This window comes from Mobula hypostoma, chromosome 3, assembly GCF_963921235.1.
Source record: "Mobula hypostoma chromosome 3, sMobHyp1.1, whole genome shotgun sequence".
Lineage (NCBI taxonomy): Eukaryota > Metazoa > Chordata > Chondrichthyes > Myliobatiformes > Myliobatidae > Mobula > Mobula hypostoma.
Window position 1 is genome coordinate 217,427,050 of NC_086099.1, and position 144,179 is coordinate 217,571,228.

The window sequence follows — 144,179 nt, forward strand, 5'->3', positions numbered from 1 at the left end:
ATATGACCGATTAATCTACTAACCCGTACGTCTTTGGAATGTGGGAGGAAACCAGAGCACCCGGAGGAAACCCACATGGTCACAGGGAGAACGTAGACCGCGATGGAGTTGAACCTGGGTCTCTGGCACTGTAATATTGACATGCTACCATGCTGGCCCAACCCCTATGGCCTCTGTTTAGCCATTCCCATTCATGCAAGTGAGTATTCCATCATGCTCCTGACAGTTCTGGTAGCTTCAGTGCGAGGCCCTGATTCAAGGTGCCCAACCTCTGGCTTGTTCTTATGGCCACAGTGTTTATATAGCTGAGTTTCTAGCCAGTAGGTAAAGACTTGGCAATGGTGGTGCCTTTGAACGTCAGGGTAGGTTTTAGACGGTTACTTGTTAGAACGGTCATTTTGTGCAGTGGATACAAGTAAAGCATAAAATCTTCCATAAACATATAAGCAAAAAAAAAGATAAAACAGTCCTACAATGTTGCGATGAACTTTTAACCTACTTCGCAATCAATCTAACCCTTCCCTCCTGTATACACCATAACCTCCATTTTTCTTTCATACATGTGCCTATCTGAGAGTCTCTTACAATTCCGTAATGTATCTGCCTCTACCACACCCCCAGCAATGCATTCCAGGTACTTACCACTCTCTCAAACATGAGAAAGGGGTAGAAAGCTCAATGAGGTGGGGGGGGGGCGAAGTAACACAAACTGGCAGCCGGCTGCCTGGCCTGCTGAGTTCCTCTAGCATTTTGGGTGTTTAACTTACCACCGTCTGTGTGTAAAATCCTACCTTAGATACCTCACCTCAAATTTTCTCCAATCACCGTAAAAGGATGCCCCCAGGTATTATGCTGCTCTGGGAAAAAAGACTCTGACTGTCCTCTCTGTCTATGCATCTTATAAACCTATACACCTCTCTCAAGTCACCTCTCATCCTCCTTTGCTCCAAAGTGAAAGGCACTGGCTCGCTCAACTGTTGCACATAAGACATGGTCTCCAATCCAGGCAGCATCCTGGTATGTCTCCTCTGCACCCTCTCTAAAGCTTCCACATCCTTCCTGTAACGAGGCGACCAGAACTGAAAACCAGAGGCTCTTGATCTGAATACTCAATTAACTGAAGGCCAACATACCATTTACCTTCTTAAACATTCTATCAAGTTGTGAGGCAATTTGGAGGGCTCTATGGATGTGGATCCTGAGATACCTCTGGTCATCCACACTGCCAAGAATCCTGCCATTAACCTTCTACTCTGCGTTCAAGTTTGACCTCCCAAAGTGTAGCAACGTGATAGGTTAAAGAGACGATAACATGATACTTGAAATATACGATAACCAATACTTACAAATTCTCAATAGGAATGGACAAGGGCAATATGGATTGATGAAAGGGAAATCATGATTGACAACACCACTGTAGTTTTTCAAAGTTGTGAATAAAATATTAGTGTCCTTGATCAAAACATATTGGATTGAGGGAAATATACTTGCATGCATTGAAAATTGGCTGACAGACAAGAATGAGATTAGTATAAATGAGGTTATTTTTCAAGACGCCAGGCAGTGGAACTGTGATTAGTGGAATACCACAGAGATCTACACATGGCCCAAGCTATGTAGTAACTTAGATGAGGCATCCAAATGTAAATATCCACATTGGATTCAAGATTCAAAATTACAGAATGGCTACAAGGTGAAGGAAATCAATCGGGCCCTTAAAAGGGCCGACGAAAAACCAGGAAACCTAACAACAAGGAGGAACCCGTTGCTACCGCCTGTCTTCCCTGTATTTCCATGGTTTCTGGAAGGATTGCCAGGATCCTTAAGAAATATGGAATTAATACCATCCATAAACATTTAAGGAAGCTCAAATCAGAGCTTCTACAGGTCAAAGACTCAGGACGCTAGCATTTACAGGATTCCTTGTGAACACAGAGCGTTGTATATCGGCCAGACAGAGCGCACAGTGGAAACTCACATCAAGGAGCACAGGAGGTGTAACCGTTTGGGTTACCTGGAGAAATTGGTGGTAGCAGAACACTGCACTCACAATGGCCAAAGAATTGACATAGACAGTACAAACTATTGTGCCACACCAATGGCTTCTGGGATGGCCTGGTGAAAGAAGCCATTGAAATAAAACTAGAGAAAAGGGATTTTAACAAAGACAAATGTCTCACTCTAAGTAAGAACCGGAATTTGATTGTAAACAAGGTGGGACAGCAGAAACCTGATTGGATGAGGACCAACCATTCGGGAGGTATATACGACGGGGGTATAAATACCACCAGACCGGACATGCCCAGGCATCATCCCTGATGAAGATGGCACAGTATGTCAATGAACCATCAGTTAAAATCAATACTTGTACCCGGTAGGAAGCCCGAGAAGAGTTTATTAGCCAGATAGAACTTCTAAGGATATATTTTTATCAATGAAACATTATTCAGCACTCCATGCAAGCATATGCAATTCTGATTAGAAGTACGCACTACTGAACAAATGAAAGCACAACACAGGTAAATGAAGAAATTATAACTATAGAAAAAACGTTAACCAATAGAAGAGCATGACCCTTCAAGAAGACATCCAATGACCTGAGCAGACCAGATGTCGACAAGGAAGCTTTGAACAACAGGCTTAGAGTCGGAGGGGGGAGCTTAGTCAAGATGGCGCTAAACGGCGACTCCTTTGCTGGCATCTTTGGAAACAGCTCTTTTTCCATCTTTAGTATCTCTATTTTTCCTTTTCAGGGTTCTTTTGAAGACCCAGACCTGGAGTTACATGCTGACTTGCGCATTGGTGCGTGGCCAGGTGGTTGTTGGTGCGTGGCCAAGTGGTTAGGGCATTGAACTAGTGATCTGAAGGTCGTGAGTTCGAGCCTCAGCTGAGGCAGCGTGTTGTGCCCTTGAGCAAGGCACCTAACCACACATTGCTCCTGCACGTTTATAGCCCAGAGGCAGCGGATGGTGCAGTATGGAAAAGACAAGACTTTGGCTCTTTACAGAAATGGGACCCGTTCTCGGGGTTCCTGAACATTGTGGTGTGAGTCCCAAGGCTGCTATACCTTCTTCCTGATGGCAACAGCGAGAAGAGAGCATGGCGTGAGCGGTGGGAGTTCCTGATGATGGATGCCGCTTTCCTGCAAGAACCATCTGTGTAGATATGCTCAATGGTGGGGAGGGCTTTACCTGTGATGGACTGGGCTGCGACCACTACTTTTTGTAGGATTTTCCATTCAAGGGTGTATCCATACCAGGCTGTGATGCAGCCAGTCAATGTACTCTCCACCACACATGTATAGAAATTAGAAAACAGAACATAAAACCGTACAGCACAGGAAGAGGCCTTTCACCAATGCTGCTTGTACCAACCATGATATCCATCCAAACTAATCCCATTTGCCTGAACATTGTCTACGTCCCTCCACTTCCTGCCTCTTCATGTGCCTATCTAAATGTCTCTTAAACATCACCATAACATCTGCCCCTGGAGGTTGCAGGGGCATGAGTGGCACTTGTTCTGCTTGCAAGGAAAAGTGCCAGGAGAAAGTTGTGGGGGGGTGCTGGGAGGGAATGACGTGATTGGTGGTGGGATCCCGTTGGAGATAGCAGAAGTTTCGGAGAACTATATGCTGGTCGTGGAGGCTGGTGGGGTGGTTGTTGAGGACAAGGAACCCTATCATTGCTGGCGTGGTGGGTGGATGGTGCGAGGGCAGACATGCACGAAATGGAAGAGATGCGGGTGAGGGCAACGTCGATGGTGGAGGAAGGAAGCCATAACTGCCCCATGCCTCTTCCCTCACTACCACTGAGGGTCCCAAACAGTCCTTCCAGGTGAGGCAACACTTCATCCGTAAAGCTCTTGGTGTCATCTACTGTATCGCCTGCTCCCAGTGTGGCCCCCTGTATATCAGTCAGACCCAACATAGACTGGGAGATGGCTTTCCCAAGCACCCACACTCTGTCTTCCCAAAAAAGTGGGATCTCCCCATGGCCACCCATTTCAATTCCACTTCCCACTCTGACTTGTCAGTCCATGGCCTTCCCTACTACCTCAGTGAGGTCACACTCAGGTTGGAGAAGCAACACCTTAACTCTGTCTGAGTAGATTCCAACCTGATGGCATGAACATCGATTTCTCAAACTTCCAGTAATTGCAACACCCTCCCTTCACCATTCCCCACTCCCATTTCCATCTCTCACCTTATCTCCTTACCCGACAATCACCTCCCTCTAGTGCTCCTCCTCCTTTTCTTTCTTCCATGGCCTTCTGTCCTCTCCTATCAGATTCCCCCTTCTCCAGCCCTGAATCTCTTTCCAAGCTCTTCACCCCTCCCCCTTTCCCAGTTTCACCTATCAATTACTACGTTGTACTTCTTCCTCCCCTCTCCCACACCTTCTTACTCTGACTTCTCATCTTTTTTCCCTCCAGTCCAGTCTACCTGAAACATCAACTGTTTACTCTTTTTCCACAGATGCTGCCTGGCCTGCTGAGTTCCTCCAGCATTTTGTGTGTGGCACTTGGATTTCCAGTTGGCTCGATGATAGGATGCAGATGGCAATGGCCAAAGGTTGCTTCTCGGATTGGAGGCCTATGACTCGTGGTAAACACAAAATACTCTGCAGAGGCTGGGGTCAAAGCAACACTCACAACACGCTGGAGGAACTTAGCAGGTTGGGGAGCATCCGTGGAAATGATCAGTCAACGTTTCGGGCCGGAACCCTTTGTCAAGACAGAAGAGGGAGGGGGCAGAAGCTCTATAAAGATGGTGGGAGGAGGGTGGGAAGGAGAAGGCTGGTAGGTGCCAGGTGAAAAACCGGTAAGGGGAAAGATAAAGGGGTGGGGGAGGGGATAGGCAGGAAAGGTCTATCCCCTCCCTTCTTTATAGGGCCTCTGCCCCCTCCCTCTTCTGTTCTGACGAAGGGTTCCGGCCTGAAACGTTGACTGATCATTTCCACGGATGCTGCCCAACCTGCTGAGTTCCTCCAGCATGTTGTGAGTGTTGCTATGACTAGTGGTGTGGCATGGTCAGGGCTGGGACCTGTGTTGTATGTTATTGATGTAAAGGATCTGGATGTTAAAGTATAAGGCGAGGTTGGTAAGTCTGCGGATAGTAGTAAAAGAGATGGTATTGTAGACAGTGAAAAGGACTAACAAAGTTATCAGCTAGGTAAGGTGGCAGTATCTGTTAGGCTCTCCAGCTGGTGGAACCACGGCATGGGTGATCCTGACCACAGTTGGCACAACTGAGTTGGGGCTGCACATCTGGTTTGCACATCTGTTCCTCCTCCTCCTCTGATTGGCCCAAATTCTCCTTCGCCCTCCCCCGCCGCTTCCTGTGTCGTCATCGGAAGTGCTGCAGAGGCTGTCAACATGCAAGATGGCGGCTCATCATCGGCAGAACACGGCGGCGCGAAGAAAAGTCCAGGTGAGGGTCAGCCACCCGTCCGTGGCGCCGCCGGGGCCGACGCTTGTCTGAACCCAGCGCCTGGAGTCGCTGCAGGTGCGGCCCCCCCGGTCTTTCGTGCTCGGTGAAGGAGGAGGATTCCCAGTCACGGCTGGCTCCTCACTGGAGCCGTGTCCAGGAGGAATCCCCCGTCACCCGCCCAGTATCTGTCCTCTAGTCTAATACCGCTGAGACTGATCTGGTTATTATCACTAGTTCAGGCAGCTATTATTAATCTGGTTGTTATTGCTGGTTCAGACGGCCGTTACTGATCTTGTTATTACGGTTTACTCCAAGATTGCCCTCATTGAAACAGTGACTACACTGCAAAAGTGCTTCATTAGCTTGAGGTCTGATAGCAAGCCCGTTTCTGACTTACCGTTGGGAATACATTACTTATTTTAACTCCTGTTATTTTCTCATCATTTATTCTAGCTTTGAAAAATATGGTGATTGTTTGGTCACGCTCGTTTGCAGTGATCTTCACATCTGTATTTAAGATAGTATGGATGATGGTAGACATGTTTGCAGACAGTTGAGAGCAGACACATGTAATGCTGCTGGGGAGTGACGGGGGATGCGTTAATCATAATCATAATGACTCCCAGTTAACTACTTTTCTTTGTTTTAACAGTCTCCTTGTTTTTAAGTCACTTTATTACCCTGCACCTCTTCAATCTCCTATATTGATGTTACTCCAATTCTGATCTCTTACCCATCCCTGAATGTACTGTCCACGTCACTGGGAACTACTAGAGCCCTGAATTTAGAATTACTGTACCTCTAAGAACTTTTCTGCCATGCTGCACCAAAATCTAGCATCCATGACAGGACCACGGGCCTTAAAAACAGTCACTTTCCCCAAACAGTAAGGCTAATCAACACCTCCACCTACTAACCCACTCCTCCATACCCCAACCACCATGACTTTATCATTTCCTGACAGAGTCACCTTATGTACAGACACTCCTGTGCCTAGTGTCACTTTATGGACATACATATAACCTATGTATTTATGTTTTTTTTATTGTAGTGTTCTTTATCGTATTGTGCATATTTTTATCCTACATTGGATCCACAATGGTAACTATTTTGTTCTCCTTTATACTTTTGTTCTCCTGTACTGGAAATAACATGAAATAATTATGAATCTTGAACAGTCCCGAAAAATAAGAGATCATATTAAAACATGTAGTTCTAAATGGACGTTGAACCCATGAACTCTACCTCACTTTTTAAACTTATCTCTGTCTTTAATTTAACTATATACTTGCTGTAATTTACTTATTTTTTCTATCTTTTCATGTATTGCATTGTACTGCTGCCACTTAGTTAACAAATTTCACGACATATGCTTGTGATATTAAAAACAGGAGAAAATCTGCAACACACACAACATGCTGGAGGAACTCAGCAGGCCAGGCAGCATCTATGAGAAAGAGTAAATAGTCGACGTTTTGGGCCAAGACTTTACTGTCTTCCGTAGATGCTGCCTGGCCTGCTGAGTTCCTCCAGCATTTTGTATGTGTTGCCAGTGATATTAAATCTGACTCTGATGGAATAAACTGTTTAGAAACTGAGGAGGTTTTCCCTTGGAATTTAGAATCAGGGATATAGTTTCAGAATAAGGTGTTGTACATTTACTATGGAGAAGCCCTTTACCTTTGAAGAAGGTTGTGAATCTTTGAAAATCTGTACCCAAATGAACCTTGCAAGTCCTTGAATGAATTCAGGGATCCAACAGGAAAATGTTTGGACCATAAGGGAGTTGTCAGGAATACACAGGAAAGTGAGGCGAGGGCAGGTCAAACTAGCCATGAGTTTATTAAATAGTGAAACTGATTATGGCCTACCACTCTTTTGTTCTAATGTGTTTGATCTCGAGAACTTTTCAAGGCATTTAACACAAGAATAATGGTTTAATGTACACACGTACATTGCCAATGCTTTTTGCCATCTCTATCTTTGATGTGTGTGGTTAAGATTTGGTAGCTGTATTTGACAGTCAGTATGCTTAATCAGGAAATCGGTTTGACTTGATATAATTTAGTCTAGTGAATCCTCTCCTCGAATTACATGGAACCACTAAGCGCATTTCACATGTTATTTTAGAATTAGGTTCAGTAATGGAACCAGTGTGACAATATTCTGAATGTGTGAAAGACAGCTGGGAAGCACCTAGTTAGGATATTCTGTACTAATTATTTGGCTAGACACCACATCTTTTTCTAAGCTCGCTGTGACCCATTTCAAGAAGGATGAAATTTGAAATCTGGAACCTGTAGTGCAGACGATAAACACGAGAAAATTTGCAGATGCTGGAAATCCAGAGCAACACACACAAATGCTGGTGGAACTCAGCAGGTCAGGCAGCATCTATGGAAATTAATAAACGGTTGACATTTCAGCCCGACACCCTCCTTCAGACTGCTTGTTTTCATGCTTGAGCTGATCTTGCGAGGAGTTTTCACAAGCCCACCACTGCATATTGCACATGTCCAAGTAATAACTTGAAAGCTTTAAAAGAAAAAGAAATCAAAGATGCATCACTGCTTTTAATCCCCACAGAGCCTTTGTGAACAATGCGTGGGAATTTGAATATCATTGTACATTTCTCCAGCAGGAGAGCCTTATTTTTATCTATTTTGCTGTGATGAGCAATTAGTTTTTATTAGCTTCTATAGTGACAAGCGGTACTACCATTTTGTAGATTTGCCATAAGACACGAGATCAGAATTAAGTCATTCAGCCGATCGAACTTACAATCAAATAAGCCATTTATTAAGATTTTGCCATATCAGGTTGTATGTACATTCCCACATTGCTGATGGCAAACTTTCACCCCACCCATTTGCATATCAAACGTCTATTAGCTTTACATTCAACATATTCAATGGCGTGCTTCCACCAAAATTAATCATCCTCTGAGACAGGGGTTCCCAACCATTAACTCCTCGGTTAATGGTGGGGGTCTATGGCATAAAAAGGGTGGGAACCCCTGGCCTAAGAGAAACCATTTTGTCTCATCTCCATAGCATGATCACTTGAGTCAAGTATGATATTCTCCTAAGACCGTGAAGCCACACCATTTCACCATTAACCAAGGGGTCCATGGAACCCAGGTTGGAACCCCTGTCCTAAGGAGTTATTGCCTTCATGGAGAATGCCTGTTTAACCTGGGCAGGCTGATGGATGGGTGGCTATCACATGTTCCTTCACAAATCAGGGTCAGGATCCAGTGGCATGGAGTACAAGAGGACTGGGGACCCTTCACAGCTGCAGCTTTCCTCTGCCATCACTGCTGTTGTGATGTGCCATCATCTTCCACCAGTTCCACTGTTGAAGTCTTTACTGGATCGCTCTTTGTCTGGAACATCTCACTTGACCTTACCGCCATGGGTGACCCTACCAGGAGCTGAGCTCCAGGCGGCATTGCTCTGGGGATCACAAGCCTCTCTACCATCATGATGTGATGATCAATGGAGAAAGATCTCTGTATTTAGTGGGCAGCCTCTTTTCTAAGTTGTAATTCCTCGCCCACCCTCTCTCCTTCACCTCTAGATTCTCTCAATAAAGAAAATCTTTTCACATCAGCCATCTCAACACTCCTCAAAATTTTGTGTATTTCAATCATCCTCTCCCTTTCTTCTAAGCAAGAGCAGTTATGGAGAAAGCACAGTAGCACCTTTACTTTCTCAGGAGTTTTCTGAGATTTGGCATGACACCCAAGACCTTGACAAACTTCTATAGAAGTGTAGTGGAGAGTATAATGTCTGGCAGCACCTCAGCCTGGTATGGAAACACCAATGCCCTTGAACGGAAAATCTTATGAAAAGTAGTGGATACGGCCCAGTCCATCACCGGTAAAGCCTGCCCAACCACTGAGTACATCTACATGAAACTCTGTTGCAGGAAAGCAGCATCCATCTTCAGGGACGCCCGTCACCCAGGACATGCTCCCTTGTTGCTGCCCCATCGGAAAGAAGGTACAAGAGCCTTGGTACTCACAGCAGATAGGTTCAGGAACAGTTACCGCCCTTCAGCCATCAAGCTCGGGAACCAAAGGGGATAACTTCACTTGCCCCATCATTGAACTGTTCCCATAGCCAATGGACTCACTTTCAAGGATTCTTCATCTCATTTCTCAATATTTCTTGCTTATTTATTTATTGTAATTATTTCTTCTTTTTGAATTTGCAGTTGTTTGTCTGCTGCACTCTGGTTGAACGCCCTAGTTGGGCAGTCTTTCATTGATTCTGTTATAGTTATTCTATAGATTTTTCGAGTACGCCCATAAGAAAATAAATCTCAGGGTTGGATATGGTGACATGTATGTACTTTGATAATAAATTTTGCTTTGAACTTTAAACACCAGCAGACATAAACCCTAATCTTTTAAGAGCAGTGCAGCACTTTGGCTCATGATGTCTGTGCTGACTGTAATGCCAAATGTAAACTGGTTCTACTGTATTTGTCTGTGCATGATCCACATCTGTCCATTTCCTTCATATTCATGTGTCTGTCTAAATCCCCCTTAGACAGCATTATTGTGTCCACCTCCTCCACTACCCTTGGGAGTGTATTTCAGCACCTACCACTCTCTATACATAAAGGAAAACTTTTCCTATGCAAGCAATGCACACAAAATGCTGGAGGAACTCAGCAGGCCAGGCAGCATCTATGGAAAAGAGTACAGAAAAAAAGATCTCCAGTCCTGCTGAAGGGTCTCAGCCTAAAACATCAGCTGTACTCTTCTCTATAGATGCTGTCTGGTGTGCTGAGTTCCTCCAGCATTTTGTGTGTGTTGCTTGGGTTTCCAGCATCTGCAGATTTTCTCTTGTTTGTCCCATGCATCTCCCTTGAGCTTTCTGCTTTCATTTTAAAGCTGTGTTCTTGTATTTGATAATTTCACCCTGGGAGAAAGCCTAGCTAGTTACCCTATTGAAACCTCTAATTTTGCAAACCTCTATCTGGTCGCCCCTCAGCTTCGTGCTCTAGAGAAAACAATCCAAGTCCGTCCAGCTTCTTTCTTTTGGCTAATATTCTCTAATCAAGGCAGCATTCTGATGAATCGCTGCACCCTCTCCGAAGCTTCTATACCAGGGTTTCCCAACCTTTTTTATACCATGGACCTCTACCATTAACCAAGGGGTCTGTGGACCCAGGTTGGGAGGCCCCTGCTCTATATCCTTTCTATAATGGGGTAACTGTACAGAACACTATTCTAAGTGCATCCCAGATGAAGATTGATATAGCAATGTAGTCTAACCAAAGTTTTATTCCAAGTTTTCTCAAAAGAAAGCTGCCATTCCAGATGTTAGCCTACTAAACGAGCTTTGAACTGCTGCACACAGAAAGTGCTGGAGGAACTCAGCAGGCCAGGCAGCATCTATGGGAAAAAAAAGTACAGTCGAAGTTTCGGGCTGAAACCTTTGGGCAGGACTGGAGAAAAAAAGCTGAGGAGTAGATTTAAAAGGTGGGGGAGGATAGAGGGAACCTCCAGGTGATAGGTGAAGCCTGGAGGGGGAGGGATGAGGTAAAGAGCTGGGAAGTTGATTGGTGAGATGAGGTGAGAGAGGGAAAAAGGGATGGGAAATGGGGGGGGTGCGGGGTTGGATGATGGAGGGGTTGTTTGGGGGCATTACCAGAAGTTAGGGAAGTCAATGTTCATGCCATCAGATTGGAGGCTACCCAAACGGAGTATAAGGTGTTGCTCCTCCAACCTAAGTGGCCTCATCACAACAATGGAGGAGGCCATGGATGAACATATTGGAATGGAAATGGGAAGTGGAATTAAAATGGTGGTCAGTAGGAAATCCAACTTGTTTTGGCAGACAGAGCAGAGATGCTTGGTGAAGCGGTCTCCCAGTCTACGTCGGGTCTCACTGATATGCAGGAGTCCACACCAGGAGCACCAAACACTGTAAATGACCTCAACAGACTCACAGGAACTGCTAATGCATTTGTATTGTTCTTGAGATTAGGAAACCAATACAATACACCCAGTTTCCTCGGCATTGCAGAGTACTGTCCTTTTCCACTATTTGAAGAAAATCCCACTTTACTTATTTCTGACAAAGGACAATTTTGTATTGTGCCACATATGCTCCATTTGTTCAATCTACCTTTCATAGCCTCGTCTTTTTCCTTTGTTTTGGTTTCCAACCTGTTTTGTACCGTCAGCAAATTTAACAAACATGCCCTCAGTCCAATTCACACACTTTGCAGTAAGTTGAGGCTCCAATACCAGTCCCCGTGACGTGAAATCTTGTTAAATTTTGCCGAACAAAAAAGGACCCATTTTCCACTCTAAACAACAGGAATTCTGCAGATGCTGGAAATTCAAGCAACACACATCAAAGTTGCTGGTGAACGCAGCAGGCCAGGCAGCATCTGTAGGAAGAGGTGCAGTCGACGTTTCAGGCCGAGACCCTTCGTCATTTTCCACTCTGTTTGTTGTTAGTGAGTCATTCTTTTATCTACCCTGTTCATAGGTCCTATGCCATGATCTTCATTCTTGTACAATAATATTTCATGCCAAACTTTATAACAGGCATTCTGGAAATCCAAGTACGACCACAGGTTCCTCTTCATCCACAGCACCTTGAGAAAATATACTCAGTGGCCACCTTATTAGGCACAGGAGTAGAACCTGGAGTGGTCTTTTGCTGCTGCAGCTTGTCCACTTCAAGATTTGATGTGCTATGCAGTGCCCTTCTGCACACCACTGTGATGCAAGGTCATTTGAGTTACTGTCGCCTTCCTGCGAGCTTAAACCAGTCTGGCCTTTCTCCTTTGACCTCTCATTAACAAGACATTTTCACCCACAAAATTGACACTCGCTGGATGTTTTTTGTTGTTTCTCGCACCATTCTCTGTAAACTCTTAGAGATTGTTGAGCGTGAAAATCCCAGGAGATCGGCAGTTTCTGAAGTACTCAAACCACCCTCTTTGACACCAGCAATCGTCCCATATCTGCATACTTTTTTTGCACTGGGTTGCTGTCACATGATTGGCTGATTAGATATTTGCATTAACGTGCGGGTATACCTAATAAACTGGCCATAGTGTATATTGAAAAATGAAAGCGTAAACAGCAACATTGTTTTCTCAATAATGCATGGTTCTGTTGGGAGAATAAGCCTAGAGCTGGGGTTCACAGACCCTCGGTTAATGGTCGGGGTCCATGGCATAAAAAAGGTTGGGAACCCCTGACCCAGAGGAAGGTCCAAAATTTCTACTGGCTGATGATACATCACAGTGTTCTATTCATGGTAATTTGATTAAAACAGCTTGTCAAAGATTGTAGTAAATCTAGGCTGGCAATTTTGTTGAATATTTACTTTCAACTAGAGCCATTCTGGCAGCTTTTCACTTTCTGCTGCATTCCAGCGCAGGTTCCCTAGAGATGAAAACCTTAATCCCAAGTCTTTGCTTTGCCATAAAGCAGGGGTGGCCAACCTCTTACATTCCAAGCGTCAATTTTTTCACACACGAGTTCGGATGCACCATACAGCTCTTGTACCCCATTCAATTCTTGTAAACATATGTTAATATAGACATATTTAGCATTTTTACATGATATATTGATTTAATATAAAAACAAGATAAACATTACTTATCTTAATGAGACAAATATATTTTGTTGTCTTTTGATTTCTTCATTTTTCTTAATCACATATTCTTTCCATAACTCAGACCCAAGCGCTAGCTTCAGTTTTCCTTCTATTTCAGTCTGATGTTGTGTTTTATAGTGTCTATTAAGATCATGTCTTCTTTTATGTGAGAAAGTGTTTTCACAAACAATGCACAACGGTTTTCCTGACGGACCCGCTATAAATAAGAGCTCGTTTTCCCACTGTTCATTGAATTCACGCTTACTATTACTTTCTGCTTTTCTTTTGCTCATTTTCTTTTGCACTGATGGGTAACTGAACGTAAAAATAAGGCTTAATTTTTGAAAAAGTACAAAACTGCAAATGTTCACAAAGGATGAACAAAGGACAACTCCATAGTGCACGAGTGTCAATTGTAAACTGGCAAAAACCTGCGACGCACCGCTGGTGCAGACGCCTGGCGCCTCAGGATCAAACAAGTATCAAACGTGTATTGAACAGTTATGGAATGACTGCAGAACAAAAGTCCTTCTTTCCTAGTTTGACTCATTGAACATTTTTTTAAAAATTGAAAACATTAATGTGAAAGAAGATAACATTCACCAAAAGATGTGCACAAAATAATAAAATCGCTAAAAATAATTGCTAAGTTTTAGATTTATTCTCAGTAAAACCCATTTCTAGCTCTAAGCTACTTGAATTCCTGTTATAGATTTTTTTTCTGCAAATTGGTTTTTGGTTAATATTTTTTGCATGAGTAGGCTTACTTTTTTATTGTTATCACTGGGGTGCAATACGCCGCTTTTAATCATCCAATGCGCCACTTTTGGCGCATGCACCATGGGTTGGCCACCCCTGCCACAAAGCATGTCACTTAGAGTTTGATGTGGTTTTCAAGGAGAGATACACAATCTATGTATCACCTTGCACCATCCTCCAGCTTTAAAGCTTCTGGGTTACAGTATCAATTGCTAGAACATTTGTTTCTGAGGTAGGTGACTGAGAATTCAAGTCTAGGTCTTAAGGGTAATGTTTCGGTACAGGAATGTCAGAATTGCTGCCTTTCAGATGTGAGATTACACAAGGTTGCATCTGATGTTTTAGGTGGATGTAAAACACCCTGTAGCACTAACAGATTATCTGGCGTCTAGTATTGATTATGTAGCAGTTTCTATTGTGCTGGTTGACTGCTGCAGACGTTACATTAGTGACTTCAATAATAAAGTACTTCACTGACTGGAAAGCACTTCTGAACGTCGTAAGAATGTGAATGATAATGCAAACCTGTCTTCTCCTTACAACATTACCCATGCATGATATTTCAATGTTAACATTTCAGGTCTTGTGAATCTGAGAGGAAAACAATTAAATCTAACCCACATTTTTAAAATTTAAAGTTCACTCTGTGTTGGAGCTAGTTATTAAGTAGGTAAAGACATCTATTTCTATCTTGGATTGAAATTCATTGAGTTCAACATGCATTTCTTTTTTCTGTATTATATACCAGAGGCTCTGTGATACACACATGAAACAGTACAGAGCAAAAACAGACCCTTTGGCCCACAATGATCTGTTTCAGCTCTTCCCCCACTTCACTTGCAAATCTTTCATCTATCTGTACTGAAAGTCACTTCTGTTGAATAGTTTTCCTGCAATTTTAAAGTTCAGGACCTCTTCAGTCTTTTATTAAGAAAATGATTAATGATTAAGGGAACAACAAAAAATCGTTACAGTTATACATACCAAACACACAATCTGTATTTTATGAGGGAAGAACTGAAGGCAATTGTTCTAACTATGAGATAGTGATGAAAATAACTGACAAATCCTCTGCTCAAGACAGATTCTTTCGCATTTAGGTTTTTAATTTAATAGATTAACCAGTAAATTTAAGGTATTCCTCAAATCTTGATCTGAAAATAGATTAAGTACAGTCGTTATTCCCAATTGTTGCTGCTAACCACAAGCTTACCTTTCCTTTCCCAATGTAAGATGTGTTAGCAAGTATGGTTTGCCAGTGCCGCCAACCCCACGTTCGGACTCGGGAGTGTTGTAACGGGGGAAGGAAACATCTGATTCAAGTCTCTGCTTGGGTATTAGCTTGGTTGTACCTTTTTCTACTCATTGCTGTCTGTTTATTGTCAGATACTGCATTGGCACTGGCATGCTGCTTCTGTGTCTGTGCAGTATGAAGTTGGCAGCTTTGTGTTGACATTTCCCTGTAACAATTTCACAACACAGTATTTGTTTAAGTATGATCCTTTCCTTCCTGTAGGATCTGCAGTGCTTCTGGCCAAGTCTGGTTTACTCTTGTCTAACTTCAAAACACACACACACACGTTTTTGTCATTGCTCTTTAGACTATAGAAACACTTACTGCCAGTACAGATGTTGCCCTTTCTAATTTGAAGTGAGTATTCTGATGTGTACAAGTACTGAGAGTGCTGGGGACAAATTGTTATGGCAAATTAAGTAAAGCACATAAAGTGCTATCAATAAAGTCTTGTACTTAGACTGTAATTTTTTATTTTCATATGTTATGATGCTTCTGTTGGGTGTATACTTGGTGATTAAAATTCTGATCAATTGGGAAGGTTTCACTTAGATCCAAAGTTTAAAATGGTAGAAATGTCGCAGAATGAGTTAAACGTTGACTTTAAAGTTCAAGTAAATTTGTTATCAAAGTACATATATGTCACCATATACTAACCTGAGGTGTATTTCCTTGCAGGCATTCACAGTAAATACAAAAAGACACAGTAGAATCAATGAAAATTTGCACACAAATAAGAATGAACAAACAACCAATGTGCAAAATCCTTTTAATATCCAACATTGTTTTTAATTTCTTAATCTTCTGTTAAGAAATGGTTGTCTATGCATGGTTTCTGCTAGTAGTGTTATTGCCTTAACTTAGAAGGATTGTACTCAGAAGAATAAGCAAAAGGTGATCTTTTGTGAACATGAGCTTTGAAAAGAAGTAAAGATTCATGATTGTTTATTCGTATTCTTCAGCGTACGAGTGTAAAGCAGAATGAAATGATTGTAACTTCAGATCAAATGCAGCATAAAAAAATCGTAGGACATAGAAGCAGAATTAGGCCATCTGGCCCATCGAGTCTGCTCTGTCATTTCATCATGGCTGATCCATTTCACTCTCAGCCCCAATCTCCTGACTTCTCCCTATATTCCTTCAGGCCCTGACTAATCAGTAATCTATCAACCTCTGGCGTAAACATACCCAATGACTTGGCCTCCACAGCTGACTGTGGCAATGAATTCCACAGATTCACCACTCTTTGGCTAAAGAGGTTCCTTCTCATCAATTCTGAGGCTGTGTCCCCTAGTCCCTCATCATAGAAAGCCTCCTCCGCATCCACTCTATAACCATATAACAATTACAACACGGAAACAGGCCATCTCGGCCCTTCTAGTCCGTGCCGAACTCTTACTCTCACCTAGTCCCACCGACCTGCACTCAGCCGATAACCCTCCATTCCTTTCCTGTCCATATATCTATCCAATTTAACTTTAAACGACAACATCGAACCTGCCTCAACCACTTCTGCTGGAAGCTCGTTCCACACAGCTACCACTCTCTGAGTAAAGAAGTTCCCCCTCATGTTACCCCTAGACTTTTGCCCTTTAACTCTCAACTCATGTCCTCTTGTTTGAATTTCCCCCTCTCTCAATGGAAAAAGCCTATCCATGTCAACTCTATCTACCCCCCTCATAATTTTAAATACCTCTATCAAGTCCCCCCTCAACCTTCTACGCTCCAAAGAATAAAGACCCAACTTGTTCAACCTCTATCCAGGCCTTTCAACATTTGATAGGTTTCAATGAGATTCCTCCCCCCCCCCATTCTTCTGAATTCCAGCGAGTAGAGGCCCAGAGCCATCAACTACTCTTCATATGATAAGCCTTTCAGTCTTAGAATCATTTTCCTGAACCTCTTTTGAACTCTCTCTAATGTCAGTATATCTTTTCTTAAAAAGCACAATAAGCATAAGCATAAAGAACACAATAAAAAATATATAAATATAAAATCATTCCTATAAGACACAATTGTACAAGTAATGGTTGTATACATAGACTGATTGACTGTACATAAAGTCTTGCTTCATAAGGTACATAAATAGGAATAGTCTTGATTTATGTTTGTATTCAAAGCTGGTACATGAGGATATCAATGGGAACAGGACTCACATATTCCAATCGGTTAATGAGGAACACAGAAGAATGTAGCACTCCTCTCTGTTAAAGTTATTGTCCTAGTTGATAAGCAGAACTCTGGGACCTGCCCGCAGTCGGCATTTTGCCCAGCAATATCAAGAGCTGGATCATGGGTTGCGATATAGAAAACCTCATTGTAAAATGGCAGGAAAAAGAGAAATTTTGAAAGAGTGCTGGCCCTTTTGTCTGCCTGTTTAATTCTCCATCACACTCCCACTCTAGCCTATCTTATCTGTAGCCTCCTGTACTGATACAAAGCAAATACACGATTAGCTTTTATATAGGTACACAAATCCAATACTTAGCTTTCTGAACACAGTATTGAATTCTGCTGTGGGCAGCAAACCTTCTGTCTATCAGAGCCGATCAGTCTATCTGTGATATCTGTGGCACAGTCTTAGAATAGTACAAAGATGATCTTTTAGAGCAGAGATGAGGAGGAATTTCTTTAGCCATAGGATGGTGAATCTGCAGAATTCATTGCCATAGACGGTTTTGGAGGTCAAGCATTGGGTATATTTGAGGCGGAGGTTAATAGGTTTTTGATGAGTGTGTCAGAGGTTGCCGGGGAGTAGTCAGGAGAATGGTGTTGAGAGGGATAATAAATGGCAGACAGATTTGATGGGCTGTGTGGCCCAATTCTGTTCCAATGTTTTATAGCCTTATATTGTTTCAATGTACAACCTCATCTGCCAGGCATGTCCGACGGCTCTCCATTGAGCACCCTTTATGTTTCTTTGGCATTCCCACTCTAACATGCCTGAATTGAGTTGTGTTCTCCCACCGACATCAAGTCCCCTGCCCTTTGACAGGAATATTTGTGAAGTACTCAAAATGTATGGCGAAGGAGACGGATCACTGGTAAGCTTTACAAGTAACCTCTTAGCCTATACATGAAAATAAAAAGCAAGGGTTGCTTAAAAGCAAAGCTCTAATTCATTTCAAAAGTGTTTTTATCAACAAATATCCACAAAATTTATCCTGTATGCCAGTTTTTTCCTATTGTGAAAAAACTCTGATAATTTTATGAAACTTTTTTTTTTGTTTAAGGTATCATATGTCATTCGAGATGAAGTAGAGAAATATAATCGTAATGGAGTTAATGCGCTTCAGCTAGATCCCACGTTAAATCGACTGTTTACAGCCGGCCGCGATTCTATTATTAGGATATGGAGTGTCAATCAACACAAGGTGAGAAACTTGTTCACTGTCACTTCTGTCTGTTATAATTTGCAGCCTTTATACTTATTTCAGAATCTGCACTGGGAAGATAGTAGAAATCATTTGGAGATGCATAATGCAAAATGTTCACTTAAACTTTGTCAGGGGTTCCCAACCTGGGGTCCACAGAGCCCTCAGTTAATGGTAGAGGTCCATGGCATAAAAGAGGTTAGGAGTCCCTGCTTTGTATAGAGGTTACTGACTGGAATGTGCTTTGTGAACCATATAGTAGTATAGTCATACTCATACTTTATTGATCCCGGAGGAAATTGGTTTTCGTTACAGTTGCACCATAAATAATAAATAGTAATAGAACCATAAATAGTTAAATAGTAACATGTAAATTATGCCAGTAAATTATGAAGTAAGTCCAGGACCAGCCTATTGGCTCAGGGTGTCTGACCCTCCAAGGGAGGAGTTGTAAAGTTTGATGGCCACAGGCAGGAATGACTTCCTATGACGCTCTGTGTTGCATCTCAGTGGAATGAGTCTCTGGCTGAATGTACTCCTGTGCCCAACCAGTACATTATGTAGTGGATGGGAGACATTGACCAAGATGGCATACAACTTAGACAGCATCCTGTTTTTAGACACCAGCAACTTAGACAGCATCCTCTTTTCAGACACTAAGCAACTTAGACAGCATCCTCTTTTCAGACACCGTATGGGGAGGACATTAGACTTCCTGATTACATCACTGGCTGCATCAACGTCTGTCTGGGCACTGTAGTACCATCAAGGACTGTTCGCTGCTTCTCTAACAACAAACCATGGGTCACCAATGATCTGAAGACACTTCTCAACCACAAAGAGAGCCTTTATATCAGGAGACAGGGAGGAATTGAAACGTGTGCAGAGGGAGCTAAAAGCAAAGATCAGGGTGGCTAAAGAGGAATACAGGAGGGAGCTGGAGAACAAGCTTGGGTTAGAGTAGCACACAGGAGGTATGGAGAGGCACGAAGAACATCACTGGCTTCAATCAACAAAGCTGTAGAGCCTCAGAGTGCAGCCGTGAATGGGCTAATGAGTTAAACCAATTCTTCAGTGGGTTTGACAATTGCCCTCCTGTTCACACCCCCCTCAGCACACCAGTCCAGATGCCGAGGTACCTGGTGCTCCCTCAGCACCAATGCCTCCTCCCCCCACCACCCCCCCAGTTCAACACGTGGATGAACAACATAGGCTACCACTGTCTACGTCCCCTCCTTCCCCTGCACCTGCCACCTACACCTCCACATGCCAACCGCTATCGTCCCGCTCTTCACCTGCCCCGTCCCCACCTTCCGCCAGCTCTCCAGTCATCATGGATTCACTGTCACTACTGAGCTGGTGAGAAGGGCTCTGGGAAAACTCAGACACAGCAAAGCCTTGGGACCGGGTGGTGTGAACCTCAAGGTTCTGAAGGAGTGTGCTGAGTAGATTTGTGGAGTTCTTCAGTGTATTTTCAACCTGAGTCTCAGCCTGGAAAGGATCCCAACTGTGTGGAAAACATCGTGTGTGGTCCCAGTACCCAAGAAGGGCTGACCGAAAGTCAGTGGCCCTGACCTCACACATCATGAAGCCCCAAGAAAGGCTGGTCCTGGCTCACCTCGGATCCCTGGTCTGATCAGCCCTCGACCCCCCTGCAGTTTGCCTGCTGGCAGCATGTTGGAGTCAATGATGCTGTCATCTACTTGCTGAACAAACAGAGCCTACTCCTATTTGGATAAGCAGAGCAGCACTGTGAGGATCATGGCTCTCTTGATTTCTGAAGTACCTCACTGCTGGGGGGGAAGCTCAATTCAATGCAGTTTGGCACGTCCATTCTATTCCGGATAACGGACTACCCGACTGGCAGGTCGCGGTTTGTGCAGCTTCAGTCTGTGTGTCAGACATGGCTATAAGCAACACTGGGACCCCACAAGGGATGTATTGGCTCCCTTCCTGTTTATGCTGTATACCTCGGACTTTAGATACAACACTGAGTCATGTCAAGTCATGAAATTTTCTGATGGCTCCACAGTAGGGTACTACCCACTACCCTGGACGCCCATCAATTTGCCTATCGCACCAACAGGTCAACAGAGGACACCATCTCCACGGCACTTCACTCTGCCCTGACCCACCTGGACAGCCCCAACTCTTACGTCAGAATGCTGTTCATTGACTTTAGTTCGGCATTCAATACTGTGATCCCCTCCAAGCTGATCGCCAAACTTCGCCAGCTTGGTATCAGCTCATCCCTCTGCAATTGGACCTTGGACTTTCTGACTAACAGACCCCAATCAGTTAAGTTAGACAACCTCTCCTCCTCCACTCTCACCCTGAACACCGGCGTGCCTCAAGGCTGTGTGCTGAGCCCTCTTCTGTACTCCCTTTTCACCTATGACTGCGTTTCTGTACATGGTTCTAACTGCATAATCAAGTTCGCAGACGACACCATGGTGGTTGGCTTGATCAGAGGGGATGACAAGACGGCCTTACAGGGATGAGGTCCAGCACCTGGCCGCGTGGTGTGCCGACAACAACCTGGCCCTTAACACCCAGAAGACCAAGGAGATCATTGTAGACTTCAGGCATGCTAGGAGCCACGCTCACATCCCCATCTACATCAACGGAGCTATAGTGGAGCGTGTATCAAGCTTCAAATTCCTTGGTGTCCACATTTCTGCCTGGTCCCTGAACTCCTCCATCCTGATCAAAAAGGCGCAACAGCGCCTTTATTTCCTGCGGAGCATCAAGAAAACTCACCTCTGTCCCAGGATACTGACGGACTTTTACCGCTGTACCATTGAGAGCATACTCACCAACTGCATCTCAGTGTGGTATGGCAATTGTCCCGTATCGGACCACAAAGCACTGCAGCATGTGGTGGAAACTGCCCAGCGGATTATCAGCACCCAGTTGCCCACCATTGAGAACATCTACCATAAACACTGCCTGGGCAGGGGGAAAAACATTATCAGGGATGCATCTTACCCAAACCACACACATCAAAGTTGCTGGTGAACGCAGCAGGCCAGGCAGAATCTCTGGGAAGAGGTACAGTTGACATTTTGGGCCGAGACCCTTCGTCAGGACTAACTGAAGGAAGAACTAGTAAGAGATTTGAGAAGGGGAGGGGGAGGTCCAAAATGATAGGAGAAGACAGGAGGGGGAGGGATGGAGCCAAGAGCTAGATAGGTGATTGGCAAAAGGGATATGAGAGGATCATGGGACAGGAGGCCCAGGGAGAAGGAAAAGGGGGAGGGGAAAAAAAAGAACAAACAAACCCAGAGGATAGGCAAGGGGTATAGTCAGAGGGACAGAGGGGGAAAAAGGAGAGAGAGAGAAAGAATGTGTGTATATAAATAAACAACAGATGGGGTACGAGCGGGAGGTGGGGCATTAGCGGAAGTTAGAGAAGTCAGTGTTCATGCCATCAGGTTGGAGGCTACCCAGACAGAATATAAGGTGTTGTTCCTCCAACCTGAGTGTGGCTTCATCTTTACTGTAGAGGAGGCCGTGGATAGACATGTCAGAATGGGAATGGAATGTGGGATTAAAATATGTGGCCACTGGGAGATCCTGCTTTCTCTGGCGGACAGAGCGTAGGTGTTCAACAAAATGATCTCCCAGTCTGCGTCGGGTCTGGCCAATAGATAGAAGGCCACATCAGGTGCACCGGATGCAGTATATCACCCCAGCCGACTCAGAGGTGAAGTGTTGCCTCACCTGGAAGGACTGTCTGGGGCCCTGAATGGTGGTAAGGGAGGAAGTGTAAGGGCATGTGTAGCTCTTGTTCGGCTTACAAGGATAAGTGCCAGGAGGGAGATCAGTGGGGAGGGATGGGGGGGACGAATGGACAAGGGAGTTGCGTAGGGAGCGATCCCTGCGGAAAGCAGAGAGATGGGGGGAGGGAAAGGTGTGCTTAGTGGTGGGATCCCGTTGGAGGTGGCAGAAGTTACGGAGAATAATATGTTGTTCTCCTGGTTCCCCTCGTCCTCACCTACCACTCCACCAGCCTCCAAGTCCAACATGTTATGCTGGGGGTGCACCTGGATGACAGACTCGAGTGGAGCACGAACACAGAGGCTGTGTACAAGAAGGGCCAGTGTCGCCCATACTTCCTGAGGAGACTGAGGTCCTTTGGAGAATGCAGACCTCTCCCTCACATATTCTACTCGTCTGTTGTTGCCAGTACAGTCTTCTATGTGGTGTTGTGCTGGGGCAATGGCATCGACACGGGTGATGCCAACAGGCTCAATAAACTAATTAGAAAGGCTGGCTCTGTTAAACTGGACACACTGGTAGAACAAAAGACCCAATGGAAAATCCTGGAAGTTCTGGACCAGGTTTCCCACCCTCTGCATACCACCTTGGCTGAAACAGAAGAGCACTTTCAGTAATAGACCAAGACAACTGCACTGCTCCAAAGAGCACTATATGAAGTCATTCTTATCCTTGGCCATTAGATTCTATGAGTCAACCTACAGCCGGGAAAGTGATGATCCCCTCCTGTTAGACTGTTCAAGGTAATTTAGTTTTTATTTTTTCTTCTTACTTCTCTTCTAATATTGTATATCTGTGAAATTGTAATGCTACTATTACATTGTAATTTCCTTTGGGATCTATAAAGTATGTATCTATCTATCCAGAATGCACAGCTCCTAATGTTATTTCCATGAATCAACTTGAAATAGTAAGTTTTAAGTCGTTTGGAATTTATATTCATTTGATCCATGTCCTCAAATGTTTGTGTTCAAAAACTACCATATATGTACAAAATCACTAAATAACTTCTGATTACTGAAAGCTTATAAAAATCCTAGTCATTTTAAGATTTTAATTATAGATGCAGAACTGCAAACGTTATTGTCCTGGTTAAACAACCCGTAAATTAAGTTTCTTATTGAAAACAAATTAATCAAATGTAGACATTTGTGGGCTAAAGTCAATTGACCATAAAGCTGCAATATTTGTTTTAAAAATATGACTTATTAACTGTTTCTGAGGTTTTGTTTTGCCAAAGCCATCCAGTGATTTTATTCCTCCCTTTCCACCTCCACCTCCCTCTCCACCTCCCTCTCCCCTTCCACCTCCCCCTCCGCCTTCCCTTCCACCTCCGCCTTCCCTTCCACCTCCGCCTTCCCTTCCACCTCCGCCTCCCCCTCCCCCTCCACCTCCCCTTCCACCTCCCCTTCCCCTTCTGCCTCCGCCTCCCCATCCACCTCCCCTACCACCCCCACCTCCCTTTCCCCTTCCACCTGCACCTCCCCTTCTACCTCCACCCCCACCTCCCTCTCCCCTCCCACCTCCCCCTCTCCTTCCACCCCCACCTCCCCTTCCCCTTCCCCCTCCACCTCCCCAACCCCTCCACTCCTCTCCCCCAACCCCCTCCACCCCTCTCCCCCTACACCCCCCCGTCCCCCTCACCCTTCCCCAACAACTTGGGTATCCTATGACAGAAGACTTTTCACCCTTCACCAGCCACTGCAGAGGACAAGCCTGTCACTTTTGCCTTCAGAGATGTTGCTTACAACATGCTAGAAGGTGCTCAACATTGAATATTGTTGGAAATTTAGGACCAGAGGGCACAGCCTCAGAATAGAAGGATGTCCATTTAGAACAGAGATGAGGAGGAATTTCTTTAGCCAGAGTGTGGTGAATCTGTGAAATTCATTGCCACAGACAGCTGTGGAGCCCAAGTCATTGGGTATATTTAAAGCGGAGGTTGATAGGTTCTTCATTTGTAAGGGTGTCAAAGGTTAAGGGGAGAAGGCAGAAGAATAGGGTTGCGAGGAAAAATAAATCAGCCATGATGGAATGGTGAAGAAGACTTCGATGAGCTAAGTGGCCTAATTCTGCGCCTATATCTTATGGTCTTATTGTCTTATGCTATTTGTGTGATTTTGGTGTGTTTTTTGTAAGAAGTGTGACAAGAATCTAATTTGCTTTGCTTCCAGGTTGATCATGTCTGTGCAATAGAAGCAAATTTTAAGGAATTTTTACCCGTTGGCCATCTCACCAGATTTTGCATTAAAATATAAAAATGCAAAGAGTAGGTTCAGTGAAATACTGAAGTGTCTGCACTAGCACTGTCCATAAATACTGACTCATAGACAGGAAGTTTGCTTAGAAATGATTCTCCCAAGCATATCAAAACCTCTCCTTTAAGAAAATGTTTGGTACCTAGTTAGCTGTCTCAAAGTAAACAGTGATGGGGATCTTTGTGTGTGGGAGATTTAAAGTGAAAGCATTGTGTATGTTAAGTCGATGATTTTGCACAGAATGGGTCGTGTCTATACCCTGCATTGCCCTCCATTATTCTGTCTTTCAACCTCATGTTCCTCTTTATTTTCCACAACAAAATCTTACAGTAGCAAATTCCACATCCTAAAAGCTTAGGCAATGATGTTTCTTTTGAATCCTCTTTTATATTTATTAACAGCCCTATAGTTACCTCCCCTGGTCTGGTTTTCTCCACAAGTAAAATAATCTTCTCTTCATCAATATCAAATGCCTCTATAATTTTAATGTTTATTTCTTTTTAAGAGGACAATAGCACAGCCTATTCAATCTTTCATGATCTCTCAGCTCCTGGTATTTTATTGAACCATTTCTTTCCTTTTTGTCATGCCAATATCTCTTTTGTAATACGAAGACTAGAGCTAGGCCTGTACTGTGCTGTCCTATTCTATGTTCTATTGTATTCCATGTGCCACCTATTTATGATGTAAGAACATAAGGACAGGAGTTCACCTTTGAGCCCTCTATGCCAGCTCTGCCATTCAATAAGATCATGGTTGATCCAGTCTTGACCTTAGTACCACGTTCCTGTGCTGACTCTGTCCCTGCAGTTCAATACCTATCAATCCTTGTTGTGTTTGTATATTTAACAAACACTCTTCCACAGGGTAGAGAATGCCAAAGAGTAATGGCCCTTTGAGAGGAATTCCTCTTTGTGCACAATTTAAGTGGCCTACCAATAACTGGTCTTGATCACCGTTTCTGATTTGTTTTATTTTCTAACCCTACAGTTTTGAATTATGCAGTTAAGGACTGTTGGATTCTTAGCACCAGGAGGACTTTGCATTTATTCTATTGTCTAAACTCAGAAGTTCTATAATATTATTTCAAGTGATCCAGCTGAACATAGAACTCTAGCAGTCCAGATTCAGCTGTTGCTGTGTAGGTGGAGTTTGTGACCATCCGATTTCCTGTTTGTGCCCTGGTTTCTTCCCATATCTCAACATATAGTTTAAAGATTAATGATTAGCTTTATTTGTCACAAGTACATTGAAACATACGGATAAGTGCTTCGTTTGCATCAAGTCAAATCAATTCAGCAAGGGTTGTGCTGGGCAGCCTGCAAATGTCACCACATTTCCGGCACTAACGTAGCGTGCCCATGACACACTAACCCTAACCATACATCTTTGGGATGTGGCAGGAAACTGGAGCACCCGAAGGAAACCCCGGGGTCATAGGGAGAATTTATAGACAATGGCAGGACCTGAACCCGATTTTACAACTGGGACTGTAAAACATTGTGCTAACCACGGTACTACTGTGCTACTTTATAAATATTGATTCCTGCAATTGTAACAAACTACTGTGTGATTCTATTAATATTCATTTTTCTCTTTCAGCAAGATCCTTATATTGCCTCTATGGAGCACCACACTGACTGGGTAAATGATGTTGTATTATGCTGCAATGGAAAGACATGTGAGTAGTTCAGCTTTACTACTTTGAATCAGTTTCCTAACATATTAAATACTTAACAGAAAACATCTTGCTCATTCTGGGTTCTGTTGCACCATTCGTCTTTGAGCTGGATAGTGTCATTTTAATAGTGCTATTAAAATGTTGAGTGTTCTGTGTGGTATCTATCAGGGTCATCCAAATTTTTATCATTGAGGGAATTGTCAACACTGGTTTAAACAGCATAGAAACATAGAAAATAGGTGCAGGAGTAGGCCATTCGGCCCTTTGAGTCTGCACCGCCATTCAGTACGATCATGGCTGATCATCCAACTCAGAACCCTGTACCTGCCTTCTCTCCATACCCCCGATCCCTTTAGCCCAAAGGGCCATATCTAACTCCCTCTTAAGTATAGCCAATGAACTGGCCTCAACTGTTTCCTGTGGCAGAGAATTCCACAGATTCACCACTCTCTGTGTAAAGAAGTGTTTCCTCACCTCGGTCCTAAAAGGCTTCCTCTTTATTCTCAAACTGTGACCCCTCGTTCTGGACTTCCCCAACATCGGGAACAATCTTCCTGCATCTAGCCTGCCCAATCCTTTTAGAATTTTATACGTTTCAATCAGATCCCCCCTCAATCTTCTCAATTCCAGAGAGTATAAGCCTAGTCGATCCAGTCTTTCATCATATGAAAGTCCTGCCATCCCAGGAATCAATCTGGTGAACCTTCTTTGTACTCCCTCTATGGCAAGGATGTCTTTCCTCTGATTAAGGGACCAAAACTGCACACAATACTCCAGGTGTGGTCTCACCAAGGCCTTGTACAACTGCAGTAGAACCTCCCTGCTCCTGTACTCGAATCCTCTTGCTACGAATGCCAGCATACCATTCGCCTTTTTCACCACCTGCTGTACCTGCATGCCCACTTTCAATGACTGGTGTACAATGACACCCAGGTCTCGTTGCACCTCCCCTCTTTCTAATCGGCCACCATTCAGATAATAATCTGTTTTCCTGTTTTTGCCACCAAAGTGGATAACCTCACATTTATCCACATTAAATTGCATCTGCCATGAATTTGCCCACTCACCTAACCTATCCAAGTCACTCTGCATCCTCCTCACAGCTAACACTGCCGCCCAGCTTCGTGTCATCCGCAAACTTGGAGATGCTGCATTTAATTCCCTCGTCTTAGTCATTAATATATATGGTAAACAACTGGGGTCCCAGCAGTGAGCCTTGCGGTACCCCACTAGTCACTGCCTGCCATTCTGAAAAGGTCCCGTTTATTCCCACTCTTTGCTTCCTGTCTGCCAACCAATTCTCTATCCACATCAATACCATACCCCTAATACCGTGTGCTTTAAGTTTGCACACTAATCTCCTGTGTGGGACCTTGTCAAAAGCCTTTTGAAAATCCAAATATACCACATCCACTGGTTCTCCCCTATCCACTCTACTACTTACATCCTCAAAAAATTTTATGAGATTCGTCAGACATGATTTTCCTTTCACAAATCCATGCTGACTTTCTCTGATGATTTCACCGCTTTCCAAATGTGCTGTTATCACATCTTTGATAACTGACTCTAGCATTTTCCCCACCACCGATGTCAGGCTTACCGGTCTATAATTCCCTGGTTTCTCTCTCCCTCCTTTTTTAAAAAGGGAGGTTACATTAACCACCCTCCAATCCTCAGGAACTAATCCAGAATCTAAAGAGTTTTGAAAAATTATCACTAATGCATCCACTATTTCTTGGGCTACTTCCTTAAGCACTCTGGGATGCAGACCATCTGGCCCTGGGGATTTATCTGCCTTTAATCCCTTCAATTTACCTAACACCGCTTCCCTACTAACATGTATTTCCCTCAGTTCCTCCATCTCTCTAGACCCTCGGTCCCTAACTATTTCCGGAAGATTATTTATGTCCTCCTTAGTGAAGACAGAACCAAAGTAGTTATTCGATTGGTCTGCCATGTCCTTGTTCCCCATGATCAATTCACCTGTTTCTGACTGAAAGGGACCTACATTTGTCTTAACCAATCTTTTTCTTTTCACATATCTATAAAAGCTTTTACAGTCAGTTTTGTTCTCTGCCAACTTTCTCTCATAATCTTTTTTCCCTTTCCTAATTAAGCCCTTTGTCCTCCTCTGCTGGACTCTGAATTTATCCCAGTTCTCAGGTGTGCCGCTTTTTCTGGCTAATTTGTATGCTTCTTCTTTGGAATTGATACTATCCCTAATTTCCCTTGTTAGCCACGGGTGCACTACCTTCCCTGGTTTATTCTTTTGCCAAACTGGGATGAACAATTGTTGTAGTTCATCCATGCGATCTTTAAATGCTTGCCATTGCATATCCACCGTCAACCCTTTAGGTATTATTTGCCAGTCTATCTTAGCTAATTCACGTCTCATACTTTCAAAGTTACCCTTCTTTAAGTTCAGAACCTTTGTTACTGAATTAACTATATCACTCTCCATCTTAATGAAGAATTCCACCATATTATGGTCACTCTTACCGAAGGGGCCTCGCACGACAAGATTGCTAACAAACCCTTCCTCATTGCTCAATATCCAGTCTAGAATGGCCTGCTCTCTAGTTGGTTCCTCGACATGTTGGTTCAAAAAACTATCCCGCATACATTCCAAGAAATCCTCTTCCTCAGCACCCTTACCAATTTGGTTCACCCAATCTATATGTAGATTGAAGGCACCCATTATAATTGCTGTTCCTTTATTGCACGCATTTCTAATTTCCTGTTTAATGCCATCCCCAACCTCACTACTACTGTTAGGTGGCCTGTACACAACTCCCACCAGTGTTTTCTGCCCCTTAGTGTTATGCAGTTCTACCCATATCGATTCCACATCCTCCCGGCTAATGTCCTTCCTTTCTATTGCGTTAATCTCCTCTCTAACCAGCAATGCCACCCCACCTCCTTTTCTTTCATGTCTATCCCTCCTGAATATTGAATATCCCTGAATGTTGGGCTCCCATCCTTGGTCACCCTGGAGCCATGTCTCTGTGATCCCAACTATATCATATTGATTAATAACTATCTGCACATTCAATTCATCCACCTTGTTATGAATGCTCCTTGCATTGACACACAAAGCCTTCAGGCTTGCTTTTTTCAACACTCTTAGCCCTCATACAATTATGTTGAAAAGTGGCCCTTTATGATTTTTGCCCTGGATTTGCCAGCCGGCCACTTTTACTTTTCACCTTACTACTTTTTGCTTCTACCCTCATTTTACACCCCTCTGTCTCTCTGCACTTGTTCCCATCCCCCTGCCACATTAGTTTAAATCCTCCTGAACAACAATAGCAAATGCTCCCCCTGGGACATTGGTTCAAGTCCAGCCCAGGTGCAGATCGTCCTGTTTGTACCAGTTCCACCTCCTCCAGCACTGTTTCCAATGCCCCAGGAATTTGAATCCCTCCCCCTTGTACCATTTTTCAAGCCACATATTCATCTGAAGTATCCTCCTATTTCTACCCTGACCAGCACGTGGCACTGGTAGTAATCCAGAGATTATTATCTTTGTGGTCCTACTTTTTAGTTTATCTCCTAACTCCCTAAATTCACCTTGTAGGACTTCATCCCGTTTTTTACCTATATCGTTGGTACCTATGTGCACCACAACCACTGGCTGTTCACCCTCCCACTCCAGAATGTCCTGGAGCCGCTCAGAGACATCCTTGACCCTTATACCAGGGAGGCAACATACTGTTTTGGAGTCTCATTTGCGGCCACAGAAACGCCTATTCCCCTTACAATCGACTCCCCTATCACTATAGCTCTCCCACTCCTTTTCCTTCCCTCCTGTGCCACAGAGCCACCCATGGTGCCATGAACTCGGCTGCTGCTGCCTTCCCCTGATGAGACATCTCCCCCAGCAGTATCCAAGACAGTATATCTGTTTAGGAGGGAGATGACCTCGGGGACTCCTGTACTACCTGCCTACTGTAACGCTGTCTAGTGGCCACCCATTCCCTTTCTGCCTGTGTAGCCTTTACCTGCGGTGTGGCCAACTCACTGAACGTGCTATTCACGACTTTCTCAGCATCGCGGATGCTCCAGTATGAATCCAGTCGCAGCTCCAGCTGCTCAATGCGGTCTGCCAGAAGCTGCAGCTGGACACACTTCCTGCACACATAGTCGTCAGGGACACTGGAAGTATCCCTGATTTTCCACATGCTGCAGGAGGAACAAACCATGGGCCAATCTCAGCTGTCATGAACTACCCAATACGTTACAGACTCGCCACCTTCCTTGCTTCAAATAAAATATTGCTGCAGACCGTTCTCCTTTTAAAGGAACTTACCCGGCCTTACCTCACTTGGAGCGAAGCTCGTCCTCAGCCTCTGCTCGCTGAAGCCTCTCAAGACAAAGCCTTCCTACTCTGTCTCCCACTACAATGTCGCCTGCTCCGTCAAACTGCTCTCTTTTAAATACTCCCGCTGCCTCATGGACCGACTTAAACGCGCTTGTGCAGTCCTGTCCCGATCAACCACCGAGAAAAATGGCCGGCTTCCACAAACTGCTCTCTTTTAAATACTCCCGCTGCCTCACAGACTGACTTACACGCACTTGCGCAGTCCTGTCCCGATCAACTGCCGAGAAAAAAGTCATGTGGCCACAATTACTCTTTATGTACACTACTGTGCAAAAGTTTTAGGCACTTGTAAAACAAAATCTGAAAAGCAAAGATGCTTTCAAAATAATGAAATGAAAAGTTTCCAAATATCAAAACATTTTCTATAAAGAGCAGAAAACAGTGGAAAAACTAATCAAATCAATATTGGGAGTGACTACTCTTTGCCTTCAAAACTGCGTCCATTCTCTTATGTACAATGTTGTACAGTTTAATAAGAACAGTGGCTGGTAGGTTGTTGCTTACAACTTGGAGAACTTGCCACAGTTCTGCTGCAGACATTGGCTGTCTCACTTGCTTCTGTCTCTCCAGGTAATCCCAGACAGTCTCTATTCTGTTGAGATCATGGCTGTGTGGAGGCCATCTGTTGTAGAACTTGCTCTTCTCGCTGAAGGTAGTCTTTTGTGACTTTGAACATGTTTGGGATCATTGTCCTGCTGCGGAATGAAGTTGGGACAGACCAGATGCCTCCCTGATGGTATTGCATGATGGATGAGAATCTGCTTGTACTCAGCATTGAGGATTCTGTTAATTCTGACCAGATAGATCACCAATTCCATTTGCAGAAATGTAGCCCCAAACCTGCAGGGAACCTCCGCCATGTCTTACTGTTGGCTGCAGTCATCCATGGAGTACGTCCTGCTCTTCCATGGACAAGCTGCCTCCTGATTGAGCCAAAAATGTAAAATTTTGACTTGTCAGTTCAGAGCAGGGGTCGGCAACCTTTTTGGGCCAGATCGTGTATTAATGAGCGGACGGTGGGCCAGATAAATACCATAAAAAAACTTGAAATATGGAAATTATCCATTTAAATACATCTAGTTATGTTTTGCCTCAAATTAATGAATAACACATGCTAGAAAATTATTTGTGCTTAACCAAGGATGCCAATTAGTAATCAAAGAACTCAGTTTAGTTTTTCTGTCCCACCATTGCTGGTGCCCCATCAGTTGTGATGCCAAAAAGTTGAGGTCAGTCCTCGCACAAACACTGCAAGTTAAGCAGCGTCTCTCAAGTCTGTATTCTCATCAAGCACAATTGAAAAAAAAATGCATTTCGTTGCAGGCAACCCTTAAACAACTTTTAACATCTGCTGACATTTCTTCAACTCGCCGTGTGATCGTTCTTGCTGACAGCCTGATAGATGCAAATAAAGATTTCTTTTCAGGACAAACAATATCCACCACTGCCAGTAAACATTCTTTGACAAACTCTCCATTTGTAAAAGGCTTCATCTTTTCTGCAATACATTTTGAGACTTCGTAGCTGGCACTGTTATTTCCTTCATTTTCACTGCTTTTTCAGCACGCAGCGTCTACCTTCCTGCGTTGTGCATTCATTGCCATTGGAATTTTTTTCTTTGATTTTATTTCGAAATGCCAGTTAATCAACAAGTATCGTAGCACATGTAAATATCTGGATATTTAGCATGGATTTCTTGTTAAATCACAGTGACACTGTTTCTGTTTACAAATTTGAACGATCCCATCTGAAAACCTGCGCATGCACTGAGAGTATCTAATACATATTAATAGGGTAGTCTGCCTTCCCGTCATTCGTATATACCAGTGTTTGGTTTGGAACAAAATGGAACCTGGGGCCAGTGTAACAAGACGCCATGCATACAGTGTGGTTGCGTGAAACACTCAGAATAAGGAAAAACCGCTGGCGGGCCAGATAAACATAGTATCTTAATACCTGCTCGCAGGCCAGTCAAAATACCTTCGCGGGCCGTAGGCTGCCTACCCCTGGTCCAGAGCCATTGCTCAGCACCCCAGTCCTTGAGTTTCTGTGTACAGACGGCCCTCCGTATCTGCGGGTTCCGCATCCGCAGATTCAACCAACCCGCGGATTGAAAATATTCAAGAAAAAAAAATTCCAGCAAGTTCCAAAAAGCAAAACAAGTCCTCTATGGCGTATAATTTTTTGGAAAATGACTGTTTGGAAATCTAAAATTTGTTCTTTTCTACTGATACTAATGCAGAAGACAAAAAATAAGCATCTGAAACAAAACTTGTATAAAAAATCTAGGGTACCTAAGACTTTTGCACAGGGTGGTTGATGGCCCTTGCGTGGCATTCATTTTGCATTACTGTTTTCCAGTCTGTTGAATACTGGCATGGAATTCTATGGCTAATTGTAATTTTTTGATGCCCTAATCTGAGGATGTTTCTTGTTTCTGATTAGACTTTGAGAGTTTTGTGTACTCTCTCATAGAATGTATCTATATAGTCCGGTACTATTGCCAGATTAGACTTCAGAATTATTTGTTACCTGTACAGTGCATCAAAACACACAGTGAAATATGTTAACAACCAATACAATCTAAACACACGTTCGGGGAAGCTTGCAAGTGTCAAGTTGCACATTCTAGTGGCAACGTAACATGTCCACTGTGTTTGGCAGAACAACCACAGGTAACAACAGTAATAACAACACCAGCAAAAAAGCCACTTTGCCACCCTCCTACACACCCACCTACTCACCCACTCAACATACACAGATGGGACTCCAGGATAAGTCGCCTCTGGGCCTCCAACCTCCAGTTCCTGGCCCAGACTCTCAAACACCGGGCATTTGACCTCCAGCCAAGATAAGCCAGGGGCTTTGGCTTCAACATTTAGGTCTCTGACCTCCAGACTTCACCGAAATCTCCTATTAGTCAACTGGCTGATTCTAATTCATTTAATAGATTGGCATGGCATGTGAGATCCTTTTAATAGTGATGATTCTAAAGCTGGCTGCAAACCTCTGTAGTGTTTAAAATTACCCTTTTCTTTTTATATTTTTGTAGTAATATCAGCTTCATCTGATACTACAGTGAAAGTGTGGAATGCTCATAAAGGATTTTGTATGTCTACGTTACGAACTCACAAGGTAAGTTTTTCCATTCAGGGAAATTACAAGTTGCTGTAAAGAAAAATATTATTTATTTTAAATGGGTTTTCTTGGTGCCAACAATAATACTTTCCTATGCATGTTATGTAAAATTTCTTCAACGTCAAAAACAATTTTTAATTGGCTTTGAAATGATCCATTGGTTAATGCAATTATTGTATATCTCTTTCTTGTGTTCCATATTGTACATATGCTCTGGTATTTACAGTTGCAGAAAAATGTTTGTGAACCCTTTGCAATTACCTGGTTTTCTGCATCAATTACTCATAAAATGTGGTCTGATCTTCATCCAAGTCACAGTAATAGACAAACACAATTGCTTAAACTAATAACACACAAACAATTGTACTTTCCATGTCTTTATTAAGCACATTGTTTAATCATTCACAGTCCAGGCTAGAAAAAGCATGTGAACCCTTGTATTTAACAACTGGTGGAACCTCCTTTAGCAGCAATAACCTCCACCAAACGTTTCCTGTAGCTGCTGATCAGACATGCAGAATGGAGAGGAGGAAGTTTAGACCATTCCTCCATACAAAACTGTTTCAGTTTGTCAATGTTTCTGGGATACCTTATATGAACAGCCCTCTTCAGGTTATGCCCCAGCATCTCAATTGTGTTAAGGTCTGGACTCTGACTTGGCCATTCCAAAACACAAATTTTCTTCTTTTTAACCATTCTGTTGATGATTTAGTCTTGTGTTTCAGATCATTGTCTTGTTGCATCATCTAACGTCTATTAAGCTTCAGATGATGGATCACTACCCTGACATTCTCCTGTAAAATATATTGATACTATTTTGCAAGCTGCCCAGTCTCTGAGACAGCAAAGCAGCCACAAACCATAAGGCTCTTTCCACCATGCTTCACAGTTGGGATGAGGTTTTGGTGTTGGTATGCAGTGCCCTTTTTTCCTCCAAACATAGCAATGTGCATTTCTGCCAAAATGTTCAACTTCTGTCTCATCTGTCTCTGGAACATTGTCCCAGAAGTGTTGTGGAACATCCAGGTGGTCTTTTGCAAACTCGAGGTGTGCAGCAATGTTTTTTTTTGGAGAGCAGTGGTTTCCTTCATGGTGTCCTTCCATGAACACCATTCTAGTTCAGTGCTTTTCTTATAGTGGACACATGAACAGAGACTTCAGCAAGTTCCACATATAGGTTTTTGCTGTAACCCTTGGGTTATTTTTCACCTCTTTCAGCATTCATTGATTGGAACCCCTGACTCTAAATAGCTTTTGTAGAAGGCATTACCCCAGAGGTCCACATACTCTTTTGAACCTAGACTATGATTGTTTAAATGGTGTACTCAGTATTGATGAGAAAAAGCACAATTATTTGTGTGATATTAGTTTAGGGTGGGCACGTGGCCAAGTGGTTAAGGCATTGGATTAGCTACCAGAAGGTCGTGAGTTCGAGCCCCAGCCAAGGGAACGTGTTGTGTCCTTGAGCAAGGCATTTAATCACACATTGCTCTGCGACGACACTGGTGCCAAGCTGTATGGGTCCTAATGCCCTTCCCTTGGACAACATTGCTGTCGTGGAGAGGAGAGACTTGCAGCATGGGCAACTGCTGGTCTTCCATACAACTTTGCCCAGGCCTGTGCCCTGGAGAGTGAAGACTTTCCAAGTGCAGATCCATGGTCTCACAAGACTAACAGATGCCTTTATTATTAGTTTAGGCAAATTGTGTTTGTCTATTATTGTGACTTAGATGAAGATCAGGCCACATTTTATGAGTAATTAATGCAGAAAACCTGGTAATTGCAAAGGGTTACACACTTTTTCTTGCAACTATATGTTACATCTTTAATGTTTAATAAATTTCTAAAAATGTCAAAAAAAATTAACTAACTATTTATAGCTAAAATTAATTTGCATCCTGTCAACTTGCAAGTCGGGAATTTGAATCCCTTGCCTTTTGTTAAATTGAGTTTAATTCTCTATAATAAAAAAATTGCAAATTTGGTTAAACTAGTGGGTGATTCATAGGAAATGCAATTTGAATTAATTCTCTCTAAACATGTCAGCTTGCCTCAGTGAACAACAGTTCTGTCAGGCTTGTGGGGTCAAACAGCAATACCGGATATGAGTACATTATCCAGAACTGATGTGGTGAAGCACAAAAAAAGTGGTGCTTTGTGGTGAATGCTTTCTAAAAGATTTTAAAACCCAGTGCCCACTCTGAATGCAGTACAGATAAAACATTAATGACATCCTTTCAAGGAATGTTCCCAACATTAGAACCAGTATTCTGCCTTCATTTACTCAAGAGATTCTGCAGATTATTGAAATCCAGAATAATGCACACAAAATCCTGGAGGAACTCAGCAGGTGAGGCAGCACCAATGGAAAGAAATAAACTGTCGACATTTCAGGCTGAGAACCTTCATCAGGCCTGAAATGGCAACTGCTTATTCATTTCCATAGTTGCTGCCTGAGCTGCCGAGCTCCTCTGGTATGTTGTGTGTGTTACTCTGCATCATTAGCTATCATTGCTTCAGCCATGATGGAATGGCAGAGCAGACTGCAAGGGCTGAGTGGCCTAATTCTGCGCCTATCTTTTCTGATCTAGTGGTACCTTTCCGTATGTGGATCTGTTGCTCTAATTGCAACTGTTAAAGTAATGTTGAGTGTCAGAATAAACTAATGAATATGAAAACATGATAGCCCCAGTTTTTCACGTTGCCTCTGATTTTTACTGGTATTCACAAGCAACTTGCATTTATTGGAAATTTGAACATTATAAAAAAAATTGCCAGTTTTTTATGGAGTATTATGAAACAGTATTTAACTTGAGTCACATCAAGGTAGTTTACCAAAACCTTGGGTCATAGATATAGGCCTGAAGGAGGTTACAGGGCACTGAGCTATGTATAACAGAGAAGATTAAGGCAATCTGCCCATTTCCTCCCAACCCCCCAACCCATGGATGCCTGGTAACCACTTTGAGAAAGTTGTCATGTGGATATTTAAAGACATTGCCCCATTCACTTGTGATAGTGGATGCTCACTGTCTGGTCTCAGATGGGAAATTGGAGTGATAGTACAAAGTAAGTGCCTGGTTTAATAGTGGAAGGAGGAAAACTGGGTACAAACTTAAAAAAATTGACTTTTTTCATGTAGGATTATGTGAAGGCATTGGCGTATGCGAAAGATAAAGAGCTGGTGGCTTCAGCAGGTTTGGACAGGCAGATATTTCTCTGGGATGTAAATACTCTTACAGCATTGACTGCCTCAAACAACACAGTCACAAGTAAGTCCTCATTGTAAACAGAGTAACGGTAAAGTACATTTGGACCGTGAAACGGCCCATCTAGTTTGTGCTGAAATATTATTTTGCATATTCACATTGACTTGCACCTGGCCGATAGCCCTCCATACCCCTTCTATCCCTGTAGTTATCCAAACTTCTCACAAATATTGTAATCAGCCCTACACCCACCACTTCTGTAGAGGCTCGGTCAACATTCTCACCACCCTCTGAGTGCAGAAGATCCCTCTCATGTCCCCCTTAAACATTTCACCTTTCACCCTTAACCCATGACCTTTGGTTCTAGTCTTACCCGACCTCAGTGGAAAAAGCCTACTTGCATTTACCCTGTCTAAACCTCTCATAATTTTGTATACCTCTCAAATCTCCCCTCATTCTCCTACACATCAATGAATAAAGTCCTTACCTATTCAACCTTTCCCTATAATTCAGGTCCTCAAGTCTCGGCATAAATTTTCTCTGTGCTGTTTCAATCATCTTGATGTCATTTCTGTAGGTAGGTGACCAGAACTGCACACAATACTCCAAATTAGGCTTATTGTTGTTATTAGACATTATAGGTTATTTATATCTAGTGAATCTTTCATCTCTCTGTAAGGCATACTGCAAACTATCTAGGAGCTCAAATCTTGATGAAATTCAGTAGGAAAGAAAGCTTTTTCATCTTTTCACATTGGTAGGTTTAAATCGGGTTCACCAATAACTTTGAAATGAGTAACTTTGGTATGACCAACCAGTTTATTTAAAATTAAACACAATGATAAAGACCAACTAGTTTGTACTCCTCCTCCTCCTCCTCCTCCTCCTCACCCACCGCCTTTCTCTGGCTCCTTCCTCTGTTCTTTCCAGTCCTAATGAAGGGTCTCAGCCCAAAACGTTGACTGTTTATTCCCCTCCGTAGATGCTGCTTGACCTACTGAGTTCCTCCAGCATTTTGTGTGTGCTGCTCGAGATTAAAACATAGAAACATAGTAAACCTACAGCACAATACAGCCCCTTTGACCTACAAAGCTGTGCCGAACAAAATTACCGAGGGTTACCCATAGCCCTCTGTTTTTTCAGAGCTCCATGTACCTGTCCAGGAGTCTCTTAAAAGACCCTATCGTATCCACCTCCACCACCGTCACCGGCAGCCCGTTCCACGCACTCACCACTTTCTGCGTAAAAAAAAAAGCTTACCCCTGACATCTCCTCTGTACCTACTTCTAAGCACCTTAAAACTGTTCCCTCTCGTGTCAGCCATTTCAGCCCTGGGGGAAAAAACCTCTGACTATCCACACAATGAAAAATAAATTTCCCATTGCCACACTCTCATACACTGTAGTTTCTAAAACCAAATATTGTCCAAGCTTATCAATCAACTAATGAAAATATTGCAGAGATAAATGGAGTAATGTTCTTTTCTGTAACAGCATCATCGCTGAGTGGGAACAAAGACTCCATTTATAGTCTTGCAATGAATCAGATGGGAACAGTAATCGTTTCTGGATCAACTGAAAAGGTACGTTCTAAAGCCAGATTGCTTTGGTAATTGAGAAGGTCACCTTTTGATATTTTGGTGACGTATTTACTATCAGATGCTTTTGATTTTAACATCATGAACTATCTGGTTTTTCCTGGGCTTAGTAAATTGTGGGTTATAGCTAGATGTGGTATTTTATGACTTTTTCATATATTTGAGTAAGAAAACGTAATTTGTGTACTAAATTTCAAGTACTAATGCAATATTTAAATTTCAGCTGACAGTGTTATAGTCTGTAGTTGAATTGCTAGAGAGAGAAGACAGAAATGTACAACCATCAACAGGAGGGTACGAGCTATAGGGAGAAGCTGAACAAACTTGGGTTGTTTTCTCTAGAATGTTAGAGTCCAAGAGGAGATCTGATAGAAATTTATAAAATCATAGGAGGCATAAATAGTTTAGAGAGCCAAAATCTTTTCCCCAGGGTGGAAATACCAAATACTAGTGGGCATCGCTTTAATATGAGAGGGAGAAAGCTTAAAGCTTAAGGCCAGTCTTTTTGGTAGATACCTATAATGCTGGCAGGGATGGTACTGGAAGCAGATACAATAGACTTTTAGATAGGTATATGAATATGCAAGAAATGGAGTTAAATGGATCATGTGTGGAAAGAAGGGATTGATTTCAATTTGACATCGTGCTCCAATGAACCTATGCAGTACTGTTCTATGTTTGATGAGTTTCTTCAGTTTTATTTAACCTACAATTTTATTTCTGAGCAAATTTTTTATTTCCCAACAAACTTCTAATTTGTTTTAATTGATTGACTGAATTTATGACATTGAACAAGAATTATTTTAGAAAGAGGGTCATAATTATTTAAGTATAGGTGCTTTTAGTCCTAAAATACCTGAGGTGCGTTTGAAGTGTTAGTTTCTGATGCCATTAACAGGTTCTGAGAGTTTGGGACCCCAGGACATGTGCAAAGCTGATGAAACTTAAAGGCCACACAGATAATGTGAAAGCTTTACTATTGAACAGAGACGGCACACAGGTAGGTACCACTTTTTGAAGCATTGATAGTTTAGTTTTTGTTTTAATTCATTAAGTCCTGCTTCAAAACGTTTAGCACGGTGATAGAGGCTGAGGCCACAAAAATACAAATTCTGCCTGTTGTTTTGTTTTTTTAATCTCTTGTTTTCCTCTCATTCACTCCTATTTCTCAGTTGTTCTGTTTCACTTTTTTCTTTCCAATTTGTCCTCTTGCTAAGAGATTTTCCCCTCCAACTTGCTGACTTTTGTTTCCCTCCCTGCTATTTTATAATATTGTCCTCTAAGTTACAATGGATTTCCTCAGTTGTTGAATCTCAATTATGTAATACAAAATGGCTACACAAACTGTCGGAACTTCAGAGATATTGTATTTCTCTTTAATGACTGATGTCAACAATAGGCCGAATGTTTCAATATTTTTGAAGTTAAGTGATGGCATTGCAAAATCCTTATTAGCTACCATTCTGAGGAAAATGTCTTAGCAATGAAGAAAATGCAGCATAGTAACACCAGAATGATACAGACTCCAGAGGTTAAATGACACGGGGGGGGGTGGATTTAACATTGGGCAGCACAGTAGCATAGTGATTAGCACATCGCTTTACAGTACAGTCGACCCAGGTTCAACTCCCCCTGCTGCCTGTAAGGAGTCTGTACGCTCTCCCTGTGACGACTGGGGTCTCCTCCGGGTGCTCAGGTTTCCTCCTCCAGTCCAAAGTAGGTTAATTGGTCATTGTAAATTATTCCATGAGTAGGTTAGGGTTTAATCAATTGCTGGGTGGTGCCGCTCGAGGGGCCAGAGGACCTGTTCCATGCTGTATGTCAATGAATAAATAAACGTAGACTAAGTTTTTATTCCATTGAATTTGGATGAAAATGTGATCATTTTCTAAGATGTTAAAGGGAATTTGCAGTGCTGTTTGGAGAGAAGTTGTTTAAGGAGGCATTGTTAAAATCTGAGCCAGGCTTTGAGCATGAAATCAAGGACCACGTCTACAGACAGACAGGTAGAAATTTTGAACTCTCTTCAGCTGATGACAATTAATGTGAGGTCACTTTTAAGCATAAAATTAATAGCCTTTTACCATCTCCAAGGCAGAAGTACGGAGCATGTCTGAATGAATACAACTCCAGCAACTCTCATTTAACTTGATAGCATCCAGGATAAAACAGTCTGCTTGATTGATAACCTAGGTAGCACTGAACATTCAATATCTCCACTGTCCGTGTGGTGTTTGCACTGTGAACTAACTACAAATTGCACGGCATTTAGTTACCTAGACAGTTCTGACAGTATCTCTCAAGTACGTAACCTCTGCAACCAGGAAAGATAACATGGCAATAGGCGCATGGGAGCATCACCTGCATGTTCACCTTTCAGTTGTACGCACTGATGACTTGGAAATATATCACTGTTCCTTAATCAACATTGGGTGTACATCCTGCAGGAACACCTTTACAAAACAACTATAGTGGTCCAAGAAGGTAGCTCACCACCAACTTGTAAAGGACTGTGAGAGACGGGCAGTAATTACTGTTCTTGTCAGCAATGTTCAGATATCAAAAGTAGCTTTCTCTACCAATGGTGTTTAGGTCACAGATCAGCAGTGATCTCATTGAACAGAGGAAAAGGTTCAGGGGGTTAATTAGATAATACCCATTCCCCTGTCAAAAGCTGGGATCCTGGAAAACCACTAGCAAAATTACCTTTATGAACTTCTTAAAAAGACAACATTTTAATAGAAATTATTTTTATGAGGTCCATACGTTGACACTTGGCTGCATTTTCTTGGATGAAACTGTATATGTTCATTTTCACACATAATTGTTAAGTCATAACTTCTGTGATTCAAACCACAACAAATGCAATATTTGTATCCTAAAGGTGTTCGTGATTAAGAGGGCTTTCATTGTTAGGGTTGCCACAGTTAACATTTTCTTCTCTTTCATTTTCACTAGTGTTTGTCTGGTAGTTCTGATGGAACTATCCGCCTGTGGTCTTTGGGACAACAGAGATGTATTGCAACGTATCGGGTTCACGACGAAGGAGTTTGGGCATTGCAGGTCAACGAGGCCTTTACACATGTCTACTCTGGAGGACGAGACAGAAAAATCTATTGCACAGATCTCCGGAATCCAGATATTAGAGTTCTGATTTGTGAGGAAAAAGCACCAGTTCTGAAGGTACTAACGTACGAATGTGCTCAAATTATTCAGTGCTGTACATTAAGGAACAGCAGCAAAAATAGCAATCTGGCAACTGATGGTGGAGGAGGAGGGGTGAAAACAGGGAACAGCAGCAGAAGCTACTTCTGAATTAATGCAATGTAGATCAGATTAACTTGTTTAAAGTAGTTCTTAATCTATTTGAACACAAAATGGTGGAGGAACTCAGCAGGTCAGGTGCATCTATAGAGAGGAATAAAGAGTCAACATTTCAGGCTGAGACCCTTCATGAGGCTTGAAACGTTGACTCCTTATTCCTCTCCTTAGAAACTGCCTGACCTGAGTTCCTCCAGTATTTCTGCAGATGCTGGAAATCCAGTTACTCTGCAGAATCTCTCATGTTTGTCTTTAATTATTTCTTCAGTATCCTATTGTATGTAGCATTTGATGTAAACATCTATATAACATATTTGGGGAATGTTTGATCTCTTTAAAGATGCCATTTTCTTGTCCACCAGCCATATGACATAGCAAGGGTTACTTAAATTCAGGTACAAATCAGTTTAAAATTTCTAAATATCTATATTTTCAATGTGAATGCCTAATATATAGACTTTTCATTATTTTTTGATTTATTGCTCTGTTAGTCCAGCTGTTGTTTGTAAAGAGTTTATGCATTCTCCCACGTGGGTTTCCTCTGGGTGCTCTCTTTCCTCTCACAGTCCGAAGGTGTACTGTTTGGTAGGTTAATTGATTATTGTAAGTTGTCCTATGATTAGGCTGGGTTTAAATCGGGGTATTGTTGGTGGTGCATCTCGATGCTGGAAGGGCCTGTTCCATGCTGTATCTCTGAATAAATAAATAAACAAAAAGTATTAAGTAAACATGCCTCATTTTAATTTCTGTGTTTTATAATTGGCAGATGGAGCTAGACAGATCAGCTGACCCTGCCCCGGCTATATGGGTATCCACCACAAAATCATCTGTGAATAAATGGGTAAATATGTCTTGGTGTTCATGCTAGTTGCTGTGTACCTGATGTTGGTGCCCAGTCTATTTGTAAATCGGTCACATTATGAAGATTGCTATTTTAGTGCCCACAAAGTCTGCCCTATGAACAAGTGCCCTTTGTTTTTTCTGACTTCGCTTCTCTTTGGTCTTGAATCTGAAGGATTTATTTGAGGTACAGCGTTGAACAAACATCATAGCCTGTGGAAGGGGATTGTCTCAGGTCAAATTATTTGCTTTGGGAGATGAAAACAAGCTTACTTTTGATTGCAGTATTACATCCAGTCATGTACCTTCATTATCTAATAGTCCCTTAATTCAAATTGTGAACCAATTGATTAACAGATGGTTTCATCTATTTTTCATTTGAATTTTAAAACTATTTTGTTAAAGAGGATTAACCTACTCAAGTCCTTTTCCTATATTTTTGTACCTCAAGAACAATCAAATGAGTTGCAGGGAAAGGAGATACCACTATAGAGAAAAATTTGGTCAAAATCAGCTTTCTCTTTCTGCACAATTTGGGATTTTATTATTACTGCAACCATCTCATCTGGCAGTTCTGAAATAGAGGAAGGGTAAAATACCTTAAGAAATGTGCCCTTGCCCTAATATTAGCAAATTTATGTGTGTGTATAGATTATAGATTTTTTAAATTCCAACTGTAACCTCTTGGTCTGAAGAAAAGTGTGACAACTTGAAAAATAACCGTCCAGATTCAACAGGAGATTGCAAAGGGTGGGCTGCAAAATAATATTTATTAAAGACATGACCACATTTATGATCTTTTCAGAATCATTGGAAGTTGGACCATTTGATCAATTGTGTCTGTCCTGACTCTTTGGAAAAGCAGCCATTCTCTCCCCTCCTACATTTGTTCAATATCCTGTAAATTCCTCGTCCATTATTCACATAAATTATTTATGGGATCAGCTGTTGAAGTAGAGTGTTCCGGACATGGCAACTGAGTGAAACAATTTCTCTCTCACTCCACTCAGAATATTTTACCAATAATTTAAATATTTTGGGTGCCAGAAGTTAACAGGTTTTCCGTGTTTGCCTTGTTCAAACCCTTATAATGCCTCTGGCCTTATTAATTCCAGCAACAATGCTAACTGTTTCAGCTTCTCCTTGAAAGCTCTTCATCCTTAACCTTTTTTTCAGTCTTCTCATCACCATTACTGGAATATGATGCCTCACATCTTTCAGGATGCACATAACACATATAACACTTACAACATTTTTTTTTGCTTCTATTCAAAAACCTTATGCCTTTTTAATTGTTTCATTGGTTTTCTGCAGTAGAACTAGAGGTCATAGGTGAAAGAAGAAATACTTAAGGAGAACCTGAGGGGGAACTAATTCATTGGATGGTATAAGTGTGGAATGAGTTGCTGACAGTAACTTGGATAGGTAAATAAATGAGAGAGCTATGGAATAACACACACAAAAAGCTGGAGGAACTCAGCAGGCCAGGCAGCAACTATGGAAAAGAGTACAGTCAATGTTTTGGGCCAAGTCCTGATGAAGGGTCTCCTCCAGCATCTTGTGTGCGTTGCTTTGGATTTCCAACAAGATAAACATTTTGTAATTAATTTTCTTAGAGCCTGACAGGTCTAGAGATTCTCTTCTTTCTCCTTCAAACCTTTTAAAACCCCCTTCTGGCCTTACTAATTGCAACTAATTGACTAAATTAACAGGTTAGTGGCTGGATTTTCTTCACTGTGCTAAGGCTAATTGAAGGCAGTTGTTTTCTCACCCCATTTACTAAGTCTATAATAACTTCTATCTCAAAGTTTTGTCAAGAGCTTTTGAAATTTCATACTATCCCAAGTCAAAGTAAATTCATATCAAAGTACGTACAGTGCTGGTTCATGGTTGTAAGGTAATAACAGTTCCTGAACCTGGTGGTATGGGATGTAAGGCTCCCGTACCTCCTGCCTGAGGGAGTAGCGAGAAGAGAGCATGGCCTGGATGGTGAGGATCCTTGATGAGGGATGCTGCTTTCTTGTGGCATCATTTCTTGAAAATGTGGAATGGTGGGGAGGTCTTTTTATAGTCATAATAGTCATACTTTATTGATCCTGGGGGAAATTGGTTTTCGTTACAGTTGCACCATAAATAATTAAATAGTAATAAAACCATAAATTGTTGAATAGTATTATGTAAATTATGCCAGGAGATAAGTCCAGGACCAGCCTATTGGCTCAGGGTGTCTGACCCTCCAAGGGAGGAGTTGTAAAGTTTGATGGCCACAGGCCGGAATGACTTCCTATGACACTCTGTGCTGCATCTCGGTGGAATGAGTCTCTGGCTGAATGTACTCCTGTGCCCAATCAGTACATTATGTAGTGGATGGGAGACATTGACCAAGATGGCATGCAACTTGGACAGCATCCTCTTTTCAGACACCACCGTCAGAGAGTCCAGTTCCATCCCCACAACATCACTGGCCTGACGAGTGAGTTTGTTGATTCTGTTGGTGTCTGCTACCCTCAGCCTGCTGCCCCAGCACACAACAGCAAACATGATAGCACTGGCCACCACAGACTCATAGAACATCCTCAGCATCGTCCGGCAGATGTTAAAGGACCTCAGTCTCCTCAGGAAATAGAGACGGCTCTGACCCTTGTTGTAGACAGCCTCAGTGTTCTTTGACCTGTCCAGTTTATTGTCAATTCGTATCCCCAGGTATTTGTAATCCTCCACCATGTCCACACTGACCCCCTGGATGGAAACGGGTCACCGGTACCTTAGCTCTCCTCAGGTCTACCGCCAGCTCCTTAGTCTTTTTCACATTAAGCTGCAGATAATTCTGCTCACACCATGTGACAAAGTTTCCTACCGTAGCCCTGTACTCAACCTCATCTCCCTTGGTGATGCATCCAACTATGGCAGAGTCATCCGAAAACTTCTGAAGATGACAAGACTCTTTGCAGTAGTTGAAGTCCGAGCTGTAAATGGTGAAGAGAAAGGGTGACAAGACAGTCCCCTGTGGAGCCCCAGTGCTGCTGATCACTCTGTCGGACACGCAGTGTTGCAAGCACATGTACTGTGGTCTGCCAGTCAGGTAATCAAGAATCCATGACACCAGGAAAGCATCCACCTGCATCGCTGTCAGCTTCTCCCCCAGCAGAGCAGGGCATATGGTGTTGAATGCACTGGAGAAGTCAAAAAACATGACCCTCACAGTGCTCGCTGGCTTGTCCAGGTGGGCGTAGACACGGTTCAGCAGGTAGACGATGGCATCCTCAACTCCTAGTCGGGGCTGGTAGGCGAACTGGAGGGGATCTAAGTGTGGCCTGACCATAGGCCAGAGCAGCTCCAGAACAAGTCTCTCCAGGGTCTTCATGATGTGGGAGGTCAATGCCACCGGTCTGTAGTCATTGAGGCTGCTGGGGCGTGGCGTCTTCGGCACAGGGACGAGGCAGGACGTCTTCCACAGCACAGGAACCCTCCGGAGCCTCAGGCTCAGGTTGAAGACATGGCGAAGTACTCCACATTGCTGAGGGGCACAGGCTTTGAGCACCCCGGTACTGACACCATCCGGTCCTGCAGCCTTGCTTGGGTTGAAACGTTTCAGCTGTCTTCTCACCTGTTCAGCTGTGAAGCCCACCATGGTGGTTTTGTGTGGGGAAGGAGTATAGTCATGAGAGCAGGGTGATGTACTGGAGAAGACAGTATCCACCACTTTCTGTAGAACTTTTCTTTCCTGGGGATTGGTGTTTCCATGCCAGGTAGCTTTATTATTACATTTTGGGATTTGATGGGTTCTTGTAAATGTGCTCTTGTCAAGAGCAATATTGAAAGGCGTAGGAAGGTTGAGGGGCCAGGTGATGGAGCTGTAAACATTTATACAGACTTCATTTCTTGGAATCCTAGACTGAACCAATACAAGAGAAGGCTGTTTGGATGTTGTACCTGTCATACTGATTGTGGAAGAGCTATCCAATTAGTTTCACTCATACCCATGCACAAATTGGGAGTGAGAGCACACCAATCAGTCCTTTGAGCCAGCTCCACCACTTAAACTAATCTGAGAGCGAGACCCTCTGCAATTGGATCCTCAACTTCCGAGCCAGAAGACCACAATCTGTGCGGATTGGTGATAACATATCCGCCTCACTGACGATCAACACTGGCGCATCCCAGGGGTGTGTGCTTAGCCCACTGCTCTACTCTCTGTATACACATGACTGTGTGGCTAAGCATAGCTGAAACGCCATCTATAGATTTGCTGACGATACAACCATTGTTGGTAGAATCTCAGGTGGTGATGAGAGGAGTGAGTTATGCCAACTAGTGGAGTGGTGCCACAGTAACAACCTGGCACTCAACGTCAGTAAGACAAAGGAGCTGATTGTGGACTTCAGGGAGGGTAAGACGAAGGAACACATACCAATCCTCATAGAGGGATCAGAAGTGGAGAGAGTAAGCAGTTTCAAGTTCGTGGGTGTCAAGATCTCTGAGGATCTAACCTGGTTCCAACATATTGATGTAATTATAAAGAAGGCAAGACGGCGGCTATACTTCATTAACAGTTTGAAGAGATTTGGCATGTAGAAATATAAAATCATAGAAAACCTACAGCACAATACAGGCCCTTCAGCCCACAAAGCTGTGCTGAACATGTCCTTATCTTAGAACTACCTAGGCTTACCTGTAGCCCTCTATTTTTCTAAGCTCTTAAAACAGGGGCCCCCAACCTTTTTTGCACTGCGGACCGGTTTAATATTGACAATATTCTTGCGGACCGGGGTGGGGGGCGGTGGTGTTCAAGTAGGGTTAAGCTCACCTCAACATGTTTTTTACAGTTAGGGTTGCCAACTTTCTCACTCCCAAATAAGGGACAAAAGTAGCAGTCAAATCCCGGGCCACTTTACCCCAGGAAAGACCACCATAACCATGAAGCCTTGTGTGGGCACCTGTGTGCACATGCACATATGTGCTGATTTTTTCCCCCACAGATCGGTTTTGCCTTCATCTTCCTGACTATACTGTACATACGTTATTTCTACTTTATATAGGCTGTGTATTTATCGTATCATTCCTGCTTTTACTATATGTTAGTGTTATTTATTTTCGGTTTTATGTGTTATTTGGTATGATTTGTTAGGTTATTTTTTGAGTCTGGAAACGCTCAAAAATTTTTTCCATATAAATTAATGGTAATTGCTTCTTCACTTTACGCCATTTTGCCACGAAAGGTTTTGTAGGAACGTTGTACCTTAGCGGGGGAAATACGGGACAAGGGCGGTCCCATATGGGAGAAACCAATTTAGCCCAATATACGGGATGTCCCGGCAAATACAGGACAGTTGGCAACCTTATGTTCAGGTTCAACAGTGCGTGACAGGGAATGAGGAAAGGTGCAGCTGACTTGTATCATTTCCTCGTGGCCTGGTAGCACATGCTTTGCAGCCCGGTGGTTGGGGACCACTGTCTTAAAAGACCCTATCATTTCCGCCTCCACCACCACCGCCGGCAGCCCATTCCACGTACTCACCACTCTCTGCGTAAAAAAAACTTACCCCTGACATCTCCTCTGTACCTGCTTCCAAGCATCTTAACAAATATTGAGTGAAAATAAATACACTCAAAAACTTCTGTAGATGTACCGCAGAGAGCATTCTGACAGGCTGCATCACTGTCTGGTATGGGGGGGCTACTGCACAGGACCAAAAGAAGCTACAGAGGGTTGTAAATCTAGTCAGCTCCGTCTTGGGTACTAGTCTACAAAGTACCCAGAACATCTTCACGGAGCGGTGTCTCAGAAAGGCAGCGTCCATTATTAAGGACCTCCAGCACCCAGGGCATGTCCTTTTCTCAGTGTTACCATCAGGTAGGAGATACAGAAGCCTGAAGGCACACACTCAGCGATTCAGGAACAGCTTCTTCCCCTCTGCCATCAGATTCCTAAATGGACATTGAACCCTTGAACACTACCTCACTTTTTTAAATATACACTATTGCTGTTTTTGCTCAATTTTTAATCTATTCAATATACGTATACTGTATACTTGATTCTGTTTTTGCACGATTTTTAATCTATTCAATATACGTATGCTGTATACTTGTTTCAGAGTAAGAAGGCTGTGAGAGGGACACCTGAGGATTTCCGGAGCTGAGGCATTTTAATACTCGGGGTAAAAGAAAGGCAAGACTGCGCAGGCACATGATGTCAGCCAGTAGAGCGGGAAAAGTTTAAAAAGAAGACTGCCATATCCAGCGGGCAGCAGAGTGAGAGGTAGCAGAGTGATAGGGCTTTGGCTCAACGGGCTTAGGTGGTAACGGGACGAGGTGAGGTAGGTTTAACTGTGTTAATTGCAGAAAGGAAGTAGTATGTGTGTGAGGCTGGTTTTCTGCACTCGGTGTCAGATGTGAGAGGTCCTGGAGTCTCCCAGCCTCCCAGATGGCCATATCTGCACCCGGTGTGTCGAGCTGCATCTTCTAAGGGACCGCGTTAGGGAACTGGAGTTGCAGCTCGCTGACCTTCGTCTGGTCAGGGAGAGCGAGGAGGTGATAGCAAGGAGTTATAGACAGGTGGTCACACCGGGGCCGCAGGAGACAGACAAGTGGGTAACAGTCAGGAGAGGGAAGGGGAAGAGTCAAGTACTAGAGAGTACACCTATGGCTGTACCCCTTGACAATAAGTACTCCTGTTTGAGTACTGTTGTGGGGACAGCTGACCTGGGGGAAGCAACAGTGGCCGTGCTTCTGGCACAGAGTCCGGCCCTGTGGCTCAGAAGGGTAGGGAAAGGAAGAGGATGGCAGTAGTGATAGGGGACTCTATAGTTAGGGGGTCAGACAGGTGATTCTGTGGATGCAGGAAAGAAACTTGGATGGTAGTTTGCCTCCCAGGTGCCAGGGTCCGGGATGTTTCAGATCGCGTCCACGATATCCTGCAGTGGGAGGGAGAACAGCCAGAGGTCGTGGTACATATTGGTACCAATGACATAGGTCGGAAAAGGGAAGAGGTCCTGAAAAAAGACTACAGGGAGTTAGGAAGGAAGTTGAGAAGCAGGACCGCGAAGGTAATAATCTCGGGATTACTACCTGTGCCACGTGACAGTGAGTATAAGAATAGAATGAGGTGGAGGATAAATGCGTAGCTGAGGGATTGGAGCGGGGGCAGGGATTCAGATTACTGGATCATTGGGACCTCTTTTGGGGCAGGTGTGACCTGTACAAAAGGGGCAGCTTGCACTTGAATCCCAGGGAGACCAATATCCTGGCGGGGAGGTTTGCTAAGGCTATTGGGGAGAGTCTAAACTAGAACTGTTGGGGGGTGGGAACTGAACTGAAGAGACTGGGGAAGAGGTGGTTGGCTCACAAACAGAGAAAGCTTGGAGACAGTGCGTGAGGGAGGATAGGAAGGTGATAGAGAAGGGACGCGCTCAGACCGACGGTTTGAGATGTATATATTTTAACGCAAGGAGTATTGTGAACAAAGCGGAAGAGCTTGGAGCGTGAATCAGTACTTGGAGCCATGATATGGTGGCCATTACAGAGGCTTGGATGGCTCAGGGACAGGAATAGTTACTTCAAGTGCTGGGTTTTAGATGTTTCAGAAAGGACAGGGAGGGAGGCAAAAGAGGTGGGGGCGTGGCACTGTTGATCAGAGATAGTGTCACGGCTGCAGAAAAGGTGGACGTCATGGAGGGATTGTCGACGGAGTCTCTGTGGGTGGAGGTTAGGAACAGGAAGGGGTCAATAACTTTACTGGGTGTTTTTTATAGGCCGCCCAATAGTAACAGGGATGTAGAGGAGCAGATAGGGAAACAGGTCCTGGAAAGGTGTAATAATAACAGAGTTGTCGTGATGGGAGATTTTAATTTTCCAAATATCGATTGGCATCTCCCTGGAGCAAGGGGCTTAGGTGGGGTGGAGTTTGTTAGGTGTGTTCAGGAAGGTTTCTTGACACAATATGTAGATAATCCTACAAGAGGAGAGACTATACTTGATTTCGTATTGGGAAATGAACCTGGTTAGGTGTCAGATCTTTCAGTGGGAGAGCATTTTGGAGATAGTGATCATAATTCTATCTCCTTTACCATTGGAGAGAGATAGGAACAGACAAGTTAGAAAAGCGTTTAATTGGAGTAAGGGGTATTATGAGGCAGGAAATTGGACGCTTAAATTGGGAACAGATGTTCTCAGGGAAAAGTACGGAAGAAATGTGGCAAATGTTCAGGGGATATTTGTGTGGAGTTCTGCATAGGTACGTTCCAATGAGATAGGGAAGTTATGGTAGGGTACAGGAACCGTGGTGTACAAAGGCTGTAATAAATCTAGTCAAGGAAAAAAAGAAAAGCTTACAAAAGGTTCAGAGAGCTAGGTAATGTTTGAGATGTAGAAGATTATAAGGCTTACAGGAAGGATCTTAAAAAGGAAACTAGAAGAGCCAGAAGGGTCTGTGAGAAGGCCTTGGCGAGCAGGATGAAGGAAAACCCCAAACCATTTTACAAGTATGTGAAGAGCAGGAGGATAAGACGTGAAAGAATAGGACACTATCAAGTGTGACGGTGGGAATGTGTGTATGGAACCGGAGGAAATAGCAGGAGTACTTAATGAATACTTCAGTATTCACTGTGGAAAAGGATCTTGGTGATTGTAGTGCTGACTTGTAGCAGACTGAAAAGCTTGAGCATGTAGATATTAAGAAAGAGGATGTGATGGAGCTTTTGGAAAGCATCAAGTTGGATAAGTCGCCGGGACCGGATGAGATGTACCCCGGCCACTGTTGGAGGCGAGGGTGGAGATTGCTGAGCCTCTGGCGATGATCTTTGAATCATCAATGGGGATGGGAGAGGCTTCGGAGGATTGGAGGGTTGCGGATGTTGTTCCTTTATTCAAGAAAGGGAGTAGAGATAGCCAGGAAATTATATACCAGTGAATCTTACTTTAGTGGTTGGTAAGTTGTTGGAGAAGATCCTGAGAGGCAGGATTTATGAACATTTGGAGAGATATAATATGATTAGGAATAGTCAGCATGACTTTGTCAAGGGCAGGTCGTGCCTTAGAAGCCTGATTGAATTTTTTGAGGATGTGACTAAACAAATTGATGATGGAAGAGCAGTAGATGCAGTGTATATGTATTTCAACAAGGCATTTGATAAGGCATCGAATGCTTATTGAGAAAGTAAGGGAGCATGGGATCCAAGGGGACATTGCTTTGTGGATCCAGAACTGGCTTGGCGACAGAAGGCAAAGAGCAATTGTAGACAGGTCATATTCTGCATGGAAGTAGGTGACCAGTGGTGTGCGTCAAGGATCTGTTCTGGGACCCTTACTCTTCATAATTTTTATAAATGACCTGGATGAGGAAATGGGGGGGGGGGTTAGTAAGTTTGCTGATGACACAAAGGTTAGAGGTGTTGTGGATAGTGTGGAGGGCTGTCAGAGGTTACAGCAGGACATTGATAGGATGCAAAACTGGACTGAGAAATGGCAGATAGAGTTCAACCCAGATAAGTGTGAAGTGGTTCATTTTGGTAGGTCGCATATGATAGCAGAATATAGTATTAATGGTAAGATTCTTGGCAGTGTGGAGGATCAGAGGGATCTTGGGGTCCAAGTCCATAGGACACTCAAAGCTGCTATGCAGGTTGACTCTGTGGTTAAGATGGCATACGGTGCATTGACCTTCATCAATCGTGGGATTGAGTTTAGGAGCCAAGAGGTAATGTTGCAGCTATATAGGACCCTGGTCAGACCCCACTTGGAGTACTGTGCTCAGTTCTGGTCGCCTCACTACAGGAAGGTGTGGAAGCCATAGAAAGGGTGCAGAGGAGATTTTCAAGGATATTGCCTGGATTGGGGAGCATGCCTTATGAAAAGAGGTTGAGTGAACTCAGCCTTTTCTCCTTGGAGCGATGGAGGATGAGAGGTGACCTGATAGAGGTGTATAAGGCGATGAGAGGTATTGATAGTGTGGATAGTCAGAGGCTTTTTCCCCAGAGCTGAAATGGTTGCCACAAGAGGACACAGATTTGAGGTGCTGGGGAGTAGGTACAGAGGAGACGTCATGGGTAAGTTTTTTACGCAGAGTGTGGTGTGTGCGTGGAATGGGCTGCCGGCAATGGTGGTGGAGGCAGATACGATAGGGTCTTTTAAGAAACTTTTGGATAGGTACATGGAGCTTAGAAAAATAGAGGGCTATGGGCAAGCCTAGTAATTTCTAAGGTAGGGACATGTTCGGCACAACTTTGTGGGCCGAAGGGCCTGTACTGTGCTGTAGGTTTTCTATGTTTCTATGCAATTGATTTACTTAGTTATTATTATTATTCTTATTTTATTTTATTTATCTTTTTCTCTTCTGTAACATGTATTGCATTGAACTGCTGCTGCCAACTTAACAAATTTTACGTCACATCCCATTGATAATAAACCTGATTCTGATCTCAGCATTCCTGCTCTCTCCATTGTAACTTTTCACCACCAGTTGGCAGTTGGTATCATTGTGAAACCATGAAGACATCAAAACACGGAAAACTACATGAAAACTTCTAGATTCTTTTGACAGGATTCTTGATTCTTTTGGTAGTCAAGTTTTTTTTAAATGAATGTGAGCTAACAAAAGTTTTCATAATTTGTTTTGCAGTCCATGAAGGGTATTCACAATTTCAGGGCCTCTGGAGATTATGACAATGACTGCAGTGCCCCCTTAATTCCACTCTGCACACAGCCAGAACAAGTAATCAAAGGTATGTGCCGTTAATCCAGTCATGAATTTCTCTGAAGAGCTGGAATACATGTGGTGTGGGGCTGTTTGCTGATTTTTATTAGTCCAGTATCTTACAGTAAAGCTCAGCTGTTCATGCCAAACTGGTACTTTCAGTTAACAACCACAGTCTGGAAGGGTGAAGCCTGTGGCCCTTTCTTCAGTGACAACCAACTGTATTTTAATCTAGGTATCCAAATGTTACCAAGATTGTCTCCCAACTCCTTGTGCGTTTGCTATCAGAGGGTTTAATATAGAGAGAAACTATTAGCATTAGCCGAGAGAGGTCAAGTACCAAATGGTGTAGTTTTAGAATGATTGGCATTAAATCCAGAGGTGAAGTGAGAAATTTGGTTTTTAATGATTGAGTGACTATAATTTAGAGTATATTGCCTGAATATTATGATGGTCGCATATTCAATTTTGAATTTCAAGACAATTGAATATATATTTAATGGAGGGGAGGGATATTGTAGGATGACAGAAAGAGAATGAAGGAATGGAACTGATTAGACTTGTCCACAGAGTTAGGAAACGTCTGCTGAACTGAATGCACTCCCTTTTTTTGCTGTAAGCTGAATGGTATCGGGCCAAATATTTATCTTTTCCTTATAGGTGTTGCCTGAACTGCCAGGTTTTTTCCAAATTTCCTTGTTACAGTTTTCGGGGTTCTTTGTTTCTTTATTAACTGTGCTGTATCAGATAACATGAGCCCTTGGTGAAGAGTAGATTTAGAGAATAGTAATTTTCCCAGTTATTATGAACGTCTTTAATTGAAAGTAAATGTTAATGGAATTAGATAGGCCAATTCTAAGCTAGTCGATTTATAATTATAGTGTCATTTATGTGCAGCATCTGTTATATTTAATATAAAAATGATCATATGTGTTATGTGCAATACAAATTAAGTTGTGGTTTGAGAGCTGCAAAATCCCTCAATTAATTTGAATGGGAATAAAACATTTTGGAATTGATGTAACCAATATTTGTTTTGATTCCTTGAAAGGGAAGTTATAATAGAGGAATTAATTAGTGGCCCAAAAAGTTAAATTGTGTTGCTGTCATGTGGTATGTGACTTGGGCAATGTATGATCTAGGAACTTGTTTCAGATGTACTTAGATGTATAAAGATAGCACTTGGGCACCACAGTGAAGCAGTTAGTACGAGGGTATGACAGCACAGGACTTTCTGGAGCTCGAAGTTCAGTTGTGGTGCTGTTCTGTAAGGAGTCTCTGTACATCATTCCCGTGGAATGCATGGATTTCCCCCGGGTGCTCCGGTTTCCTCCCACAGTCCAAAGACACATTGATTAGGCCAGTGGTCATTGCAATGTCCCATGATTAGGTTCGGGTTAATCAGGTCGGGGGTTGTGAGGGGATGGGGTTTCGAAGGGCTGGGTGGGCCTACTCCGCACTGTATCGCTCAGTAAAAATAAAAAATGTTTCTGGGAATTCTAATGACAAGCTGCCGCACCGTCGGTTGTTGTCTATGTTGCGATTCAGTTTGTCTCATTATTTTTGCATGCTTTTATGTTACGTGGCCAAGCGACAATGATGTGCACATTGAAATGAAAAAGAAAATGTGCACGTTAAATATCAATTAACAGCACAATAACTTCGATTCCTTTCATTAGCTTCTTGCCATGTGGCAATTATACGTGACATCCACAAGTGGAAATCTGTCACTCTACCGCGCTGTAATAAAAGAATTGTCAAGGGTGACAGTTGATGGGAGGATGTTAGTTGAGGTGGCCCTTGGCGCGCACAGCCTCACTATCCCTCATACATGGCCCATTTGCCTTTAGAAGATAACAGTTAGCATGACTCTTGGTGCTGAGTTTTATCTGACATTTTGGCACTGTGGATATAGGTCAACCTTGTTCACATCCTTAGTCAGTGCTCATGCATATGTACACTTGGCCTGAAGTTTCCTACTTAATAATCATACATACATTGTCCACCTTACCTCCTGTACCTAATAAAGTAGCTACTGAGTGTATGTTTGTGGTCTTCTGCTGCTGTAGCCCATCCCTTCAGGGTTGTGGCATTCAGAGATGCTCTTTTGCACACCACTGTTATAATGCGTGGATATTTGAGTTACTGCTGCCTTCCTGTCAGCTTGAACCAGTCTGGCCGTTCTCTGATGTCTCTCATTAACAAGGCATTTCTGTTTGCGCAACTACGTAGCCATTAGACCACAAGACACAGTTGCAGAATTAGGCCATTCAGCCCATCGAGTCTGCTCCACCTGATCCTGGATCCACTCAACCCCACACACCTGCCTTCTCGTCATATCCTTTGGTGCCCTGACTGATCAGGAAGCTATCAACTTATGCCTTAAATATACCCACAGATTTAGCCTCCACCACGTTTTGTGGCAGAGCATTCCACAGATTCACTACTCTCTTGCTAAAAAAATTCCTCCTTACCTCTGTTCTAAAAGGGTTGCCCCTCAATTTTAAGGCTGTGCCCTCTAGTTCTAGTTCTGGATACCCCACCACAGGAAACATCTTCTCCACATTCCTCCACATCTTCCTTATCTAGTCCTTTCAACATTTGATAGGTTTCAGTGAGGTCCCCTCGCATTCTTCTAAGTTCCAGAGAGTACAGGCCCAAAGCTGACAAACGCTCCTCACTACCCACTGGATTTTTCCCTCACACCATTCTCTGTAAACTCAAGAGACTGTTATGCGTAAAAATCCCATGAGATGAGCAATTTCTAAGATACTCAAACACCTCCCCCCCAGCACCAGCAATCATTACACAGTCAAAGTCACTTGGATCATATTTCTTCCCCATTCTGATGTTTCGTCTGAACAACAACTGAACCTCTTGACCATGTCTGCATGCTTTAATGCGTTCAGTTGCTGCCACATGATTGGCTGATTAGATAATTGCATTAACGAGCAGGTGCACCTAATAAAGTGACCACTGAGTGTGAGTCAAAAATGTCAGCTTAGATTTTAACATTGCCCTCTGACTCAGTATAACCCATGATTCCTGGTTAATTTGGGAGTTTAGCTGCCTCATTTGAAATCAGCAATTGCAAAACAGGATGGTGAACAAACCCAGAGACACTTGGTTCTCCACAGCCAGGTTATTCAGAGGACAGGACCATAAAGTGGATGAGCTTAGAGTGTGGATCAGTACTTGGAACTATGATGTTGTGGCCATTACAGAGACTTGGATGGCTCCGTGGCAGGAATGATTACTTCGAGTGCCGGGTTTTAGATGTTTAGAAAGAACAGGTAGGGAGGCAAAAGAGGTGGAGGCTTGGCACTGTTGATCAGAGATAGTGTCACGGCTGCAGAAAAGGAGGAAGACATGGAGGGATTGTCTGCGGCAGGGGTTCCCAACTTTTTTTGCACCGCGGACTGGTCTAATATTGACAATATTCTTGCGGACTGGCCGACTGGAGGGGGGGATTCATCACGACTGGAATATAGGTGGTAAGTCACTTATAAGTGGCTAATACACTCAATTTCATTTCTAAAGGGGATTAACTAACGAATTTAATATTAAACACATAATGCATATTTTCCTCACATGAATATAGTGATAAGTCAATTATAACAGTGGTCTCAAACCTCCGGGCCGCGGGCCGATACATTACCGCGAAGAATGCAGTGGTGGCCGGAATGCACGCAGCACACCTTTAAGAAAAAAGCCGAAATAAAAAAGCTATTTGATTAGGTGCTGCCCGGTACGTAAATGTCGGCCCAGCTCAGAGGTGATGCAATTGGCAATCGCCTCTGATCTGGGCCAACATTTACATGCCAGGCAGCACCTAATTAATTAGCTTGTTTATTTTGGCTTTTTTCTTAAAGATGTGCTGGGTGCATTCCAGCCACTGCCGTACCACTGCATTCTTTGCGGCCCGGAGGTTGGGGACCACTGAATTATAAGTCACTTATAAGTCAATAGCATCATAACATTTCAAGTAACATTTGGATATTAAACACACAGCGCATATTTTCCCCGTATGAACATATAAAATCATTGCAACACACCAATATCGCTGAATCAGTGGGAGCCCTGGGCTTGTTTTCCTGCAACAAGACGGTCCCATCAAGGGGCGATGGGAGACAGCGATACTGGAAGGAGGTTCCTTATGTCCAGTCTATTCCGCAGTTTAGTTTTCATCGCAGAAAACTCCACTTCGCAGCGATATGATGTTGGAAATGGAAGCAACGTTTTCAGTGCTTTCGTGGCGATCTCAGGATATTCAGCCTTGACTTTGATCCAGAATGCCGACAGAGATGTTATGTCAAACATACTTTTCAGCCCGCCGTCATTTGCAAGCTCAAGGAGTCGATCTTTTTCCCGCACTGACATGGAAGAATCACTGGAAACATTCACAAATTGGTCATGGACCCATTCCTTTGCATGTCTTGGGTCACTGATGACCTCGCTTGTGTTAAAGTTCAACAGTGCGTGACAAGGAATGAGGAAAGGTGCAGCTGACTCATATCGTTTCATATCGCGAAACCATATCATTTCCTCGCAGCCTGGTAGCACATGCTTTGAGGCCTGGTGGTTGGGGACCACTGGTCTACGGAGTCTCTGTGGGTGGAAGTTAGGAACAGGAAGGGGTCAGTAACTGTACTGGGTGTTTTTTATAGACCACCCAATAGTAACAGGGACATGAAGGAGCAGGTAGGGAGACAGATTCTGGAAAGGTATAATAATAACAGGATTGTCGTGATGGGAGATTTTAATCTCCCAAATATCGATTGACATGTCCCTAGAGCGAGGGGTTCAGATGGGGTGGAGTTTGTTAGGTGTGTTCAGAAAGGTTTCTTGACACAATATGTAGATAAGCCTACAAGAGGACAGGCTGTACTTGATCTGGTATTGGGAAATGAACCTGGTCAGGTGTCAGATCTCTCAGTGGGAGAGCATTTTGGAGTAAGTGATCACAATTCTATCTCCTTTACTATAGCATTGGAGAGAGATAGGAACAAACAAGTGAGGAAAGCGTTTAATTGGAGTAAGGGGAAATAAGAGGCTAACGGGCAGGAACTTGGAAGCATAAATTGGAAACAGATGTTCTCAGGGAAATGTACGGAAGAAATGTGACAAATGTTCAGGGGATATTTCCATAGAGTTCTGCATAGGTATGTTCCAATGAGACAGGGAAAGGATGGTAGGGTACAGGAACAGTGGTGTACAAAGGCTGTTGTAAATCTAGTCAAGAAGAAAAGAAGAGCTTACAAAGGGTTCAAAAAGCAAGGTAATGATAGAGAGCTAGAAGATTATAAGGCTAGCAGGAAGGAGCTCAAGAAAGAAATTAGGAGAGTCAGAAGGGGCCATGAGAAGGCCTTGGCGGGCAGGATTAAAGAAAGCCCCAAGGCATTCTACAAGTATGTTAAGAATAAGAGGATAAAATGTGAGAGAATAGGACCAATCAAGTGTGACAGTGGAAATGTGTGTATGGAACCGGAGGAAATAGCAGAGATACTTAATGAGTACTTTGCTTCAGAATTCACTATGGAAAAGGATCTTGGCAATTGTAGGGATGACTCATAGCGGACTGAAAACTTTGAGAAAGAGGATGTGCAGGAGCTTTTGGAAAGCATCAAGTTGAATAAGTCACCGGGACTGGACGAGATGTACCCCAGGCTACTATGAGAGACAAGGGAGGAGACTGCGGAGCCTCTGGTGATGATCTTTGCATCATTAATGGGGACAGGAGAGGTTCCGGAGGATTGGAGGGTTGCGGATGTTGTTCCTTTATTTAAGAAAGGGAGTAGAGATAGCCCAGGAAATTATAGACCAGTGAGTCTTAACTTCAGCGGTTGGTAAGTTGATGGAGAAGATCCTGAAGCGCAGGATTTATGAACATTTGGAGAGGCATAATATGATTAGGAATAGTCAGCATGGCCTTGTCAAAGGCAGGTTGTGCCTTACGAGCCTGATTGAATTTTTTGAGGATGTGACTAAACACATTGATGAAGGTAGAGCCGTAGATGTAGTGTATATGGATTTCAGCAAGGCATTTAACAAGGTACCTCATGCAAGGCTTATTGAGAAAGTAAGGAAGCGTGGGATCCACGGGGACTTTGCTTTGTGGATCTAGAACTGGCTTGCCCACAGAAGGCAAAGAGTGGTTGTAGACGGGTCATGTTCTGCATGGAGGTCGGTCACCAGTGGTGTGCCTCAGTACCGACTTTATCCGCTCAGGGATCTCCCGTCCACTGCTACCAACCTTATAGTTCCCACATCCCGCACTTCCCGTTTCTACCTCCTACCCAAGATCCACAAACCTGCCTGTCCTGGCCGACCTATTGTCTCAGCTTGCTCCTGCCCCACCGAACTCATTTCTGCATACCTCAACACTGTTTTATCACCCCTTGTTCAATCCCTTCCGACCTATGTTCGTGACACTTCTCACGCTCTTAAACTTTTCGATGATTTTAAGTTCCCTGGCCCCCACCACTTTATTTTCACCATGCATGTCCAGTCCTTATATACTTCCATCCCCCATCAGGAAGGTCTCAAAGCTCTACGCTTCTTTTTGGATTCCAGACCTAATCAGTTCCCCTCTACCACCACTCTGCTCCGTCTAGCGGAATTAGTCCTTACTCTTAATAATTTCTCCTTTGGCTCCTCCCACTTCCTCCAAACTAAAGGTGTAGCTATGGGCACCGGTATGGGTCCTAGCTATGCCTGCCTTTTTGTTGGGTTTGTGGAACAATCTATGTTCCGTGCCTATTGTGGTATCTGTCCCCCACTTTTCCTTCGCTACATCGACGACTGCATTGGCGCTGCTTCCTGCACGCATGCAGAACTCGTTGACTTTATTAACTTTGCCTCCAACTTTCACCCTGCCCTCAAGTTTACCTGGTCCATTTCCGACACCTCCCTCCCCTTTCTAGATCTTTCTGTCTCTGTCTCTGGAGACAGCTTATCCACTGATGTCTACTATAAGCCTACTGACTCTCACAGCTATCTGGACTATTCCTCTTCTCACCCTGTCTCTTGCAAAAACGCCATCCCCTTCTCGCAATTCCTCCGTCTCCGCCGCATCTGCTCTCAGGATGAGGCTTTTCATTCTAGGATGAGGGAGATGTCTTCCTTTTTTAAAGAAAGGGGCTTCCCTTCCTCCACTATCAACTCTGCTCTTAAACGCATCTCCCCCATTTCACGTACATCTGCTCTCACTCCATCCTCCCGCCACCCCACTAGGAATAGGGTTCCCCTGATCCTCACCTACCACCCCACCAGCCTCCGGGTCCAACATATTATTCTCCGTAACTTCCGCCACCTCCAATGGGATCCCACCACTAAGCACATCTTTCCCTCCCCCCCTCTCTCTGCATTCCTCAGGGATCGCTCCCTACACAACTCCCTTGTCCATTCGTCCCCCTCATCCCTCCCCACTGATCTCCCTCCTGGCACTTATCCATGTAAGTGGAACAAGTGCTACACATGCCCTTACACTTCCTCCCTTACCACCATTCGGGGCCCCAAACAGTCCTTCCAGGTGAGGCAACACTTCACCTGTGAGTCGACTGGGGTGATATACTGCGTCCGGTGCTCCCGATGTGGCCTTTTATATATTGGCGAGACCCGACGCAGACTGGGAGACCGCTTTGCTGAACATCTACGCTCTGTCCGCCAGAGAAAGCAGGATCTCCCAGTGGCCACACATTTTAATTCCACATCCCATTCCCATTCTGACATGTCTATCCACGGCCTCCTCTACTGTAAAGATGAAGCCACACTCAGGTTGGAGGAACAGCACCTTATATTCCGTCTGGGTAGCCTCCAACCTGATGGCATGAACATCGACTTCTCTAACTTCCGCTAAGGCCCCACCTCCCCCTCGTACCCCATCTGTTACTTATTTTTATGCACACATTCTTTCTCTCACTCTCCTTTTTCTCCCTCTGTCCCTCTGAATATGCCCATCCTCTGGGTCCCCCCCCCTTGTCTTTCCTCCCGGACCTCCTGTCCCATGATCCTCTCATATCCCCTTTTGCCTATCACCTGTCCAGCTCTTGGCTCCATCCCTCCCCCTCCTGTCTTCTCCTATCATTTTGGATCTCCCCCTCCCCCTCCAACTTTCAAATCCCTTACTCACTCTTCCTTCAGTTAGTCCTGACGAAGGGTCTCGGCCTGAAACGTCGACTGCACCTCTTCCTATAGATGCTGCTTGGCCTGCTGCGTTCACCAGCAACTTTGATGTGTGTTGCTTGAATTTCCAGCATCTGCAGAATTCCTGTTGTTTGCCTCAGGGATTTGTTCTGGGACCCCTACTTTTCGTGATTTTTATAAATGACGTGGTTGAAGAAGTGGAGGGATGGATTAGTAAATTTGCTGATGACACAGAGGTTGGAGGTGTTGTGGATAGTGTGGAGGGCTGTCAGAGGTTACAGTGGGACATTGATAGGATGCAAAACTGGGCTGAGAAGTGGCAGATGGAGTTCAACCCAGATAAGTGTGAGGTGGTTCATTTTGGTAGGTGAAATATGATGGCAGAATATAGTATTAATGGTAAGACTCTTGGCAGTGTGGAGGATCAGAGGGATCTTAGGGTCCAAGTCCATAGGACACTTAAGGCTGCTGCACAGGTTGACTCTGTGGTTAAGGAGCATATGGTGCATTGGCCTTCATCCGAGAGGTAATGTTGCAGCTATATAGGACCCTGGTCAGACGCCACTTGGAGTACTGTACTCTATTCTGGTCACCTCACTACAGGAAGGATGTGGAAACCATAGAAAGGGTGCAGAGGAGATTTACAAGGATGTTGCCTGGATTGGGGATCATGCTTTATGAGAATAGATTGAGTGAACTGGGCCTTCTTTCCTTGGAGTGGCAGAGGATGAGAGGTGACCTGATAGAAGTGTATAAGATGATGAGAGGCATTGATCGTGTGGATAGTCAGAAGCTTTTTCCCAGGGCTGAAATGACTAGCACGAGAGGGCACAGTTTTAAGGTGCTTGGAAGTAGGTACAGAGGAGATGTCAGGGGTAAGTTTTTTGCACAGAGAGTGGTGAGTGAGTGGAATGGGCTGCCGGCGATGGTGATGGAGGCGGATACGATAGGGTCTTTTAAGAGACTCCTGGACAGGTACATGGAACTCAGAAAAATAGAGGGCTATGTGTAACCCTAGGTAATTTCTCAGGTAAGTACATGTTTGGCACAGCTTTGTGGGCCGAAGGACCTGTACTGTGTTGTAGCTTTTCTATGATTCTAAAGTCCAATCAGGATTGCTGTCAACACCTAATAAACTGAACGGTTTAACAGTGTTATGAAATAGCTTGAAATAATTTACCACGAGCAGTCAAATAAACAATAGCTTGTTTGAATGCTGCATGGACACTGGTGTATAATGTTTTCACAGTGCTTGAACTCAGATGAAGCATAGTTCAGTCTCTTGTTCTCCTTTTTATAAATAGAAGCAGTAAAACAAGAGCAGAACCAGGCCATCCGTCTCTTCATGTCAACTCCACAATTCCATATGGTCCTGGCTGATCATTAACATTCATTACCCTATTCCAGCCGCTTCCTTGTAATCTGATTTCTTTGTCCTTTAGAAAATAAACAACACCTTGAATATATTTAATTACTTGGCATCAATTTCTTTCTGGAATACAATCTGTTTACCACTCTGGAAGAAATTTCTCCTTGTCCCATTCTTAAATAGCTTGCCCCTTATTCCTGGTCTTAGGCTCCCTAGTTATTAGGGCATCCCTCTGAATCCTGTCTGTTTAGGCCCATTTGAATTTTATAGGTTTGTATGAGGGATGGTACGGTAGCAAACACGAGGAAATCTGCAGATGCTGGAATTTCAAGCAACACACATAAAAGTTGCTGGTGAATGCAGCAGGCCAGGCAGCATCTCTAGGAAGAGGTACAGTGGGCATTTCGGGCTGAGACCCTTCGTCAGGACTAACTGAAGGAAGAGATTTGAAAGTGGGAGGGGGAGGGGGAGATCCAAAATGATAGGAGAAGACAGGAGGGGGAGGGATGGAGCCAAAAGTTGGAATGTTGATTGGCAAAAGGAATATGAGAGGATCATGGGACAGGAGGCCTAGGGAGAAAGAAAGGTGGGGGGGGGACCCAGAGGATGGGCAAGGGTATAGTGAGGGGGACAGAGGGAGAAAAAGGAGAGAGAGAAAAAGAATGTGGGCATATAAATAAATAACGGATGGGGTACGAGGGGGAGGTACACTTCACCTGTGAGTCGGCTGGGGTAATATACTGCGTCTAGTGCTCGCGATGTGGCCTTCTATATATTGGCGAGACCCGACACAGACTGGGAGATCGTTTCACTGAACACCTACGCTCTGTCTGCCAGAAAAAGCAGGATCTCCCGGTGGCCACACATTTTAATTCCATGTCCCATTCCCATTCTGATATGTCTATCCACGGCCTCCTCTACTGTAAAGATGAAGCCACACTCAGGTTGGAGGAACAACACCTTATATTCCGTCTGGGTAGCCTCCAACCTGATGGCATGATCATTGACTTCTCAAACTTCCACTAATGCCCCAGCTCCCCCTCGTACCCCATCCGTTATTTATTTATATACACACATTCTTTTTCTCTCTCTCTCTCTCTCCTTTTTCTCCCTCTGTCCCCTCACTATACCCCTTGCCCATCCTCTGGTTTTCTCCTCCCTCCCTCTTTTCTTTCTCCCTGGGCCTCCTGTCCCATGATCCTCTCATATCCCTTTTGCCAATCACCTGTCCAGCTCTTGGCTCCATCCCACCCCCTCCTGTCTTCTCCTATCATTTCGGATCTCCCCCTCCCCCTCCCACTTCTAAATCTCTTACTAGCTCTCCTTTCAGTTAGTCTTGATGAAGGGTCCCGGCCTGAAATGTCGACTGTACCTCTTCCTGAAGATGCTGCCTGGCCTGCTGCGTTCACCAGCAACTTTTATGTGTGTTGCTTGGTACAGTAGCATGGTGGTTAATGCAATGCCTCATCATGCCAGTGATCCCAGCCACTGTCTGGAAGGAGTTTCCTCATCCAAATACGTAATATCCACTAATTCTTCCTAATCTATTCAAAGAAAGTTTGTTATTGAAGTAGGTACAGTATATTGCACCATTGAGATTCATTGCAGGCATTCACAGTAGAACAGAGAAATTTAATAGAATCAATGCAGAACTACACACAAACAAAAACTGACAACTGATGTGCAAAAAAAAAGACAAACTGCAAATTCTAAAAAATATTAATACCAAGAACATGAGTTGTAGAGTCATTGAAGGTGAGTCCATAGGTACATAATTCAGAGTTGAGGTGAGTGAGGTGAGTGAGGCTGCTTCAGGAGCCTGATGATTATAGGGTAATAACTGGTGTTGTGGGATCTAAGTCTCCTGTACCACCTTCCTGATGGCAACAGCAAAAAGAGAGCATGGCCCCGATGGTGCGGATCCTTGACGATGGATGCTGCCAATTAAGCCATGTCAGCACGGGGGAAAAGATCAACTCCTCGAGCTTGCAAATGACGGTGGGCTGAAAAGTATGTTTGACATAACATCTCTGCCGGCATTCTGGATCAAAGTCAAGGCTGAATATCCTGAGATCGCCACGAAAGCACTGAAAACGTTGCTTCCATTTCCAACATCATATTGCTGCGAAGCGGAGTTTTCTGCGATGAAAACTAAATTGCAGAATAGACTGGACATAAGGAACCCCCCTCGAGTATTGCTGTCTCCCATCACCCCTCGATGGGACTGTCTTGTTGCAGGAAAACAAGCCCAGGGCTCCCACTGATTCAGCGATATTGGTGTGTTGTAATGATTTTATATGTTCATACGGGGAAAATATGCGCAGTGTGTTTAATATCCAAACATTACTTGAAATGTTATGATGCTATTGATTTATAAGTGACTTATAATTCAGTGGTCCCCAACCTCCAGGCTGTGAAGAATGCAGCGGTACAGCGGTGGCCGGAACGCACCCAGCACATCTTTAAGAAAAAAGCCATGTTTGACACATCTCATGGCTGTGCATCATGGATTTTACAGATAGTCAATGGTAAGCAAAGAAATAAAAGGCAATTTCATTGGCCAAGATACTAGTTTTTCTTTCAGCTGGTTGGGCAAAATACATTATTATCTTGTCTTGCAGTATCTGCTTCTGTGTTACATCAAGCCAGCACATAAATCTAAGTCTTCATGCTTCCTCAGCAAAAAATAGTGGACACACAAGTTCCAGAGCCAAGTACTGAACACCCTCTGGTCTGAACACCATGAGGATGAATAGTCTGGTTTATAAGACTATTTGTGTGTGTGAAGGCTGACTCTGCAGCAAGGAAGCAAAAATAATTTGAAAGAAAGCCTGCATTTTCAAGAACTTCCCTTACTGAGAACAATGAATTTAACTATCAAAATATCCACCCTAAGAATAGAAGCTGGGGAAAGTTGGAAAAGGGTGGTAGAGGCAAGAGGTAAATGGTGTGAGTTTTAACTCAAAAAGCAATAATGAGTTGAGGTCACCCTGTATTGTATGGTGCTCAAACTGCTGCAGAGCCTTGGGCCCAAAAGCAGACAGCTCAAGGGCTCACTGGCCAAACTGGTCCTCAGCTTGCTTTGGACAATTGCTGAAAGCCAGCAATTCACAAACTGCAGCCAGCATTTGGGGGTGGCCCAAGGCTCGCCAGGATACATTTCAAGCCAGTAGTTTTGCTAATATCCAACATAGAGAACCTCAGACTCCTGGAATGCAAGGAGTCCTTATGGTTCCTTATTGATCAGAAATGTGACAGTGGTGCAAGTATCCTCAGGCTGCCCGCTCTAGTTTAAAAGCTCTGCCTGATGGCCAGATTGGTTATTTTTCAAAGCTCCCTAAACAAAAGACTCAGAGTCTAACTAAACACATCTTTGTAGGTTCTAATTAACAACAGAAATGTTTTTTTTCATTGATCTGGAGCACAAGGCAACATTTATTTTTTTTAATCAAATATCCATCCTGCCTAACCTAATAATTTGAATTAAAGTTAAACTCTTAATGACAACATTTCTATTGTCACCAATATTGTGCAATACTTAACATTGATCAAACAATTGTTTTAGAGAAGTTTTATTAGAAGCATTATATATTATACGAGGTATGTAGTTTAGCATAATGTTAGCAGAGGAGAAAGTGCGAGAGTCCATCATAAAAAATAAATCAGTAGAACATTTGGAGAAGAGTGACAAGATTAGACCATATCAACATGGACTCATGAAAGGGAAATCATAAATGACATGGACCCATTCCTTTGCACGTCTTGGGTCATTTGCGTCTTGGGTCACTGATGACCTCACGTGCATTAAAGTTCAACAGTGCATGACAAGGAATGAGGAAGGGTGCAGCTGACTCATATCGCCAAATCATATCGTTTTCTCGCGGCCCCGTAGCTCATGCTTTGCGACCCGGTGGTTGGGGACCACTGCCCTTACTAATCAAGAACCTATCAACCTCTGCTTTTAAATATGCCCATTGAAGACCATCACATCCATCTGTGGCAATGAGTACCACAGATTAAGCACCCTCGTGCTGAATACATTTCTCCTCCCCTCTGTTCTAAAGGGACATCCTTTTATTTTGAGGCTGGACTGTCTGGTCTTAGACACACTCACTACTGGAAACATCATTCCCACATCCACACTATCCAGGCCTTTCAATATTCTGTAGGTTTCAATGAGCTGTCCCTCATCCTTGTATGTGTTGATGCTGGAAGTATGGCGACATTTGTGGGCTTCCCCAGCACATCCTCGGATTGTGTTGATCATTGACACCATGTTTTGATAGACGTGATAAAGCAAATCTTGAATCTTTAGACCTCTTAACCTTCTAAATTCCAGTGAATAGAAACCAGTTCACTCAATCTCCCTTCACACGTCAGTCCTGCTAGGTCAGGAGTCTAGTGCACCTTTGAACATAGAACATAGAAATCTACAGCACATTACAGGCCCTTCAGCCCACAATGTTGTACCGATCATGCAACCTACTCTAGAAACTGACTAGAATTTCCCTAGCGCATAGCCCTCTCTCTTTCTAAGCTCCATGTACCTTTGCTTCATTTTATTTAGAGATACTGCACAGTAAAAGGCCCTCCCTGCACAATAAGCCCAATTTCTCCCTTGTTTCCAATTAACCTATTGACCCATACATCTTTGGAATGTGGAAGAAAAACCTACACGGCCACTGGGAGAACATACAAACTCTTTATAGACAGCAGCGGTATTTGAACCAGGATCACTGGTGCTGTAATAGCATTATGGTAACTCTACACTACTTTGCGGGCCCTTTGCTGAACTTTACTCTGAGAAGGAAACTAATTGCATCCAGTACGCAAATCTGGTTTCAGCAAGGTCCTGTATAATTGCAGCATGATCTCCCTATTCCTATACTCAAAGCCCTTTGCTGTGAAAACCAGCATATCATTTGTTGCCTTAATTCTCTGCTGCATCTGCACTCAATTTTCCGTGACTGGTGTACAGGAACATCCGAGTCTTGAGTTACCTCCCTATTTTGCTATCTATCACTACTCGGGTAATTATCTGCCTTCCTGTTATTACCATTAAAGTGCACAGTCTCATATTTATCTTCATCGTACTGTTTTTGCCATGTATCTACCCACTCCTTCATCTGTTCAAATCAGCTTCGAGCTTCTATGCATCCTCCTCAAACCTCTCCCTCCTGCCCAGCTGTGTCATCAGCAAAACAGGCAGTATTATATAAATTCCCCTATCTTGAGTAGTTGGCATCCCAAGACTGATCCCTATGGTAGGACTTTCATCAGTGCCTGTCAGTAAGTGGGCCCATTTACTCCTGTTAGCCAACCAGTTGTCTACCCTTGTCAGCCCATTTCCCTCCAATTCCCTGTTCTTCAATGTTGCCTGGTAATATCTTACCAAAAACCTGACCAGAAGTCTTCAGAAATGTTCAAATACATAATAGCGATTAGTTCTTCCTAATCTATTTAAAAAAAGTTTGTTATTGAAGTAGGTGCAGTATATGGCACCATTGAGATTCATTGCAGGCATTCACAGTAGAACAGAGAAATTTAATAGAATCAATGCAGAACTACACACAAACAAAAACTGACAACCAATGTGCAAAAAAAAGATAAACTGCAAATTTTAAAAAATATTAATACCGAGAACATGAGTTGTAGAGTCATTGAAGGTGAGTCCATAGGTACATAATTCAGAGTTGAGGTGAGTGAGGTGAGTGAGGCTGCTTCAGGAGCCTGATGATAATAGGGTAATAACTGGGGTTGTGGGATCTAAGTCTCCTGTACCACCTTCCTGATGGCAACAGCAAAAAGAGAGCATGGCCCCAATGGTGCGGGTCCTTGACAACGGATGCTGCCAATTAAGCCCTTAAAATTCTAGTATATTTGTCATTTATGATTTCCCTTTCATGAGTCCATGTTGATATGGTCTAATCTTGTCATTCTTCTCCAAATGTTTTACTGATTTATTTTTTATAATGGACTCTTGCGCTTTCTCCTCCACTAACATTATGCTAAACTACATACCTTGTATAATATGTAATGCTTCCAATGAAACTTCTCTAAAACAATTGTTTGATCAATGTTAAGTATTGCACAATATTGGTGACAATAGAAATGTTGTCATTAAGAGTTTAACTTTAATTCAAATTATTAGGTTAGGCAGGATGGATATTTGATTAAAAAAAATAAATGTTGCCTCGTGCTCCAGATCAATGAAAAAAAACATTTCTGTTGTTAATTAGAACCTACAAAGATGTGTTTAGTTAGACTCTGTGCCTTTTGTTTAGGGAGCTTTGAAAAAAAACCAATCTGGCCATCAGGCAGAGCTTTTAAACTAGAGCGGGCAGCCTGAGGATACTTGCACCACTGTCACATTTCTGATCAATAAGGAACCATAAGGACTCCTTGCATTCCAGGAGTCTGAGGTTCTCTATGTTGGATATTAGCAAAACTACTGGCTTGAAATGTATCCTGGCGAGCCTTGGGCCACCCCCAAATGCTGGCTGCAGTTTGTGAATTGCTGGCTTTCAGCAATTGTCCAAAGCAAGCTGAGGACCAGTTTGGCCGGTGAGCCCTTGAGCTGTCTGCTTCTGGGCCCAAGGCTCTGCAGCAGTTTGAGCACCATACAATACAGGGTGACCTCAACTCATTATTGCTTTTTGAGTTAAAACTCACACCATTTACCTCTTGCCTCTACCACCCTTTTCCAACTTTCCCCAGCTTCTATTCTTAGGGTGGATATTTTGATAGTTAAATTCATTGTTCTCAGTAAGGGAAGTTCTTGAAAATGCAGGCTTTCTTTCAAATTATTTTTGCTTCCTTGCTGCAGAGGCAGCCTACACACACACAATTAGTCTTATAAACCAGAGCATTCACCCTCATGGTGTTCAGACCAGAGGGTGTTCAGTACTTGGCTCTGGAACTTGTGTGTCCACTATTTTTTGCCAAGGAAGCAAGAAGACTTAGATTTATGTGCTGGCTTGATGTAACACAGAAGCAGATACTGCAAGACAAGATATTAATGTATTTTGCCCACCCAGCTGAGAGAGGACGAGTATCTTGGCCAATGAAATTGCCTTTTATTTCTTTGCTCACCTTTGACTATCTGTAAAATCTATGATGCACAGCCATGAGATGTGTCAAACATGACTGAAGCCTTGACCACTTGAATAATGCCCTGACTGCAGTTCCCTAACGTAATGCCCTTTACTAGTCAAAACCGGCAGAATACCGCACCACTGGCCATTCTCTCTGAAACTGAAGCTGCAGGAGCCCATTTGACCACTTGCTTGCTTCTTTGCCATTCAGAAAGATTGGTTGAGCTTTTACCTCTGTCTCTGATTCATCCACCAACTCTCTGTAGAGTGTCTGTAAAAAGTATTCACCCCCCCCCCACCAGGAAGTTTTCATGTTGTTTTACAACATTGAATCACAGTGGATTTAATTTTAACTTTTGATCAGCAGAGAAGGCTCTTTTGTGTGAAAGTGAAAACAAATTGGTCTAAATTTATTACAATTATTAAACACAAAATAATTGATTGGCTAATTACTCACCCCCTTCAAGTCAGTATTTAGTAGATGCACCTTTGGCAGCAATTACAGCCTTGAGTCTGTGTGAATAGGTCTCTATTAGCTTTGCACATCTGGACATTGCAATTTTTCCCCATTCTTCTTTGCAAAACTGCTCAAGCTCTGTTAGATTGCACAGGGATTGTGAGTGAACAGCCCTTTTCAAGTCCAGCCACAAATTCTCGATTGGATTGGTATCTGGACTCTGACTTGGCTACTCAAGGACATTAACTTCCGCTTACACCAAGTATAGTGTTTAGTCTGAAAAACCTCAATTTTGGTTTCATCGGACCATAGAACCTCCTCCTAGGTGACTTCAGTCTCCCACATGCTTTCTGGCAAACTCCAGCCGAGATTTCATGCGAGTTTTTTTCAACAGTGGCTTTCTTTTTGCCACTCTTCCATAAAGCTGTGACTGGTGAAGCACCCAGGCAACAGTTGTTGTATACAGTCTCTTCCCATCTCACTGAAGCTCGTAACTCCTCTAGCATTGTCATAGGTCTCTTGGTGGCTTCCCTCATTAGTCCCCTTCTTGTATGGTTGGAACTCAGTTTTTGAGGACAGCTTGCTCTAGACGGATTTACAGCTGTGCAACTTTTGATGATTGACTTAACTATATCAATTATTAAACACAATATATCTTTTCTTGATGATTGACTTAACTATACTCCAAGGGGTATTCAGCAACTTGGAAATTTTCAGGTAGCCTTCTCCTGACTTGTGCTTTTTGCCAGGATACTGTCTCACCAGCAGTTGGACCTTCCGGGTACAGGTGTATTTCTACTGCAGTCAATTTAAACACCTGGACTACACACAATCTCCAAAAATAGATCCCCATTTAACTGATTATGTGTCTTGTAAAACCAATTGGCGGTACCAGTGATGATTTGGTGTGTCATATTAAAGGGGAGGCAGAGATAAATACTTATGCAATCAATTATTTTGTCTTTTATATTTGTAATTAATTTATATCACTTTGTAGAGATCTGTTCACTTTTGACACGGAAGAGTCCTTTTTTTCTGTTGATTAGAGTTTAAAAAAATTAAATCCACTGTGATTCAATGTTGTAAAACAATAAAACATGAAAACTTCCAAGGGGGTGAATACTTCTTATAGGTACAGTATCTTGCATCTTTAATATCTAAATAGCCAGTGATCTCTGTTTTGATGTATTTGGTAACTGAACTTCCACATCTTTAATCAAAAATGTTTCCAAAGATTTTCTAGGTGAGACTAATTAATTTTGCAGTTAAAATTATTATTTGAAACTGAGCTGATTCTAGACTTAGCAATCAAGGAAAACATCATCTCTGCATTTACCAAGTACCCCAAGAACTTTGAATGTTTCAGCAAAATTGCACTTTCTTCTTAACTTTGGAAAATGTAGGTAGAATTTGTTTGATAACTCCTCGTATAACAAGCTCCCCTTCCCTCTTTAGCACTTGTATCCATCCTTGGGTAGGGAGGCCAGATGTATGAGGTATCCCAAAACGGGTCTCAGTGACACCCTCCTCCCTCACAATCAACATTGGCGCACTGCAGGTGTGTGTGCTTAGCCCAGTACTCTACTCCCTCTATACCCATGACCGTGTAGCTAGGTATAGCTCAAATACCATCTATAAATTTGTTCATGATACAACTATTGTCAGTAGAATCTCAGATGGAGATGAGAGGGTATAGAGGAACGAGATATACCAGCTAGTTGAGTGGTGTCACAGCAACAGCCTTGCACACAACATCAGTAAGACGAAAGAGCTGATTGTGGACTTCAGGAGGAGTAAGACGAGAGAACACATTAGAGGGATCAGAAGTGGGGAGACTGAGCAATTTCAAGTTCCTGGGTGTCAATGTCCCTGGTCCCAACATATAAAGAAGGCAAAACGGTGGCTATGTTTCATTAGGCATTTGAAGAGATTTGGTTTGTCATCTAAAACACTCGAAAAACTCTATGGATGTACCATGGAGAGCATTCTGACAGGCTGCATCACTGTCTGGTATGGGGGTGGGGAGGTGTGTGACTGGACCAAAAGAAGCTACTAAAAGTTGTAAGATTAGGCAGCTCCATCTTGGGTAAGTCTCTGTAGTATTCAAGATATCTTCAAGGAGCGGTGCCTTATGAAGGACATGCCCTCTAATTGTTACCGTCAGGAAGGAGGTACAGACGCCTGAAAGCACACACTCAACGATACAGGAACAGCTTCTTCCTCTCTGCCATCTGATTCCAAAATGGACATTGAACCAATGAACATTACCACACTTTTTATAAAATATATATATTACTTATGTTTTTGCATTATTTTTAATCGATTTAATATACGCTAGAAAGTTTATGAACCCTGTAAAATTTTCTCTATTTCTGCATAAACATGACATAAAATGTGATCAGATTTTCACATAAGTCCTAAAATAGAGAGCCCAAATAAATAAATAACACAAAACATTATACTTATTCATTTATTTATTGAAAAAAATGATCCAGTATTTCATATATTTTTGGAAAAAGTGTGTGAACCTTGCCCTCAGTAACTGTTGTGACCCCTTGTACAGCAATAACTTCAACCAAACATTTCCGGTAACTGTTGGTCAGTCCTGCACATCGGCTTGGAGGAATTTTAGGCCATTTCTCCTCACAAACCTGCTTCAACTCTGGGATGTTGGTGGGCCCCCTTGCATGAACTGCTTGCTTCAGGTCCTTCCACAACATTTCTATAGGATTAAGGTCAGGACTTTAACTCAGCCATTCCAAAACTCAATTTTCTTCTTTTTAAACAATTCTGTTGTTGATTTACTCTTGTGTTTCAGATCATTGTCTTGTTGCATTATCCAACTTCTATTAAGCTTCAGGTGACGGACTGCTACCCTGACATTCTCCTGTAAAATGTCTTGATACAATTTGAATTCAATGTTCCCTCAATGAAAGCAGCCCCAAACTATGATGCTCCTTCCACCATGCTTCACAGTTGGGATGAGCAACACACACAAAATGCCGGAGGAACTCAGCAGGCCAGCCAGCATCTCGGAAAAGACTACAGTCGACGTTTTGAGCTGAAACCCTTCGGCAGGACTGGATTTCCAGCATCTACAGATTTTTTCTTGTTTGTGATTGGTTTGCAGTTGGGATGAGGTTTTGGTGTTGGTGTGTAGAAGTGCTTATTTTCCTCCAAACGTAGAATGTGCATTTCTGCCAAAAAGTTTGACTTTTGTCTCATATGTCCACGGAACATTGTCCCAGAAGCATTGTAGAACATCCAGGTGGTCTTTTGCAAACTTGAGGCATGCAGCAATGTTTCTTTTTTGGAGAGCAGTGATGTCCTCCATGGTGTCCTTTCATGAACACCATTTTTTTTTCAATGTTTTGTTATATTGGACACGTCAACAGAAACTCTAGCAAGTTCTCAAGCTTTCTGCGGGTCTTTTGCTGTAACCCTTGGGTTCGTTTTCACCTCCTTCAGCATTGCATGTTGTGCTCTGGGTGTAATCTTGTGCAAGATGCCCACTCTAAGGGAGAGTAGCAACAGTACTGAATTTCCTCCATTTGTAGACAGTTTCTCTTACTGTGGACTGATGAACATTCAGATCTTTAGAAGTGCATTTGTAACCTTTCTCAGCTTCATGCATCTCTACAATTCTTCTTCTAAGGTCCTGAAAGTTATTTTGATCAAGGCACGGTGCACATAAAGAGATCTTTCCTGAGAAGTGCAGGGTCTGTCAGTAACCTGTCTTTGTGTGTCTTTTTATCGAGCTGGGCACCTCAACAACCCACAGCTCCAATCTCATCTCATTGATTGGAACACCTGATTTTGTAGAAGGCATTACCCCAGAGGTTCACATACTTTTTCCAACAAATAATTTTTCTCAATAAATGAATGAACAAGTGTAATATTTTTATGTTATTTATTTAATTGGTCCTCTTTATCTAGTTTTAGGACTTGCGTGAAGATCTGATAACATTTTAGGTCATATTACGTAGAAATAGAGAAAATTCTACAGGATTCGCAAACTTTCTAGCACCAGTGTATACTTAGTGTAATTGATTTGCTTATTTATTTGTTTGTTCTTTCCATATTATAATGTTGGCATGTGGCCAAGTGGTTAAGGCATCGGTCTAGTGATCTGAAGGTCACTAGTTCAAGCCTCAGCTGAGGCAGCGTGTTGAGTCCCTGAGCAAGACACTTAACCACACATTGTTCTGCGATGACACTGGTGCCAAGCTGTATGGGTCCTAATGCCCTTCCCTTGGACAACATCGGTGGCGTGGAGAGGGGAGACTTGCAGCATGGGCAACTGCTGGTCTTCCATACAACCTTGCCCAGGCCTGCGCCCTGGAAACCTTCCAAGGCGCAGATCCGTGGTCTCACGAGACTAACAGATGCCTATAATTATAATGTATTGCATTGTACTGCCGCTGCTAAGTTAACACATTTCATGACATATGCCAGTGATAATAAACCTGATTCTGATTGAATCAAAACATCTCTCCTCCTTGTGTACTTAAATGTAGACCATTGTATGACTTTATGGTTAACATGCCGCCCTATAGAAGGAGACAGAAACTATCCCTACATTTAACTCTAGGTCTGCACTCACTGGAATTCAGAAGGATGAGGGGAGATCTCATTGAAACTTTTCGAATGTTGAAAGGCCTAGACAGAGTAGATGCGGAAAGGATGTTTCCCATGGTGGGGGAGTCTAGGACAAGAGGGCACAGCCTCAGGATAGAGGGGCATCCATTTAAAACAGAGATGCGGAGAAATATCTTCAGCCAGAGGATGGTGAATTTGTAGAATTTGTTACCACAGGCAACTGTGGAGGCCAGGTCATTGGGTGTATTTCAGGCAGAGCTTGATTGGTTCTTGATTGGACACAGCATCAAGGATTAGAGGGAGAAGGCTGGGGAGTGAGAGGAGAGGAAAAAGGATCAACCATGATTGAATGGTGGAGCAGACTCGATGGGCCAAATGGCCTAATTCTGCTCCTTTGTCTTATGGTTTCATGGTCTTAACTGGACCTGATAGACATTTGAACAGCCTTGTCCTATGGGTTATGGACTGAGAGCTGGGGAGTGGGAATAACCCTTGAAAATAGTTCAGGAAACAGTCAGTAGGTCAAACAACATTTATAGAAAGAGAAAAACGTAGTTAGTGTTTTTGGCACTTCAACAGGGTGCCGGTTCTGGTCACCTACCTGCAGAAAAAATATCATTAAGATTAAAAGAGTGCAGAAAAAGTTTACCAGGATGTCGCTGGGACTTGAGCCGAGTTACAGGGAAAGGTTGAATAGGTTAGGACTTTACCCCCTGTAGTGCAGGAGAATTAGTGCAGATCTCATAGAGGTGTACAATATCATGAGGAATATAGATAGCATGAATGCATGCAGACTTTTACCTCTCAAATTAGGTGAGATGAAAAGATTAACTTTATTTGTCACATGTATATCGAAACATACAGTGAAATGTATTGTTTGTGACAATGACTGACACAATTCAAGGATATGTTGGAGCAGCCCACCAGTGTTGACATGCTTCCAGCACGATGTCGCATGTCCACAACTTAGTAACTTTACTAACCTATATGTCTTCGGAATGTGGGAGGAAACTACACGTGAGAATTGAACTGTAAGTGTTGCACTAGCTGCAACTAGAGGTCATAAGTTCAGGGTGAAAGGTGAAATATTTAAGAGGAATCTGAGGGGAAACTTCTTCACTCAGAGGGTGGTATGAGTATGAAATGAGCTGCCAGCGTGGTGGCAGCGAAGTGGTAGATACAGGTTCAGTTGTAACATTTAAGAGGTTTGGATTAGTACGTGCATAGATTGGAGGATATAGTTGGGAAGTGAGTGGATTGGACCAGGCGGAAAATCAGATCAGCACAGACTAGATGGGCTGAAGGGCCTGCTTCTGTGTGGTGGTAGTCTATACTCTATGACTATAAATTTTTTTATAGTGAAGGGCAACAATCCACATGCCTTTTCTAATTGTTTGCTCTGTGTGCATATTAAATTTGTACGAAGGGATATCCAAGTCCTAAATATCAGTCTCTCATCCTTTCAAACAAAAGTTTCTATTTTTTTTGGAGAAAAAATTGCTGGAAAAATCTGCCACATCCTCAGCTATGCTGCTAATTTGCTAATAACTCCTTGAAGGCTCTCTTCATCCTCACCGGCCACAGTACCGAACAGCTTAATTTTCTCAATGAACTAGGATGCATTACAATTAATTTAATCATCCATATTATTGATCTAAATAGTGAACAGCTGGTGCCCCTCTGGTCACATCCTCCGAACTTAGATATGATGTTATATTGTTCTTCTTTTTAACCAATATATAATCCGTGCTTTAAATAATTATTACATGCTTTAGATAAATCTTTGTTTAATAATTTCCTAGTGGCATCTTAGTCTTTCTGAAACACCCCATATCAACTGACTTACTCTTATCTATTCTAAAATTAAATTTTTAGCACCATAACTAGCATAACTCTCCTTGTTGCCTGCAGTCTGTGCTGTTACACCATGTACCACTTCAAAAAGTAAGCCATTTTCCTGAAAGGGAAGTTAATGGGGTACTATTGGTACTATTTTCTACAGTATGTACAATTTTTAGTTAACTCTTTGTAGACGAGATTTCTAGTTCAGTGCCTGTTCAACGTTTGCTGGATGTGGATGCACTCTAAGCACTGTTCCTGATAAATATCCACATTATGTAAATCAGTTTTCCCAGAGTCTGTCTTTGCAAGGAGAAAATGGAGTTTGGTTACCAGCATGGGAGATACATAGCAGCTATGTGGTCAGGTTCATTGAAAGTCAACTGAATCGTGCGTATGGGTGGGTCTGGCAAGGAGCAGATGGATCCAGGAGGAGGAGAGGTTAGGGATTTGGGAGACGATGGCCCCCGTGAGTGATTGGTTGAGATGGGAAAGGAGAGAGGAAAATAAGGACGGATGGAGCCAGGTGGTGGAGGTATAGACCGAGGCTGGAAGGCGATGAAATCAGATAAGGATGATGGGAAGTTAGAAATCATTTTGGGGAGGTGACTGGAACTGCAGGGGTGGGGTATGCTGCTTTCTGCCAGCTGTGTCCTCTCTGCACTCTGACGGTCATGATGCAGCATCTCACACCCTGAAATCTCAGCCATCCCTCTGCCCCCACAGATGCTGCTTGGCCTCATGCCCTTTTCACTTTCCTACCATCAGGGAGGAGGTACAGGTGCCCAAAGACACGCTCAGTATTTTAGGAACAGTTTCTTCCCCTCTGCCGTCGGATATCTGAACAGACAACGAATCAACCCACTATTTTGCTCCCTTTTTGCACTTCTTTTTAAATTTAAAATGTTATATGTATATTTCTTATTGTAATTTATAGCTTTGTTATATGTATTTGCTGCTGCAACCACCAAATTTAATAACTTATATCAATGATATTAAACCTAATTCTGATTCAGAGTGTGTTTGTTAATTCAGAGTATAGCATCTGCAATCTCTTTTGTCTCATAAGTTTAGAAAGGTCAGTGCATCTGCTCACTAATGCTCTTACAAGTAAATGACCGATGATGGGCTTGATTGTGAGTGTGCAGGTGAGGTTCACCTGGATATTGCTGGTGCAGAGGACTTATAGTTAGGAGACTAGATAGGACTGGGTTTGTTCTCCCTGGCGTGAAGGAGGCTGAGGAGGAATCTATGTAAGATTATGAGAGGCGTAGATAAGATCAATAGTCAGGAACATTTTCCCATTGCACTGTCCTCCAAAACAAGGGCGCAGATGAGAAGGAATTTAAAAGGTGATCTGAGGGGGTGTTTTATACAGAGAGTGTTTGATATCTGGAATTTGCAGCCAGAGGAGATAGCGGAGTCAGATACAATTAAAGGGAATTGGATAGACAAGGTGTAGAAGTCCTAATTGTGGGCATATGGAATTCGAGTGGATGAACAAAAAGATCGGCATGGATATGGTGAGCCAAAAGGCCTTTACAACTCTATGAGCTGCTCTTTTAAAAACTTTAGCCTTTGTGAGGGTACTCATAGAAGAATTCTCTTGTCATGTGAATACCAGTGTGAGCCAGTTGGCCTATTTCTGAATCAGGGCTATCATTGAATACTCAGAGGTCTCTTCCTCCCTTCTACCTCCTATATTTGGAAGTGGGATTTTATTCACAGTAATTTTCTCTCTGTCCCCTAGGGGGTGCTAGTATCATCCAGTGCCATATACTGAATGATAAGAGACACATTGTCACCAAAGATACCAACAACACTGTGGCATTCTGGGATGTGCTGAAGGTAAGTACACATTTGCGTCCCCTGCTTGAAACTATTATCCTAACTGCAGGAAATGATTACCAACAAATCTTCGCTTCTGCCTCTTACTACCAAATCCTTCTGAAAACAACTTAAAACACTTGCACTTGGCAGTGGGCTTTAAGGTTGGGCATTACAAATTGTTTCTTGCTCTATCATGCATTTGTCTCTGATAGTGTCTTTTTTTTTGCACAAGGTCTTGTTTATGCACAATCATTTTTTTCTCTTTCTCCTTTCATTGTCTTGTGTAAGTTATATTCTGTGTGTTGATGATATCTATATGTATGTGATGTTGATGTAAGCAGGTTTTTCATTGTACCTGTACCTCTCAGTACTTGTACACATGACAATAAACTTGAATTTAACTTGGATAACATTGTAGTGACTGTCTGCTAGAGGGTTTGCAGAGAACTGCTGGCTAACATAAGAGTCCATGGTAGCATGGACCTCTGCACACTCCAGTATAGGGGTTCATGCACCTGACCTCTGACCCTCCCTCTGAGGTCCCCATCAAATCCAGTAAGACACTGAGCCAAGGAGAAAAATAAATCTATTCAAAGATCAAATTAAATTTATTATGAAAGTACATAGAGTATATGTCATCATATACCTCAAGATTCATTTTCCTGCAGGCATTTACAGGAGATTACAGATATACAATAACATTTATGAAAAACTATACATAACAAAGATGGACAAGTCATGCAAATAATAAATTTAAAAAGTAAATAAAAGTACAAAGAAATCACTAAGTGTATTATCAAAGTACATGTATGTCACCTGAGATTCATTTTCTTGCTCAATAAATCCATAATAGGATCAGTGAAAGACCACACCAACATGGGGGTTCAACCAGTCTGCAAAAGACAAGAAATGGTGCAAACACAAAAATAAAGAAATAAGTAAGTAATAAATATCAAGATGAAGAGTCCTTGAAAGTGAGTCCGTAGGTTGTGGGAACAATTCATTAATAGGGTGAATGAAGTTATCCCCTCTGGTTCAAGAGCCTGATGGTTGAGGGGAAATAACTGTTTCTGAACCTGGTGGTGTGGGTCCTGAGACTCCTGGACCTTCCTGATGGCAGCAGCGAGAAGAGAGCCTCCCTGACAATGGATGCTGCTTGCCTGTGGCAACACTATACAATAGAATCAATGAAAACTACTCACAAACAATCAATGTGCAAAAGTGGAAAGACTGTGCAAATACAAAAATAGTGATAATAATGCTGAACTCCTGCCTCAGCAAGGCCCTGGATCCATTGCAATTTGCCTGTCGCCACATAGGTCAATGGCAGATGCAATCTCAGTGGCTCTGCACACGGCCTTACACCACCTGGACAACAGAAGCACCTATGTCAGGATGCTGTTCATCGACTATAGCTCAGCATTTAACACTATCGTTCCCACAATCCTGATTGAGAAGTTACAGAACCTGGGCCTCTGTACCTCCCTCTGCAGTTGGATCCTCGACTTCCTAGCTGGAAGATGACAATCTGTGTGGATTGGTGATAACATCTCCTCCTCACTGATGATCAGCACTGGTGTACCTCAGGGATGTGTGCTTAGCCCACTGCTCTACTCTCTATATACACATGACTGTGTGGCTAGGCATAGGTCAAATACCTTCTATAAATTTGCAGATGATAGAACCATTGTTGGTAGAATCTCAGATGGTGACGAGAGGGGTGAGATATGCCAACTAGTGGAGCGGTGCCGCAGCAACAACCTGGCACTCAACATCGGTAAGACGAAAGAGCTGATTGTGAACTTCAGGAAGGGTAAGACAATCCTCATACAGGGATCAGAGGTGGAGAGAGTAAGCAGTTTCAAGTTCACGGGTGTCAGGATCTCTGAGGATCTAACCTGGCCCCAACATATCGATGTAGTTATAAAAAAAAGGCAAGACAGCGACTATACTTCAGTAGGAGTCTGAAGAGATTTGGTATGTCAATAAATATACTGAAAAATTTCTATAGATGTACCACAAAGAGTATTCTGACAGGCTGCATCACTGTCTGGTATGGGGGTGCTACTGCACAGGACTGAAAGAACCTGTAGGGGGTTGTAAATTTAGTTGGCTCTATCTTGGGTACTCGCCTACAAAGTACCCAGGATATCTTCAAGGAGTGGTGTCTCAGAAAGACAGTGTCCATTATTAAGGACCTTCAGCACCCAGGGCATGTCCTTTTCTCACTGTTACCATCAGGTAGGAGGTACAGAAGCCTGAAGGCACACACTGAGCGATTCAGGGACAGCTTCTTCCCCTCTGCCATCCGATTCCTAAATGGACATTGAACCCATGAACACTACCTCAGTTTTTTAATATATGTATTATTTCTGTTTTTTGCACTATTTTTAATCTCTTCAATATATGTATACTGTAATTGCTTTACTTATTTTTTTTCTTCTTCTATGTTATGTATTGCATTGATTTGCTACTGCTAAGTTAACAAATTTCATGACGCATGCCGGTGATAATAAACCCAATTGTAATTCTGATATAGTTAATAAATAATACTGAGAACATGAGTTGAAGAGTGCTTGAAAGTGAGTATAGGTTGTGAAATCAGTTCAGCATTGTGATGAGTTAAGTTATCAGGGCAATAACTGTTTTTGAACCTGGTGGTGTGGAACCTAAGGCACCTGTACCTCCTTCTTGATGGTAGTAGCGAGAAGAGAGCATGGCCTTGATGATGGAGATCCTGATGGATGCTGTAGTCCTGTGGCAATGTTCCTTGTGCTCAGTGATGGGAGGGCTTTGCCAGTGATGGACTGGACTACACCACTTTTTCGGGCATTGGTATTTCCATATGCTGCAACCAAATAAGGGGAAAGATGCTACTGTTTTTTCCCTCGTTTTTGCACACACCAAGGGCAGCCCCATTCATTTCACTTGAGCTATCGACCTTCATTTAAAAGTTAATGCTTTTCTGCAATTTTCATGTTATCTTTTTAATTAATTGCTCTTTCAAAATGATAAATTTAAAACTATGAAATTTTACTTTTGTTTCAAGTATCGCAGTTTGAAAGAATGAAAAAGCTTGATGGCTGCATGAGCAGGAGACCAAAGTGGTCCAAATGTAATACAACTTCTTTGTGATTTAACTTTACTTCTAGGGAAAACTTTTGCAGTCCAATTTCACTGAGCTGCTTGAAATCGAGTGGTGAGACTGCTTTTGCAAATTGTATTCAAGTACTTGGATCTCAAGAAGACAAGTTCATGCATTGTTCAGTGGTAAACAATCTGCTTGGTGAACTCAGTGGGTTGAACAGAGTCTGTGGGATTAAAGGAGTTGTCATGATCTCAGGTTGAAATCCTGCATCAAGATTGTAGTCTCTTGTGTCTCCAGCTTAACTGACTGAGTTCCTCCTGCAGATTGTTCATTATTCCAGATTCCAACATCTATAGTCTCATGTATATCTAACCCAAATTGATGAGAGCAGGGTGGTGGACATAGTCTACGTGGACTTTAGCAAGGTCTTTCACAAGTTCCTGCATGTTTATCTGGTCCAGAAGGTTGGAATGTTGGATCCAGAATGAATTAGCCAATTGAATATAAAATTGGATAGGTGATGGGAAGTAGTAGAGGGTTTCTTTGCAGGCTGGAGGTCTGTGACCAGGACTTCTTTCTGTGCTACATGTATGAATCAATACTGCAAGCTTTAATGGTTCATGCATTCCCTGACAGGCTTGCAAAGTGGAAGACCTTGGGAAAGTAGAATTTGAAGAAGAAATCAAGAAAAGGTTTAAAATGGTTTATGTGCCAAACTGGTTTTCAGTGGACTTAAAAACAGGGGTAAGTTCTGATTTTTTTTTTTTTGGTAGCTGTGACTAAATCCCACTATTTTCTTTGCATAGAACATAGAATAGTACAGCACAGTACAGGCCCTTCAGCCCACAATGTTGTGCCGACCCTCAAACCCTGCCTCCCATATAAGCCCCCACCTTAGATTCCTCCATATACCTGTCTAGTAGTCTCTTAAACTTCACTAGTGTATCTGCCTCCACCACTGACTCAGGCAGTGCATTCCACGCACCAACCACTCTGAGTAAAAAACCTTCCTCTAATATCCCCCTTGAACTTCCCACCCTTTACCTTAAAGCCATGTCCTCTTGTATTGAGCAGTGGTGCCCTGGGGAAGAGGCGCTGGCTATCCACTCTATCTATTCCTCTTATTATCTTGTACACCTCTATCATGTCTCCTCTCATCCTCCTTCTCTCCAAAGAGTAAAGCCCTAGCTCCCTTAATCTCTGATCATAATGCATACTTTCTAAACCAGGCAGCATCCTGGTAAGTCTCCCCTGTACCCTTTCCAATGCTTCCACATCCTTCCTATAGTGAGGTGACCAGAACTGGACACAGTACTCCAAGTGTGGCCTAACCAGAGTTTTATAGAGTTGCATCATTGCCTCGCGACTCTTAGACTCTATCCCTCGACTTATGAAAGCTAACACCTCATAAGCTTTCTTAACTACCCTATGCACCTGTGAGGCAACTTTCAGGGATCTGTGGACATGTACCCCGAGATCCCTCTGCTCCTCCACACTACCAAGTATCCTGCCATTTACTTTGTACTCTGCCATGGAGTTTGTCCTTCCAAAGTGTACCACCTCACACTTCTCCGGGTTGAACTCCATCTGCCACTTCTCAGCCCACTTCTGCATCCTATCAATGTCTCTCTGCAATCTTTGACAATCCTCTACACTATCTACAGCACCACCAACCTTTGTGTCGTCTGCAAACTTGCCAACCCACCCTTCTACCCCCACATCCAGGTCGTTAATAAAAATCACGAAAAGTAGAGGTCCCAGAACAGATCCTTGTGGGACACCACTAGTCACAATCCTCCAATCTGAAAGTACTCCCTCCACCACCACCCTTTGCCTTCTGCAGGCAAGCCAATTCTGAATCCACCTGGCCAAACTTCCCTGGATCCCATACCTTCTAACTTTCTGAATAAGCCTACCGTGTGGAACCTTGTCAAATGCATGGTGATGTGTTCCCAGCAAGGTCACACAAGTTGCCCCTGTAAAACAGATAGGCCTTCCCACTGGGTGCTGCAACCATGCAATGTTGGGAAAGATGCCCTGGTTTCTGACCTAGTGGTTGTGAAGGAATGAATGAGTTCAAGGTATCCTGATGAAGGGTCTCGGCTGGAAATGTCAATTGTTTATTCTTTTCTATTGATGCTGCCTGACCTGCTGAGTTCCTCCAGCATTTTGTGTGTTGCTCAGGGTAACATTGAATAATGTTGAAGAGAACTTTGGAGAGGAAATACAGATCAAACTTTTTATTTGAATTGTAAGCTATGAAATAATTTGGAAATGATTTTGGGAAATAAGTCAGTCAAATAAATATTAATTTACTGCTGTCAAAATTAACATTAAGAAGAATGATGGTGCATTTCTCTCAGTAGAGTTGTTTGATGGTCTACGTTATCCTTAACACTGAGGTATTCTGTCACAGTTAGGATACCTAAATGCATAGCGGTTGGCATAATACAATGGTTAGCGTTATGCTATTTACAGCACCAGTTGTAAGATTGTGGTTTAATTCCCACCGCTGTCTTTAAGGAGCTTGTGCATTCTCCCGTAGGTGGTTTCCTCCGGGTGTTCTCGTTTCCTTCCACATTCCAAAGACCCACAAGTTAAGAGGTTCAAAGGTCCACTTTATTGTCAAAGTATGCATGCGTAATACAGCTCTGATATTTGTCCACTCTAGGTAGACAGACAGACCATGGGTGTGGATGAAAGAAAATACATAAACTCCCCTCCCCAAGTGGCACAAAAAAAGAAAAGAAACAGAACTCACAGACCCCGTTCACCCACAGCGAAAAGCAGCCATAGTAACAATCAACACAAAACAAAACAATCCCAGACCCTCCCACTCGCAGAAAAGAACAGCGACGGTAGCACCAAACCCCCAACCCCCCCGACACAAAAAATTAAGAGATCACCCACCCATCAATTGTCCACAAGAAAGAAAACACCAAAAAACTGAAGGAAATAATTAATCACATAAATCTCAGAGTTAATGGCGACACTTGCAGTCAGACCAGCACAATCCTGGCTGATTTGATTGACACAAAATGACGCATTTCATTCTGTTTCAATGTACGTGTATCAAATGAATGTCATCTTTATTCTTCACCATCAAGCATTCTGCAAGTAGTTGCTCCCACTCTGCTTTTGCTGAGTCTTAGCTAACAGTCACGGTCACTCTCTCCGAAGTGCTCTCCCGATGACCACTTCTCCAGCTGCATTTCATAAAATTAACTTCAATCCAGCCTATAACAATTCTCTATTTGGAATATCTACATATTGGTTGTAAAAGCTTCTATCCCCTCTGAGTCTTTCACACTAAAATGCACCTAGTTAATATTTCTATTAATAATAGCGCTGATAGGGTTAGGGACATTTAACAGACCCTTGACTGTGCACATAGATGATGGAAGAGTGAAAGGATATGTAGGAGGGAAGAGTTAGATTGATCTTAGACTAGATTAAAAGGTCAGAACAACATCGTGGGCCAAAGGGCCTGAACTGTGCTGTAATGTTCTATGTTCTGATATTAGGTAATTAAAACCCCCTAGTAGAATTAATTCTGCTGCTTTTTATCTCTCTGAGATTTGTGTGCATATCTGCTCTACTGTTTTCATACTGACTGTTAGAGGGCTCATGGTACACCCTAAGAAAAGTGATCGCCCCCGGTTTGTTCCACTCATATTCTCCCTTGTCCCCAGTAATAGACTCCCAAATCAATGTTGTAATGCCTCCTCCTCTTTTACATCCCCTCTCTCCCTGTCACAGCTGAAGGTTCTGTACTCTTGAATACTCTGGTACAATGTTTCTGATAGTGGCTGGGTCTGCTCCCCGCATTTTTCATGGAATTGTTGTACTTGGAAGTGTTGGACTTATTGTACACTCTGCCTCTGGATGAACTGAATCCACACAGTGGGTTGAGGACTCTGGCCATTGGGTGTAGGCAGTTGAGGAGGTAATGGCCTCCCTGCAGAGACAGCAGGGAAATGCTACTGCACAACTTCCATAGCTACTACAGTCAGTCTCATCTCCTGTCTTGAAGATGGCCTCCCGGAATATCCTTCTCTTCCCAAAGTTTTGGTGAGACTATAGCTTTGTGAGTGATGATGGTCACTGTTGAATTTTTGGATTTACTTGGGGATACCATCTGCTCCTTGGACATGCTATTTCTGAAATGATTTTCTTGTTTTTGTGTGCTACCCTGCTTTCTGACATCTAAGACCAACTCTTGTTGACTTTGGGGGAAAGGTTGTTGTCACCATGTCACCAAGCTCTATCCATCCTATACTCCAACTTGTCGTTATTTCAGATGCAGACCAATTTTTGGCATTGAATTTTCGGATTTACTTGAGAATACCATCTGCTGCTCAGGTCACGTTATTTATACATTTTTCTTAGAGAGTGTGGAACAGGACCTTCTGACCCAGTGGCCCGCACCACTCAGCAACCCGCCTATTCAACACTAGCCCAATCACAAACACTTTATAATGACCAGTTAACCTACTTTTAAAAGGTGAATTGGGATATGGCTTCCTTGTTGATCAGAAAACAGAAGGCCTGTGTAAGCAAGTAAGGGAGCTAAACTCTCAATTTAACCATGTCAGTCACCACCTGCCCCATATGTGGAAGAGTTTACAGTTCTCAGATCAGTACCATTAGCCATCTCCGAATCTGCTAAACCAAAATGACTCATATATGATCCCAAATATCTGCCCAAGTTGCTTCTAATGTACCTATATCCTATGTCAATTAGCTGATTGCCTCCACTATATCCTTACACATTAAAAAATATACCAGGTGTCAAAATTGTTTTATCTTCTCTCAATGTGATCTTAATGGTGGAATATGCTGTCGACTTGGAAACAAGTTCATTAATTTGCCCCTTGTTGAGTTGCAGAGAGATGGGTAAATTATGTGCATTAAACACTCGGTGGCCTTTTTACAACTGTACACTTGCTTGTTAACACATATCTAATCAGCCAATCATGTGGCAGCAACTCAGTGCATAAAAGCTTGCAGACAGGGTCAAGAGATTCAGTTGTTGTTCAGATCAAACATCAGAATGGGAAAAAAATGTGACTTTGACTGTGGAATGATTGTTGGTTCCAGACATTCGTTTCAGTATCTTAGAAACTACTGATCTCCTGTAATTTTTCACACACAGCAGTTTCTAGAGTTTACAGGTGTGAGAAACAAAAAGAGAATTCTGTGAGTGACAATTCTGTAGGAAAAAATGCCTAATTAATGAGAGAGGTCAGAGGGATTAGCCAGACTGGTTCAAGCCAGTAACTCAAATAACTCAAATAAACACACATTGAGACAGTGATGTGCAGAAGAGCATCTCTGAACATGCAACACAATAAACCTTGAAGTGGACGGGCTACAGCAGCAGAAGACCAGAATGGGTTCCACTCCTAATCCTAATTATTGGCCACTGAGTGCATTTCTGCCTCGGACCATTCTTCTGTCTTCTCAGTCAGCTCCAGAGTGGCACTGCAGATCTGCTGTGAAGATCTCTGCAGGTGGGGTGGAGGGGGCTATACTAAAGAAGGTGGAACATAATATTAGTTTCAGTGCTCCATCGTAAAGGATATTTTTCCTTTAAAGGTCCTTGACTTGAGGAACCAAATAACTGTAAAACTGAAATGTCTTTAACTGATGTCGTCTAGTGTTCCTGTCGATCGTAATTTTATCCCTCAAGCTGTTCAAATTAAGGTAAATCCTGTAGGTGTTTTATTTTAAAGAAAGGAAGCAAGTACATAGACTTTTAAGTTTGTCTGCTTGAAAAGGCCAGCAGTGGCAGCTCATTTAGTTTGTAACTGAAACCAAGAGCATTTCTCATTGCATTCACTTTGGCAGAATATTGGCTTTATTTTCTTTTGCCAGAGCTTTTCCTGCCTGTCCCTTTGTGCCCCTTATGAGGTTCATAATTCTGATAAACCTCTTACTAATCCTCAATTTAATCTTCTGTCACTTTTTATCACCTTTTATGTTTTTTTGATTGTATTTTCTACTTTTCCAGAACAGCTTATCGGTTTTACACGATTACTCTTGCAAGCTTTTTCTATACAATTGTATTGAATGAAAGGACTTTTAAGTATGTCTGAAGCCCTGTCTTCTAAAATGTGATATTCTTCTAAAAAGATCTGTCCTGTTAGCAGCCTGCACATTCCTGGATTGTAGTGGTCCAAGAACTCTAAGTAAGCTTGTAGATAACTGATTTCCCTGGTGGCTAATCGTTCGCCGTAGACTCAGCTATGCATTTTACTTCAGTGAATTTAGTAGCAGTGACGTTGTAGGGCAAATATTTGATTAGAAAATCTAAGGAACTATTGGCTCAGAAACAATTATACAATTAACCCTATCTACTTCATTATAGAGCATGAAAATGTGGGGCGAAAAGCATAACTGAAACAGGTTCAGATTTGCAATTTTTCATGCGAGTGTTATTTATAGCTTCATTAAATGTCTTTTACAAAGTTATCTTTCTCAGTGATTCCTTTCATGTCTTTATTTTGGTCTTTTCTACGGAGGCCCTGTGTCCTTCCAATTTCCTGGCATTGATTTTTAACCTCTTGGTAATATCTTGTCACTGGTGTCAAAATCCTCTGGCATTTCTGTCATTCAAATGCTTGATACTATTATTTAGTTGAGGTCATGATCTAACGAATGGTGGAGCTGGATGATGATGGATTATCAAATTGTGACGGCGAGGGAAGGCTGCAGCATGAAGGGTCCTCAATCATCTTGCACTGTATGCTACTGGAGTCTGGTCCTGATCTGTCAAGGATCGCCTGTGCATCAGCCTCCCCACACTAAACAAAGTCATGCACAGGAGGTCTCCATTCAGGGAATAACCCCTAAGTAGAACATCACACTCAACTCGAGTGATCGCACTACTATTATTTAGTTGTTTCTGTAAGAATTGGAGAACTTTATACAGATTCTGTGATAAACATATGTCCTTAGCTCTTTTAGCAATCCCTTAGTCAGATGCTGATTAGAAACCGTACCTAAAAAGAAGAATCACAATCACATTGGACCCCAACTCACGTCCAACCCAACCATAGATCAGCCTTCAACTACAATTTAATTATTTGTGGGATCAGGTGATCACCGGCATTTGTTGCCTGTGCTAACCCTGAACTGAGGAGGCATTTAAAGGTCAGCCTTAGAGTTAGGCATAGCTGGCATATCGCACGCAGTCTGACGTCAAGTTCAGAGAAAATTGACGCTGTGCTTTTTATTGCAAAGAGCCAACTACTTAGAATATCTGCCATGTTCTAATCCGTGAGTCACTCCTTCGAAAGAGCAAATCACAACATGTTCCCAGTAACTCGATGATAAATTAGTTTTAAATTTGTATGGGAATTGCAATTGCTTACTTTTGCCAGTGTTTCTGTCAGGGTTGTGTTCCGTGTGCATGTTGTTATCCGGCATTTTCCAGTCCTTGGGTGGGCGATAAAGTTTGCACTACAAGATTATCATGGCGTCATTGCTTTTAAGTTTATTGAGAAGAAGGGTGCAATGGATTACTGAGAAATTCTATAAGCAGAGAACATTATTAAGAAAAATGCCTAGACAAGAGATAATGAGCTAGATTGAAGTTTTGCTATCAGTGCTGTCGTGATAAGCTGCAAAGCTGTAGATTTTTCCATCTGCCTAATTAGCAGTGTCTAAATTTGTGTTTGTGTTCTGTTTCTTTCTGGTAGATGTTGACAATTACTTTAGACGAGAGTGACTGTTTTGCTGCCTGGGTGTCAGCAAAGGATGCTGGATTTAGCAGTCCAGATGGATCCGACCCAAAGCGTAAGTAGTTAATGGCTAGGTTGAACTTGGGGATATTCTACGGTGACACTTTATCTACAGTCTTTGACAGAAAGGATAAGTGTTGGCTCTGGGTTATTTGGAGTCGTAAGCCAATCTGTAGCGTGATACGAGAATGCAAGTGTAACTTTAGTATTGTGGTATTCATCCCAACAGTGCTGCTTTGTGCAAAGTGGAAGATGTTCCTTTGATTCATAATTCTTTAAATAAAAGACTATTTGGTCTAAACAACTCATGTCATTAGTCCTGAATATTGATTCTGCCCAGTTGCTGATTAGTTACTGATTAGATTCAGTATCCTTATGTGAACTATCTTCTTATTATGACATGAGCTTTGTTTTATTACCAAAATCCCAAAATACATGCTAGGTGGTAACAGGGAGAAAGTCAGCAAATGTGAGGTACGGACGTGAGATCGGAAAATACACCATATAACTTAGGAACAGAATTAGGCCATTTGGCCCATTGAGTCTGCTCCACCGTTCCATTATTGCCGATTCCTCTCAATCCCATTCTCCTGCCTTCTCCCTGTGACCCTTGACATCAGAATCAGGTTTATTATCACCGGCATGTGACGTGAAATTTGTTACATTAGCAGCAGCAGTTCAATGCAATACATAATCTAACAGAGAGAAAAAAAATAAATAAACAAGTAAATCAATTACGTATATTAAACAAATTTTTTTAAAAACATGTAAACAGAAATACTGTGTGTTTTTTTAAAAAGTGAGGTAGTGTCCAAAGATTCAATGTCCATTTAGGAATCGGATAGCAGAGGGGAAGAAGCTGTTCCTGAATCGCTGAATGTGTGCCTTCAGGCTGTTGTACCTCCTACCTGATGGTAACAGTGAGAAAAGTGCATTCCTTGGGTGTTGAGGTCCTTAATAATGGATGCTGCCCTTCTGAGACACCGCTCCCTGAAGATGTCCTAGGTACTTTGTAAGATAGTACCCAAGATGGAGAAAGCTAGATTCACAACCTTCTGCAGCTTAGTTCAGTCCTGTGCTGTAGCCTCTCCATACCAGACAACCTGTCAAAATGCTCTCCACGGTACAGCTATAGAAGTTTTTGAGTGTATTTGTTGACATGCCAAATTGCTTCAAACTCCTAATAGAGTATAGCCACTATCTTGCCTTCTTTATAACTACATCGATATGTTGGGACCAGGTTAGATCCTCAGAGATCTTGACACCCAGGAACTTGGAACTGCTTGCTGTCTCCACTTCTGATCCCTCTGTGAGGATTGGTATGTGCTCCTTTGCCTTACCCTTCCTGAAATCCACAATCAGCTCTTACTGACGTTGAGTGCCAGGTCGTTGCTGCGTCACTCTACTAGTTGGCATATCTCACTCCTGTATGCCCTCTCATCACCACCTGAGATTCTACCAACAATGGTTGTATCGTCAGCAGATTTATAGATGGTATTTGAGCTATGCCTAGCCTCACGTCCTTTCTATTCAAGAATCTACCAACCTCCACTTTAAATGCACCCAATCACTTGGCCTCCACAGCCGACTGTGGGAATGAATTCCACAGATTCACTACCCTCTAATTAAAGAAATTCCTCCTCATCTCTGTTCTGAAGGGACATCCCTCTAATATGAGGCTGTGCCCTCTGGTCCTAGACCTCCCCCCCACTATAGGAAACATGCTGTCCACATATAGGCCTTTCAATATTCAATAAGTTTCAATGAGATTCCACCATAGTTTTCTAAACTCTAGCGAGTACAGGTCAAGAGCCATCAAACACTCCTCATATGTTAACGCTTCATCTCGTGAACTTCATCTAGACCCTCTCCAATGCCAGCACATCTTTTCTAAGATAAGGGGAATCCTACAAAAAGTAGTGGATACGGCCCAGTCTGTCACGGGTAAAGCCCTCCCCGCCATTGAGCACATCTATACGAAGCATTGTTACAGGAAAACAGCATCCATCATCAGGGACTCCTCCCGCCATGCTCTCTTCTAGCTGCTATCAGGAAGAAGGTGCAGGAGCCTTGTGATTCACATCACCAGGTTCAGGAACAGTTATTATCCCTCAACCATCAGGCTCTTGAACCAGTGGGGATAACTTAACTTCACTTGCCTCATCATTGCAATGTTCCCACAACCAATGGACTTGCTTTCAAGGACTCTTCATTTCATGTTCTTGATATTTATTGCTTAATTATTTGTTACTATTATTTCTTTCTTTTTTGTATTTGTGCAGTTTGTTACCTTTTGCAGACTGGTTGAACACCCAAGTTGGTGCAGTCTTTCATTGATTCTATTATGGTTATTATTCTATTATGAATTTATTGAGTATGCCTACAAGAAAATGAATCTCAGGATTGTGTATATTGATATATATGTACTTTGATAATACATTTACTTTGAACAAAACCGCACACATTATTCCACGAGCGGTCTGACCAATGCCTTATAAAGCCTTGGCATTACATCTTTGCTTTTATATTTTAGTCTTCTGAACTGGCACTTGCACTTCTTCTCATCATTTAGTTTAATGGTAATACATTACACATTGGCCTCGCTTTTAACAGTATATCATTGTCCATCACGAGCTGTCCTTGTGAAGGTCAGAATCAACTTTCTTGTCACTGACATATGTCATGGAATTTTTGTTTTTGTAGCAGCAGTACAGTGCAAGGCATTAAAAAAAAATTGCTTCAAGTTACAATAAAAAATAAAATGAGTGGTGAGGTCAGGTTCATGGACCGTTCAGAAATCTGATGGTGGGGGAGGGAGAAGCTGTTCCTAAAACGTCAAGTGTGGGTCTTCAGGCTCCTTAGCACCTCCCTGAAGGTAGTAATAAGAAGAGGGCATGTCCCGGCGGTGAGGGTGCTTAATGATGGATGGCGCCTTCTTGAAGCATCCTGTTTTGAAGATGTGCTGTGTGTGTGTGTGGTGCGGGGGGGGGGGTTGGGAAGCGTGTGCCCGTGATGGAGCTAGCTAAGTCTACAACCCCCTACAGTCTCTTACGATCCTGTGCATTGGAGCCTCTAGACCAGATGGTGATGCAACCAGTCAGAATGCTCTCCGCAATGTATCTGTAGAAATTTACTTTTGACTCGTAGCACCACAGAAGAAATATCTAGGTTTTCACCTGAAACTTCTCTCCCTCCTGTCACTGCCCAATTGTCAATTTGTAATCTAGCCAAATTGTTCTGAAGGCACGTTTACAGCCAGAGGAGGGGTGGTCCGAAAATGAAAAGTGTCCCACATGGTGAGAGGAATTTTGTTCAGAGTGGACTTGAAGGGTGTCTACAGCAATCAGTGGAGAACAAAGTAAAGAACTTCAGTATTCTCAAGTTGCTGATACTTCCTTCTGCTTAATTTAGTGTTGTTACTGAAATGAAACGTTGACAACAGAAATCTCAGAAGAATTACCTTAGATGTTTTGTAGATGTTGCCATATGTCAGCAGTTGACCTCTGGTAACATGTCTGTGCTAAACACGTTCAAAGACGGGATTTATTTGTTTTAAAACATTTCCAAATAAATTAAAGAACTCTCACCGCAACATTTCATCCAACCTTTCCTAATAGTTTTTTTCCACGAGAGATTTTTTTATATGAAAGCATATGCTGAAATCTATGTATCAACCTTTACAGAGAGTAAAATAATTACAAAATGCCTAGAGTTAACGTGCAAAATATGCTGAAGAAAAGAAACTGATTTCACTGCTGTGACAGTGCTTTCATTAGGCCATTTCAAAGGGAGAATATTTCTTTTATGTAGAAAAGAAATTTAAATGTCATTGCACTGAAGAAAAGCGTCAAAGGCAGTCTGAAATATCATATTTATCTTCCTTGTAAAGTGTATAATTGTAATGTTCAAAAGATGTTTTGGCGATTTCCTTTTACGTGTAAGTAGTTCTTTATGACCCGTTCAGCAGCTTACTTCAAGTCTGGAATTCTGCCAGTTTCCTGCTTAATGTGAACTCTATATTTCTGTAGTGCCAGTTGCTTCATTTGCTTCTGGTTATGAAATGATAACTGCATCATTCCTACACAATTATCTAGACAGCAGTCTGTTCATCTTTATCTTTCATTTGCAAAATTATTGACATGTCATTCTTGGCCCTTGGGTTTAAAAAAGAATGCGCTAATAATGAGAGAAGGGACAAATTTATTACTAGTTATTACTGATAACAAAAGATATGATGGCAGTAGAGAGGATGTTGGCTTAGGGGAAAATCAAGGTGTTGTTAATTTCGGTTGGTAAACAGCTGAAGGTATGGTGGAAGCAGTCTATCAGCTTTCAAGTAGAGATAGTAGTGTACAAAGATCAAAGTAAATATTATCAAAGTACATATATGTCACTATTTACAACCCTGAGATTCATTTTCCTGCAGGTATACTCAATAAATCCATAATAGAATAATAACCATAATAGAATCAATGAAAGACTACACAAACTTGGGCATTCAACTCGTGTGCAAAAGATAATAATAATAATAATAATAAATAAATAAGCAATAAATATTGAGAACATGAGATGAGAAATCTTGAAAGTGAGTCCATGGGTTGTGGGAACATTTCAATAATGGGACAAGTGAAGTTGAATATAGTTATCCCCTTTAGTTCAAGAGCTTGATGGTTGAGAGGAAATAACTGTTCCTGAACATGGTGGTGTGAGCCCTGAGGCTCCTGTTCCTTCCTAATGGCAACAGCAAGAAGAAAGCATGACCGAGGTAGTGGGAGTCCCTGATGATGAATGCTGCTTTCCTGCGATATGTTCATTGGTGGGAAGGGCTTTACCCATGATGGTCTGGGCCACATCCACTGTTTTTTTGTAGAATTTTCCATTCAAGGCCTTGTTGCTTCCATACCAGCCAGTCAATACACTCTCCACTACACATCTTTAGAAGTTTGCCAAAGTTTAAATGACATGCCGAATCTTCACAAACTCTTAATGAAGTAAAGGCCTAACCATGCTTCCTTCATAATGGCACTTACATGCTGGGCCCAGGACAGGTCCTCCAAAATGATACCACCGAGGAGTTTAAAGTTGTTGCCGGAATTATATAAATTAGGGCTGTATGTGAAAGAGTATTTCAATAATTAGTCGACATAGACCTGGTAACCCAAATAATTACTGTAGAGAATAAATTTGAGAGCATGCACAAGATCAATTCTTGGTTCTGTATATTGAGAAGTCAGTGATGACACAGGCTGTATTAGATCTTGTAATAAGTTTTTAAAAACCTAATTGATCTGGTAGTTATAAAGCCTTTATGGGACATCATACGAGACCTCGGTTGAAGACTAAAAGTTCAACATAAAACCAGAGAGTTAAATTTCAGTTCAACTACCTATGAGGCGTGAGGTACGAATTCACTGTGATAGATGTGGGAAATATACTGCAGCTCTATAGGGCCCATGTAAGATCACACCTGTAATATACACTAAGTATTTTTCACAAAGTAATTAACATCCACTGGGAATGCCACAACGTTACACTGGGTTGATTTCTGGAAAGTGGGATTTACTGTATGAACAGAGGATTAGATTAAGCTGACTGGTCCGGTATTTGCTTGAGTTTACAAGAGTGGGATGTGTTCTCGTAAAGAACTTTTTTGAGGCTTGACGATGATGTCTTCCCTAGTTGGGACATTGAGAACTAACATCACGCACTCAGTGGCTCTGCCATTGAACTGGACTATCTTCACCAAGAAGGCCAAGACTTTTTGTAATTCTCATAGAAACAGAAAACCTACAGCACAATACAGGCCCTTTGGCCCACAAAGTTGTGCCGAACATATCCCTACCTTAGAAATTACTAGGTTTCCCTATAGCCCTCTATTTTTCTAAGCTCCATGTACCTATCCAAAAATCTCTTAAAAGACCCTATTGTATCCACCTCCACCACCGTTGCCGGCAGCCCATTCCATGCACTCACCACTCTCTGAGTAAAAAAACTTACCCCTGACATCTCCTCTGTACTTACTTCCCAGCACTTTAAACCTGTGCCCTCTCCTGCTAGCCATTTCAGCCCTAGGAAAAAGCCTCTGACTATCCACACGATCAGTGCCTCTCATCATCTAATACACCTCCATCAGGTCACCGCTCATCCTCCGTCACTCCAAGGAAAAAAGGCCGAGTTCACTCAACCTATTCTCATAAGGCATGCTCCCCAATCCAGGCAACATCCTTGTAAATCTCCTCTGCACCCTTTCAATGGCTTCCACATTCTCCTCTCAGGAGACTTGGTGCTAGGTATACTTAAGATGGTGATCAATAGATTCATGAATATTGAGATATTCAGGGTGTGTGTTAATACAGGAAAATAATTAAAAGATCAGCTGTGATTGTGCTATGGGAGAGCAGGCACCAAGGACTGATTGGCCTGCTTAACTTCTCAGGTGTCTGGTTATGTATATCACAAAAAAACTAACGCACAGAACAATATGTGATGGTGGTTAAAAAGTCAGTTAAAGATGGTACAATGAGATGTTGCCTCTTGTGACAGAATTCAAGGCATGACTGGATGCAGCATTAAAATTAGATCTATTCAAGTGTGAAATCAGCATTCTTCCTTTAAGTATTGAGATGTTTTTTATCTTCCCAAAAAGACTTTTGCTGCTGGTTCATTTAAAAAATTTCAAGTTTGAGGTTAATGTTTGCAGGTAAATCTCTCTTGGTAAATCTCTCTTCTGGGCAGTGTCTTTATAAGACGGGTGACCCCAGCCATTATCAATACTCAGTGATTGCATCACCAGGACTTGAGATACGCAGCAGCTACTCATCCACCGCCTGCTCTCATGGCTTCACATGACCCTGGTTGTGGGGCTAAGCAGGTGCTACACCTTGCCCAGTGGTGATCTGCAGGCTAGCAAAGGGAAGGAGCACCTTACAGCTCCTTCCGTAGAGAGGCATCTCCATCCTGCCACCCGGTAAGTATATAAACTAAAAGGACCAAAGGCAGCTATATGAAATTGATTGCTGAACACCTGTTTTTTAATTAATTAGTTACAATGTGTTCAGGGAGCTCCAATTTCTGCATCTCATCTCCTCAGTTCTGATAGCAGGGTGTTGGCCTGAAACACATTTTTCTTCATAGATGGTTCCCGACTTTAAGCGCTGTGCAGAATTTTCCACTTTTATTTCACATTTCCAGTACTTATTGTTCTATATGTTCTTGATTCCACCTCCCATGTAACTGGGGACCCAGTTCAACCACGTGCTTACCTTGTTGGCTTCAAGCAAAATTTATCTGGACGAAGACTAGATTTAGGTTAAAGGCTCTCCATCAGACTGAACTGTATATTCTCCATCTCCCTCAGCCTTTTGATTTGCTGCAGCAGTTCTCTTATATAGGAGGGAGTTGTAAGACTTTATTCTGAAATTGAAATGAACTCCCTTGAAGTAACCTCCAGAAAAGAAACTAAAGCAAAATGCAATTAGTTTTTTGTTGGCAGCAGGTATACCTGTGATGTTCTGCATAGGAAGACAAAAAGTTGCTACAGAATAATTTTTAAACATGCTTTACATGATATTGTGCAAGTGAAGAAATATTAATGCAGATATAGCCATAAAGTCACAGAAACAGGCCCTTCAGCCCATCTAGTCTGTGCTGAATCATTTGAACTGCCTGGTTCCATCAACCTGCACAGGGACTATAGCCCTCCACGTCCAGGGAAACATTTCATTCTTCTTGTTTGCTTCAGTGAAGTTTTATTTTGCAGTCATTTATTCTTCACCTGTGGGGATAGTTGACTTTTTGGACTAAGTTGTTATTGCTATTGGTTTATTATTATCACATGAACCAAGGTACAGTGAAAAGCTTGTCTTGGTGTTCATGCAGATCAATTCATTGCACGGTGCATTGAGGAAAGTGTAACGCAGGTAAGCAAAGTACAAGATCATAATGAGGTAAATTGTCAGCTCAAGAGGCCAGCTATTTGCGCAAGAGATCATTCAGTAATCTCATTACAGTGGGGTAGAAGCTGTCCTGGAGCCTGGTGGTACGTGCTTTCAGACTACTGTATTGCTGGGACATGGTACCATGTTATTTATTGTACATTTGATTCTAGCTTATTTAATGAATACTGTGATATTTTAAATTGAGCAGCTGCTAGGCAGCATGGTGCAAACGCTTACACTCTCCAATCAGAATCAGGTTAAATATCACTGGTATATGTCGTGAAATGCAGAATTAGGCAATTCGGCCCTTCAAGTCCATATCACATAGGAGTGCAATTGAGCCATTTTGCCCATTGAGTCTACTCTGCCATTCCATCATAGCTAACTTATTATCCCTCTCAACCCCATTCTTCTGTCTTCTCCCGGTAACCTTTGATGCCCGTACTAACGAACAACCTATCAACCTCCACTGTAAACATACCCAATGACTTGCCCTCCAAAGCTGTCTATTGGCAATGAATTTCACAGATTCATCGCTCTCTGGCTAAAGGAATTTCTCCTTGTTTCTGTTCTAAATGGACGTCCCTCTATTCTGAGGCTGTGCCTTCTAGTCCTAGATTCCCTCATTATAGGAAACCTCCTCTTCACATCTACTCTATTGAAGCCTTTCAATATTCAATAGGTTTGAATGAGAACCCGTAAGAACATAAGAAATAGGAGCAGGAGTCGGCCATCTGGCCCATCGAGCCTGCTTCGCCATTCAATAAGATTATGGCTGATCTGGCCATGGATTCATCTCCACCTACCTGCCCTTTCCCCATAACCCTTAATTCCACTACTAGGCAAAAATCTATCCAACCTTGTCTTAAATATATCTACTGAAGTAGCCTCCACTCCTTCATTGGGCAGAGAATTCCACAGATTCACTACTCTCTGGGAAAAGCAGTTCCTCCTCATCTCCATCCCAAATCTACTCCCCCGAATCTTGAGGCTATGTCCCCTAGTTCTAGTCTCACCTACCAGTGGAAACAACTTTCCTGCTTCAATCTTATCTATCCTTTTCATAATTTTATATGTTTCTGTAAGATCTCCTCTCATCTCCCCTCCATTCTTCTAAACTCCAGCAAGTACAGGCGCAGAGCCATCAATCACTCGTCACACGTTAACCTTTCATTCCCAGAATCATTCTCATGAACCTCCTCTGGACCCTTACCTTTTAAGGAAAGATGCATTATAGGTTTAAAACACTAACAAGGTTGATGGTCTGTCATTTCAGCCTGAGCTATAGTTTGACTACATCCTGTATCCATATACCTGCCAGAAGCTGCCAAGCGAACTTCTAACTTCATTATTTTCAAACAAAAGATCGATTCATTGTGTAGATTTCCATCAATGCCATCTGAAGCCATTTCTGATTAACTGACACTTAATTCTAAATGGCCTATTGCTGAGATGCACTGAAACAAATCAGACTGTTGAGTTTGAATTCAGTTCATTGACAATACCAGTCTGTTAGAAAAAGGAATTGATGCTTCTAGGAGAATGGGAGGGGAGGCTACCCCCCCTCCCCCTAGGAGAATGCAAGAATTACATGTTATGACCTAGAAGTTAGTTATTAAGTATACTCTTCTTCTCCCCCACCCCACCATGCTGTTTCTCCAGATAGGTTTCCACTTATTTACCTACCTACATATCTATCTATCTGTCGATACAGTGCTGAGCAGGCTCTTCTGGCCCTTTGAGCCCCACCACCCAGCGACCCACCTGTTTTAACCCTAGCCTAATCACAGGACAATTTACAATGACCACTAACTGGTACGTCTTTAGAATGTGGGAGGAACCCAGAGCACCTGGAGGGAACTCGTATGTTCACAGGGAGGGACGTAGAAACTCGTGTGTTCACAGGGAGGGACGTAGAAACTCGTGTGTTCACAGGGAGGGACGTAGAAACTCGTGTGTTCATAGGGAGGGACGTAGGAACTCGTGTGTTCACAGGGAGGGACGTAGAAACTCGTGTGTTCACAGGGAGGGACGTAGGAACTCGTGTGTTCATAGGGAGGGACGTAGAAACTCGTGTGTTCACAGGGAGGGACACAGAAACTCCCTTCAGACGATGTTGGGATTGTACTCTGTACTCCAACGCCCTGAGCTGTAATAGCATCACGCCAACTGCAGTGCTACCATGTCACGCAGAAAAGTTTTCAGTGTTGCTTTCATGTGCTTGCAATGTCCTGCAGAGAACTAATGAACTAGTGAAGGCAGGGTTTGTAAACCTGCCAGACATACAACTGACCCCAGCGGAGTTCTCCTATTGTTCCTTCTTGGAATAAAAGCTTTGCAGACAATTATTGTCCACTTCCAGTTGTCCTGAGGAGGTGGTGATGGGCTGGCTTCTTAAACTGCTTTCAAAGAAATTTGCCACAACTAGGAATAGGTATAATGCAGCTGTTGGATCTCGTGATAAGAGGTAGCCTATGAAATAGGTTCAAATGGCGTGACACCTGCTGCAGGAAAACTAAGAAAAATTCAGATTCAGCTATACTACAATTACTGAAAAGTCACTGAATAGTCACACACATGTAGGTAGTTAAATAAACATACAAGCAAGCATAGGAAAAGTTAAACTAAAAGAAAAATAACAATTTCACACTCAAGTCCAACACAACTAATGATAATGAATGTCTGATATGGGCCAGAGTTAATAATTGCTGCTTGACCCCTTGGCTTCAAGAGCAATTTTTTTTGCGTGGTAATTGGACAGAGTCATGGTCACCTAGTTACCGATTTTTAAGTTGCTTTTAAACATAATTCAAATTCTGTACATACACAACATACTGGAGGAATTCAGCTGGTCAGGCAACATCTATGGAAAGGAATAAACAGTCAGTGTTACGAGCTGTGACCCTTCATCTGTACTCTCAGCCTGAAACATCGACTACTTATTTTTCTCCCTAGGTGCTACATGACCTGCTGAGTTCCTTCAGAATTTTGTATGTTTGCTCTGGATTTCCAGCTTCTGCAGGATTACTTCTGTCAGACAACCGATGCGGAAGGAATAATAATCAATGTGCCCGATCGATACCATTTCATGCGAACTGTGGCACCAAGTCGGTTTCTCTCTCTCTAGATGGTTCCTGGCCTATTACAGCATTTTCTGATTATATTTCAGATTTGCAGTGTTAACAATGTTCTGCTTTTGTGCCATGATCACACTTCAGTCCACAGCTCACTTTGTCTCCAGTGTTGGGGCAGACAACTGAAGTTGTTTTTCTTTGAAATGTTCCAACAAAAGCTTAGACTTACTGTAAGCTGGGAAATTTTAAAGATTCTGTTTTCTTAAATCAAATTTCAATGCACTACACATCAGACACAAAGCTGGGAGAATTTTTCATACAATGAGTTTGCAAATCTTATCGTATTACTCTTAAGTAGTCAAATTATTAGCAAGGGAATTATAGCATATTGAAATATATGGGAAGATTATGGACATGGAATTAAGGTAACTCCTATCTGGAAAGGGGCCAAATAAGGTGCTTAAACATTAAAACTGAGTAATTCAGTGCCAATTGCATTGAAACATGTCTCTTCGTTTTTATCCTGTGTGGCTGAAGATAATGTAGGGGTCTACTGATAACTTATCTCACAAGTGAAGACAATTATGAAGTGTTGAATAGGCCACATCTGGAGCATGGAGTTCAGTTAAGGAAGGGCATGGAGGTCTTAGAGAGTGTAGACTGGTTCCTGGGAATGTAACTGTAACAGTCGGAGGCCTGTTATCTGTGAGTCCACTGGAGACTGGAAGCCCATCCTGGGATTGGAGGACCGGTTTTGTGTGTGTGTGGGTGGGAGGGTGGAAAATGGCTCATTTTGCTGTTGTCGATTAGTCATTTGTTGTGTTCTGTGCTGTTCTGCCAAGCATTGTGTGCATGCCATGTTAGCACTAATGAGAGGCAACACTTCCAGGCTGCCCCCAGCACACCCTTCGGTTACCTTGGTTGTTAAGGCAAACAGTGCATTTCACTGTATTCACCATGTTTCAGTACATGTGTGATAATAAAATGAACTTGAAAAGTTTTATTCTTCTTGGAGTACAATTACAATGGCTTTAAAGGAGGTGTGAGAGAACAAAGTCATGGTGGGTTTGGGTAGGATAAGATAAAGTTATTTCTTTACTCGGTACTAAGACGCTGGGGCACAGTTGCAAAGCAAAGACACAGTGGGTCAGCTTTTTTTAAAATACAGTAAGTGGTTAGGATCTGCAGTCTTTTCTGGAAGCAAAAGTGATTTGGGCTTTCATAATGAAATTTGATACCACAAGGGAAAAATAATTTGCCAGACTATGAAGAAAGATGAAGGGAATGGGACTGAATGAGATTACTTCATACGGAACTGGAATGGAGTAGATAGGCTGAATGACCTGCTGAACTTGGATCAGTTTTAATCTTCATTCATCAAAAACTTCCTTACGAATGCAGGCACAGTCTGGCCAAGCTGAAACGCCAGTTTCTCTATTTTAAATTCAATGTGCTGTGGCACCACTGGATGTCCGGAGTTTGTTTTCAATGTATTGGCTTTTCAAGAGCTGAACAGTGTATTTTCATTTTCACTTCCTTGCAAATTACTTAAAAAATTCCAAGAGAAAAAGTAACTTGAATGAGCAGACATGTTGTCTCTTGTTAAGGTATGAAGATCAGCTTCTTATTGTTAAATGTTAGTAAATACAAAATAATCATGTGCAGATTGTGTGTGACATCTGGGACATGAAACATTGGATGCATTTGATATCCATTGAATTCCGGCTCTGGGAATTAATTGGGAAGGAGGAATATCTACTTTGTACTCTTTCAGTGGTGGGGTGGAGGTACATCTCTACCAAAAGAGTTATAAGCCGCTCCTTCTCTCTGCTAGCCTGCAGGACACCCTTGGACAAGGTGTAGCACCTGCTTAATGACCACCCCGTCCACGCCCCTCCCACCCCTGCTCATGGTCACTTGAAGCCATGGGAGCAGGTGGTGGATGGTTGTAAGAGTGTTGATAATGGCTGAGGTCACCTATCTTGTAAAGACGCTGCCCAGAAGAAAGCAATGGCAAGCCACTTCTGTAGAAAATTGGCCAAGAACATTCATGGTTATCCATGATTGCCTCCATCAGACGGCATGGCACATATTAATTAATCTTGGATAAATGAAAAATAGTATATATCTATGTTTGCAGATGTCATTGGTTTATTTTAAAAAAGGGATGTCACAGCTAGTGGAACGCCTCTCGTTTCAATTCTATTCTGTGATGCTGGTGGTATGGAGTTTACCCATTCTGTCTGTGAAACATGCATTTCCTCCAGGAGCTCATGCAGGTTTCCTCCTGCACCCCAAGCTCATACAGGCTTAGGTTAGTTGCCCCAGTGTCTGGGCCATGGAGTCATAGGTACAGCATGGAAACAGAACAGGTCCTTCGACCCACCTTGTCCATTCTGACCACCAACTGCCCCATTTACACTAACCTTGCATTAATTCCATTTTTCCATCCTCCCCTCATTCTCATCAACTGCTCCCGGATTCTACCGCTCACTTGCACACCTGAGGCAAGTTACAGTGTCCAATTAACCTACCACCGCAAGGAAGGAGGACAGAGCACACAGGGAGAATGTGCAAACTCTACATGATCGGCACCCCGGGTTAGGATTGAGCCTGGGTCACTGTTAGTTGTACCACATCAGAATGTGGAGAGAATTAATTAGTTGGGTATTTTCATTTTGATTTCAGTGAACCTTGGAGGACTGTTGCTTCAGGCTTTGTTGGAGTATTGGCCAAGAACACACATTATTCCTATGGATGAAGAGGAAAATGAAATGAATATAGGTCAGTATTTCGTGTCAAAATTGGGTACAAATTATTAAAATGTAATCAGATAGTGTTATGATGACATGAAGGCTTTTAAGATTTATTTTGTTAACTTCTTTCAAGAGTCTCTAAACCAGGGGTTCCCTACCTTGCTTAATGGTATTTGTCCATGTCATAAAAAAGATTGGGAACACCTAAAGTAACAGGATGTGAGCACCCATTACCTGACTCCTTATTGATGACATGGACGAAGTATTGGGTGCTAATCTCTTCCAGCATGTGGAAATAAATACTTGCACAGCTACATTGGCAGCTCTGAATACTAGGCAGACTTGAGCTCTGCCCTGTTTGCTCCAGTGGTACGTTCTTTGTTCCACAAGCCAATCTATTGCCATTTTGTTCAAAGTATATCCAGACTGATTTTGGAAAACGTTGTGGTGTGCTGTCAAATAAAAATGCACAAGGGAAGTGTTGTGCCAGGATGATCTTAGAGAGAGCCACACGCAAAAAATGCAGGAGCAAGCCAGGCAGCATCTGTGCAAAGGAATAAACAATCAACATTTCAGGTTGAGACTCTTCACCAGGACGCGAAGCTGCCTGACCTGCTGAGTGTAGTAGTCTGGATTGCCAGCATCTTCAGAATCTCCTGTGTTTATCATCTTAGAGAGACCTTGGTCAAACTTTTGACTGGTTGATTCAAAAGTTGAAAACTTGAAGTTAAAAGAGAACATAGCAATCAACACTCAAAAGAAAGATGTCTTATTAATTATTTAGTTAAAGAGATGATAAGCCTATTCACTAGTATTGAGCATGTGGTTTTGTGTCATTTGATGGTAAAATGCATTTTATATCAGAAAGAGGTTGAGAATGGAAGTGAAGTGAGGCTTGGTTAAATGATTTGTGAAAGACTGAAAACAAGTTTTAAGATCTAAACTTGCAGAGTGAGGTACTTTCATGATGCATCCTTCAAGCATGGGAATGGGAACAAAGCAACTGGAAGAAGGAAACATGCGTTCATATTTACTTATCACATGTACATCAGTGTAATGTATCAACAATGTTGCGTTAACAAGGCTGTGCTGGGGTCACCACACAGTCCGGCACTAACGTAGTCTGCCCCATCATATTCGGCAGAACCACATAAGCAACAACAGCGAAACAAGCCCCTTTCATCCCTTCCACACACACCCACCACTTCTTGCTCTCACTGTCACACATGCTCTCTCTCGCACGCTCTCTCTGTCTCTCTCTCTCTCATTCTCTCACTCTGTCTCACACACTCTCACTCACTCTGTCTCTCACTCTCTCTCTCTCACTCACTCACATTCTCTCTCTCTCTCCCTCTCTCTCTTTCTCTCTTGTCAAAGGTTTACACATGTGAGTTTTTATTTCCTTCATCATTGATGGATTTGTCTTAAAATTCTGCATTTCTAGCTGATTACAATAAATTATTTTCTTTCTTGGGTTGCTCATATAGTTTTCAGCAGCTGTCTTGCATGAGTTTGGTGAAGGAACAAAACCATTAATCGTGTTTAATCTTTTTCTTGTCCTTTTACGTTTTCTGGTTTGCAATGTTACCTGAGCAGAATGTTTGCCTGAGTTCAGTTAGTTCAGTCTCCTGAATGCTATATGTGCAGACCTGATTGCTAGCATAAGTTACTACCAGCACCTGATGTCAGTGACATTAATGAATCTTGCCATTACTTTTCCAAAGAAGTATGGCCCCTAAATGGGCTTCTGTGTGGGTGTTAAATACAACACCTAATTTCAGACAGTATCAAGGAGTTAAAAAAGTAATTGGCAAAATTCTGCTGTCAGTCACATCGTTGCAGTTCCCCTCCAAAAATTATAAAAGCTTTTAAATATGGAAAAGTTCAAAAGTTTTCACAAAAAAAGCTGTGGCTATCAGCTCAGTTTTAAAGCTGGTGTTTTATAGAGTCAAACAGTATGGAATCAGCTCCTTTGCCCTAACTCATCTGTGTTGATCATAATGCCTCCTATCTAGTCCCATTTGCATGAATGTTTGGGCCATATCCCTCTCTAGAGTTTCCCAGCCTGGGGTCTTTGGACCCTTCAGTTAATGGTAAGGCTTCATGACATTAAAAAAAGTTGGAAACCCCTGCTCCAGATCTTTCCTATCCCCATAACTGTCCAAATGTCTTTTAAATGTTAGTGATTTTCCACACCTCTACCACTTCCTCTAGCAGCTCGTTTTATATTCCCAACAGCCTCAGTTCAAAAATAAATTTGCCCCACAGGACCCTATAAATCTTTCCCCCTCACCTAAAACCTATACCGTCTAGTTGTAGACTCCACTGTCCTGTGAAAAAGACTGCAATCCACTTTTTCTATTCCCCTCATGATCTAATAAGCTTCTATATAGTCACCACTCAGCCTTCTTCATTGTCCTATTTTACCCAGTCTCTCATTGCTCAGGCCCTCCAGAAACAGCTCTCTCCTCCATTTAAAACACGTGCAAAGGGATTTCTTCTGAGAGTTGTAAATCTTTGTGCTTCTTCTCTGCACCCTCTCTAGATTAATCGTATGGTTCCTACAGTTTGCTGACCAGAAACGCATGTAATATTCCAGGTGCAATCTCAGCAACTTCCTATGCAGCTGTAATATTTAAAATAATTACCAAAAATGGGAAATGTTCTAGTTGAAACATACAAGTTCAGAAGGGGGCCTAACAGGTTAGATAATGTGAGGCCCTTTTCCTCTTGTGGAGGCATACAGCAGTAGCAGGTATATGTGGTCCTCCGTTTAAAATACACGCAAAGGTATTTCTTCTGATGGTTGTAAATCTTTGGAACTTTCTGCTCTAGAACGCTGTAAATGTTGAATAATTTCATATACTCTAGTTTAAGATGTCCAAAGATCCACCATACAGGGAAGGCAATGGGAATGAGGCAAAAATTACTTATTGAAGGCTCCAGCACTCTCAAGGGTGAGATGATCTGTCTTTATCCTTATAAGTAATGTTCTCATAATCTTTCAGTCCCTGGAGTTGATCCCTCCATTCACTGAGATTTTTGTTAATGGTTTCATTCTAATAGTCTTGGTCCAACATCCCTACAATAAAGCTATCAAACACAGGATTTAAAATTAATTGAGTTTCTGTCCATTGTTTCTGTGGCTCAGATTTAGATAGCTCTCCTTTGCTTTCAAAGCTTTAAGATCTTTATAGGGTTGTAATAATGGAAATGATAACAGAATTTGCCTATTTGTCTGCCTGCATTAGGATTCTAATAGACCATGGCTTCCAAACCTGGGGTCCACGAACCCCTTGTTTAATGGTATTGGTCCATGGCATAAAAAAGGTTGGGAACCCCTGTGAGAGATCATCTCATTTTTGAAGCAGTCACAGAACTCATTCAAGCTGTGAAATAATCCGTCGATGAGCATAATTTTGTTATATTCAGGTAGTGTTCAAATTTTGTAAAACAAATAACTTTTAAGACTGAATTTTGGGGAAAGTTAAAAATTTTTTTTTTCCTTTATAGTTAATGGTGAGCAGGAGAACAGAATTCAGAAAGGCAATGGATATTTTCAAGTGCCGCCACACACTCCAGTCATATTTGGTGAAGCAGGAGGTCGCACACTCTTCAGGTGTTGTATAATACCCCTGTATTCTGGTCCTTCTGGCCAAAAGTGAGCTCAACTCAGGGATTCTCATCTGCATTTTTCAATTAACTAGGTCGCCTTACTATCTACAAAATGCAAATTGTGTATGATTGAATATACATCAACTCACCGCATCTGGAATTTACTCTTTTATTGTCTGTTTTTGCACTATGGCTTTAAGAACTGAGTGGCACTGGCAGAACCCAAATTAAACATCAAGAGGGTGAAGAAATGTCACATGGTGGCACCATAGATGATAGTTTCCGTCACGTTAGCGTAACCTAGTGGGCAGTAATTGGATGTCTTCCTTCTTCCCTAACACGTCTGTCCACCATAATGGACAGAGCTCTTAACCGCATATCATCTATTTCCCACACTTCTGCTCTCACTCCCTCGACAGGGCAAAATGAAAGTCTGGTGTGGGTTTCCAGCATCTGCAGAATACCTCTTCGACAGAGCTCTCCTTCCTCCCACCAGCTTTGTATTCTGTAGATAATTCTTTGCTCTTTCTGCCAGCTGCAGCAAGATCCCACCACCAGATGCACATTCCCCTCCCCCTTTAGCTTTCTGAAGGCATCACACCCTTCACGACTCCTAATCTTCTCTTCCACACCTTCCTACCATTGTACTTTCTCATGCAACTCAAGAGATGAAACACCAGACACATAGCATCTCTTCCCACCAACCAGGGACTTAAAGAGCTTTTCCGGGTAAAAGAGCAAATCACTTGTACTTCTTCCAGTCTAATTCACTACATTAGTTGTTCACAGTGTGGCCTCTACACTGAAGAAACCAAACACAGACTCGGTGTCCTCTTGGTACACCTACACTGTCTGCAGGAGGAATCTGGACCTTTAGTTACAGTCAGTTCATGCCACCATCCCATTGTCTCTCTGTTCTCTCAGTCTGTGACTTCTTGCTCTATTATAAAGCCCAATGTAGACTCAGGGAACGACATCCTGTCTTCTGCCTCGGCACGTTGCAATTCGCAAGACTCAATATATGGAATTCTCCATCAGCAGTTACTGAACATGTTCCAACCACTTTACCTGTCCACTATTCACTATTCTTTTATCAGCCGGAAAAGACGATGACATTTTACAAAGTTATTCTTTGCAGGCTTTTGTGCCGAGATGCAGGAGGTGAAACGGAATCCATGCTCCTGAATGAAACCGTGCCTCAGTGGGTTATCGACATCACCGTGGACGTAAGTGATTCATCTGATTCCACTCAGAAATGTTCATGGTGCCTTTGAACGGTGGTTTTATTTTCAGGACTCTTTCACTGTAGTACTTACTCTGTTTAGTTATACCTTATTAATCTCACCTTGAGCAGAACCTGATTTTTATTCTGAATTCATGAGTTCAGCAGCAGTACCACACATGATCAGAAACTGGAATATGACTTCAGACTTTTGTTTTAAACCTTCCTTTTGAGTGCAAGGTCTTTTAAGTCAAGAACAAAACAATAATCACTCAGTAGGCATAAGTGCCTTGGTAAATCACACACATTTCTACGATCATGAAAAAATATTAGCATTTGTACTTTTTGTGAAATATCTGGTTCCACAGAGACCTCACTCCTCGATGCCTCCATTGACCTTATAGTCTAGGCCGGGATTCCCAACCCTTTTTTGTGCCATGGGCGCCTACCAGTAACTGAGGGGTCTGTGGACCCCTGGTCTAAGGCTGTTGACTGTGAAGAGCATCATATCCTGCCCTTGCCTGAAGTTCACCAGATAAGAACTAACTTGGGCTTCCTTTAGTCAAGGTTGGAGTTGTACAGCACTGAAGGTGGCTCTTTGACCAGCCTTGGAGTGTGGGGTGGCACGGTAGCATAGCAATTAGCACTTCACTTCACAGTGCCAGCAATCACTGACTGGGGCTGAATTTCCGTTCGTGATCCCCATGACCGCGTGGGTTTCCTCCAGGTACCCACATTCCAAAGGTTTGCGGTTGGTGAGTTGACGCTGGAAGCGTAGCGACACTTGCAGGCTGCCCAGCACAACCCTCATTGATTTGATTTGATGCTAAACAACAGATTTCACTGTATGGTTCAATGTATATGTGACAAATAAAGCTAATCTTTCTTGCCCATCTATACTACGTTAGAACTGTGTCCATAATGCCTTGCCTATTGAAGTGTCTGTCCAAATACCTCCTAAATAGAGTAATTGGATCTGATTGCACTAACACCTTACGTAGTGTGTTCCAGACCTTAGACAGTCTGTGTGTTTGTCTGTGTCCTCAGATCCCCTTTAAAAATTCTTCCCTCTCACTTTAACATATGGCACCTTGTTTTTGATATTCCCTCACAGGGTAAAGATTTTGACTACACATTCCCCCCCCCCCCACTCTCTCCATAATAAAGAACCTAATCCAAGTAACATCCTGGTGCATCTCCTTTGCTCTCACTCCAGGCTGGATGACCATGGGTTTCTCTCCCAAGTGCACCAATGTGGAGAGAGACCCAATAAGAGGTTTTAAAATTATGAAAGGCAGAGATAAGACCATAATATGTAGGAGCAGAATTAGTCCATTTGGCCCATCGAGTCTGCTCCGCCATGTAATTATGGCTGATCCTTTTTTTCTCCTCCTCAACCCCATTTCCCAGCCTTCTCCCTGTAACCTTTGATGCCATGTCCAGTCAAGAACCTAGCAATCTCTGTCTTAAATACACCTAACGGCCTGACCTCCACAGTTGCACGTGGCAACAGATTCCACAAATCTGGCTAAAGAAATTTCTCCGCATCTCTGTTTTGAATAAACGCCCCTCTATCCTGAAGCTGTGCCCTCTTGGCCTGGACTCTCCCACCATGTGAAGCATCCTTTCCAGATCTACTCTGTCTAATCCTTTCAACTTTTGAAACGTTTCAATGAGATCCCCCCTCATCCTTCTAAATTCCAGCAAGTACAGGTCAAAAGCCATCAAACGTTCCTTGTATGATAACCCTTTCATTCCTGGAATCATCCTTGTGAATCTCCTCTGACCCTCTCCAATGCCAGCATATCTTTCCTAAGATGAGGGGCCCAAAACTGTTCACAGTACTCAAGGTGAAGCCTCACCAGTGCCTTATAAAAGCCTCAACATCACATCCCTGCTCTTGAATTCAAGACCTTTTGAAATGAATGCTAACATTGCATTTGTCTTCCTCACCACCTTCAGGGTGTTCTGCACAAGAACTCCCAAGTCCCTTTGCATCTCAGATCTTTAGATTTTGTCCCTATTTAGAAAATAGTCTGTACATTTATTTCTTCTACCAAACTGGCAGCATTATAGTTCATTTGGCACTTTCTTGCCCATTCTCCAAATCTTTCTAAGTCCTTCTGCAGCCTACCTGTTTCCTCCATGCTACCTGCCCCTCCACCAATCTTTGTTTCATCTGCAAACTTGGCAAAAAGACGGGGAGGGAGGCAAAAGAGGTGGGGACGTGGCACTGCTGATCAGAGATAGTGTCACAGCTGCAGAAAAGGAGGAAGTCATGGAAGGATTGTCTGCCGAGTCTCAAACACAAAATAATCAGCAGATGCTGGGGTCAAAGCAACACTCACAACACGCTGGAGGAACTCAGCAGGTCAGGCAGCATCAGTGGAAAAGATCGGTCGGCGTTTCGGGCCGGAACCCTTCGTCAGGACTTACAAAGGGGTTCCGGCCCGAAACGTCGACCGATCTTTTCCACTGATGCTGCCCGACCTGCTGAGTTCCTCCAGCGTGTTGTCTGCTGAGTCTCTGTGGGTGTTAGGAACAGGAAGGGGTCAATAACTCAATTGGGTGATTTTTATAGACCACCCAATAGTAACAGGGACATCGAGGAGCAGATAGGGAGACAGATTCTGGAGAGGTGTAATAATAACAGGGTTGTCGTAGTGGGAGATTTTAATTCCCCCAATATTGATTGGCATCTCCTTACAGCAAGGCGTTTAGATAGGGTGGAGTTTGTTAGGTGTGTTTCAGGTAGGTTTCCTGACACAATATATAGTTAAGCCTACAAGAGGAGAGGCTGTAGGAATACTATTTTCCTGCTCTAATAAATTATATTAGATAGTAAATAGTATTGGTTACTATTTCCTTTAAACCATCAGGCTACTGATCTGGAGTAGATAACTTCACTTACCCCAACACTGAACTGATTCCACACCCTATGGACTCGCTTTCAAGGACTCTACAACTTGCGTTCTCATTATTATTCATTACTTATCTATTATTTTTCTTTTGATTTTCTTTCTGCTTTTGCACAGTGTTTTCTTCGGCACATTGGTTGTTTGTCAGTCTTTGTATGTAGTTTTTCATTGATTCTGCTGTTTCTTTGTATTTACTGTGAATCCCCACAAGAAAATATGTACTTTGATAGTAAATTTACTTTGGATATTGGTTACTGGCACCAAGTTCTTTATTAATGCAGTGGCTGTAGGCAATTTGCACCTTACTATTTTTGACTCTCCTTTTTCAGAAGAACATGCCGAAATTCAATAAAATCCCCTTCTACCTCCAGCCTCATTCTTCTTCAGGAGCAAAAACACTTAAGAAGTAAGTAGATTGAAATGAAAGAGATCTGAATGACAATTATTTCCTTGCAGCAGCTAATCTGACCCTGTGTTGGTGTTGAGAGCAACTCCCTCTTTAGTCCTTTTGTTCTTTGGACCACGTATACATGAGAGGTATTCAGCATAAGGGAGTCTTGGACTGTTGGGTTCTTGCAGCAAGCGTTGTGTTTAAGATATCAAAGAGATGTGATTTGTAATGTAATATAGTACCAATTGGAAAAGTAGTGTTGTATAAAAACCTACTGAACTTGATCCTATGTTGTTCCTACAATGTTTAATGTGACTATTATAGCTTGATTAGAAATATATAATAAGGCTTTACTTACAGCTAGTCTTGGAGATGTGAACATCACAGTCAAAACCACATTTATTGGCCAAACATTAGTTGCCTTGATAAGGTAGTTAAGCTTTCTCTTTGAAGTACTGACTTTTTAAACTACAAGTATCTTTCTAAAACATTTCTGAGGGGATTAGTAGTCCATTTTATACAGTGAAATCCAAGTAAAGTTCACATAGCAGAATATTTTAGCTCCTGATTATTTCTCTGCATCTGTACTGAGCTGCTAATTCTGATTTCAGTGATCCTCAGCAGCTCCCTTGAACACCTTCACTATAATAGTTCTTGTGTGAATTGAATACTGGTCCTAAGAACAAAATCGTCTTAGTATCTGGGTTCATTGTGCTGAGCTTATACTGTATGTCAGGGATATGCCCTGCCAAGTTCCACCCAGAAAGACCAGCAGCAGTTTAGAAATACTATCACACTTGTGTCTTTACATGTGAATTTATAAAACAGTGGTGCACTTTGAGATTTAAAAATTGATCAGATCAGGATTATTAGAAGCTTCAAGATTGAATTGAAGTGGAGATAAATCTCTACCAAAGGAGGCATAAGGTGTTCTTTCCCCTCACTAGCCTGCAGGTCACCATTGGGCAAGGTGTAGCACCTGCTTAGCCCCCCCCCCCCACCCTCACCCCCCACACACTGATCAGGGTCACATGAAGCCACGGGAGCAGGTAGTGGATGGTCGTATGAACTGCTGGTGCAGATCACAAGTCCTGGTTATGTGACCACTGACGCCAGGCAGACAATCTCAGAAGAGTATTGGTAATGGCTCCTCAGATAAAGGCAATGGCAAACCACTTCTGTAGAAAAATTTGCCAAGAACAGTCATGGTCATGGATAGACCATGATCGCCCACGTCACACGACATGGCACTGAAGATGATGATTATATTTCTGATCAGCAGCGGGAATTGAACCCTAATCGCTAGCGCAGTAAAGTGTAACACTGACCACTATGAGACTGTGTCAAGCTGACTGTGGTCAACTTAAGTCTGTATTGTTAGCTCAAGGTGCAAGTAACATTAAGGGCAGCTTTGTTTATTGCCCATTTATATTTGCCCCAAATCTGTTTGCGTTGCCACCGTTGTAATTGGCAAACAAGAGCAAAGAAGAAGATTGAATTCGCCCTCTCTTGATTCACGTCTTGATGCAAAAACTTTTGCAATTCTGTTCTATTAGAGTTAAAAGTAAACCAGAGTTCGGGGAGGAAACCCACGTGGTCATGGGGAGAAAATACTAACTCCTTGCAGACAGCAGTGGGAATTGAACCCTAATCGCTAGCATGGGAAAGCGATACACTGACCACTATGAGACTGTGCTGCCCGTGAAGGTGCAATTAGTTATTTACCGTGGTATCCTTGCTTAAAAGCAAGGAATTCAGTAACAGGAACACTAAAGGGTCTGAGGCTCCACTGAATCCCTTCCTTTTAATTCTAACAGTGCACAGGTTGAGATTGTTATACATGTGTATAAAATTTTAAAGTTCAGAACCTTCTACGCGGGGAAGCAACACTCCTGGTGGCAGTAGGTGACTGGGGGCAGCTAGGCACATTTCAGGCCGTTGTTGTTGATCTCTTTCAGTATTTAAAAAAAGCAGCAGTTAAGTACATTAGGAGCTTTTAACATGAGTGTGATTGTTTAAGGAATAAAAATAAAACAACAGCAGTGGGTGCAGTGACATCTAAAACTAAAAATGCCTGAGTAGTTTCAAATTATTTATTTATTTAGAGAACCCCGCATGGAACAGGCCAACAATATGTGCCAGCCAACAACCCACCTATTTAACCCTAACCCATCACAGGACAATTTACAATGACCAATTAACTTACTAACCATATGTCTTTGGACTGTGGGAGGAAACTGGAGTACTTGGAGAAACCCACATGGTTTATGAGGAGAATGTACAAATTCCTTACAGACAGTGCTGGAATTCTCCAGAATGTCCCAAGTTAGAACCTAGAATCTAGAAATCTATAGCATATTACAGGCCCTTCAGCCCACAATGTTGTGCCGACCATGTAACCTACTCTAGAACCTGCCTAGAATTTCCCTATTGCATAGCCATCTATTTTTCTAAGCTCCATCTACCTATCTAAGAGGCGCTTAAAAGACCCCATTGTATCTGCTTCCACCACCACCACTGACAGTGCATTTTGCTGAGACATCTGCTGCCAATTTATGTTCCTAAGTTCCTGCCTCTGATAGCATTTGCCCCCTACCCCAATTAAAGGTTTTCCCAAATTGTCTGTTTCTCTCCCTCTCCAGCACTGTGGTAAAGGAGACAGGGTTGTGATCATTACCACTGAGAGATCTGACACCTGACCAGGTATCTCGCAGCTGCACCTCCCACCCAATACCAGGTACAATTCCCAATACAGCCTCTCCTCCAGTTGGCTTATCTACATATTGCATCAGGAAATCTTCCTGAACACACCTAACAAACTCCACCCTTGCTCTAAAGAGATGCCAGTCAATATTAGGAAAGTTTAAAATCTCCCACCATTACAACCCTATTATTATTGCCCCATTCCAGAATCTGCCTCCCTGTCTGCTCCTTGTAATAGTATCGCACTAACCAATATGCTACCTTGGTACTGTCATCATGAGGTGATCTACTGGTGATTCTAGGACCCAAGTTGTTAAATATAGGGGTGCCTATATAAATTTAGCCTTGCTTTTATTTTAGATTTTATTTCCTTTTGTAACATCTCTTGATTCATTATCCTAATGTGCCCTGCCTACTAACAGCATTGAGAGCAACTCGCGAAAGTGACACTTTTAATCATGTTTTTAGGGACCGTTTATCGGCCAGTGATATGCTACAGGTTCGAAAAGTGATGGAGCATGTTTATGAGAAGATCATCAACCTGGATAACGAGTCACAAACCACAAGCTCCTCAAACAATGAGAAACCCGGAGAACAGGACAAGGAAGAAGATATTGCCGTGCTAGCCGAGGAGAAGATTGAACTTCTCTGTCAAGATCAGGTTAGTTTGCCTAGTCTCAGCTGTTGAGCATGGTTCATTGCATCTTGAGTTCACGGGTTCCCCCAGATCATTGGTGAAAGATGTGTTGCAGATATTTATAATATAGAACCTAGAACGTTACAGCATAGTACAGGCCCTTTGGCGCACGATGTTGTGCCTATCCTTTAACAGGTTCAAGTTTAATTTAACCACACACATGAATACGGCCAAACTAAAGTGTTCCTCTGGGGACGGGTGAAAACACAGGACCAACAACACATACAGCACAAAGCACATGTAGCACATATGATTATGATAGCAGAAAAGCATACAGTTACAAAAAATGATATTAAAAATATAATAAAATAGCCCTGAGTGTCATGGCCTGTTGATTAATGGTGCATAGATGTTGTCCTAGAGCCAAGTTTCTGCAAGAACAGCCCACAGCAGTTCCTCATATTGTGCAGTGCAGCTGCAGATGAACCCAATCCAGTTTTTCTTTCACTGTGCAAACACTGGAGGGCAGCACTGGCAGGAGGATTCAGCCCCCAACCCAGACTGAACTGAGCAGCGCACAGCATCTCCCTTCCTCGGTGGCTGCAACAGGTGGTCCTGAGGCCTGAATGAGGGCCTGGTCTGCGCCATAACCGAGGCCACACAGCTCCCCTGCCGTTCGTCTCGCCAGTGAACCAGTGAAGCAGACTCACAGTATTGTACATTACCAGTGTCCAACAAGGTCTGGCAATCCCAACAAAACGTCCGAGACAATCACCCGCACCATCTGTTGGATCACGCATCAAGTTCCTGGCTGAAGCAGACTGCAACACGGTGCGCACTGCTATCCTGCAACTTGCTGGTGAGGTAGATCTGCATGCAGTACTTGATGTTCTTGGTAACCAGCAGTGTCTTGCGATCCTGAAAGCGACGTAAAGGATGAACAATTACACCCTTGAGTGGACCCAGAGATGCCACTGTTTCCAGGAGTGTCTTCCATCTTACCAGAAGAACCTATTCTAAGGTCAATCTAATCCTTCCTTCCCACATAGCCCTCTGATTTTCTTTCATCCATATGCCCATCTAAGAGTCTCTTAAATGTCCCTACGGTATCTTCTCTACAACCACCGCTGTCATGTACCTACCACAGTCAGTGTATAAAAAAAGCCTCCTTTGATATCCCTCTATACTTTCCTCTCAATATCTTAAAGTTCTGCCCCATTGTATCAGCTATTTCTGACCTGGAAAAACACTTTGTGCTGCCACTTTACCTGTGCCTTTATCCTATACACCTCTATTAAGTCACTCCTCCTCCTCCTCAATGAGAAAAGCCCTAACTCATTCAACCTATTCCAGTAAATCTCCTCTGCACACTCTCTAAAGCTTCCACATCTTCCGATAATGAGGCGATCAGAATTGTCTAACCAGAGTTTTATAGAGCTACAACGTTACCTCATGTCTGTGTTATTTTTATTTCCTTTATTTTATTTAGAGATACAGCACACCCAAATGAGCCCGCACCACCCAGTGACTTACTAACCCATAGGTTTTTGGAATTGGGAGTAAACTGGATCACCTGAAAGAAATCCACGCGGTCACAGGGAGCATCTACAAACTCCTTATAGGCGGCGGTGGGAATTGAACTGAGGTCACTAGCGTGGTAAAGCTTTTCGCTAACCCGTACACTACCGTGCCACACGTTAGAATGCTCTCCACTGTACATCTGAAGAATGACGTGACTGTACATGTGCATAATCCAGCTCTCTTCAGCATTTTCAGAAAGTAGAGGTGTTGGTAAGCTTTCCTGATAGTGTAGAATGTGTTCTGGGACCTTGAAATATGCACTCCCAGGAGTTTAAAACTGTTTGCAGTTTCCACTGCTGTGCCGCCAATGTATAAAAGGGGTGTTAGTGATGCGAATTCTCCTGAAGTTAATAACCATCTCCTTTGTCTTGTTGATTTGAGGAGGAGGTTATTTGCCTGGCATCAGGCCTTGAGCAACACCAATACCAGAAGTCCATCTGCACACTTCTGTGAATCAGATGTAGTTTAAAAATTTCAAAGGTGATTGAGGTTTGCTTGCCCTCTTTTGTCACCTAAAATTACAAAATAGTTTCATTTGATCATTGTTGACACAAGATGGTCGTAATTTTTGCCTGGATAAAGGAATTCATTGTGTGAACAGCTTTGAAACAGTTGCTTTTTCAAGTTGCTCCATAGAAACGTAGTTGCTGTTTCTCAATGAGAAGTTGGGAGTTCACCCATCACACCTTCTTTGGTGTTTGTGGTTTAACTGGTGATTTTCCATAGGTCCTTATGACATTATCATTTAGCCTGCCAAATATATGCTGGTTCACAAAACATTTCTCCTTCCACACCCTCTAGTCAGAATCAGAATCAGGTTTTATTATCACCGGCATGTGACGTGGATTCCCTATAAACTGTTCTCCCCACATTCCCATCACAAATTCTACCACTTAACTACATTAGGGCTAATTTTGCATTGGCCAATTTAACCTACCAGTCTCCAAATCATGGCATGTGGGTGGAAGCTGGAGCACTGTGGTTGGCCTGATCAGAGGGGATCACGAGACGGCCTACAGGGAGGAGGTCCAGCACTTGGCTGTGTGGTGTGGCGACAGCAACCTGGCCCTTAACACCCAGAAGACCAAGGAGATCATTGTGGACTTCAGGCATGCTAGGAGCCACACTCACACCCCCATCTACATCAACGGAGCTGTAGTGGAGCGTGTATCAAGCTTCAAATTCCTTGGTGTCCACATTTCCAAGGATCTCACCTGGTCCCTGAACTTCTCCATTCTGATCAAAATGGTGCAACAGCACCTTTATTTCCTGCGGAGCATCAAGAAAGCTCACCTTTGTCCCAGGATACTGACGGACTTTTACCGCTGTACCGTTGAGAGCATACTCACCAACTGCATCTCAGTGTGGTATGGCAATTGTCCAGTATCGGACCACAAAGCACTCCATCGTGTGGTGAAAACTGCCCAGTGTATTATCAGCACCCAATTGCCCACCATTGAGAACATCTACCATAAATGCTGCCTGAGCAGGGCGAAAAGCATTATCAGGGATGCATCTCACCCTAACCATGGACTTTTTTACTCTCCTCCCATCCGGTAGGCACTACAGGAGCCTCTGCTCCCACACCAGCAGTCACAGGAAGAGCTCCTTCCCTGAGGCTGTGACCCTGCTGAACCTCACATCACAGCACTAAGCAGTATTGCAACCATATTGTACTGTCTCAGTACTTTTATATTTGTGTGCTGTAGCACTTACTTTTTATTCACAGTTATTTTGTAAATAATACTATTCTTTACATTTCTGGTCAGATGCTAACTGCATTTCATTGGCTTTGTATCTGTACTTGGCACAATGACAATAAAGTTTAATCTAAGCTAATCTAATCTAATCACGTGGAGGAAGCCCACGGTCACAGGGAGAATGTGAAAACTCCACAAAAGACAGCACTGGCGATTAGAATTGGACCAGATTTATGATTTGTCAGTAGGTAGCTCTTCTAACTAAATTGGTAAATTGACTTATTATTGTCGCAATGAAAGGTATAATGGGAAACTTTGTTTTGTATGGTAGCCAAACAGATCAGTTCATTACAACAGTGCATTGAGGTAGTACAAGAAAAAAAAGTGACAGAATGGAGAATGAAGTGCTACAGCTACAGTGGAAGTGCAGTGCAGGCAGACAATAAGGTGCATGGCCATAGTGAGGTAGATAGAGAGTTCAAGAGTCCCTCATACTGGGTGCTGTTCAATGAACCGGGCAACCATTTAATAGTCTTATAACAGCGGGATAGAAGCTGCCCTTGGGCCTGGTGGTACGTGCTTTCAGACTTTAGTATCGCTGGGACTTGGTACCATATTATTTATCATCTATTTGATTCTAGCTTATTTAATGAATACTGTGAAGAGAGAATGCTTGGGTTGGGTGGGTCTTTGATTATGCTGGCTGCCTTACCGAGTCAGCGAGAAATACAGTCGGAGTCCATGGAGGGACGACTGGTTTTCCGTGTCAGGCTGAGTGGGATGTGTCCACAATTCTCTGCAGTTCCCTTGGTCACGGGCAGAGCAGTTGCCATATCACGCCATGATGCATCTGGATAGGCCGCGCCATCTCAATTGTTACTGCGACGAACCATTATCAAATGTTTTTAATTGACGACACCACCTTCTCTAAACTTTGTTGCAGGTGCTTGATCCAAACATGGATCTGCGGACCGTGAAGCATTTCATCTGGAAAAGTGGAGGGGACCTGACGCTTCACTATCGGCAGAAGTCAACGTGATGTCCTCTCGAGGAAGGAAAAGGGCTTGACTCGTAGAAGCCAATAATTTCATTCTGAACTTTCCCTCTGCGCCTAATTTCCTTTCCTGTACTGGGTGAAAAGAGTAGTATCAGTGCTCCTTGCACCGCTCGTTGAATTATCCTGTCTGGGGAAAAGGCGCCAAGTTATTTGTCCGTTTCCAATGTTATATAATTTAGAAAGGATGCAGAATGTAAATTAAAGCAACTCCTAGTGCACTGTCTTAATGAGCAGGCCAGAGATTTCTGATAGATTTATAGTGTGGTGGTTAATACACTGTACAGGGTAAAATGCATAGATAAACGCTCCAGATAATGGACATAACCACCTCATCCAGTAGGTGTCCTTTTATTTGTTCCTAACACATTGTTGCCCTCTCAGATATGTCTGCCTTGGCATCACACACTAGTCACCTTTCTACATCTGATGTTATTTGTCACTGTAAATAGTATTTCCATACATTCCAGGCATTTTTTTTCAATGGCATCCAAGTGTCAACCGTTCTGATGGCTCCTTTATGAGGTACGGTGGCTGAATGAGATCAAAAGGGAACGTGCAAAGAGCAGATTCATTGCTTGTGTTGGAACCAAGCTGTAAGCTCAACGTAAATTCTCCCCCAAGATTGACTGTTCTCAATATTTATTCGGTTTATTTAGCGGTGCTACACTATTAGAGCTAATCCAGCAGAGATGAGATCTTGTAGAGACACTTTATCCAGAAAGAGAACAAAGTACCAGGTAGCAGGGCTAGTAGGGACAATTTTGAGGTTGCGAGGTCAAGTTCCTTGTTAGAACTATCAGCGGTGGGTGTGGATTACTGGAAAGGTTCTGAGTCTAGGCTAACCAAGTGGAATACAATAACCAAGTGATTTGTTTTCCTTTAGAAAGAAATCCAGTAGTCTGAAGGACCACCGATATCCAGATCCTACCTTGGGAGGAGTTTGATGTAAATACTGTACTTTTTTATTCAGCTAAATGACAACTTTTTAAAACTTTTTTTTTAAAAAAAGGAAAGCTTTTGAGACTTTGTAGCTGATTGCAATTTTTTTTTGGATACTAGAAATCCAGAGTTGAAACGTAAAGGCGTAAATAAAGTAATATTTAAACCAATGTAGTGCTTTCAATCTCATAATACTGTAGATACACAAAACAGACAGGACACCCTTGAATGCAAACTCCAGTTCATATTTCCAGTTGTAAACGTCAGCTATTGGGTGCAACTAATAAATCTAAATAATGTAAAAGCAGAGAACATTTAAGTTCATCATGCCAAGGCAAGTTATTGCCTTTTTTTTAAAGCATTGATCCATTTTGTGTTCATTGGATTTTGCTGTTGTCTCCCTCTTCGAATTGATCTGTGTACACCAGCTCATTTCTGTATTGACATTAAAAGTTTTATGTACTTGTAGAAGAGGCAAAACAAGACTGTTAATGTTTCTTGTACTAGAGTGCCTGAAGAGAATTCAGCTTTGAATTTAAAGGAAGCAAAGCCATTGTGCAAAGACCACTGAAGGATAGATTCAGCTTTCATTCCCTCGACTGTTTTCTTTCTCCCATGATTATATGTGGAGAAAAGAACAACCTTCAGATTAGGTTGAATGCTTTCACTTTTAAATATTGATTGGTTCAACTTGTATTTCTAGCAGAAACACTTAGATAGACAACAGACCCAGAGTGGTTGGCTAGTGGGAATAATCCATCCTGAGTTGCTTCTGATTTACAAAAGCAGCTGGACAGCACTCCCAATTCTGCTTTTTCAGAGCTGTTGTGAAATAGTTTAAGGCCTCTGAACAAGCCTTCTTTTGTAAAGACATGTTTACCGTTATGTGCAGCTGTATCTGTCAGAATCAGGTATATGTTGTGAGATTTGTTGTTTTGCGGCAGCAGTACAGTGCAATTAGTGCAAAAAGAGACCAAAAATAGTGAGCTGGTTCAATGTCTGTTCAGAAATCTGATGGTGGGGGGGCGGGGAGGAGGAAGCTGTTCCTAAAATGTTTGAGAGTGTGTCTTCAGGCTCTTGTACCTCCTCAGTGATGGTAGTAATAAGAGGACAGCAGTCTTGGGTGATGCGGGTCCATAATGAAGGATGCCTGTCTTTTTGAGGCATTGCCTGATGAAGACGTCATTGATGCTGGGGAGGCTGCTACCCGTGATGGAGTTGGCTGAGTTTTCATCCCTCTGCCGCTCCTCCGTGCCAGACAGTGAAGCATGCTGTCCTCCCTGGGACACTGCAATGCTCTCTTCAAAGTCGGAAAGATGTCTCTTGTCCCACTTTAGGGTTAAGCGTATGCTGATACTCCCGTGCAGGACCAGGGGTCTGCTGTCCTGTCAGAGATGCTGGATGTCAGATAAGAAGTTAAACTGATGTCCCTTCTACCTTCTCAGGTGAGTGATTTTGATCTCATGGTGTTATTTTGAACTTTGAACTTGGCTTGAATATTTATTTCTTCAAGACCTTCCATAAGATGATGAGACATGGAAGCAGAATTAGGCTATTTAGCCCATTGAGTCTGCTTCGCCATTCCATCATGGCTGATTTATTATCACAGCCCAATTCTCCTGCCTTCTGTTTGTAACCTGTATCCTTGTGAATCAAGAACCTACCAACCACTGCTCTAAGTACACCTAGTGACTTGGCCTCCAGCCGTGTGTGGCAATGGATTCCACAGATTCACCACCCTCTGGCTAAAGACTACATTTGAATATGTATTCATAATTGTTGGGGTCATAATTTGTAAAAAAAAATAATGGTGGTATTGTACTCTGCATTTTAACAGAGACAATACTTCACAAATTAATTATTGGCTATAGGTTTTCGTATATCTTGTAAATAGTAGAATAGAAAATGGGACTTGTTCTTCACAATCTGTTTTCAGAACTCCAAGCATTTAGGATTTCTGCTTCATCGTTAACTATATTGTTATTGGACGGTGCACTGCAACAGACTTCTGCTCTCAGCAAGCCAATCGTGACACAACTCAATGCATAAAAACTTGCAGACATAGTCAAGGTGTTCGGTTATTGTTTAGACCAAACATTAGAATAGAGAATACATGTTGGCTAGGTGACTTTGGCTGTGGAATGATTGTTGGTCCCAGATGGTGTGCACAGAAACTGTTGATCGCCTGGGATTTTCACACACGGCAGTCTCTAGATTTTACAGAGAATGGTGTGATAAACAAAAAGAAATCCAGTGGGTGGCAGTTCTGTGGGCAGAAATGCCTTGCTGATAAGAGAGGTCAGAGGGGAATGAGCAGAGTGTTTCAAGCTGAGAGGAAGGTGACAGTAACTCAAATAACCACACATTACAACAGTGGTGCACAGAAGTGCCCCTCTGGAATGCACAATATATCGAAACTTGAAGCAGGTGAGGTACAGCAGCAAAACAGCACACTAGGTTCCACTCCTGTACCTAATGAATTGGGCACTGAGTGAATTTCCATCAGCAAAATAGGTATAAGTGAGTCTTTTCTTTTTATGTTATATCCTGCCTGGTGTGTCAATATTAAACAAGCCATTTGTCTGTTTACCTACCACAGTCCTTTTCAATTTTTTTTATTCTTGTGTATAGCTAGAGCAACCAACCAAAGAAAATGTCCAGGTTAATTAATTTGTTTAACTTTGATAGTTGATAACAGCATAGGTGACGAAGCAGATTTTTTTTTTACTCCCTCCATGACAGGCAGGTTCAGGGCAGAGGTATGCACGGCATCACACTGCATGCACACATCAATGTGTCCCTGGTGCCCCTTTTATGTTTAATAAATAGGGGCACCTTCTACATCTGATTGTCAAATTGTTCTAAATATTGATCACCCATATTTCCCCTTACTCCAATTAAACATTTCCCTAACTTGTCTGCTCCTATCCCTCTCCAGTGCTATGGTGAAGGAGATAGAATTGTGATCACTATCTCTAAAATGTTCTTCCACTGAGAGACCTGACACCTGACCAGGTTCATTTCCCAATACCAGATCGAGTTCAGCTTCCTCTTGTAGGCTTATCTACATATTGTGTCAGGAAAGCTTCCTGAACACACCAAACAAACTCCACCCCATCTAAACCCTTTGCTCTAGGGAACTGTATATCTAAAAAAAAGTGAGGCAGTGTCCAAAGATTCAACGTCCATCCTTGTTACTAACTAAACACTTGTTCTAGAGCTTCAGTTCACGGATAGACACCCTGACATTTTCCTGTAGAATTTGCTGATACAATTCAGAATTCATATTTCCATCGATGATTGGCAAGACATCCTGGTCCCGAGGCAACATAGCAGGATCAAACCATGATACTGTCGCCACCATGTTTCACAGATAGATGAGATTCTTGTGCTGGAATGCAGTGTTTTTTTTCCGCCAAACATAACACTTCTTATTTAAGCCAAAAAATTCTATCTTAGACTCATCCGTACACAGAACATTCTTCCAATAGCCTCAGGCTTATCCAAGTGGTCTTTAGCAAACTTTAGATGGGCAGCAATGTTCTTGCACAGTACACACGCCACGCACACCATTGTTGTCCAGTGTTTGCCTGATGGTAAATTTATGAACACTGACATTAGCCAATGCAAGAGAGGCCTGTAGCTCATTAGATGTTACCCTGGGGTTCTTTATGACCTCCTGGAATATTACATGCCTTGCTCTTGGAGTGATTTTTGTTGGTCGACCTGTCCTGGAGAGAGTAACAAGGGTGTTGAATTTCCTCCATTTGGACACCATCTGCCTGACTGGATTGGTGGAGCCCAAACTCTTTAGAAATGGTTTTGTATCCTTTTCCAGCCTGGTGAGCATTATTTTTTCTGAGATCCTCAGAAATCTCCTGTGGTCGCAGCATGGCACATTTGCAATACCTGTGTGGTGAAGATTAGACTTTGATGGTGAAGACCCAGGTTTATGTTCTTTAAGTAGAGCAGAGCCTCCCATACTCACACCTGAATGTTATCCCATCAATTGAAGCACCTGACTCTAATTTCCCCTTTGAATGAACTGATAATGCTAGAGGTTCACAGTTTTTCCATGATCATTTTTCTCAATAAATAAATGAAAAAGTATAATGCTTTGTGTTATTTATTTAATTGGGTTTTCTTTATCTAGCTTTAGGAAAATCTGATCACTTTTTAGGTCATAATTATGTCTGTCTGGTTCTTCCCACTCCCTCCCGTCTCCCTTCCCCTTTTCCCAGCCATGATTCCCCTCTCCCTGCCCCCTTCCCACTCTCAGTCCACAATAGAAACCCATATCAGAATCAGGTTTATCATCACTCACATATGTCATGAAATTTGTATTTTTTTGTTGCAGCAGTACTATGCAAAAATATATATACTCAAGACTTTTGCATAGTACTGTAAAACAGAACAGTACAATCTGCTCACAATGTGCTAAACCAATTTAAATTAGTAATCAAGTAGCTAACTAATCTATTCTGCCTTCGCCTTCAATTTTTCCTCACACTCATGTACCTACCTAAATGTCTCTTAAACGTTAAGGGTCTTGATGTTAACAGTATACTATCTCTTTACATTTGACCTGCCAAGGTGCCACATTTCTCATTTGGCTGGGTCATTTCTGCTACCTCCCTACCCGTATCTGCAACTGACCTATATCTCCTTGTATTTTTTTGCCGGTCTTCAATTTCCCTTTCCCCATCACTCTTATTCCCCACCCAGGCTTCTTACCTCTTCTCACTTGCCGATCACCTCCCCCTGGTGCCCCTCTTCCTTCCCTTTCTCCAATGGTCCACTCTTCTCTCGTATCAGATTCCCTCTCCAGCCCTTTATCTCTCCTACTCATCTGGCTTTATCTATCACCTTCTAACTATCCTTCCCCTCCCCCCCCCACAGCCTTTTTATTCTGGTAACTTCCCCCTCCTTCCCAGTCCTGAAGAAAATTCTCGGGCCAAAATATCAACTGTTTGTTTATTTCCATGGATGCTGCCTGAGTTCCTGGAGCATTTTGTTTTTGTTGCTTTGGATTTCCAGTATTTGCAGGATTTCTTAGAAACGTAGAAAACCTGCAGCACAATACAGGCCCTTCGGCCCACAATGCTGTGCCGAACGTGTAATGATTGTGTTTATGATTTACCACCAATCTTCGTACAATCTGCAAACTTACTAGCTCACTCGCCTATGTTCTCATCCAGGTCATTTACATACATCACAGACAGCAGAGGCCCCAGCATAAATCCCTTTAAGATAGACCTCCGGCTTGAATAAGTCCCTTTGACCACTTCTCTCTGTCTTCTATGGGCAAGTAGGTCTGAATGCTAATAGCCAATTCACCATGGATCCCCATTTCTCTTAACGTTATGGAAGGACCTTGTCAAACAACATTCACAGCTCTACCTTCATCCATCACCCACGTCACCTCGTGAAAAAACTCAAGTCAAGTTAGACATTACTTGAGGCTCACCTGTCTGTAGTTTCTAGGATTATCACCTTTGCCCTTCTTGAATAATGGAACATGAGCTATTTGTCAGTCTGCCGGACCCTTGCCTGTGGCCAGAGAGGACACAAAGAATATGGTCTAATATCCCAGCAATCTCTTCTCTAGCCTCTCTGAATCCCATCAGGTCCTGGGGACTCTTCCACCTTAATGTTCTTTAAGAGATCCAACACTACTTCCTCCTTTACCTTAAAATGCTTTAGCACATCAATAAGTTCAGCACTGATCTCTTTATCCTCCACGTCCTTTGCTGATGTAAAGTGCTCATTAAGGACCTCACTCACATCCAAACAAATGTTCCCCCCTTTATCCTTGAGTGGTCCCACCCTCTCCCTAGTTGTCCTCTTGCTGTCGATGTATGCATAGAATGCCTTTAATCTTTAATCCTTAATCCTACTTGCCAAGGACCTTTCATGGCCTTCTTGAACTTTGTTCTAGCTTCTAAGCTTTACCTACCTTTCTTTTATTGTGACTAAATTCATCACCTCTCTTGCCATCCAAGTTTATTTTACCTTGCCATCCTTGTCCTTCCTTCTAACTGAAGTATACACTACCTGTCCTGTACTCTACGCAGTTGGCTTTTAAACACTGGCTACATGTCAGACGTGGATTTGCCCAAAAACAGCTATTCCCAATTAAATCTCCCTTGTCCCTTCCTTATGCTGTCATAATTTCCCCTGTTCTCCCTCGATACCACAAGACCTAGGAGAAAAATTAGGCTGCTAGGCCTTTCCAGTCTGCTCCACCATTTTATCCCAAGACCATTAAGATATAGGAACAGAATTAGGCCATATGGTCTATTTCATCTGGATGATCCAATTATCCTTTCAGCCCCAATCTCCTGCCTTCTGCCTGTATCCTTTCATGCTCTGACCAAACTAGAATCTTTCAACCTCTGCTTTAAATATACATAAAGACTTGGCCTCCACAGCTGTCTGTGGCAAAGAATTCCACAGGTTCACCACTCTGGCTAAAGAAATTCTTCCTCCTCTCTGTTCTAGAAGGACATCTCCCTATTCTGAGGCTGTGACCTCTGGTCTTGAGACTCTTCCCACCATAGGAAACATCCTCTCCACATCACCTCAATCAAGGCCTTTAATAGGTCACTCCTTATTTTTCAGAACTCCCATGAGTACAGGCCCAGAGCCATCAAACTCTTCATATGACAAGCCATTCAATCCTGGAATTATTTTCGTTACCTCCTTTGAACCCTCTCCAGCTTCAGTGCATCCTTTTATAAGATAATGGGCCCTAAACTGCTCACAATACTCTCAAATAAGACCTCACCAGGGCTTTATAAGATCCTAACATTACAGAAGATCATTAGGGAGCAGAATTAGGCATTCGGCTCATTGAGTCTGCTCCACTATTCAATCATGGCTAATCCTTTCCCCTCCTCAGCTCCATTCCCCACTAAGACCTATCAATCCTTCCTTTTATATTCTAGTCCTCTTGAAATTAATGCTAACATTGCATTTGCATTCCTCACCACAGACTCAACCTGCAAATTAACCTTTAGGGAAGATTTTTGTATTTTCTTCCCATTTAGAAAATAGTCAACCTTTTCATTTCTTCTACCGAAGTACATGACCATACACTTTCTGACGCTGTATTCCATCTGCCACTTCTTTGCCCATTCTCCTAATATGTCTGTCTTTCTGTAGCCTCTTTGCTTCCTCAAAACTACCTGCCCCACCACCTATCTTCATATCATCTGCAAACTTTGCAACAAAGCCATCAATTCCATCATCCTAATCATTGACATAAAATGTAAAAAGAATTGCTTGCAACACAGACCCCTGTGGAACATCACTAGTCACTGGCAGCCAACCAGAAAAGGCTCCCTTTATTCCCACTTTGCTTCCTGCCAATCAGCCACTGCTATATCGATGCTAGAATCTTTCCTGTAATACCATGGGCTCATAGCTTGTTAAGCAGCCTCATGTTCGGCATCTTGTCAAAGGTCTTCTGAAAATCCAAATACACATCATCAACAGATTCTCCGTTGTTTATCCTGCTTGTTACTTCAAAGAATTCCTGTAGATTTGTTGGGCAAGATTTTCTCTTTAGGAAACCATGTTGACTCTGGCCTGTTTTATCATGTGCCTCCAAGTACCCTGAGACCTCATCCTTAATAATCAACATTTTCCCAACCACTGAGGTCAGACTAACTGGCCTATAGTCTCCTTTCTTCTGCCTCTCTTCTTTCTTGAAGAGTGGAGTGATAATTGCAATTTTCCAGTCTTCTAAAACCATTCCAGAATCTAATGATTCTTGAAAGATCATTAATGTCTATGATCTCTTCAGCCACGGCTTTCAGAATACTTGGGTGTACACCATATTGTCCAAGTGACTATTCTCACTTCAGAGCTTTCAATTTCCCAAGAACCTTCTCTCTTGTAATGGTAACTTCACATACTTCATTAGCCCTAACACCTGGAACTTCCACCATACTGCTAGTATCTTCTACAGTGAAGACTGATGCAAAATACTTATTCAGTTTGTCTGCCATTTCCTTGTTCTTCATCACAACCTCACCAGCATCATTTTCCAGCAGTCTATTATCCACTCTCGCCTCTCTTTTACAATTTATGTATCTGAAGAAACTTTTGGTATCCTCTTAATATTATTGGCTAGCTTACTTTCGTATTCCATCTTTACCTTCTTAATGACTTTTTTTAGTTGCCTTCTGGTGGTTTTTAAAAGCTTCCCAAGCCTCTAACTACCCACTAATTTTTGCTCCATTGTATGCCTTCTCTTTGGCTTTTTTGTTGACTTCGGCTTACCTTGTTAGCCATGGTTGCGTCACCTTTCCTTTGGAATACTTCTTCCCCTTAAGGATGTGCCTTCAGAAATTCCAGCCATTGCTGCTCTACTGTCATCCCTGTCAGTGTTCTTTTCCAATCAATTCTGGCCAGCTCCTCTCTCATGCCTTTGTAATTCCCTTTACTTCACCTTATGGGTGGGTATGGCCGCAAGGCAGTGGAGGTTTAAAATCAGAGTTTTCCTTCTCCTAGGTGGGCTGTTGTCCAAGGCCGACGAGCCCCACCTGCCCGAAGCAACCGGTCTTGAGGTACCAGTGGTCTGCCTTTGCTCCTTTTCTTGTCAGTAGAAATAGTTCCACCAGGCCTAGTAGCTAAGCAGCATGTGAAGACCAAGATTTGGACTTGGTTGTCAGAGGCTGTTAGAGATGCACACCATTTGGAGCACTTTATAGGTAGTGGGATAGGAGTGACTGTAACAGCTATCGCAGCATCTCTCTTCTCAGTGTTGTAGGGAAATTTTTAGCTGAGTCACCCTGAAGGGGCTCCAGCTGCTCGCAGGAAGGGTCTATCCGGAGTCTCAGTATAGGTTCAGAGCTGAGAGGTCATCTTCTCCCTCAGGCAACTGCAAGAAAAGTGCAGAGAACAGCAGAAACCACTCTACATCGCCTTCATCGACCTTACCAAGGCGTTCAACCTTGTGAGCAGAAAGGGCTTCTCTGAGATCCTTGCCAAGATTGGCTGCCCCCCCAGTCCTACTCAGGTTGTTTCACGATGACATGGAGGGGACCGTAGTGTTCAACGGCTCCACATCAGAGTCCTTTAACATCCTCAGTGGGGTAAAACAGGGGTGTGTCCTCGCTCTGAGGTTGTTTGGCACCTTCTTTGCAGTCCTGCTCAAGTCCACCTTTGAGGAGGCCACTGAGGGCATTTATCTCCGTTCAAGATCAGACAGAAACCTCTTCAAATTGTCAAGACTCAGAGTGAGTAGATAAGGCTCCTCAGAAACTTCCAATTTGCGGACAACACCGCTGTCACAACTCGCTCACAGCAGGAGCTACAAGATCTCATGACCCGCTTTGCAGAAGCCTGTAGAGTTCGGCCTGACTATCAGCTTGAAGAAGACACAGGTGATGGGGCAAGATGTTGACGACAAGCCATCCATTAACACTGTTGACTAAAAGCTGGAAGCCATCCATGAATTCACATACCTGGACTCCACAATCTCGGATAACCAGTCAATCGAAAGCGAGATCAACAAGCGCATCGGAAAAGCAGCCACAACCCTCTCAAGGTTGACCGAGAGAGTCTGGGCCAACACCAGACTCACCATGAACACCAGAGTCCAGGTGTACACAGCCTGTGTGCTAAGCACTTTGCTCTATGCCAGCGAAACTTGGACCCTGCGCACAGAACAAGAGCAGCGACTCAATGCTTTCCGTATGCGCTGCCTCAGACACATACTTGGTATCACCTGGGAAGACAAGATTACCAACAACACAGTGCTCGAAAGAGCAGGCACCACCTCCATGTTCACCTTCCTCAAACAGGAACAGCGCTGGCCAGGCCTCGTCTTGCACATGGCAGATGGGTGCGTTCTGAAGGACCTTCTCTTTGAAAAAGGGTCTCTTGAGGTACGAGACCACTCTGATGCAGCAAGCAGAGGAAAAGAGAGCCCGCTGGAAGCTGCCCAATACGGCAGAGCTGCCTCAGCATTCTGCCGTACACAGTGGGGCAAGGACTGTTACTCCCACACTGGACTCCACAATCACAGCAGACGCTGCTTAAACCAGTCCACCAGAGGCGCAAACCCATGATCTCCTGGGATCGACGGCTACCTATTCTATTCTATTACTCCACCTTAATACTGATACATGTGACTTCAGCTTCTTCTCAAGTTTCAGGGTGAATTTGATCATATGATGATTTCCCCCCAAGGTTTATTTTTCCTTAAGTTCTCTAATCCATTCCGGTTCATCGCACAACATTCAATCCAGAATAGCTGATCCTCTCGTGGGCTCAACCAAGAGCTGCTCTAAAAAGCCATCTCACAGGTATTCTAGAAATTCCCCGTCTTGGAATCCAGCACCAACCTGATTTTCCCAATCTACCTGCATATTGAAAACCCCCATGACTATTTTAACATTGCCCTTTTGGCATGCATTTTCCACTTCCTGTTGGAATTTGTAGGCACCATCCTTATTACTGTTTGCAGGTCTGTATTCAACTCCCATCAGGGTCTTTTTACTCTTGCAGTCCCTTAGCCCTATCCACAATAATTCAACACCTTCCAACCCTCTTTGATTTGATTTAATTTTTTACCAACAGACTGGCACCACCCCCTCTGTCCTTTCGATAGTGTGTAACCTCGGACATTAAGCTCCCAGCTATAAACTTACTTTGGCCATGATTCAGTGATGCCTACATCATACCTGCCAATTTGCAACTGTGCTACAAGTTCATCTGCCTTATTCAGTATACTGCGCACATGCAAATATAACACCTTCAGTCCCGTATTCAGCCTTTGATTTTGTCCATCTTTTATGTTGCAACTCATCCCGTTGACTGCAATTTTGCCCTATCAACAGCCTCTCCTCACTACACATTGCCTTTGTTTGTAAACCAGCTACCTCATCTTCAGCACCATTATCCGCCTTTCCTACGATACTTCTTGCACTGAAGTATACGCAGCTCAGGACACTAGTCACACCATGCTCAACCTTTCGATCCCTAACTTTGTACAAGGTCTTACCAGCATCTGCCTCCACAACCTCCCCACTAACTGTTCCGGCATTCTGGTTTCCCATCCCCCTGTAACCCTAGTTTCAACCCCACCGTGCAGCATTAACAAACCTTCCTGTTAGGATATTAGTCCCCCTCGAGTTCAGGTGCAAACCGTACCTTCTGTGCAGGTCCCACCTTCCCTGGAAGAGATCCCAATGATCCAAAAGTCTTCTGCCCTCCCTCCTACACCAACTCCTTAGCCACATATTAAACTGTATAATCTTCCTCGTTCTGGCCTCACTGGCACATGGCACAGGTAGCAATCCTGAGATCACAACCCTGGAGGTTCTGCCCTTTAACTTAGCACCTAACTCCCTGAACTGCCTATGCAGAACCTCATCACTCATCCTACCCATGTCATTGGTACCTACATGGACCATGACTTCTGACTGTTCAACCTGCCACTTAAGAATGCTGAGGACTCGATCCGAGATATCCCAGACCCTGGCACCCATGAGGCAGCATACCATCCGGGAATCTCATTCTCGCCCAGAGAACCACCTGTCTGTTCCCCTAACTAACAAATCATCTGTCACCACAGTGTGCCTCTTCTCCCCTATTCTCTTCTGAATCACAGAGGCAGACTCAGTGTCAGAGACCCGACACTGTGACTTTCCTCTGTTAGGTCATCCCCAACAATGGTATCCAAAGTGATGTATACCTGTTATTGAGGGGGATGGCCACAGGGGTATTCTGCACTGACTCCTTAACCCCTTTCCACTTCCTAACTGGCACTCGTTTCCTGTGTCCTGCACTTTGGGTGTAACTACCTCTCTACATGTCCTATCTATCACCCCGTCAGTCTCCTGAATAATCTGGAGTTCATCCAGTTCCAGATCCAACGCGGATTGTTAGAAGCTGCAGCTGGATGCATTTCTTACAGTTGTTGTGGTCGGAGACCCTGGGGGTCTCCCTGCCTTCCCACATCCTGTAAGAGAAGCATTCAACTATCCTGCCTGGCACCTCTATGGTCCTAACTGAGCAGAGGTAAAGAAGGGAAGGAAAAGAAAGGTAACCTTGAGCTTTTCTTTCCTTTGCTTTCTCTGACTAAAGCCCCTCTTTACTGATGCCTCTGATGACGACTCTGACTCTGTCCACTTGAAGTACGTGTACTGTCCAGAACCTTGAGATCGCCTCCTTACAGACAGCCACAAAATAAAGAACCCCAATAAAAGCAATCAAGCCCACTCCAAGTTTGTTTGCAATGGCCAACCATGGGCTCTTTCCTGCTCTCAACCCTGAGCCCTGCAGCCTTGATTCGGCCTGTACACGCCTCAACGCAACTGTCTGCACCTTCAAGACTCAAATTCCCACCACAAAAATGCCAGCTCGTCCAGGTGGTTCAGAAGCTCAACTCTGAAAGGAAGTTACAGGCTATTAATTGTAGTAATCGTTTACCAGAAAAAGAAGTGTGATCAATAAACTGGTTAGAAGTTTTGTTTGGCAAGCGGACGCTGTGCTTCACCAACACCATCTTAAACCAAAAATAATGAGAAGCTTCTAAATATCAAAAAAAAATACTATAAAGAGCAGTAAACAGTAAAAAAAAACTATATCAAATCAATATTTGGTATGACCACCCTTTGCCTTTAAAACGGCATCATTTCGCTTAGGTACACTGTCATGCAGTTTTATAAGAAAATTGGCTGATAGGCTGTGAAAGCACATACCACCTACCAAATGTCGCTCAAAATCCACCCAGAACAAGCGGGCTCTCCCACGGGAGTATTGGTCCTTCCTCCTTGAAGCCATTCATCTGCACAAAGCACCTGGTGTAACAGGGACAACATCCTCAGCCACCTTCTCTCCTGTCTTCTCCCAGCTCCCACCAAAAAAAACTCAACCCAGCGTTCTCCAGAACCTTCTTCCAATTCCACCATCCTGACTGGCTGACAGCACATTCCTAAGTTGGACAACAAAGCCTCTTATCTCAGCTCAAACCCAAACAGGCTGAAAGCAGAACAGACTGCTAAAATGAAATACCTACAGCATAGCAGTAAAAATCTTAACCAGGTCATTACATCTGTAAACACAAGACTGTTGCGCACGAAAATCCCAGGAGCTCAGCAGTTTTTGAGATACTCAAATCACCCCGTCTGGCACCAATAATCATTCCACGGTCAAAGTCATTTAGATCATATTTCCTCCCACTCTGATGTTTGGTTTGAACAACTGAACCTCTTGACCATGTCTGCATGCTTTAATGTATTGTGTTGCTGCCATATGATTGGCTGATGTGAGATTTGCATCAAGGAGCAGGTATATCTGATAGGGCACCTAGTGTAATACCATTGTTATACCATCAGTGACCACTGAGTACATCTGCAACTTTTTGGCTCCCTTTTTGCACTAGTAATTTTATTTATAATTCTTATTGAAATTAATAATTTTTGTGTATTGTACTGTGCTACTGCCACAAAACAACAAATTTCCTGACATTTGCCAGTGATATTAAAGCTGACTCTGATTCTGTCACTCTGTTTTCTCCCATTAAGTCAATTCTGAATCCAGTTTACTACTTCAGCCTGCATGCCAAGTGACTTAACCTTCTGCACCAGCCTCCCTTGTCAAAGGGCTTGCTAAAGTCCATGTAGACAACCTCCACCACTTTTCCTTCATTAACACTTCTCATAGCCTCAAACTTCTGTAACAGGTCTTCCCAAGCTGGGGTCCATAAGATATTCAGCCCATTGAATTTCTTCTGCCATTCCATCATGGCTGATCCTGGAACCCACTCAACCCCACACACCTGCCCTCTTGCCATATCTTTTGAATACCTGACTGATAGGAAAACTATCAACTTCCACCTTAAATATACCCACGGTCTTGACCTCCACCGCAGTCTGTGGCAGAGCATTCCACAGATTTACTATTCTCTGGCTTAAAAACAAAATTCCTCCTTACCTCTGTTCTAAAAAGTTGCCCCTCAATTCTGAAGCTGTGCCCTCTAGTTTCCCACTCCTTTATTCCCACCCACTGCCTCCTGCCTGTCAGCCATTCCTTTATCCATGCCAGCATCTTTCCTGTAACTCCATAGGATTTTATCTTGTTAAGTAGCCTCATGTGTGGCACCTTATCAAATGCCTTCTGAAAATCCAAGTAAATGACGTCCAGTGCCTCTCCTTTGTCCACCCTGCTTGTTACTTCCATGAAGAACTCTAACAGATTTGTCAGGCAAGATTTCCCTTTACAAAAACCATGTTGACTTTGACTTATTAGTCTCCAAGTACCCCAAAACCTGGTCCTTAATAATAGACTCCAACACTCTCCCAACCACTGAGATTAGGCTATCTGCCCTATCATTTCCTTTCTTTTGCCTTCCTCCCTTCTAAAAGAGTGGAGTGACATTTGCAATCTTCCAGTCCTCCAGGACCATGCCAGAATCAAGTGATTCTTGAAGGATCACAACCAATGAATCTGCTATCTCTTCAGTAACCTCTCTCTCAGGGCTCTGGGATGTCGTCCATCTGACTTGCCTTTGAGTTTGCCTAGTATTTTTCCCTTATGGTCCATGAACCTCCTTCTTAATAGTATTGGTCCATAATGTAAAAAGGTTGGGAATCCATGCTCTATAAGTTTCGCTGGACTTGGCCTAAAACACACCAAGTCTTGTTGATGATCCCTGATCAAGTTCTGTGTATCCATATACTTGTACATCCTGTCCTTTCGTAATTTGCTCACGAATGACATCAGGCTCACCAGCTCACAATTCCCCGGCTTATTATTGCAACATTTCTTGAACAACACTATCTATCCTCCTGCCCTCTGGCACATCACGGTGGCTAAAGAAGTTTAGAATATCTCTCCCAGGGCCCCTGCAATTTCTTGACTCGGCTCCCACAAGATCTGAGGGGTCAGGCTCTGGGCACTTCGCCACCCTAATTGGCTTCAAGACATCAAGCACCCCTATTCTGTAATCATTATATAGTCCATGGCCTCACTACACCTTTGCCTTAGTTCTATTGCCCCTGTGCCCATTGTCTGAGTAAATACAGATGCAGAAGATCTGCCCCATCTTTTTTGGCTCCATGCACAGAAGACCACACCGATCTTCATGTGAAACAATGTTGTCCCTTGCTATCCTTTTGCACTTCACATATCTACAGGTGCCCTTGGGTTTCTCGTTCACCTTGCCTGCCAGAGCAAACTCACGTCCTCTTTTACCCCTCCTGCTTCCTGTGTTCTCTTGCATTTCTTATACTCACTAAGTGCTGATTTGATCCTAATTGCCTTGACCTCTTTTTTAACCAGAGCCCCAGTATCCTTCAGAAACCAAGGTTCCCTAAGCCTGTTAGCCTTGCCTTCTATTCTAAAAGAACATGCAGGTGTATATATTTAAACATGTAGCAGGTAGCAGGCCCTTCCCCCAATGATCCTACACCGCCCAATTAACCCACGTGACCAATTAACCTACTAACCCATTCATCTTTGGAATGTGGGAGGAAACCCGAGCACCCGGAGGAAACCCACGCGGTCACAGGGAGAACGTGCAAATTCCTTACAGACAGCGGCAGGAATCGAACCTGGGTTGCTGGCGTTGTTTGTTCTCCCAACATTTCCATCCAGAGATTTCAACTCACCCGCATTAGGGACCGTTTACAGCGAACCATTCCGCAGGTCCGAAACCGGAGCACCCGGGGGATCTCACACGGTCACAAGCAGAACGTGAAAACTCCAGACAGCATAGGAGATAGGAGCAGAATTAGGCCATTCGGCCCGTCGTGTCTGCTCTGCCATTCCATCGTGGCTGATTTATGATCCCTCTCAACCCCATTCTGCTGCCTTCTCCCTGTAGTGATGGGCAGGATTGAACCTGAGTCTCTGGACCTAGCAGGCAGCAGTAATACCCACTGTATCACACAATGATGATCCGTAATCAGTAAAACTCTTGTCTGATCTGTTTTTTGCACATCCATTCTGGCATAGATGGGTTCAGGCAAAATCTACACCATTTTTTACTGCCGCTTTATTTAATCTGTACGGCAGAGTTATATTGTGTGCGATGTGCACTGTTCAGCTTGCTACTGTGCTCTACATGAGGCAGTCTCACCTTCCTGGCAGCCTTGCACTGTATTACTGCCAAGTAACTGCCCTTGTCAAAGCAAACTGATACAAAGCACGTTTAATTGAAAATTTGGGAAAATGAGACATCACCAAAGGAGAGGTAGATGTAAAAACAATATATATGTTAATGTCTTAGCCTCAGCAGTACAAGAAATATACGATCCTTTGATGATTCACTTTTTTTTTGGGAAGTCGCACAGAAAGTAAGGTGTAATTGAAAGATGCTCTCTTTGCAAATAATATAAATTTGCAAAGGAAATTATTAGATTACAGGAAGAAAAGCAATAAAAATCAAGGATCTAGTTTCCTTTAGGTGTGGCGAGATAGGTTCACAAGAGCAGCCTGACCTGTCTAGCTACATTTTTGGATTATTTAAAGAACCAGAACCACTTCAAGGGAGTTGTATACTTTCAAATTGCCTAATTCGTCACTTTGTATATTAGTAGGGTGACTTACACAGTTCAAAACCCGCACCAAATACGGTTACAGAAATAAAAGTCGATTTGTCTTTGCCCAAATCCAGACATACACACAGTCATTGAGTAGCAGATTGAGAAAATAGTCAGAGATCCTCTCAAGATAAGCCTAAGCTTTGTTTTTCTCTGTTTCAAAGTTCAAAGTACATTTTACTATCAAAGTATGTAGTAATTATACAACATAGAATCATCTGCTTATAGACAGCCTCAAGAAAACTAAAATAACCCCAGTTAAATAAAAGACCAACGCCCAATGTGCAGAGAGGAAAATCAAATCAAATCTTGCAAACAATAAAGCAAGCATCAGCACTCAGAGTGCAATTGAGTCCATGAACCCGAGTCGGGAGCAGCCGGAGTGGGTCCATAGTCTCAGTCTGAGTCCATCACACAGAGGCACATTGCTGCGAAGCACGCAGACGCTACGCCCGGAGCAGCGAGAGCATGGCACAGCGCTGAGGAGAGCGGAGTGAAACATCACTGAGCAGAACCGGCTCGACCCTGACACCCTGCCTTTCTAGTCCCTCTGGCCTGGTGTTTAAACTGTCCGAGCACCGGGCTGCCCCCTGAACTCTGACCCGGGCTCTTAAAGGATAACAAAGTCCTCTTAGCCTGTCACTCTCACACACCCCGAGAGAGACCCACACTTGCTAATTCATTATGGATGGGGTAAAGAGTCTAAATGCGAACCTTAGAAATTGGGAACTTCCTTCAAGCTCCAGGTGATGTTGTTTACCATCTATTGCAGGATGCAAATAATCTATTTCCATTGACAGAGACTTGTACAGCTGATGTGTTACTTACTACCAATATCAATTAATGCAACTTGTCACGGAATCACTGAGAGACAGAGGACAGAAACGAATCCTTCAGCACAAGTCAAAGTCCATTAACATCTTACCTTCCAGGGAATGTGATAAAACATGTCAAGAGACAAAAGAAAACACTAATTCAGTCTAAACCAGGGGTTCCCAACCTTTTTTATGCCATGGACTAATACCATTAAGCAAGGTGACCACGGACCCCAGGTTGGGAACCTCTGGTCTAAACAATGGTTATGCTAAACTACCTTCACTTTAAGCCCAATATAATTCTGAAAATGGATATTTCTTAACATTTTCATCTATGGTGTGAATACAAAACCCTTTTGAAGTGAAATCTAAAGAGATTGGGTCAAGTTGTAACACACTACAGATACAGCCAATGTATCTCTCACATAGAATGCTACAGCACTGAAACAGGTCCTTCAGCCCATCTAGTCTGTACCAAACTTATTCTGCCTAGTTCCATCAACCTGCACCTGAAGAATCTTCCTCCATAATCCTCCCATCTATATACAGTCGGTCCTCCTTATCAGCGAGTTCCACATGCGCAAATTCAACCAACCGCAAATCGGGAAAACCCGGAAGTTCTCTCTCCAGCACTCGATGTTCGAGCATTGTTTGCCTCGCGTCTCGTTCGTTTGTTACTTTGTTTCTGTGAGAAAATGGCTCCTAAAAAACAATTACGTGGTCAAAGCAATTCCTCAAAGGCTAAGAGGGAGCATAAAGTGCTATCTCTCGCCGAGAAATTAGAAATATTAGATCTTTTGAAATGTGGCATGTCGCATTCCGAAGTGGGCCGTAAGGTCGGTCAGAACGAATCGAGCATTCGTACAATAAAGCAGAAAGAAGCTGAAATTCGTGGAAGTGTCAGTGCCAGGGATGGCTGGCTGGCTAAGTAAAGTGCTACAGCCTCAAGAACTTAAAGATCATGGGAGAATCAGCCAAGGCAGCATCAGCGTTCCCAGAAGAGCTACGATGGTTGTGTCTGTACTGAACATTTAGACTTTTTTCTTGTTGTTATTCCTTAAACAATACAGTATAACAACTATTTACATAGCATTTACATTGTATTAGGTATTATAAGTCAATGGAACAGAAACACTGCGGGCGGCGGGTCCTGTGCTGCCCTGGGTCCTAAAGTCCACCTGCACTGAGACAGGTGAAATGAGGGACTTGAGCATCCGCGTTTTTTGGTATCCGGTGGGGTGGGGGGGGTCTCGGAACCAATCCCTCGCGGATAAGGAGGGTCGACTGTACTCACCCAAAGCTCTCTTAAATGTTGCAATCAAACCCGCTGGCAGCGCGTTCCGCACTCACACCACCCTCTGGGTGGAGATGATCCCCTCAGGTTCCCCTTAAACATTTCATCTTCCAGCAAAAGATGCAGCAAAACTATGGACAGCTACAGTTTCAAACACACCTCCTTGGGACATAGCCTTCCTGGACAGTGGGTGGTGAGAGCTGAGAAAAAGTGCTGGACTTGCCTATAAGACGCAGTAACTGTAAAGTAACAGTTAAGTAATGAGAATCTATGCCTGTTCTGGTCAAGAATGTGTGTTCTGGGGGCCCTCCACCCAAGCTGCATTATCAAGGATTTTTAAAGAGATGTTTGGCTAGGTTGTCATTATTTCTGTGACCATTAAAACAAGGATTTGTCTCAGTCTCCTGGCACGGTTGGCTGATGATCCATACCTAACCGTCCCTGAAGTTCAAGGGAAATATCTCAGAAGCATAGTGGACAGCATGTCAGGCTGTGACCACTGAAGTAGGTTTAAAAATATATCCTTGCATGCTTATTATTGGCAGCAGATGATAGGTAGACAGAAAGGATGGGCAGATTCAAACAAAGTAGGGTTTTAAAAAAGCCATTTAATCAAAGCTGCCTCACGGAGCACAGAATTACTAATTTTTCACCAGCAGACACTCACCTTAAGGGCAAGTCACATAATCTCCTGGGCGAGGCACAGAAATATAAAAGCCAATAGGGGAGAAATAACTGCTTTATGACTACAATAGCTCCAGAGCTTTCCCACCTGACTCTCATTTCAGACATCCCACCCTGAAAAAACTCATTTCAGGGAGGTAGCACCATCAATTTGCGGGAGACTCCCGGAACTTCCCGGAGAGGTGGGATGTCCGTCATTTGCTTGTGGGCAGATGATCACCTCTGGCCCTTGTTAAGAACATTGGTAAGGTCTGAATTCTGATTTGTCTTCATGCCAGCATGTTTGGACTTGCGATGTGCCTGGTTTAATCAGCCACTGCAGTATAGAGATTGGTTCAAAAATGAAAAACTCTGCCTGTTTAATGATTGAACAGTAATTGGTGAATTAGATGCTACGTAGGTTGTAAGAAAAGCAAACACGAGATTCTGCAGATGCTGGAAATTGAGAGTAATATACACAAAATGCTGGAAGAACTCAGTAGGTCAGGCAGCATCTATGCAGAGGAATAGAATCAATGTTTCAAGCAGAGGAGGGTTTTGGCCCATAACATTGACTGTTTCACACACCAAATGCAGGAGGAACTCAGCAGGCCGGGCAGCATCAATGGAAAAGAGTAAACACTCGACGTTTTGAGCTGAGATCCTTCATCAGGTCTCAGTCTGAAAGGTTGACTGCCTGGCCTGCTGAGTTCCTCCAGCACTTGGTGTGTGTTGCTTGGATTTCCAGCATCTACAGATTTTCTCATCTCACGTTAACTGTTTATTAACTCCATAGATGCTGCCTGACCTGCTGAGTCCCTCCAACATTTTGTGCGTGTGATACTCTGTGAGAAAAACTTTTTAAGATGTGTACAAGATGGTTGTGTCAGTTAGATTCATCTGTAACTCACCATCCAGTGGTTTGCCAAGGAGGATTATTCTTAGAAGTGAAACCCAATTACAGAGATCTACTCATCCTGAAAAGCAGTGAAGAAGCTTGTTTTCCTCTGGTCTCCATCCAATAAGACTAACCATCTACATTTGCATCGGCAAGCATACTAAACTCAAGCCCATAAGACAGCGGTCCCCAACCACCAGGTCATGGACCGGTACCGGGCCGCAAAGCATGTGCTACCGGGCTGTGAGGAAACGATATGAGTCAGCTGCACCTTTCCTCATTCCCTGTCACGCACTGTTGAACTTGAACATAGGGTTGCCAACTGTCCCGTATTTGCCGGGACATCCCGTATATTAGGCTAAATTGGTTTTTCCCGTATTTCCCCTGCTAAGGTAGAGCGTTACTATGAAACCTTTCGTGCCGAATTGGCGTGAAGCGAAGAAGCAATTACCATTAATTTATATGGGAAAAATTTCTGAGCGTTCCCAGACCCAAAAAATAACCTAACAAATCATACCAAATAACACATAAAACCGAAAATAACACTAACATATAGTAAAAGCAGGAATGATATGATAAATACACAGCCTATATAAAGTAGAAATAATGTATCTACAGTATAGTCGGGAAGAAGGCAAAACCGATTTGTGGAAAAAATCGGCGCGTACGCACATGCGCACACAGGTGCCTGCGCAAGGCTTCATGGTCATGGTAGTCTTTCTCAGGGTAAACACTGTCCCGGGATTTGACAGCTACTTTTGTCCCTTATTTGGAAGTGAGAAAGTTGGCAACCCTAACTGTAAAAGACATGTTGAGGTGAGTTTAACCCTACTTGAACACCCCCATCCCCTGGTTGGCCAGTCCGCAAGAATATTGTCAATATTAAACCAGTCCGTGGTGCAAAAAAGGTTGGGGACCCCTGCCATAAGACATAGGAGCAGAATTTGGCTTTTCAGCATATCGAGTCTGGTTCCCCATTCCATCATGGCTGATTTATCTTCCCTCTCAATCCCATTCTCCTGCCTTCTTCCCATAACCTTTGACACCCTTAACACCCAATGACCTGGCATCCACAGCCATCTATGGCAACGAACTCCACAGAATCACCACCCCCAGATAAAGAAATTCCTCCTCATCTCTATTGTGGACTGAGAGTGGGAAGGGGGCAGGGAGAGGGGAATCATGATTGGGAAAAGGGGAAGGGAGAGGGCAGGGAGCAGGAAACACCACAGGAACATTCTGTAATGATCAATAAATCCATGCCACCACCACCCCCCCCCGCCCCACCCACGGCACTCCTTCTCTGCCTCCCCCAACATCCTTTACTCCCACTAGATTTACAAACTCTCTCCACTCCACATTGACGAATGCAGTACTGTGCAAAACTCTTAGGCACCCTAGCTACATACAGTATATGTGCCTTGGACATCTTGCATAGCACTGGGACATTTACACAGACCTCGAGGTTAAATTCAAGCTTCACACCACTAAGTGAAGCCTCTCTTCCATCTCAGCACTCAGTTCTCAACCAGAACGAAAGGAAGAAGTTACTGTGGAAGAAATGAGAGATCAGCTTGGGGGAGGCATGGCAGCACACAGCAGTTAACGTAACACTATCGGAGCGCCAGCAAGCAGCGCTCAATTCCACCGCACTCTGCAAGAAGATTCCCCCATACGACCAGGTGGGTTTCCTCTGGGTGCTCCGGTTTCCCTCCATGTTCCAAAAGACGCACGGGTTAGTACGATTACTGGTCCTATGGGTAGCATAGGCCCGTTGGGATGGTTTCGTACTGTAACTCTAACTGTCCTCACTTGGCAACATTTAGATGTCCAACCACTGGCTCAAAAACTAGAGACTATAGATAAGGCATCCGTTAGTCTTCACTCTCCAGGGCGCAGGCCTGGGCAAGGTTGTATGGAAGACCAGCAGTTGCCCATGCTGCAAGTCTCCCCTCTCCACAACACCGATGTTGTCCAAGGGAAGGGCATTAGGACCCATACAGCTTGGCACCAGTGTCGTCACAGAGCAATGTGTGATTAAGTGCCTTGCTCAAGGACACAACACGTTGCCTCGGCTGGGGCTCGAACTCACAACCTTCAGGTAGCTAATCCAATGCCTTAACCACTTGGCCACATGCCTACACAGACTGTAACATCACTGACATAGTTTCACTGTAAACCGACAGGCCCGGTGGCTTCACTCAACCAACAGCGACTGGCAGCAGTGAGGCACCACTTTCTACCCGATGAGAGAGGTCAGTGCATCACCAATATCAAGTGCACAGCAGCTGAGTGCGATTTCAGTGCAGGTTTTATTCGATACAGTTGTGTACCAGCAGTATTAAACACTACAGTAAACAGTGACAGTGTGGCTCTCAGTGCTACCCAGTTCTGGATTCAGTCAGTCTTGGTATTGTCAGTGTGGGTTCACTAATGCTACTTGCCGGGCCCCAGTCGCAAGCCCAAGGTCTACGTGATACAAGTCTGTTTCAGTGTTGCTCACAAAACAAGTCGATCGGTACGCCATCAGGATTCGTCTTTTCGATGGAAGGCTTCCCCTCAGTCTCTGACCACTCTCCTCCAGTGTGGCTTCTCCATCACTATCGCCTGTAGGAAGAACATAACGAACGCTAAATCCAGCAGTCTTTACAGTACCCCCGCTAAACCTTGAGAGTCATAAGGTCCTACAGAACAGAAAATATTATTCAGCCCATCGAGTTCGTGCCAAACTGTTATTCCGCCTTGTCCCTTTGACCCGCACCGGGACCAGAGTCCTCCGTAACCCTTCCATCCATGTACTTATCCAAACGTCTCTTAAATGTTGAAATCAAACTCGAATCCACCACTTCCACACTCTCACCACCCTCTGAGTGAAGCCCCCCCCCCCCATGCTCCCCTTAAAGATTTTACCTTTCATCCTTAAGCCACGACCTCTGGCTCTAGTCTCACCCAACCTCTGTTTACAGTTACCCTATCTATACCCCTCACTTCTGTATACCTCTGCCAAATCTCCACTCACCCCCTGACTTTCCAGAGAATAAAGTCTCTACCAAAGGAGGTGTAAGGTGCTCCTTCCCTCCGCTAGCCTGCAGGTCACCCTTGGGCAAGGTGTGGCACCTGCTTAGCCCCTCCCACCCGATCGGGATCATGTGAAGCCATGGGGGCAGGTGGTGGGTGGTCGTATGAGCAGCCGGTGCAGATCACAAGTCCTGGTTACGTGACCACTGACACCAGGCAGACAATCTCTGCAAGAGTATTGATAATGGCTGGGGTCACCCGTCTTGTAAAGATACTGCCCAGAAGAAGGCAATGGCAAACCACTTCTGCAGGAAAATTTGCCAAGAACAATCATGGTCACGGATAGACCATGATCACCCATGTCATACAACAGGGCACATAATGAACTAACGATTATTAAGGTAACATATACATACTTGATAATAAATTTACTTTGGCTCTGCCATGAGGTGAATTTCTTTCCATATCAAGAGTAGAAAGGAAGTCCTCAGGGTTCTTGCAGGCATTCCTGGTTGCCTACTAACTGGCCACTTCAAGTGGGTGGCAGAGCCACCACATTTCCTCAAGGAGGTTCAGAAGATCCTCACTGGACTCACCTGACAACCTTCCTGGGGCTGGTCCTGTTTGGCGCGTAGACTGGTCTGTAGTGACTGAAGTCGGGAGGTAGACTTGCGGTGATGGTGAGACCCCGGCTGTTGGTTTTGGGCTGCGAGGGCGAGACCGGTGCCTTCTCCGTCCTCTCATTACCATTGTTCCACTCTTCCTGAGAGGGGCTTGTGGCTGCGTCCGGTGCCCCGGAGGGGGCCGAGGCAGCAGGTCTCCTCAGCGTTCTCCTGGTTGGGTTAAGGT

At 43.0% G+C, this 144,179-nt stretch overlaps 2 protein-coding genes across 2 annotated transcripts in view; one reads left to right on the top strand and one right to left on the bottom strand.

The window, feature by feature from the left end:
* Positions 1–5,342: 5,342 nt before the first annotated feature.
* Positions 5,343–121,104, top strand: LOC134344530 (WD repeat-containing protein 48). The gene is made up of 19 exons (XM_063044493.1): positions 5,343–5,431; positions 18,352–18,492; positions 26,133–26,211; positions 33,645–33,727; positions 36,873–37,002; positions 38,433–38,521; positions 39,435–39,536; positions 41,495–41,719; positions 42,624–42,698; positions 53,313–53,415; positions 78,641–78,738; positions 82,445–82,552; positions 89,512–89,608; positions 103,253–103,348; positions 106,834–106,939; positions 108,074–108,161; positions 111,405–111,481; positions 114,638–114,830; positions 119,031–121,104. Exons 1-19 carry the CDS (start codon positions 5,384–5,386, stop codon positions 119,124–119,126), a joined length of 2,034 nt encoding a protein of 677 aa, XP_062900563.1. The 5' UTR covers positions 5,343–5,383; the 3' UTR covers positions 119,127–121,104.
* A 21,475-nt stretch (positions 121,105–142,579) lies between these two features.
* LOC134344531 (uncharacterized) overlaps positions 142,580–144,179 on the bottom strand; it is a 103,159-nt gene continuing 101,559 nt past the window's right edge. The window contains exons 10-11 of the mRNA XM_063044494.1: positions 143,927–144,179; positions 142,580–142,919 (exon numbers count right to left, since the gene is read on the bottom strand). The exon at positions 143,927–144,179 is cut by the window's right edge and continues 142 nt beyond it. Of these exons, the coding sequence (XP_062900564.1) occupies positions 142,913–142,919; positions 143,927–144,179 (260 nt within the window). The 3' untranslated portion in view covers positions 142,580–142,912. The remainder of the gene's footprint in view (positions 142,920–143,926) is intronic.

Bases quoted from the DNA above. Each gene is read 5' to 3' on its own strand.
- LOC134344530 (XM_063044493.1), top strand. From the start codon at position 5,384: ATGGCGGCTCATCATCGGCAGAACACGGCGGCGCGAAGAAAAGTCCAG. The intron at 18,493-26,132 runs GTGAGAAACTTG...TTTCTCTTTCAG, and splicing joins GGAGTGTCAATCAACACAAG to CAAGATCCTTATATTGCCTC. The intron at 106,940-108,073 runs GTGTTGTATAAT...TATTCTTTGCAG, and splicing joins GGAGGTCGCACACTCTTCAG to GCTTTTGTGCCGAGATGCAG.